Source organism: Arvicanthis niloticus, chromosome 5, assembly GCF_011762505.2.
Source record: "Arvicanthis niloticus isolate mArvNil1 chromosome 5, mArvNil1.pat.X, whole genome shotgun sequence".
NCBI classification, from domain to species: Eukaryota; Metazoa; Chordata; class Mammalia; order Rodentia; family Muridae; genus Arvicanthis; species Arvicanthis niloticus.
Genome location: NC_047662.1, coordinates 59,351,177 through 59,495,355, shown reverse-complemented (window position 1 = coordinate 59,495,355; position 144,179 = coordinate 59,351,177).

The window sequence follows — 144,179 nt, the reverse complement described above, 5'->3', positions numbered from 1 at the left end:
AAATGTTCTTAAATACTTATCAGATGTGTACAAACCTCACAATAGTCACAAAACAAAAGTAGTAGGAGATAAAACAAGTTCAACACATAGGACCACAGAAATCATCAAAACACAAATGCAAACAAAAGGAGAATGCAAAAGGGATTTACAAAACAATAAACAATGTCACAAGCTGGTCTTTATCTGCAATAGACGCCTTTCAACATACATGGACCAAGTACTCCAAACAAAAGTCTTAGAATGGCTGGATGCATATAAGCCAAGATCTAACTATATGCTATGTATAGAGATACAGTTATCTTTAAGAGTATGCATAGACTGGCTGGAAATCTTAGAATTGAAGAAATATTTTATGCTAATAGTAACCAAAATAGATTGGGATGTCTATATTTATATCTGATAAAAAAAATACAAGTGACAAACTGTATCAGTGTCATCAAACTGAAGCTTAAATATTTCTATTTCTTTGTATAGCCAAATCCTACTTTTATCCTTAATCAAAGAAGCCTCTTAAGGCAATGAATGGCAAGAAATGCAGATGCTCTTATCTGTGCAAAGTGATTAGAATTAAATATGGTTGATCATTTAGCCCTAAATAGAGCATTTATACCACGCTCTGTAGGGAGTGAGTGAAGGCATGAATAATGTGTATTGTTGACATGTGATATGTCAAGGACCCCAAATAGATCTGCCCCATGTTAGTGGTAAAGCCTTCCCCAGGTGATTCCCAGAGAAATGGTAAAACCTTCCTTGGGTCCAAAGATGAATGCTGACAGTGTGTGGGGAAAATATCTACTCTAGCTTTCTTTCCACAGAAGTTTATGGCTGGAAGGCTGCTCCCTTACAGAGACTACTCCTATTAGATTGGCAAAACTTTACCCCTTGTTCAGGTCTGTCACCTCATTCAACAGTGTATAATAAACACAGTGAGCTTCCAAAAAACTGCAAGCTTCTCCATCAGACAACCCTGTCCATCTGATACTGTTCTCTACATGTGTGTCTGTCATTTCTTCATTTGCTTGTTGCTCCGAAGCTGTGTGCAAGAATGTGGTCAACTCCCCTCAAGGGCTCAGGAAACATAGTGGAAGAGGCATCAGAAAGCATGTAACCACCAGAACATACACAGAAGGGCCAAAAGTGCATGGTATAGTCATTACAAGCATGGTTTTCAAGTTTCAGTGGTTACCTACACTGGGCCTGCACAAGCTCAGATCTATCAACAGACAATCACAGTTCATGGAGAAGCTCATGGGACCCTATGCCTCTATGATAGAATATTGATGATTTCTGGACTTGAAGGAGACTCATTGTCTTCAATATGCAACAAATCGCAATCTCACCAGGCTCAATGGGCATTTCCAAGCCTGTGGCCACATGGATTGTCCTGCATATGATAACAAAACAAAAGTAAGTGACATGCAGGATAGAAAGAGATCAATAAGGAGGAGATATAAGTAACAGGAGTCACAGGGAATAAGACAGTGTAGAAATAAGAGAAAACTGAATGTAATATAATATATATGTTTATATAAATATATTTTAAATATATATATGATATATCTGAAATATGTATATATGTAATATATACATATATTACATATACATGATGTAATTGTCAAATACAAATTTGATCAGTCTTTTTAAGTTATGTTAAGAAAAAGGTCATTGCTTAATGATAACTGTGTTTCAATACCTCTAGAAGAATCATAAAATAATTTATGAATATTCATCCAGAGAAAACATACAATGCAAATACTGAAGACAACAAGAAAGAAACATGAATGATGCTAAAACAACTAGATATGCATATGAAAACAATGAAGTTATCAGCTCCTTATCTCACACTACATACAAAGTATCACATCAAAACAGGTCAAAGGCATAGATGTACTGAAAATCCCTAAGATAAAGATATGGGTACAATTCTCTGCAACTCTGAATTAGGCATGACTCGAGCAGTTCAACCAATTGGACTAAAATGTGGTATATTAGACTCTCTTAAGTTTGAGAAAGAGGGAACAACAAAGAATATTCTTTGAAAAGCTACATACAGGCCTAGAGATATTGGTCCCCAGTAAAGAATCCTGCTCTGTACTCACATTAAACAGCATACAGGTGCCTGTCACTTCAGTTTCTGTGTGATTCCATGTCTTACCTCTTCTAAGTACCTGCACTTGTATACACAAACCCATACTTAAACATGTGCACAAGTCTTTAAAGTAAAATAAATCTTTAAAGCATAGTCATGCTTTGCAAATGGAAAAAGTACACATCAGATATGTGATAAAGGCTTAATGCATTAAAATATACAATCCAAAATATACAAAAGGAAATTGTAGCCCAACAAGTATAGTACAAATAAACCAATTAATATATTGAGACGAAATTCTAGTGGACATTTCTCGAATAAGATATGTAAGTAAAAAATAGAAGATGCCCAACATTATTAGCCATTAGAACAATTCAAATCAATATTACTGGGAATATAAGCTCTCATCCTTAGAGTGGTTACACTCAAATGAAAATTTAAAAACAAGTTGGGGAAGATTTGAGGGTTTGTAATCTTTGTGCATTGCCGAGAAAAGCAGGTTAGCACTTTCTGGAAACATTAAAGTCACTATATGGCCCAGAAACTCTGCTAGTACATTTCTAAGGTAACTAAAAATGTATGTCCATTCAAATACTTGTTTAAAGCTATACTTGTTAATAATAACCAAGTTAAAACAAGTAAAATACTCATCCGTGAACACAGAAGAAATACAGCTTGGTGTAAACATATAATGAAATGCTAGGCATACTGAAAACGTGATGAAATATTGATTTCTGATATTACATGGATGAACTTAGAACACACTTCTGCCAGGAAAACAGATAAGCTAACTGCAGATCCTCACCTTTCCTGCTCCTCCAAATACAATCCTCCTGTATCATCTCCATCCCTGTTGCAGAACACCTGCTAGAGTCTTTCTTTCCTCTCTGGTCTCATGTCCAATGAATCACAAAGATCTTCTCCTCCAACATTCCTTCTCCCAACTCATCCCAATATCACAACCTCCAAAAGAAATAGCAGGCTGGAAACACACAAGTTGAGCAAGCCAGGGAAACAGTTAAGATAACAGAATACCTTCAGTACTCTCTCCTCTCCTCCAAAATTAATCCCTAGTCTCATCCCTATCTCTTTAACTCAATACCTGCTGCAGTCTTCCTCCATCCTACCCTCTCCATCTCTTGCGGCTCTTACAGATTTTGCCCTTTTAATTTCCCTTCACCCACTTATTGCTTTATCCTATCCCCCAACTCCAGCAGGCACTTCCTGCTGACTCATAGGCCACTCCTGCCAGGTTGACCACAGATTTTCACATCCCCCTCTCTTCCTCCAGATACAATTCCCCCAGTCTACTTCCCAGCTCTGCAGCAGATCACCTGTGGCTGCTTTTCTGTACTGAATCTCTAGCAAATCCCACAGATCTTTCAATTCCAACCTTTCTGCCCTCACTCTTTGCTTTATCCCAGCCCCCAGTTCCATCAGACACTTCCTGCTAACTCACAGTCCACTCTCGCCAGAGAAGATGGTAGACTGACTACAGATCTTTACCTTTCTCCTTCCATTCATCCAGGTCCAATCCCCCAGTCTCATCTCTATCCCCCACCTTCCAGATCCTTATTCTCTTCACTCTTTGTCCCAATTCCAATGAGACAAAATAAGCAGATCCTAATGGGATACTCTAATCTTTTTCCTCCTGTGAACCACTTCAGACTCTAGCCTATTCCAATTCTTAAAAGTCAGATCCCAGGAACCAGAAACACACTGCACCTGGAACCCATAGGTAGCCACACCTCTCAGATGCACAAAAACTCTCCATCAGACAACACAAAGCCACCACATGCTCCTAAAAACCAAAGAAGAAACAGAAACCAAGAAACAAAACACCCACTCAACAAAGACAAAGCCAGCACCTACAACTATAATCTTCCCAATCCCAGATGCCTAGATGCCAGTGTAAAAATACAATCAATAATATCCAGGAAAATATGTCTACACTAGAGCCTAGCAACCCTACCATAGCAGACCCTGAATATTCCAACATAACTGAAGTACAAGAAAAGAAAACTTTAGAACAGCCTATGTGAGTGTGATAGAGGATGACAGAGGTCCTTAAAGAAAGAATAAATAAATCCCTTAGAGAGATCAAGAAAAACACAAACAGTGGAAGGGGGAAAAAGTTCAAGACCTGAAAGTGGAAATAGAAAAGGAAAAAAAGAGAAGATTAAATAAAGGAAAAAAAATCTAAAAATGAAAAACTTAAGAACTCTAACAGGAAACTCAGAGGAAAGTCTCACAAAATGAATACGAGTTAGTAAAGAGACACAGAGGCATTAATGAACAGGACAAGCAATGCATATTTGGTCAACAAAAATGATCACTCAAAAAACTCGTGGAACAAAACGTACAGTAAATCTAGAACACTATGAAAAGATAAAATTTAAGAATAATAGGTATAGAGGAAGGATAAGAAACCAAGATCAAAGGCACAGGAAATATTTATAACAAAATCATAGAAGAAAATTTCCATAACCTAAAGGAGGAGATACCTATTAATGTACAAAAAGCATACAGAACATAGAACAGACTGGACCAGAAAAAAACTCCACTCAACACATAATCATCAAAATATTAAACATACAGGAAAAAAGAAAGAATATTAAAAGCTTCAATGGGAAAAAAAAACAAGTAGCAAAGGCTGACCTATTAAATAACATCTGAGTCCTCAATGTAGACTTTAAAAGCCAGAAGGGCCTTGACAGATGTTTTACAGAAAACAGACCACAGATGCTCACTCAGACTACTAGTCTCAGCAAAATTTTCAATCATAATAGATGGAAAAATAATACATTCTATAATAAGAGAAAATTTAAGCAATATTTATTTACAAATCCACAGAAGGTGCAAGAAGGAAAGTGCCAAGTCTAAGGAAACAGGAAATAAATAATTTGAGACTAGAAAATCAAAAAGGGTGAAACATATACAAACAAACAAACAAACACACACACACACCACTACCACCACCACCACCACCACCACCACCACCACCACCACCACCACCAATACCTCCCCTACCACTACCACCAACACCATCAACAACAAAATTAAACACTGTTCTTTGCTATCTCTCAATATCAATGGTCTCAAATCCACAATAAACAACACAGAATAACAGAACAGATATGAAAACAAGATCCATGTTTGTTACATCCAAGACACATAACTTAATATCAAGAATAAATATCACCTCAGGGTATAGAAAAGGAAATTCTAAGCAAATGGGCCTACAAAGCAAGCTGATGTAGCACTTTTAATATCCAACAAAATAGACATCAAAGCAAACCTATTCAGAAGAGATAGGAAAGGACACTACATATTCATCAAAGGAACAATCTACCAAGAGGACATTGCAATTACTATCTATGTACCAAACGTCAAGAAGATGGGGCTGGATCTATCTCAAGATCCAACTATACCCACTTTTAAGTGTATACCTAAAGCACACTTCACCTTACCACACAGACACTTACTCAATCACATTCATTGCTCCTCTATGCACAATAACCAGAAATTGGAAACACTCTAGATGTAACTGAACGGAAGAATGGCTAAAGAAAAATGTAGTACATTAGTACATTTACACAACAGAGTATCTCAGCTCTTTAAAAAAAAAGATATCGTGAAATTTGTAAGCAAATGGGTGGAACTAGAAAAAATAAGTCATCCTGAATAAAATAACCTAGACCCAGAAAGATAAAAATGATATGTATTTGCTTATATCTGTATTTTAACCATTAAATAAAGGATAATCAAGCCACAGTCTGTCTGTAGACTTAGAGAGGTATATGTAGACATAGAGAAAGATATGGGGGAGAGGGGTCACATGATTCTTCCAGGGAGGGGAAATAGATATTGGTAGATGGGGATCTAGAGAATTGGAACTGAAGGATCAGATGGGGAGGAGGAGAGAATGTGGAGAGAGAGAGAGAGAGAGAGAGAGAGAGAGAGAGAGAGAGAGAGAGAGAGAGAGATCTAGAATTAAGGGGCATTTGAGGGATTGTTGAAGGCCAGTTTTGACAGGTCAGGGTAAACTGAGGCTAGGTATATAGCAATTGATCACCCCAGTTGGCCACAGACTTTTCTTTAAGGGAACATGATTTGATTCTCTAGGGTCAGGGAGAAGCTCTCTGGGGCCAGTGAAATACTCTCTGGGGATAACTTACAAAGGAAGGGGGATCATACACACACACACACACACACACACACAGAGAGAGAGAGAGAGAGAGAGAGAGAGACAGAGACAGAGACAGAGACAGACAGACAGAGAGACAGAGAGAGACAGAGAGAGACAGAGAGAGACAGAGAGAGACAGAGACAGAGAGACAGATACAGAGAGACTTGTATGTTAACCATTAACAAGCATTAATAAGCATTAATAAGTTCCAAACACTTCACACATACACATACATTTGGTGGACAAAGCAAAGCTCCAAACATTCTTTTTTTCCTCCCATAGCTTACATATCCCAGCAAAATTCTTTAAGTAGTAAAAAAATCACAATGTGGTTACATTTTATTTTTCTCTAATTTTCTTTTATTATGAGCAAGGAAAATGCTCACTAATACCCTCATATGATCAAATGTTTTATGTATTATGGATAAAAAAATATTCCCAGGAACTCATGTACATTTGTAACTAAGCAACTTGTTATAGATTAACAAAGTGTAAGCAAGCAAAGTAATTTTCTCAGGCAGTTTCTCTCACTGGCAGGCTGAAATTTGCAGTTACAAAGAAAAGATCAATTATTTGACTATTTATTTCTTTAAAAGTAATCTTATAAAAGTCTTTAAAAGAATCACAAGTTAAACTTTTATGTAAAAATAGTCATTTCTACTTTAAATCCTCAGGGTGCACATCTCCTCACTAACATTTTTTATTAAATCATATCAGTAAGCTGAGGACAAAAATGGGTAGATGCGAGAAATTAATCACCTTGATCACTAGCCTAGCTTTAGCAGGCAAGTCAGCTAGTACTAGTTGGGTGCCATTATTCTTGTTTCCTGACCTTAAAACATTCCTAGCTCACTATTAAGAGTGTGCCTTTCTGAACTTGAAATTGTTCCCTAAGATTTTATACATCAAAGTCACTAGCCAAAGACATTTTAACCTAACTTTACTAACAATCTCTATCTCCAAATTTTTTCCAGGAGTGGTGGACATCCCTAACAATCTACATTTCTACATCCTTTTTGAGGATGCTGGAAGAATCATTAATCTGCTCCAGCAGCAGTGCTTGAAAAAAATCAGTCACTATTATTAAAACTAACGTTAAGCCCAGTGAGAAGCTGAAAAACCCCTTAGAGTTTTCATAAAACTCATAGGTTGTATGAAACTCCGGGCTGATTATTACAACCAAGATGGTTGTACCTCTGAAAAGTGGAACCCTGAAGTCTCCATGTCCTGAGGATTTCATGTGTTGTGGGGTTTTGTTCTGCTTGTTGCCCCTGTGTCCCTTCTAACCTATGAGTTGTGTGAAAACTCTCCAAGGGTTTCTAGCTCCTCACTGGGCAGTGTCATTAATACTTACAATAATTGTGAAATAGCCCATAGACCTAGAGTAAAAACAAATACTACTGGTCTTTAAAAAAATAGTGATAAAATGACTCCTGGAGATATTCTGCTATGCTAATAGATCAGGGCCTTATTCAGCAATCGAAAGAGAAGCTTCCTCCTACAGCAGATGGGAACAGAGACCCACATCCAGAAACTGTATGGAGATAGATACCTTTGAACATATAGCTGTAAATGGGATGCTTCCATTAATTCTCTTCCCTCGGTGCTCAGGGACACCCAAGGAAGAGGCGCTGGAAAGAATGTAAGAGCAAGAGGGAATAGAGGACAGCAGGAGAACATTTCCCTCTGAATCAACAGAGCAGCACTCAGATGAACTCATAAAAACTGAAAAAGCATGCACAGGGCTGTCATGGGTCTGCAATCGGTGGTGGGTTTCAGTTTAGTAAATTTATTGGACTCCTAAGTGTGTGAACAAGTGGGTCTTTGATTCTTGTGCCTTCTCTTGGACTCTTTTATTTCTGTTGGCTTGGCTTGTCCAACTTTGATGTGATTTTTTTTTTGTTTTAACTTATTTTTTATTTTGTTATGTTGTGATATTATCTCTGAGAAGCCTGTTCTTTTCTAATAAGAAATGGAAAGGGGGTGGATCTGGATAGGAGGGGAACTAGAAAGAGTAGCAAAGGTGAAACTGTAATCAGGAGATATTGCATGACAAAAGAAGATATTTCTAAATTAAAGGGGAAAATAGTAAAAAGAATACAGATACCAAAGAACACAAATTGAGAGATTTAGTTTTTAAAAAAATGTCTTACATATTCTTTTAAAAATGAACACTGAGGAAGAATGGAAAGGAGACAAACACAGTGCCCATGTCTGAAACCTGTAAAAGTTAAGATTAAATTAAGGGAGAGAAATAGAGAACAGCTGCTATTGGGAACAGGATTTCTCTAGGGTAATAAAATGTTCCAAACTTACATCACAATAATGACTTTATAAGCTAGAACTATACATTCACAAACACTATATGTGTGTATGTGTATATATATTATGTGTATACATTTCTATAGTGTAATAGTACAATAAGTACTATAACACACTCAGAATGACAAAGAAACTGGATGGCTGTTTAATGTATGGATTGCTGTCTCATTCTGGTGCTTCTAAAGACTGTAACTTGTAATAACCATCCAGAAAATTATTTCTGCTATATATGCAAACTGTGTTCTTCTGATATTTCCTTCTTTGCATATAAATTAAACATATGTGTATTTAAGTTCTTATAATTAATGGTACAGACTGTTAATGTCAGCATTATCCCTAAAATTCCCAAGCTGGAAATAGTGCCAATCAATAGCAATGGATCAGGACTATTGCAGCAGTATTCACAGAATGCAATGCAGACAAAGAGGCAATTATACTTGTAGCAACTTGTGTTAATCTCAGGAACACAGTTCTGAAGAATAAAATAAGCCATGTACAAAATGAGAAAGACTGAATTGCCCCATTAAGAGTATCATGAAAAACATGCAATATCCATATAAGAAATTAGAAGACGGAGCATGCTTTAGAAGCCTGTACTGATTGGAAAGGTGAAGCATGGCAAACTTTTGGGTCTCTAGAAAAGTTTACCTTTTTGTTTGGATGCTGTTCAGACAGAGGGTTTACTAGGAAATTCATTGAATTATATACTTACGTTTGGGCACTTCGTTAAATGTATATTCAACTTCAATTTATAAAGTTTAGATTAAAATAAATAGGCAAGAGAAAATAATGTAAACATGTAATATTTGTTGAGACTGGCTTTGAAATCATGTGTTAATATTTAATAACATTTCTGGAGTGGATGTGAGCAGCAACTCTCTGGAAATTCATTAAAGACTTAAACTGAAATTAAAGAAGAATTTAGCATTCATTTGGGATTTTCAATTTGTTAGCTACAGAAGTTCTATGCCTTAACATTAACAGAACACAACCCCATCCATATACGTGTACCCATTTCCATTTTATTTTTTATGCTAATAAATTTTATTTTTTTCATTTTTTTATTGGATATTTTATTTACACTTCAGATGCCATCCCCTTTCCCCATTCCCCCACCTTAGAAAACCCCTATCCCATGCCCTCTTTTCCTTTTTGCACTGATACATTTTTTAAAAAATGTTAATCAAAGGCTTTATAAGTTTGGTAATGCTCAATCAGAGGTGTAACCCACTACCCAACTAGATATATCAACTATCTTTGACTGGTGGAGATACATGAATATCTGCCTCCCTGTCTCCCCCCTCTTTCTCTCTCTCATCACCTAGCTTCTCCTCTCCTTCTTCTCCTCTCCTTACTCCTTCTCTTCCTCTCAGTACTCCTCCCACCTTAGCTCCTCCTACATATCACCCTTCCTGTTAAAATAAAACTTTTCTCTCAAAATACAATTAGAGCATAATTATGCCAATTTGTACCAGTGAGGTACAAGATAGTCCTAATACCCAGTCCATCATTTTGTTGACTAACCAGAACTTCTGTCATCTATCCTAACTAAGACACTTAGTTTTGAACCTGGCTTTTTCCTTGGCTTTACAATGAATGTCAGCTGAAGACCATCCACTCAAATCTTTTCTCTCAAGGTAAATAGCCAGGATTGGCTATGGGGCTATACGTTTTCAACCCCATCAGAAATCCAGAATGACTGAGTTAACTATAATTGTGGGAAGCACAAAGCATAGCTTCTAAAACTTAGCCAATTCCTAAACCAGATAAACAACTTTAGCAACGTGGCTGGATATAAAATCAACTCAAACAAATCAGTAGTCTTCCTCTACTCAAAGGATAAACAGGCTGAGAAAGAAATTAGGGCAATGACACCCTTCACAATAGCCAAAAATAAAATAAAATATCTTGGAGTGAATCTAACCAAGCAAGTAAAAGATCTGTATGACAAGAACTTCAAGTCTCTGAAGAAAGAAATTGAAGAAGATCTCAGAAGATGGAAAGATCTCCCATGCTCCTGGATTGACAGGATTAACTTAGTAAAAATGGCCATCCTGCTGAAAGCAATCTACAGATTCAATGCAATCCCCATCAAAATTCCAAATCAATTCTTCACAGAGATAGAAAGAGCGATTTACAAATTCATTTGGAATAACAAAAAAACCTAGGATACTGAGAACTATACTCAACAATAAAAGAACTTCTGGGGGAATCAACATCCTTGACCTCAAACTGTACTACAGGTCAGTAGTGATAAAAACTGCATGGTATTGGTACAGAGGCAGGCAGAAAGATCTAAGGAATAGAATTGAAGACCCAGAAATGAACCCGCACACCCATTTCCATTTTAAATGCCTAATATAGCACTGAATGTTCCATTTTATTTTTACTTACAGTATCACTATCTCCATGATACTAACTTTCTTCTACAAATTGAGTAAACATTCAAACATGAAAATAAGTTACTTACTTTTTGTTAATTTCTGCTTCTTCATGGAAATATCATTATCTTTCTTTTTGCATACATACACACTATATATATACATACACATACATATATACATGTACACCTTTTGAGATTATAATACATTATATTCTCCCCTCCCATTTCTCTCTCCAAATTCTCCCATACATGCTCCATTGTACTTTCCTCAAATTTATGGCCTCTTCTTTCTTTAATTGTTGAGCTATATCTATATATATTTAGGAATGATGGATGGATAGATAGATAGATAGATAGATAGATAGATAGATAGATAGATATTTCTACTACATAAATACAACCTGCTGGCTCAGTACATGTAATGTTATTTGTATGTGCATGTTTCATGGCTGACGATTTGGTGTTAGGTAACCAATCCTTAGGGAATACTATTTCTCCTACTTTCAGCATTCCTTAGTTGTTTGTAGTTCTTAGTCTAGGGCTGAGTTGAAGCTTCATGAGTCTTCTGTATTAGTATGTCTATGGTACCATTCTTGGTTAGCTTATGTTTAGCCAGCCGTGATGGGGAAAATTCATGGCTGTAATCTCTCTTAAATGTCTAATATACACAATTTAAAAGCAAACTTCCTATTCCTCTGGGTCTTACAGACATCATACTGTTCCTCAATTATTCCTGAACCTTGGGTACAGGGGTAGTTTTAAACATCTATTAGTCGGAACTGGACTCTATAATGATGCATTTTGACTAGCTATGTTTTTTATAATGATCTGTATCTATTCCAAGGAAAAGTTTCCATAGTGAGGGATGAGGAGTATACTTACCTGTGGGTATAAGAGTAAATATTTAGAAAGTAGTTAAGGATTGTGCTAGTTTTGGTTAGTCGTTGGATACTACCTAGGTATACATTCCACTATTGTACCCTTAGAGTTATTTTGTCATGTTAGGTTTTGTTGTGGTTCATAGCCTCATGGCTGGTGGAAATATTGGCCAATAAAAAGAGATCTAACATAGGCTCAGATATATCACTTCCAATATATACCAAAGAGTCAACATCATATTCAACATCATTCCACAGATTGTTGCTCAGCCATGTTCATCATGGCTCTATTGACAATCAATAGCTAAGGAACGAAACAATCTTAATGTTCTTCATTTTATGAATGAATAATGAGACTGTGGTACATTATAGAATGCTATTCAGCTGTAAATAAAAATGAATCCATCAAAATTTCAGCTTAAATGTATGGAACTAGAAAAGATTATTTGAGTGAGGTGAAATAGACCCAGAAAAACAGATTCCGCATATTCTCTCTTATCTGTAGTTTTTAGCTCCAAGTTTTCAGATTGAGTACATAGATGGGAGTTACTTCAGAAACCAGCAAATTTAAAAGGGGCCAATGCTGAGCAAAGGAGGTGCAATACAGAGAGCACTAGCAGGGTACAAGAGACCTGATGCAGTAAATAAGAATGAAGGGGGCACTTTAATTGGAGAGAGTAGAGGAAAATAAATATGGAAGAGGGAGGAAAAATAATACTAAAGATACCTGAAAAGTCATAAGAAATTACACTATGAACTGTGTACCTAAAAATACCTCCAACAAAATTGTTTCTGAACTGGTGTTGACTATCTTGGACATAAAAGAAAAACTGAATCAACATCAATATTGCTTCCCTAGACTTTAAGAATCTATAGTATATTATTTAAAAGAAGGAATTTATCTCCAGTTCGAGGTCATAGGCTATATTTTATCAAATAACAATCAATATGCTTCTATGTCAATTCATGTATTTGCAATGAAATTCTAAATTTTCCTTACTCCATGATTTCTGATCACTGATGATGATCACTGGTTTTTTAGAGTAAAAAATAATAATTTTGATATTTGTAATTTTTACAAGCTGTGTATCTCCTTGTGGGGAGGAAAAATCATTTTATGAGCTACTAAATTTTTTTACACCCATTAGAGTCCACAACTTATTTCAAGACTGCATTCAATTCCAATTCCCTGCCTTCACATTAAAGTCTATATAAACTACTCTGTATGAATAGTTATTTAATATTTTATTAGAGCTTTTAATTTTACTATCCCTTCAGTAACCTATTCCCAGGTTTACAATCCTTATGGTCAACATTCTCTTCCCAGCAACTGACATAATTTTGCATTTTGCATTCAACAGCTCCTGTGTCATCTCCCTCAGCTCTATACACACTTCTCTAACAAAACACAAAACCTTACTATTTTCCTCATTTTATGCCAATATTTTCTATACATTTAGTGGTATGAACAGCTCAAATTACAGGAGTATACTTGTTGGGATGACCAATGTGACTATACAAAAGCTAAATTTGGTTTAATCTTTAGTGAAAGTTTGATATTAATTGAATTATTTAACTTCTGTAACTGAAAGACAGCAACAATAATAATGTCTATAATTATATAATTATACAATCTACTCTATTAGATTATATAATATGGTATGTAATATATAATATGGTACTAAATGTAATATAAGCCAATGGTTCCCTATATTAAGAGCTCAATAAATACTGTTGTTGCAGTTATTATATAGCAATTAAGATTATAGTATCTACAAATAAATGAATACCTAGGTTTACTCATAAAAAAGAGGGGAAGGCTTGAAATTTAATAGTAATCAAAAAGCCTGGTGAATTAAAAACACATTGAGTAAGGTCAAGGGAGAGGGCAACAGCTGCAGGTTCCCTGTGCCCAAGCATGAATGGCCATGACCCATGTTCAAGTCCCCATTTCAAATGTTAAATTCCCAAGGGGCAGCAACAAATCTCACCAGCTTGATTTTAAGGTGTTTATTATTCTGTCAAAGATCTTAGCACAAAAAGCCACAGATCTGACTCAAAGAGACCCACTCCCATCTGTGAAGTATCATCAGTTTTCAAGGAATAAATAAGAATATTACAATAAAAGAAAGGGGTATCATCAAGAAAGGTGGCATTGGGTTAGAGTCCACACGTAAGTGGGATCACACAATATTTGTGTTCCATCCACAAAAATTCTAGGCAATATTAACTGGATAGATTTAGTCATTTAAAAATTACGTACACATATTTTAAAATATTGTCTTGTATATAATAATACAAGTTATCTGTCAGTTAATTAATAATGTTTATTTCTATTTTGAGAAAGGATCCTGTATAGTCCAGGCTGGCCTCAAACTCCATATATAGCTAAGTATGACTGAAATTTTGTTTATTGATTTTTATACCTCGACCTCCCAAATGCTAAGGTGACAGATGTGTAGCACTGTGCTCAGTTGCACGAAATGTTGAAAAATCAAACCTAAAACATTGTGCATGCTACACAACAGTCCACCAACTGAACCATTTTCCCTACCTTTAATTATATATATATATAAATACACACACACACACACACACACACACACACACACACACACACATATATATATATATATATGTGTGTGTGTGTGTGTGTGTGTGTATTTCAGATTATACCTCACTATGTTTCCCAGAGCCCAGGAACTCCTTAAGAAGACCAGATTATCCTTGACTATATCAGAGAGGTCCAACTCTCTCTGGGTCTGAAATGGTCAGGTTAAAGGAATACACCACTGTGCCCAGCCTTAATAATATATTTTTAAAAAACAAAATTTTTTTTAAAAATACATGTTTTGATCATATTTTGTTCCCTCTCCTAACTACTCTCCGGTCCTTCCTATCACCCTACCCAAACAACTTCATGTATCTTTCTCATTAACTAAACAAAAAAGGTCAAACAAACAAACACAGTAAGATAAATTACCAAAACAGTGAGCCAAATAAATAAACAAACAAACAAATAAAAATCATGGCATCTATTTTGAGTTGGCCAACCACTTCTTGCCACGGGGACTGCCTTGGAGTATGGTTAATATACCCAGTGACACATTATTGGGGGGAAAACGATTTTTCCCTTTTCCAGTAGGTATCAACTACTAATTGCAAAACTTAATATTCACTGTTGGACAGACATCAGACATCAGACATGGCGTTGGCATCATCTATCTCATGTGATACCAATTTTGCAGCTTCAGGATCATGCGCTCCTGCTACTCTGCTACTGTTTCTGAGGCTATCAGTCAGTGCCTCCATTTGTTACTGTTAGCAACTACCTCTACCTCGGCACATAGAACCTATGAAAACCAAACAACAAAAATCTAGGTCTTAACAATCACATCAGGTTAGAAAGCGTCGTTGATGCTCCTTATGCCACAGATGAAGGTGTCCTCCTTCACTTCTCTGCTGCCGTGATAAAAACTGATAAAAACAACTTGGGAAAGAGAAATGCTTTTTTAGCATTTAGTCCATCTGCGCAGGAGCTTGAGGCCAGAACCTGGTACCTGGTGTCTGGAACTACAGCAGGAACTGCGAAGGAACACTGTTTTACAGGACTGTTGTTCTGGCTAGCTCAGCTACTTTTCTTTACATCTATCTATCTATCTATCTATCTGTCTGTCTGTCTGTCTGTCTGTCTGTCTGTCTGTCTATCTGTCTATCATCTATCCATATATGTGTGTGTGTAAAATTTTTTAAAATGTTATCTATTCTTCGATTTTTACACTCTAGATTTTATCCCCTTCCTCGTCTACCCTCTGACTGTTCCACATCCCATGCCTCCTCTCCCCTCTCCACTCCCCCCACCCCCCAGATATCTTCACCCCTGCTACTTTTCTTATAAAGTCTGTACTCTTTTACACACAGGTGGCACTAACGAGCAATTAAGAAAACAGACAAATATGCCCACAGGTCTATCTAATGCAGATTATTTGATTGAGGGTGCATTCTTTGTTCCAGGTGACAATAGTTAGTTTCTATCAAGTTGACAAAACACCAGCACAGAAAGGAATGGAGGAAGAGTGACATTAAAAGATATTAAAATTAAAAAAGACATAAGCCTTTCCTCTGACATCCCGTGATGATGACTTTGGGAATCCTTCACCAAGTCTGAAGAAAGAATGCATTAACGGTGATAAACAGCTTTGAGGCTTTGTCATGCCGTTTAATTTGCACGTTATTTCTTACATAACCTAGCACACTCTAAGCAACATTAAATTTACACATTATTTTTGCCTCCATTTGGCAGTTTTGCAAATGCGTGTTTATGAAATAAGATTCAATTAAGATAGATTTAAATTATCCAATTCAGTCTGATTTTTTTTTAATTTAAATCATTATTACTTCAACAAGTAAATTGCCATGGCTATTGTACTTTGTTGGGTAAATATTACCAACCATATCCTGGCTTTCAGAAGTAAACAACATACTGTATAATTAGGCAATGTGAAATTAGCAAGCAGGATCTAGTAATATCTTCACTATTTCACCTAATTAAGAAGCAGCTTGCTGGTACACTGAGGAAAAAGAAACCAAATTTAAAAGGAGATTGCAAACTCAGAAGAAGTCTCTAGCTGAGTAAATTTATATTAATGGCTTGACCTTATTTATTAGACACAGCAGCAGAATACTAGGGAGAAAATTTAGCAGGTGGATGGGACATTTTGCACAAGCAATGCTATGGTTTGATGGTTTTGTCCTCGGAAAACTCGTGTGTTCGTGTGTTAGTATCCAGTTCAATCAACTGGGAGTACCTGGACCAAGTGCATGCTCTCTGCACACTTGAATCATGGCCTCATAAATGAACTCATGCCACAAAAAACGGTTTGCAGACATGAACTCCCCTTTTAGTGTTAATGTAAAGTGTGTAGAATGTAATGTAGCATGTAATGTGCACCACAGCATTGGAGACCAGATCCTAAGCAGACACTAACCCTGCAGCTGCGTTGATGTTTGTCTACTCAGGCTCCAGAGGCACAGGCTTCTCTTTTTTTTATAAATGAATTATTCAACTTGTAGTATTTTATTACAGCAACATAAAATGCATGAAATGATTGAGTCCCTAAGTATTCCTATAGAAGCAGCCACTATTAAGCTATAGCCTTCCAAGCCTTGGCAGAAAGCAAGTCCTGAGTTTCCATGTAGATATGTAATCTCTGTGGTTCTTCGGGTTCCTCTTGTGGAGAATAGGCACAGCGAAGTCTACATCTGTCTCCACCCTGTGAAGACAACACAGAATCAATGATGAGTACTAGCACATGGTGCCCAAAGTGGGTTCTTAAAAAGGGACACATCCCATTGGACACCAATATTCTGTGAAAACTGGCAAAGGATCAGATGATCTGTATAATTTTGCCTTATGGAAGTATCAAATTTGAGTTGATAAAATATTATTTAATTTCTCTTTAGATATGTCAGACATAGTATTTTGGTTGACTTACAGGGAGACTGCCAATCATATAAAGGACATAAAAGCTTGATGACACAGAGCCATCAAGGGATTTGCTCAAGGCCAAGTGGAAATCTGTGATCAAATCAGACTAAAGCCTGAATCCTTGGCTGTGTGCAAAAAATGATGTGCATCCATTGCTTCAGTGGCAGGAGATATCTGCTCCACTGTTTCGGGTGAGGGCACGCCCTACATTAGCCATCCACTTCATTATTAAACAACATCAGATAGGTAGAATTCCAAAGGTATTTACCGGGTAGACAAAATGTGTTGCTTATATAAACAAAAAGAAAATTAACAACTTGCTAAGTCAAGGGAGGACTTTTATGCAGGTGGACAATGGGGAAGAAAAGTAAGCTCCATTGTATAACCCACTTGGCCAGTACTAGAAAGTTCAGATTCCATTTAACTACCACTGTCTACTTCAGCCTCAACAGAACAGCAAATACAACTGAGAAGCAAATAGACTCATGGCAGATTCTAATTGAAAAACATGCAGAATGTCAGATGGAGAAAAAAAAAAGCTAGGGTATTCCTTCAAAACTATTTTTGTAACTGTTCATGCTGCAGAGATCCTGAAGAACATGGAAGGAAAAAAGGATTATGGTGAAATGCATGGTACCAAGACAAGGGTAAGAGAACAAAAAGCTTTTCACCAGATTTGGAGTACACAAGGGCATTATTCTATGCTGAAAGGGCTGCTGCAGAACCCAGCAGGGGTAAACTATTATTTATCTCTGGTTATTAGCCAAGTCTAAACTGTGTAACCAAAATAACAAAAGATTTTCTTTACATCTAATTAGACATAAAGGCTGGAACAATGTTCTTTGAAAGGATGCTTTTAAGATGCTTTTTTGAATTGAAATAGTAACAACATTTGTTTTGTGTGGTAAACAGAAGGCTTTTGGCAGCACAGTTGCTTTCAGTTTGAAACTGCCAAGAACTATTTGCTTATCTGTGGAATTTCCACTACTCTTCCTGCCTGTGAGTCAAATGGGTGCTGATATAGAATAAATGGGGCTGCACAGAACTTTGTGGCTACTGAAGTCATCACATAAATTCCCTAGCTTGTACACACACACACAGAGAGAGAGAGACAGAGACAGAGACAGAGACAGTGAGACACAGACAGGCACAGGCCCAGAGACAGACACAGAGACATATAGAGAGACAGAGATGAGAGGAGAGAGAGGGAGGAAGGGAGGGAGTAAGGGAGCAAGAGAGCAAGAGCAAGTAAGAGCAAGCGAGAGAGCGACAGAGAGAGAGGGAGAGGGAGAGAGAGAGAGAGAGAGAGAGAGAGAGAGAGAGAGAGAGAGAGAGAGAGAGAGAAGAGAAGAGAAGAGAAGAGAAGAGAAGAGAAGAGAAGAGAAGAGAAGAGAAGAGAAGAGAGAAGAGAGAGGAGACCAGACTGCCATGCTTATGTTATGGTATTCCACTAAGGGCACAAAATGGAAGGAGAGAGGAGGTGGGGATACAAGGAAAGAGGGAAAAAGAGAGCATCATATAATGGAAATGTGAAGAGAAGGAAACGAGATGGGAAGAAAGGGAGTGAGAATGTAGGGGCATGAAATGGGTCCTGGTTTTTGGTAGAAGCACTGACTGGAAGTATCCTGAAGACCCTGCAAGGGACGGGCATCTATTCTGCTGCGTTCCCAGAATCCAGGCTCCTAACACCTGGCATGGAACTCCATTGACCTGCTCTGTTTAATCAGGTAGGATGCAGCCCCTCCCAAAAGCCACAGGTAGAGGGCATGACTACAGGCCTCAGCCACAAGAGATTTACATACTAATGAGATACCTGAAGGCCAGAAGGCCTAGCCAATTAAGCATTCTTCCTCAGACCCTCCCCTCAGATCTGCCCCGAGTTTCCGGGGTGGGGGGGGTGGGGGGGGCGTGGGGGGGGGGGAGTTGCATGTCCAGATTCAACCATTATCTGTCATGCCAATGAAGCCATTTTTGGAAACCCACAGACTTTTTCGGGTTATTGGGGCTTGCCGTCTTGCAGGGCCATGGCGGAGGATGTCCCTGCATTCCAGCCACAGGAACCCTCAGGAGAACAATGCCAGAATTCCTAGAGACAAAAAAAATAATAATAAGGCAAGAGGGAAGGTTGCCAAAAACAAATGAACAAACAGAGATGTGGGAAGCAGGAGAAAAGGACTGATGAGGTAGATGCAGCAGGAACAGAGAAACTAAAGGAGCTAACAGGAATTGGAAAGGGGCTTGGAAAGACTGAGTTAAGCAGGGTTTGGAAGGGACTGCAGGGTTGTCTAAATGATAATGGTATTTGACAGTTGATATGTATTTATAGCTGTTTCCAACTCTCTCTGAATACTATATAGGATTATCCGGATTTTCTAGGGTTTATCACCACAGGCATGTAGGATTAGCAGCCTGATGAAGTAAAGAATCAACCCATCCCTTCAGCTTCCATACAACTCTTCCCAAGTTCCCTGATCATGGTACATAAAATACAAATGCATGTCTCTGTGTCTATGCATATTTTTCTCTACATGTGATTATTGTATCACTTTCTGAAGTTCTTTATTGAGGACTAAAACCCAGAAAGGTACAATACACAAAAAATTCCCTATTGGCAAGTATTATTAAGCTCTTTCTGTGTGTGAATCACTGAGATTTCAGTGTTTCTGTTTTGTTTTGGTGTGTGTGTGTGTGTGTGTGTGTGTGTGTGTGTGTTTAGGTTTTATTTTAATTACAAGCTTTCTCCCTTCCTTATGCTCCCTCCACAACCCCAGCTCTCCTTCAAATTCATGGTATCCTCTTTTCACCAATTGTACTACATGCATATCTGCATATGAATACAGATATAATCCTAAATATAATGCTAGTTGTATGAATGTTTTTAAGTCTGATAGTCTGGCAATCGACAACTAGTTGGTGTGCTCTTCCCTGGGGATGGCCCCCTCTCCACTTCTAACTTCACTCAGTTGACTGTAGTTCTTTGTGTGGAGTTGAGGTGAGGCCTCATGGACCTTTCCTCAGGCAGTTTAGTGTGTTTGTTGGTGTCCTTGTTGAACTCACATCTGAGAAATTACATTGCTAAGACTTCACAGATGCAAATTCTGATGTTACTAGGTGACACAATCTGACCCCCAAACCCTGATCCTCTGGCTCTTCTACAATGTTCCCTGAGCCTTAGATAAGGAATGTTTTGCAGACATACTCATTTGGGACTGGGTTTCAACAACTCTGCATTATGATGGTTCTGGTTTCTGTAGTGGTCTTCATCTTCTGCGAAGTGAGTTTCTGTGATGATGCTTTGACACTACACTCACCTGTTAATATAAGGAGAAATGTTGCTTATATATTGTTGTTAGGAATTACTGTTTTAGTATATTATATATTACACACACATACACACACATATATATATATATATATATATATATATATATATATTTCAGTAAACTAATGATTGAGGTTTCCCACTAATAACCATGATTACCCTAGCATTTGGTTAGCTCAGTTTCCAGTATCCATCAAGGTATCTCTTACTGAGTGAGTCTTAAGTCCAATTAGAGACTGTTAGTTACTGCCACAGGGTTATCGTGTCATGCTCACCATTAATGTCATTCATAGGCATCATAGCTGGGTGACACTGTTGGTTGCCTCCTACCTTGGGAAGCTTGCATGGCCAGTAAAATTTGTTTTGTTTTAAGTATAGTCTCCTGTTTCTGGTATCTGAGAATCTAGAATATGGGGTATGTGGTAAGTGGTATATTATAGAACATTTAGAGCTAGCTGGATCATGTTACCTGAAAGCAACTTAGTTTCCAGAGGGAACAACAAGTCTGTTCCCAAAGTAAAGATGATTGGACACTATATAAGCAAGGGCTGACAGGAGGGAGAGGAGCTGGAAGGAGATAAAGAGCTACACAGGCTGTAGTAATGACAGAGTGGAAGGATAGTTACTCTCTTTCCTTGTGAAAACAAAATATGGAATGTGCTGAGAGATGCTGGAGAATTCCTGTAGTAGAACCATGGGATGAAGGGACTTACATACCTGCTAGGGACTTAGTAATCTATGTCAGGACAATAAACAGACATAAAAGTGGTTCTGGAAAGAATTAACACTAAAAACAAAAGTTATTTTCTATACGTTCCTTTTTGGGAAATGTGTGAAAATGCAATGAAGAAGCTCTTATAGGAGCCTGGGATATAGAAGCTGGTGGTCTGGGTCAAGGTACGATAACAAGAAGATAACAGATATTAGTTGGTTTTCAAAACATTAACTTGCATCTTCAGTGGTATATAATTATTGGCCAGATTATTTGTAAAGATTAGGTGACAACACCTAAGCTCTGTATAAAGCAGAGATCAGAAATCAAAGGAATCAAAAATGAATTACATGTCAGAATGTTATAAATTTCAACCTTTTAACATGATAAGGTATCAGTTTTTATTTTAATTTATTGAATTATATAGGCTGTTGTATTCTAGTCTTTCATGATACAGAAAAATGAACTTTAAACAAATTCAGTACAGACTTACTGAAATTAATAATTGAACTTGAGTGAGTATAAAGGGATGAATAAATGAGCAAAGAAGGTAAATGAATGGGACAAAAATTAATGAAGAACAGACACAATGAAATTTAAAAATGTTCTTATTGAACTATAGTATCACTGCCTCTCCTTCCTTTCCTCCCACTAGCCTCTCCCAAATAGCCTCCTTCCAACCCCACCCACACCCACTTCTCAAGTCAACTGCTTAGTTTTCTTTGATTCTTATTGTTATATTGTGTGCTTGTGTATGTGTGTGTGTGCACAAGTAAATATTACCTGCTGAGTACATTTGAATTGTTGTTTGGTTGTATATGATTTCAGAACTGACCACTCTGCATTAGACAGCAAATCTCTAGAAGGGGGCAATTCTCTTTCTCTTGGCAATCATTAGTTGACTACAGTTCTTTGTCTAGGAATGTGACCCCATGAAAAATTTCCCCTCCCATGTTAACATATCCATTGATAATAATGGTGTTTTAACCTTGTTTATGCAGCCATTTCTAGATGTTCTTTCCTGGTCTTCTGGCTATTACAAACTTTTCACACCTTCTTTTGTGATAGTCTCTGAACTATAATTTCAGGATCTTTGATATATATACGTGTGTGTGTGTGTGTGTGTGTGTGTGTGTGTGTGTGTGTGTGTTGGGACTGTGAGCCCCATGATCTACAGCTCTTTGCATTGTGTCCAATAGTGGTTTCCACACGCTATAAGGAAACACTTCTTTGATAAGGAGTGGTAGTGGGTCTAAGCATGCATGTAGCACAGAGACATACATACATGTAAGCACACATATGTATATATGCAAGTCAAGCCCCTTGAACTCTCAATGTTCCCTACAAGAACCACAGAATAGAATAGAATAGAATAGAATAGAATAGAATAGAATAGAATAGAATAGAATAGAATAGAAGCCCAGTACCTGGCACAACAATTCTTTTGAACTAGTCAGGAGAGTCTAAGCAACTCCCCCAAATGATATAATCTATTGATGTAGTCATTGGCTGCCTTTCAGGGGTTGAGTACGGAGCCCTATGGCCAAAGACAGCACATACTTAGGGCATAGGACTCAGATGATTTGAGCTGCATCTGACTTAAAAGCCGCTTTACTCCAGGCTTCCAGAAAAGACTATGCAAGCTGACAAGGGAGGGAAGGTATTATCAGTCCTACCCAGATACAACACCTATAAAGGCAATACCAGCAGGACAAAATATTCATAAAGATGTAAGAAGTGACACTTCCATATCAGCTGTGTCCAACATCTATTTAAATGGACTTATGGACTACTTATCTGGAAAAAGGAAAAAAGATTGCCTGGTACTGAAATCATAGCCAGCACTTAGGGCTACTGAGGTCATGGATCTTACAAAATCATCTACTGTTGCCACTTTGCTAGACCAGCATAATTCATTAATATATTCTAAAATTTATATTTTCAAATGCATTGTTTTTATCGTCAGGAAAATTTTCATATGCCTACACGTGCAAGGCTATATAAAATGTTATCTGACAAGAAAATGTCATGAGTGGAAAGTTTAAGAAGCCCTGATTAAAAGCAAAACTGCCATTTGACACTCTTCATTCTGTCCTTACATCAATGTGCATGTGATCTATATTTCTACTGCACCTTGATTTCTCTTTTTGGCCTATCTTTAGTTATTTGGTCCTTCATTTCTTCTCTATGGATGTTTTGTCTTCTTCATCCTCAATTGCATTGGTAATCAGACAGAGGTCGGGGCATGAACATAAGGGAGAAAATGTCAATTATGATCTACCCTCTTTGTGTCTTAGTCTGACAAACAGTAACTCTTCATGAGCATATTTGTGGCTCCACATTGATTTCTCCAAGATACAATGTCCTGGAGCAAGGATAACAATACACAGTTGGCCTTTCTAATATCTCCTTCACTATCAGACATTCCTATAACTCAGATTGTTGCAACATATCGCCTAGATAAACTCCCTTGAGACAAGTTACATTTTGAGATATTCAGTTACTATATGGAGAACTAATGTTGTCCTTCAAAGCAAAAGTTGATGTTTCTGTGCTGACTTTCTGCCATTGACAAATAGCTAAGAGAAACAACTTATAGGGAGAAAAATCTATTTTGACTCACTGTTTTAGTGGATTTAGTCCGGGATCAACTGGCTCCATTGCTTCTAAACCTGTATTGAGGCATCATGGCAGAAATCATGGTGGAGGGACCTGTTCTATAATTTGTAAGTCATTTGTACACAGAAATAAACATACATTTCATGGCAGCCATGGAAGAGAGAGTGCAAGGAAAGGAACCAGGGACAAGATACACCCTAAACAAGTGAACTCTCAGTGAGCTACTTATTCTATCTGGTCTCTACTTCTCATCCAGCTATGAATTAATGTATAGATTGGGCTGGGGGATTAAAGACCAGTTCAAGTCTCAAGACATTCACCCAGATTCTGCTTCTTAGAATTCCCCATATAAGGTTCAAGTTCCAGTGTAATTCAAGGTACCTCTAAAATCCAGACTCAAAACAAGTAGCAAGCAAATGATAGAACCTAGGCAACTTGGCAGATACCAAACTAAGATGTGTGATGTATTGCCCCCAACAATTCCTTCCTCTAAAGAAACTTTTGCGTTATTTTCTTTGTCTTTTGGCTATAGATACTGAACAGTGGGTAAAGAAAATTAAGGCCTGCTGATTAACTTCTAGGAGATGCATTCTGAATCACATTTTTGGTAAAAAAAAAAAAATCTTCTTTGTTTGTTAGGGGATGGTGACTTCTAACACTGGATGCTTAGCAGCATGGCTACCTTCACCATTAGATAACTCTTATTCCTTTGAGGAACAAAAGCCAGAAATATTTCCAAATATTACCAAATATTCTATGTAGAGCCAAGCTACCCCAGTGGAGAATCTCTGCCCAACAGTCAAGGTACTCAGCTAAAGCCAATACTCTCACTAGATTGCAGAAATGCTACTGTTTGAAGTACTCGACTTTGGAATATTATCTGAAATGTTAACACAGCAGAAAAAGTTTATCTATGCCTCCACCAGCATTGAATGGCTGGACACTCATTGTTTATACATTAAATAATTAAATGCATTCAATACTGAAACATACATTTCCCCAATCAGTGGTTATGCAGAATCTACCCTTTAGGGGCTTGGAGGATGACAGTACATGAGTAACTGAGATTTTTTTAGACAATTTCCTATGATAAAAAGAAAGTTTGGAAACTCAGATACAAGGTAAGGAGCCAGTTTTAAAACAATCATATAGACTAAACACTTAATATTTAGGAATATATTCATATATATGTATATATGTATACATATAATATATATATATATATAATACAAACACATATAAGCTTACAATAGCAATTAACAAAAAATAGGCCATGAATTTGAAGGGGTGCATGGAGAGCAATACAGAAGTATTTATAGGAGATGAAAGAAAGCTGAAATGTTGTAATTAAATTACAATGTCAAAAGCAAACAAATAAGAGAAAATATAAGAAAGGAGTAATTATATCAAGATGATTTCTGTGGATGAAAGAAAGCAAAGTATTAATGAAAAATTAGAAGAAACGTGGGGGGATTTTGTTATTAGTTGGTAGAGAGGAATAAATAATATTTTTTGTTTCCTTAAAGAAATATTTATTACAGTTATCTTTTGTTAGCAGTTATGATATAGATGGCAAATTAGACATGGAAAACCAAAAATGAAACAATTTTTTTTTTCAGAAGATTATAGCAAAAAACAAATTGTTGGCTGGATTTTTGTATATATGAAATTCTCGTATATGAAATTCTTATAGGAAATAGAAAAATTTTCTATTTTTCTTTTTTTTCATTTTTTTAATTTTATATTTTATTTACATTTCAGATGCCATCCCCTTTCCCCATTTCCCCTCCCTAGAAAACCCCTATCCCATGTCCCCTTTTTCTTTTATACAATTTTTTTAAGTGTTAGTCAAAGGCTTTATAAGTTTGGTAATGCTCAATCAGAAGTGTAACGCAATACCCAACCTAGATATATAAACTGTCTTTGACTGGTGGAGACACATGGACATCTGCCTCCATGCCCCCTCACCCTCTCTTTCTCTCTCTCATCACCTTGCTTCTCCTCTCCTTCACCTTCTCCTCTCCTTACTCCATCTCTTCCTCTCCGTACTCCTTCCCCCTTAGCTCCTCCTACATATCACTCTTCCTGTTAAAATAAAACTTTTCTCTCAAAATACAATTAGAGCATAATTATTCCTATTTGTACTAGTGAGGTACAAGATAATCCTAATACCCAGTCCATCATTTTGTTGACTAACCAGAACCTCTGTTGTCTCTCCTAACAAAAAACACTTAGTTTTGAACCTGGGCTTTTTCCTTGGCTTAGAATAAATGTCAGCTGAAAACCTTCCACTCAGATCTTTTCTCTCAAAGTAAATAGCCAGGATTGGCTATGAGACTATAGGTCTTCAACCCCGTCAGAAATCTAGAATGACCGAGTTAACTGAAATTATGGGAAGCACAAAGCATAGCTTCTAAAACTTAGCCAATTTATAGAGACTGCTGAACACCTGGACAGCCCCTATACTACAGAACGCTGGATCATCAAATCTTCAGCCTTCTGGCCCAGAATCATCTGACAGACCTTAGTGATGCAGAATTATTAAGGACTGATTACTCTGTCTAGGCAGATATAATCAGTCGACAATTCTGCAAGTGTGTCCTTTTCTGGACAGTAATTTGTCTGTAGATGGAAAGAGGCAATTCTTGCCTTGTGGCTGTCTCTGCACAACTGGAGTAACTCCAAGGATGCTCAATTTCATCTTAGAATTCAATACAGTAAGCTGTCAGGAGCAGATAGGTCTCTAATCAAAATGAACATTAATATAGAAATGTTTGTAACGTCAATTCTGTGGACTTCTGACAATTCTGATAGTTGGAAAACCAACTATCCATGTAAGATAAACTGGACTGCTGTCTGTTAACTTCTCTCAGCTATTTCTAAATAAAACATAGAGAACACCCTAACAATAAACTCCAAGCCATGAATTTGCTATAGTCCCTTAACCCACAGGCTAACCATCTCAAATCTGTTAAAAAAGTTAAAGAAAGACTGGGTCTAAGCCTTGTATTCCTAAATGTGTTACACAGGCACAATGCCTACCAGTATTCATCTCATTTTTATATCAATAAGAAACTCGTACCAATGAAAACCTTAAATTTGAAATCAAAGTAAATGTACCATTTAAGAGATTATAACTTCATCTTGATACTAATTGTACAGATTTCTATCAATAGGTTGTGGCTATGCACTAAATCCTAGTTAATCCTCCCTGTTCCAACAAAACCTCTACTTTTCCCTAGAAAGACAGTCCAATATTAACCGCCTTAGTCTCCAAGCCCAGGGAATAGGGACACTGACTCTTCGTTAACTTCTTCAAGCTGATTAAGGGTGTTGAGATATTAGAAGAGGGGTTGGGGGAAGAGTAAACTGATAAGCCTCTGATACTGTGTCTTCACTGCATCCAGTTGGAATTCCAGGACATCGGTGGTTTGAGAGGGTCTGCTCAGTTTGCTTGATGAGTAGATACACCGAGGCTGTGTATTCTGCAATATACAATTCTCAGAACAAGTTTTAGTATCAAGAAAAAAAATTTTTTTTCCTAGAGGGCTGACATTTTTTTAAGATGTTGGTTCTAATAACTTTTCTTTTTTTTCTTTTTTGATTGGTTATAATATTTGTGTTTCAAATTCTATCCCCTTATCTCATTCCCCCCACCACACAGGAGCCCCTTTTCCCCTCCTCGTGTTTCTATGAGGGTGTGATTTTCCAGTTTCTATGATGTTGTTTCCATTAACATAAACTGCCTCCTAAATTTCTAAATCCTTCCATTTGTGTTATTAAATCTCCTATTTTTTTCTTTCTTTTTTATCTTTTTTATCTTTTTTTTCATCTCTTTTTTAAAAATTGGGTATTATATTTACCTTTCAGATTTTATCCCCTTACCCCATTTCCTCCCACCACCCAGAAACCTCCTATCCCATCCCCCCCTCATGCTTCTATGAGACAGTGCCTGTACTTACCCCCACACACACTACCCCCTTCCCACCCTCACTTCCCCCCCCCCCCATTCTGTGTTCATTTTTTATGGGACCAAGAAATTCTTCTCCCACCTATGTCCAACAAGGGCATCCTCCACTACATATACCACTGGAGTTCTGGGTCCATCCCTATGTGTTCCCAGGCTTGTGGTTTAGACCCTGGGGTGCTCTGGTTGTTTGGTATTGTTGCTTTCCTCCTGGGGTCACAAACCCTTTCTGCTCCTTCAGTCTTCTCTCTAAGTTCTCCATTGGGAAACCCTTGATCATATCGGTGATTAGCTGTGAGCATTGTCCTCTGAATGTGTTAGTCTTTGGCAGACCTCTAAGGAGACAGCTATATCATGTTCTTGACAGCATGCACTTCTAGCCATCCACATCAGTGTCTAGCTTAGGTGACTGTACATGGGATGGATACCCAGGTGGAATGGTCTCCTGATGGCTCCTCCTTCAGTTTCTGTCCCATGTTTTGTTTCCATATTTGCTCCCTTGAGTATTTTTGTTACTCGTCCTAAGTAGAACTGAGGCTTTCCCTCTTGCTCTTCTTTCTTCATGTGCTTCATGTGGTCTGCGGGTTGAGTCTCTGCTATTTCAAGCTTTTGGGCTAACATCTGGTTAACAGTGAGTAAATACCATGTGTGTTCTTTTGTGATTGGGTTAACTCACTCAGGATGATAATTTCTAGATCCATCCATTTGCCTATAAATTTCTTGAATTCATTATTTTTAATAGCTGAGTAATACTCCATTGTGTAGATGTACCACATTTTTTGTATCCATTCTTCTGTTGAGGGACATCTTGGTTCTTTCCAGCTTCTGGCTATTATAAATAAGGCTGCTATGAACATAGTGGAGCATATGTCCTTATTTTATGTTGGAGCATCTTCTGGGTATATGCCCAGGAGTGGTATAGCTGGATCCTCAGGTAATGCTATGTCCAATTTTCTGAGGAACTGCCAGACTGATTTCCAGAGTGGTTGTACCAGCTTGCAATCCCACCAACAATGGAGGACTGTTCCTCTTTTGTCGCATCCTCGCCAGCATCTACCATCACCTGAGTTTTTGATCTTAGCCATTCTGACTGGTGTGAGGTGGTATCTCAGGGTTGTTTTGATTTGCATTTCCCTGATGACTAAGGATGTTGAGCATTTCTTAATGTGCTTCTCAGCCATTTGAGTTTCCTCTGCTGAGAATTCTTTGTTTAGCTCTGTACCCCATTTTTAAATAGAGTTATCTGGTTGTCTAGAGTATAGTTTCTTGGGTTCTTTGTATATCTTGGATATTAGACCTCTATCAGATGTAGGATTGGTTAAGATCTTTTCCCAATCTGTTGGGTGCCGTTTTGTCTTATTGAAAATGTCCTTTGCCTTACAGATGCTTTGTAATTTTATGAGGTCCCATTTGTCAATTCTTGATCTTAGAGCATAAGCCATTGATGTTCTGTTCAGGAACTTTTCCCCTGTGCCTAGGTATTCGAGGGTCTTCCCCACCTTCTCTTCTATTAGTTTCAGTGTATCTGGTTTTAAGTGAAGGTCTTTTATCCACTTGGATTTGAGCTTTGTACCAGGAGATATGAATGGATTTATTTGCATCCTTCTACATGTTGGCTTCCAGTTGAACCAGCACCATTTGCTGAAAATGCTGTCCTTTTTCCACTGGATGGTTTTAGCTCCTTTGTCAAAGATCAAGTGACCATAGGTATGTGGGCTCATTTCTGTATCTTCAATTCTACTCCATTGATCTTCCTGCCTGTCTCTGTACCAATACCATGCAGTTTTTATTACTATTGCCCTGTAGTATAGTTTGAGGTCAGGGACAGTGATTCCCCCAGAAGTTCTTTTGTTGTTGAGAATAGTTCTCGCTATCCTGGGTTTTTTGTTGTTCCAAATAAATTTGCAAATTGCTCTTTCTATCTCTATGAAGAATTGATTTGGAATTTTGATGGGGATTGCATTGAATCTATAGATTGCTTTTGGCAAGATGGCCATTTTTACTATATTAATCCTGCCAATCCAGGACCATGGGAGATCTTTCCATCTTCTGAGATCTTCTATTTCTTTCTTCAGAGACTTGAAGTTCTTGTCATACAGATCTTTCACTTGCTTGGTTAGATTCACTCCAAGATATTTTATATTATTTGTAACTATTGTGAAGGGTGTCATTTCCATAATTTCTTTCTCAGCCTGTTTATCTTTTGAGTATAGGAAGGCTACTGACTTTTTGAGTTGATTTTATATCCAGCCACTTTACTGAAGTTGTTTATCAGGTTTAGGGGTTCTCTGGTGGAAGTTTTAGGGTCACTTAAGTATACTATGATATCATCTGCAAATAGTGAAATTTTGACTTCTTCCTTTCCTATTTGTATCCCTTTGACTTCCTTTTGTTGTCTAATCGCTCTAGCTAGGACTTCCAGTACTATATTGAATAGGTAGGGTTAGAGTGGGCAGCCTTGTCTAGTCCCTGATCTTAGTGGTATTCAAGTTTCTCTCCATTTAGTTTGATGTTGGCTAATGGCTTGCTGTATATTGCTTTTACTATGTTTAGGTATGGACATTGAATTCCTAATCTTTCCAAGACTTTTAACATGAAGGGATGTTGAATTTTGTCAAATGCTTTCTCAGCATCTAGTGAGATGATCATGTGATTTTTTTCTTTGAGTTTATTTATGTAGTGGATTACATTGATGGATTTCTGAATATTGAACCATCCCTACATTCCTGGGATAAAGCCTACTTGATCATGATGGATGATGCTTTGATGTGTTGTTGGATTTGGTTTGCGAGAATTTTATTGAGTATTTTTGCATCAATATTCATAAGAGAGATTGGTCTGTAGTTCTCTTTCTTTCTTGGGTCTTTGTGAGGCTTAGGTATGAGCGTAATTGTAGATTCATAGAACGAATTGGGTAGTGTTCCTTCTGTTTCTATTCTGTGGAATAGTTTGAAGAGAATTGGTATTAGGTCTTCCTGGAAAGTCTGATAGAATTCTGCACTAAACCATCTGGCCCCGGACTTTTTTTGGTGGGGAGATTTTTAATAACTGCTTCTATTTCTTTAGAGGTTATGCTACTGTTTAGATGCTTTATCTTCTCCACGTTTAACTTTGGTACCTGGTATCTATATAGAAAATTGTCCATTTCATCCAGATTTTCAAATTCTGTTGAGTATAGGCCTTTGTAGCAGGATCTGGTAATTTTTTTAATTTCCTCTGTTTCTGTTGTTATATCTCCCTTTTCAGTTCTGATTTTATTAATTTGAATACTGTCTCTGTGCCCTTTGGTTAGTCTGGCTAAAGGTTTGTCTATCTTGTTGATTTTCTCAAAGAACCAGCTCCTGATTTTGTTGATATTTTGTATAGTTCTTTTTGTTTCAACTTGGTTGATTTCAGCCCTGAGTTTGATTATTTCCTGCCGTCTACTTCTCTTGGGTATATTAGCTTCTTTTTGTTCTAACACTTTCAGGTGTGCTGTCAAGTTATTAATGTATGCTCTTTCCATTTTCTTTTTGTGGGCACTTAGAGCTATGATTTTTCCTCTTAGTACTGCTTTCATGGAGTCTCATAAATTTTGATATGATGTGTCCTCATTTTCATTTAATGCTAAAAAATCTTTAATTTCTTTCTTTATTTCTTCCTTGACCAAGTTATCATTGAGTAGAGCATTGTTTAGTTTCCCCATGTATGTGGGCTTTCCGTTGTTTTTGTCCATGTCAAAGATCAGTCTTAGTCCATGGTGGTCTGATAGGGTACAAGGAATTATTTCAATCTTTTTGTATCTGTTGAGGCCTGTTTTGTGACCAATTATATGGTCTATTTTGGAGAAGGTACCATGAGGTGCTGAGAAAAAAATGTATATTCTTTTGTTTTAGGATGGAATGATCTATAGATGTCAGTTAAGTCCAATTGGTTCATAACTTTTGTTAGTTTCATTGTGTCTAGGTTTAGTTTCTGTTTCCACGATCTGTCCATAGCTGAGAGTGGGGTGTTGAAATCTCCCACTATTATTGTATGAGGTGCAAAGTATGCTTTAAGCTTTAGTAAAGTTTCTTTTATGTATGTGGGTGCCCTTACATTTGGAGGATAGATGTTCAGAATTGCAAGTTCCTCTTGGTACATTTTTCCTTTGATGAATATGAAGTGTCCTTCTTTATCTTTTTTGATTACTTTTGGTTGAAAAACGATTTTATTTGATACTAGAATAGCTACTCCAGCTTGTTTCTTGGGGCCATTTGCTTGGAAGATTGTTTTCCAACCTTTTACTCTGAGGTAGTATCTGTCTTTTCCACAGAGGTGCCTTTCCTGTATGCAGCAAAATGTTGGGTCCTGTTTATGTATCCAATCTGATAATTCTATGTCTTTTTATTGGAGAATTGAGTCCATTGATATTAAAAGATATTAAGGAAAAATGAATGTTGTTTCCTGTTATTTTTGTTGTTGGCGGTGGCGTTATGTTTGTATAGCTACCTTCTTTTAGGGTTGTTGGAAGATTACTTTCTTGCTTTTTCTAGGTTGTAGTTTCCCTCCTTGTGTTGGAGTTTTCCACCAATTATCCTTTGAAGTGCTGTATTTGTGGTAAGATATTGTGTAAATTTGGATTTGTCATGGAATAGTTTGGTTTCTCCATCAATATTGATTGAGAGTTTTGCTGGGTAAATTAGTCTGAGCTGGCATTTGTGTTCTCTTAGGGTCTGTATGCTATCAGTCCAGAATCTTCTGGCTTTTATAGTCTCTGGTGAGAAGTCTGGTGTAATTCTTATAGGTATGCCTCTATATGTTACTTTACCTTTTTCCCTTACTGCTGTTAGTATTTTTTCTTTGTTTTGTATAGTTGATGTTTTGATTATTATGTGACGAGAGGTATTTCTTTTCTGGTCTAGTCTATTTGGGGTTCTGTAGGCTTCTTGTATATTTAAGGACATCTCTTTCTTTAGGTTAGGAAAGTTTTCTTCTATAATTTTGTTGAAGATATTTACTGGCCCTTTAAGTTGGGAGTCTTCTCCCTCTTCTATACCTATTATCCTTAGGTTTGGTCTTCTCATTGTATCCTGGATTTCCTGGATGTTTTGGGTTAGGAGCATTTTGCATTTTCTTTGACAGTTGTGTCAATGTTTTCCATGGTATCTTCTGCACATGAGATTCTCTCTTCTATCTGTTGTATTCTGTTGGTAATGCTTGCATCTATGACCTCTGGTCTTTTTCTTAGGTTTTCTATCTCCAGAGTAGTCTCCTTTTGAGATTTCTTTATTACTTCTACTTCCATTTTTAGGTCCTGGACAGTTTTGTTTAATTCCTTCATCTGTTTGTTTGTGTTTTCTTGCATTTCTTTAAGGGCTTCTACCTGTTTACCTGTGTTCTCCTCAAATTCTTTGAGAGTGTTATTTATGACCTTCTTAACGTCCTCTAACATCATCATGAGAAGTGATTTTCATTCTGTGTCCTGTTTTTCTTGTGTGATGTGGTGTTCAGGGCTTACTATGGTGGGAGAAGTGGGTTCTGGTAATGCCAAGTAACTTTGGTTTCTGTTGTTTACGTTCCTGCGCTTGCCTTTTGCCATTTGGTTAACTCTAGTGTTACCCTCTCTCACTGGTTCTGACTGGGGACTGTCTTTCCAGTTATCTTGCTTGTTCAGAACTCCTCAGAGTCCAGATGTCTCTGTGATCCTGTTATCCTGAGCTCCAGCTGCTCTGAGTGCAGTGTCTCCTCTAGGATGTCTCAGGATAAGGTGACTGCAGCTCTGGGTTCCGTGGCTCCTCTAGGATGACTCTGGGTATGGTGTCCCCTGCTCTGAGGTCAGTAGCCTCTCTAGGATATCTCAGGAAACGGTTTCTACAAGAGTGCAGGCCCACTGGGTGTCTGCCTCACTGAGGACACTGACCTCTCTGGGATGACTCTGGATGCAGTTTCCACAAGGATATAGACCCACTAGATGCCAACCTGCCCCCGGGATCCGGAGAGGAGAGGAGGGGAGTGGAATTCCACAAGGGCAAGGTTTGGGTACTGGGGGGGGGGGGGTCCTGAGAGCTTCCTACTCCCAGCTGTGGCTCTGGTGCATAGGGTGGTGTACAACTGGCCCTACCTGACTCCCTGAGGACACTGGCCTCTCAGGGGTGTCTCAGGATACAGTTTCCACAAGGGTGAAGACCCTCTGGTTGTCTGCCTCCCTGCGGACACTGGCTTCCCAGGGATGTCTCAGGATGAATAGTCTCTACAAGGGTGCAGACCCCGCTGGGTGTCTGCTCCAGCTACCTGGATGGATCAGGCGAGGGGCAGAAGGGGAGTGGAGTTCCGCAGGGGTGGGGTTGGGTACCTGCAGGGGGGTCCTGCAAGCTTCCTCCTCCCAGCTGTGGATCTGGGGCATAGGGCGCTGCACCACTGGCCTCACCTGACTCCCTGAGGACACTGGCCTCCCAGGGGTGTCTGACGATACAGTCTCCCCAAGGGTGCAGACCCTGCTGGGTGTCTGCCTCAGCTACCGGGATGGATCCGGAGCTCTATTTTTCAAAAGAAAAATGCAACATATGCATACTAGTACTCATTAAAATATTACTGATGTAAGAACTTATCGTTCAACATGTTTGGGCATACATTCTACTTAACCAATCTATAGACTCATTCATCAGATGAGCTAACACAGTTTACTGTTGTTGATGCTGCTACTTTATTATACCTTAAATTATAACAACCCCTCACACAATAAAATAATGCATTCTTTGAAGTTAAAAAAAGACTAGAATTTAAACAGTGTCTTATTATTTGCTTGAATTATTCAATTGTAATTTAATAATAGTAAAAAGACTAAATTTATGATACTTTTACCTATAAGAAATCTCTTGTTCACAAGCCACCACTTCTTTCTTCATCTCTTTCCTGCTTATGTTAGGACCTGTAAGAATGCATCTGTAGAAGCCCTAAATTCTGACTTCTCATCTCAGGTATATCTTTATGCCAATACTTTACAAACTGAAATCCGTTAAATAAATTTCACCTTGTTATTTTAAAAGTAGAGATGACATTTGGCATAGATGAATATTATCATAAGTATAGGGATAAGTTAATTATAAGAATGTAATAATTATAATTCTACTATGTTATTTTGTAATGAGAAGGATCACAAGCATAGTGTATTTGGAGTATCTTTGCCATTATGCATGTTTAAAAAGATGCAAGATTGTTTGTAGACTACATTGTCAATAATGTCAAACTAAGAAAACAATAAACATCTACAAGTATAATTAAGAAAAGAATTCATGGATATGGATATTAAGTTAATAAATATACATATTTATCTTTTGTGTTGTTTTATAATCTTTTTGTAATTAATATTTAATTTCCTAATAAAAGATACTTTATAGGAAAAACAAGAGCAAAAACTTTTGATTAATGAAAATGTTGTGGATAAACTAGTTACTCAGAAAAATAAATGATGGAATAAAATAATATTCTTTTGTAGATTTCAAACTTCCTACATTGAAAAAAACAGATCACAGGTGCCTATATATTTCTCTCAAAATATGGATAGCAGTGCTTTGAAAATAAATTAATAATGATAATAATGCTAAACAATAGGATAATGCAGTTCAGCCATGTTTCTAGCAAACGTATGGTGAAAATATCAAGCTGGAAATATATATTACCCAGTCTTTACCTCAGTTTCACTCTTTTTCTACTGGCTTCTTATAGGTATTACATCAGACCCAGAAAAACAAATATCAGGTGTTTTCTTTCCTTTGTGGATGGATGTTAGCTTTTAATGTTCTAATCACCTGAGTTTCAATTAGTATACACACAGGGGATGGGAAATTAGTAAAAGCACCAGGGAATTCTTTTAATGGAAAAGTGATAAAATCCAATGTTAATAAATGTTTAAACTGAACTAATGGATCAGAAGAGTTAAACTGGAATATGGGATGATGGGGCAAAATAGAAATATGTCAGGATAAATAATTCCAAAACCCCTGAAAAAAGTCATATGGAATTCTAGCTGCTACTGTAGAAGAGAGAATTAAATGTAGGTATCCTATAAAGGAGCAACAATTTCCTTCTACATAACACAGGCTTACAAATTAAAAGTTCAAACCAATAAATGGGTTTTCTCTTTTGAAATTGTTGAGCAGTGAGGTCCCAAACTTTCCTAAACAATTCAGGCTATTGCCAATATTATTGTCACCATCCAGACGGTGACAGTAAGACCATGTTTCTGAAGATAACATATACTTGGGTCACAAAACAAAAATGTGGAAGCTCCATCCCCATTGGCTAGCTTTGATAGCACTGGAAGCTGCTACACATATTACCAGGGAGCACTGTAATTATAAAATCCTGCTAAACTATAAACACTTCCAGCAACAATAATGACTGTCCTGGCAAGACACCCCCACCTAGTACAATAGTGGTACAAACGTCATGGGTATAACCCATCCCTTTTTGATAAGATTTAAGTTTCACCTCACCAGAGGAAATCTATACTTGGTACAATTGCTGGCCAATAACCTGTGACTATATAGGTGTTAGGCCTTAGGAAATAACACATTACTATTATTCTGCTAAACAGACATAATGTTAAACTGGCTCTAATGACATTGTTATACCCATAGAATGCATCTTTTTAACGTTCATCTGAGTAGCTTCTATTTGTAATAGATGATGATTAACATGAAGGGCCACAACTAGTTAAGGGGCAGAGAACAATAGACTTTGGGAAGAACGGGACTAAATGTAACATCTATACTGCATCCTCTCCTCCCAAGGCTCAGAAGGACGAAAGAAGGAAGGAATGGTTTAAGAATAAAGGCATTGAATGAATGTATAGAAACTGTATCTTTCAGATACAGCTGAGAAGCTGTGCATGCAAACTCACACAAGTTATGACAGTATACACAAATCTAGTGCAGCTGCAAGCCAAATTTATTATCTAGAAGAGCAAAGGTGGATATGAAGTCAAATCTTTAGACAAGAAACTATTGACAATTTGTACCTGTTGGGAGAGAGAGTAAAAGTTTATTTATTTTTTTTTGTTTGCTTGCTTTTTAAGAGTGTTGCCATTGGTAGTTAGACACTTCTCTGGTAGAAAGCCATACATCCATAAATAAATGGGTAAAAAAGCAAAAAGGACATAAAATTAGGTGGGTAGAAAATAGAGTATGGATTGGAGAAGAGTCAGGGGAGAAGATGTATATATTCTAAACATATTGTACTAAATTTTCAAACATACAATCAAAACTACAAATCAAATATGTACCACTTACTATAGTTTACTTAACAAGTATTATTCAAAATTCTTTGGTCCTCATTATTGTCAAATGACATATTCAAGAATTATAATCTTTTCCACCTTATTTCAAAGCCCAAGATTTACTCTAATTCTTTAAACTGTGATCTGTAGCTTATTAATATTCATTGGATCTCTTTTATAAACTAGTTTGTTTGAATTGAATGTATTGTATTGTAAGAACACTCTTTAATTCTTCTTCTAGATCATAAGTCTGAAGAACATCACCCTGACCCACTTCTCTCTCCCTGTCCCTCTCCCCCTTCCTCCCCCTTCCTCCCCCTTCCTCCCCCTTCATCCCCCTTCCTCCCCCTCCCTCCCTGATTCTCTCTCTCTCTCTCTCTCTCTCTCTCTCTCTCTCTCTCTCTCTCTCTTTCTCTCTCTGAGTCACACACACACACACACACACACACATACACCCACTCTTTACACTGGCTTCACAATTAAATCTCTTGGAAGCCAGTAGGGAAAAAAAACACAAAACTGAACTAAAGAGTGAGAAATATAGATTTCTGAAAATCAGAAATTAACAGCTCATTCCACTGCCAGGTATTGACATTTATTACCTTAGTCTTAGAAATAATCCTCTACAGCTTCACTCATTGAATGCATGCTAAGAAGTTCTACATTTGACCAACATGAAGGATTTTGTACCAGGAATTTTCTTTCCTTAAAAATAGTCATACAGAAGGGAAAAAATCTAACACTATTTTCAAACAGTGAACAATAGGAAACACAGGATTGTTATTCCTGGGGAACAGGGAGGACAGATGAAGTAATAGACATGTGTGTTCTGTGCCTACAAGTGTCATTCAAACTGAGGTCCACCAGGGAAATTCTAAAATGACAATAGTGGTCCAGTGAATTAAAGAGATTGAGTTTGGAGCATCTAAAGTGACTAGAATCTGTTGGAATGAGACTTGTGCAAAAAAAAAAAAAAAAAAAAAAAAAAAAAAGATTATACACTTTTATATGAACCGTCTCAAGTTGTTGGCTGAATGCTATTAGCTGCATTTAAGGTGATCTTCTATGTGGCAAAAAACAAACAAGTTCTAGAAGGATGTGAGTTGCAGAAATTTCCCTAATTCCTGTCCCAGGACTGGGGCTAGAATTTTTAGGCTGAAGTATAATTGCACTCTGTCTAAACAAAGTAAAGAGAATTTGTTGAAAATTACACCATTCAGTAGAAATTTCAGAAGGCTGTCACTTCAACTGTGCATGAAAATAGCACTGGAAATCAGGCCACTTTGAAAACACCTGAGAAAGTTAAGCTATATGTTACATTGCTGTTGAGCACATAAATTTCCATGTTCTTTGAAAAAAAAAAAAAGCAACAAATCTAAGAAAATGTAAGTGTAATATTCACAATGTACAGTATTCACAGGCAGCACCTGTACTTATTTTTCTACCCACAAAGAAGGAACTTTACAAAAATGTCATTCCAATTTAAAAGGAAAAGAAATGAACAAACAGAAAGTAAGTTTTAGTGGTGTACATATATTGGCAGTAACCAGCAGTGTTCTAATTGGACATAAGATTTCTATCTTAGTAGAAGGGAAATAGTGCCTGGTAATGAAAACCTATCCAACTACTTAGAACTAGTGTAATTATAGAGGATAACTTTCTATATCCACTTTACTGATCTAGTATAGTTTATATACCATATACTATATACTATAAATAATATATAGTATAGTTTATATACTATATACTATAGTTATATACTATAACTATACATACGACCTTCCACCCCACATAAGTGTAACTCTCACCCCTCATCACTAAAACATCTCTTGGCAGAACACTGACATCTTTACAAAATACAACTACAATAAATGCAAAAAAGACCAAACTGACCAACTGATTATGGGGTACCTAGACACAATGGATGTATCTATAACACAACTCCTGTACCTAAAGCTAAGGGAACATCATGAAAGAGAGGTCAAAAAAACCTAAGAGGATCAGGAAGTATATTGATAGATTATGTCTACTAGACTTGACCTGCAAGCTACATAAGTGGAACCACAACAACATGGCTGCTTAAATAGGTTCTGAACAGTGACAATATCAAAAACCATACTAACATGTAATATCACTAGTCACTAACCATACAGAAAAAGAACTAAAGGCAGCTAAGAACAGCTGAGAGATAGAAAATTGGTTGTCCTCAGAAATCACCTAATTGTTTATTTAATTCCAAGTGATGGATACTGAAATCATACACATAAAATCAACACTAAACTAACTCTGCAGGTTGTATTTATATATGTATTCATTAATACACATACATAATAGTAGCAATTAAAGTAAGAGAGACCAGGAGCTTGAGACAGGGTGAGGAAAGTGTATGAAGGGTTAGATGGAAGATATAAGTAGATTTTTATTTAAAAGTATAAAAATAGATAATAAGTAATAAAATGCAGTGGTATTCTAGAGTCACACATGTTAACAATCATAATGAGTCACTCATTTTCTTCATGTTGCTGTACCCTGTGTCTGAATTCTGTTTTATTGGCCTTCAATGTGACTTCTACTGACTGCAATTATACTTTGCTATAAAGTACTAATAGTTTTTCAGAACTTCTGAAATTTATAAACAACATAGGTGGAAAAATAATATTCTTATAGCAGTTTCTAAGGCATTAAATAATTTTTTTATTCTGCTCAATGGACTGTCTCCTGCTTTACATTTTGTCTCTGTAACTTGGCTGTATGTTTGGATATGTGTAAAAGTTGTGTTTTTTTCTTTTCATATCTTCTAGTGTTTCTTCCTCAGAAAGGACAGTAAGATTAGTATGTATTAGTATAAACATATATCAGACATATATTTAAATAAAAATACAACTTTGATTAAGTTGATAAAATAAATTTAAAGTGAAAATAAAAAGCGGGATACAGTAGAAGTCCTATAATTTTATCACTTCTGGAGAAGTGGATGCAGAAGGATTGGGAATTAGAGGCTAGCTTCATCTACACAGAGAGTTTAAGGCTAGCCTAGCTACATAAGGTCATATAAAAAATGACCACAAATGCCACTTTTTGGTACATTTAATATAGAATTGCTAGGTAAAATGCTAGATCCTGAGTTAAATATGTCCCATGAAACTTCTGAAACATACTGATACTTTTAAAATTCCTTGAGGCTAAGAATGTAACTCACTTAGTGGAATTATTGCCTGTAATCAAATGTTCAGTGGAAGGTTGAGGCAGGAGGATTAGAAGTTCGAGTTCATCCTTAGTAAAATGGGTTGAAGGATAGACTGAGTTACATGAGGCCTTACCACCAAAAAGCCTTGGTAAACATTCTTTCTAAGTCCTCAAGGAGTGAGACTTTATGAGACCTTCTTCCCTCCATGACAAGATGTTGATGGGCCCAATTGTGTGCTGGTCTTATAAAGGTAACAACAGTGACTGATATCAAGAGTGCATCATACACATCACATGCAGAAGTCAGCATTCCACAACACTCTATCCCTTCTCCCACCTCTTATAGTCTCTCCTACATCACTATAGTATCTAAGCCTTGAAGAGCATGACATTGATAGTGATGACGTGAGTTAGTCTGTGGCCAACTTGACAAAATCCAGAGTCATCTGAGAAGAAGCATTGGATGAGAAAATGCCTCCATCAGACTGACCTGTAGGGTAAGCCTATGGGACCTCCTTTTGACTGACAACTAATGTGGAAGGACCCACAGAGTCAATGCCATTCCAAGGCAGGTGAACCTGGGATATATGAAGGGGGAAAAAGTAAAGAATCCAATAGGCAGTGGCTCTGCTTCCATTCCTGACTTGAGAGTCTTATCTTGACTTCTTGTTCTTAATTCTCTTCATAAATACCACAATATAAGCTGAAACAAACATGTTCTTTCCCCACATTATTTTTTATTACAGCATGACAAACCAAATGAATGCACCCACTTGTAATTAAGCATTCAACAACTTACCCTCATCATATTGACCAGTCATAACTCTGTATAGTTACTGACACATAAATCTGTCCAAAAAATCAAATTAGTATTCTCTATTTTGATAACTTCATAACAATTCTTGCCTAGAAATACAGGATGACATAAGAACTAGGAACAGAATGAGTTAAATCTTTATTTCTGACATTCTTAAATACTCTGAGTTTTGCTACAAGTCTTATATAGGAAAGGACAAATTTTTCCACAAGAAATGAAAAATATTTAAATGAGTGAAAAAATACATTCATATTCAATCTTGGCAAGGCTAAAACTCCTCTCAGAAAATCTATATGTTCGAAGTAGTTGGTAGCAAAATGAAAAGATGTGGATATTTTTATAGAAATGAAAAAATTATTTTAATTTATCTTGAAATACAATTTACACAAACTAAACCCATTGTGGAAAAAAATAACAAAGTTAAAGATTCTCATATGTTCAATTCAAACCTTACTATAATTGTACAGGAGGGATCAACAATGTAGAACTGGGAGTGGGGTGGAAATCACAAAAACAGAGTCTGGAGTTCAGAAGTCAATTCTTAGATCTATGGTTTCTGATATTCATGAAAGGTGTCGAGGTCCTTTTATGGGAGAAAAGAGTCTTTTCAACAATAGTCATGAGATAACTGGGAATCCCTTTGTAAAATGATGATGTTACACCTTTAGTTCATATCACTCATAAAGTTAACTCAAAATAAATAACATGAAAATCAGGAAGTATCTAAAACTGAAAAGTTTTTAGAAGAGCACAAATTGGAATATATATAAATTCCTTGAACTCACAGAGATCCTCCTACCTCTGCCTCCCGAGTAAAGGCATCACCATGTCTGTCAGAAAAACTGTTCTTGAGTTAGGAAAAATTTTGGGATACAACAAATACAGAATGATTGTTAGAAGAAAGGAAGCTAAGATGTGTTAGACATGTCATGAGAATGAAATTGTTTGTTTAAAATTGTTAAAATATAGGCCAATAGATTGGGAGAAACTGTCTCCAATTTGTATATCTAACTAATATAGATAAATTCCCTATTCCCATCATATATAAAGAACCCTTAAAGCTTACAATTGAAATTATAACAACGAAACAACTAGGAAGAATCAGATTGTGTCCTTTGCACACTCACAGAAACCCACATATGCACATAAAACAAACAATTATGTGAAAGCTAAGTAATTGTATCTGTTATCAGGAGGTTGAAAGCTACATGCCTCCAACATCTCTTTAAACTCTCACCGTGGTGTTTATTTCCAATATTGTTTTTTAGTGCTTATTATATCTTGCTTTGTCATTGTCCTTATATGTGCATGCCTGGAAAAGAACATTAAGCGGTATTTTATAATCCTTCATTTAAAAAAAAAAGCCTGGTACAGTTTTTTTATTTAATAGCACATACTGGCTATTAAGTTGTCATGATTAGGGAATGAAAAGAAAGTAATAGGCCCTCAATTAAGCATCACATAAATGAAGACAGAATGGAAAAACTATCAAACTAGTCCTTTCATATCTACAAATGGGAAGTTTTAAACATCGTTTGCTGATAATTCTGATTCCTAGAAAATTTTATTGAGCACCTTTTATAGAGAATTGGGCATTTATACAGAGTTCTTGAAAGCTGTATTCCACTTAACTTAGCTTTTTTTTTTTTTCTTGAAAATATCTATTTGGTGCTTCCTTGACTAGGATTTACAATCAAATTCAAATTCTAGTGTACATTCTGAAGCAGCTGAGACTGCCTTTTGCCAATCTATGAAACATTGAAAAACCAGAGAACTAAATATCAAGTCAGAGGTACCAGAAAAATGTCACGGCTGAGGATTCATATTGTTTGGCCATGGCACGTAGTCTAGCAAATCAATTATTTGCAATCTGATCATTTTTAAAATTCATGTGTAGCCAAAGAGTAAAACATAATGGCTCTCTGAACCAAATGTGCATACAAAGCAAATAAGTAGTTATTAATTATGCATGGCATTACATACCAATTATTTGTGAAGAAGCCTGAGAGTGTTATAAATATGATCTCATTAGTTTTCTCAAATTCTCCATGAGCATTAGAGGTAATCATTATTATCTCTATATTTAACATATTACGACACTAATAAAAACTGTGTACACTATTATACTTTGCTATTTGGAAGGCTTACAACCCCTGAGATTTTAAAGCCAAGGTCTTCTCTAAGTAACTGAGAAAGATCTTTATGTGCTATGAGAAAGTCTAAAGGCTAATGTCACAATCTCTGCCCCCCTGTGGCTGATACACGAAGGTGCTGCAGGCAGCTTTGTGGACCGGACCGCCAGCCACTGGTAACTTCTGTAGCAGTGACTATGAGTCAACTCCAGCTGCTTCTTCATGGGTGCTGAACTCCCATTGCTGCTGCCTAAGAACACTATTTTATATTAGGAATTTTGGTGTTTATATTGGAGTGTTACTAATTTAAACAACAGATAGTGATGGCTCGAAAAAACTGCAAAAGTGGACAAGGGGAGGGAGGGACAAACAGAGGGAGAAAAATATATAGTCTGAGAGTACCATCTCTGATCCAAAAATGATCTCCAGCTGTACAGACTCCATGAGAGCAACTGATTAAGGAAAATATACCCAAGTAACTAGAGACTTAGAAAAAACTCTACTTCAGAGAGTCAGCAGAGCCACTTTCTTGTCAGAGTATGCTCACTTCTTGTAGGACAAATGGAGCTTATCATATCTGTACCCCTAAGTTATTGAATTCAAGTTTTTTTTATTGAGAATTAGCACCATCCGCAAAAGCCTTATTAATCATACATAATAAGTGGTGTTTCTATTTATGGGAATTGCTTTCTCATGATTTTGTTTTTATGTTTTGGCACTCACTCAGGACCAAACTCAGGCAGTGTGCAAGAAGCATTCTAATAACCCTTAACTTTCTTTTAACACTACAACTAGAAGGATTGTTCCTGGTATCAGAAAGATCTACCACACTCAATCAAAACAAGAAGCTTGATCCTTTTCCTTCCAGTTACTCCTATGGTCCCTTTAACTACTATCATCTCAGAGAGGAAGAGTACCGCCCTCTAACACAAAGGCACATGTCTTAGATGCCTAGTGATGCAGGGTCAGCATGAAGGAACAAAACCAACAGTTCCTGTTCTAGAAGCTTCACTGTGAAGTGATGTTTGCCCTAACTCTGTTTTTACTGCCTCCTTACAAGGTACTCAGGTGACCACTGTTGCTTTATCCTCACCCTCCATGGTTGCAACCTCTATCATAGAAGCTCAGTTGGTTTGTAAGTAGCTGAGTATGTGTTATGAGCCTTTTAAAATAATGTTTATTTAAATATATGTTATTATGTCTGACTTAGTTAGGGTTTCTATTGTTATATAACACCATAACCAAAAGCAACTTGGGGAGCAAAGACTATATTTGGCTTACACATCCTAGTCATGGTCTATCATTTAGTGCTATAGCAGGTACTCCAGACAGGACATGCACCCAGGATGGAGGGGCAGGAAGACTATGGAGGACTGCTGCTTACTGGCTTGCTCCACTTGGTTTGCTTAGCCTGCTTTCTGATACCATCCAGCATCAACTGCCCAGGAGTGGTATTTCCCACAGTGAGCTGAGCCCAATCAAATAACTGCCCTACAGAGTTGCCCACCGGACCAGTCTATGGAGGTGCTTTCTCAGTTCATATTCCCCCTTTCCAAATATGTGAGCACTGTAGGTCTATGTTGAGCACTGTTATTTCTTTAATAACTTCACAGAAATAATGGTGAAAATTGTGGTCATGTTTAGGAATTAAAGAAAAAATTTCCTTTCATTTGCTATTTCTATTTGCTTGGTTTAGAAATTTGAAATGGATCTTTCTGTGTAATCCGGGCTGACCTTAAATGCACAACAACCCTTTTGCTTCAGCTTCTCAAGTGCTAGGGTTTTAAATATACATCATCATGCTATATCTACTCAAGCTTTCCTTCCTCCAAACTGTTTCTAACATACCTTTTGTGTTGTGCATTTCATCACATAAGATTATATATCACAGAGTCATACATGCATAACTTATATCTTTCTAGATTTGATAGTCTATAGAGAGATAAGTAAATAAAACAAAGTAATTATTATACATGTTGCTTGGTTATGGTGTTATATAACAATAGAAACCCTAACTAAGACAGACATAATAACATATATTTAACATATATACAATTGTCACTATGTTGCAATAGTGAGTAGCGTCAAATCTCAAAGACCATGTGGTCTTTTGTCCTCTTTGTGAATTTTGCTGTATGTAGTATTGCAAGAAGACCCTGTACACCTTTGCCACTCAATGTTTTAGCTTAACAAAATTTAGTGTAATGATTATCACAATGTAAAAAATCAGTTAAACATTCTAGAGATGGGGACTACAGTAGAAACATTCTGGAAAATAACTCTATATGAAGTTTTGGAATTGAGTCAGTAATAGAAAGTCAGATTTATTTGAACCATGAAACATGAGTGAACATTTTGATACAAGCACAACCTACAAAACAATAAGAAGGAAAAAAAGTCAATATGGACAATGTGGATAAAGCACAGGCAAAGAAAGAAAGGGGAACCCAAAATAAGGGAAAGAATGAAGTTTTTCAGGGTGACATATGCCACAGTTTAAGTTGTGGAGCAAAGAGACCCTTAATCCAGGCAGTAGAATCAGGTGAATTATGCCTACTGGGTGTAATGTAAAGACATGTCAAGAGGAGAATCCATGAAGCTACTGTATTTATCAAAGGAAGAAAATCCATGGAAAGTAAAGAAAAAAAGAGATAAGTAATACTCAGACTCTTGGTGGTGGTGGCATGAAAAATGGAAGCAATCAGATAAAATAGCTCTGGGAGTATAGGAAAAGCATGAGTCAGGAATGACTCCAAGGCTTCTGATCTAAGGCACTGAGTAGGCGGTGTTACCATTCACGAAGCATATTAAAATGGGAGAAAGGAAGGCTCTGTTTGATTATTGTTTTGTTTGCTCCATTTTGTGGCTAGCTGACTGGTTGGCTGGTGGGGGTGGCTGAATGAAAGTTTGAGAGTTTCATTAAAATGTCAAATTTAAGAAAGCTGGGAGACATCCAAGCACAGATCAAACATGCAGAAATTGAAGAAGGAGACAATCTATAAAGAGTTGGGTGGGAAAAGTGGGGTAGATGTGAATAAGTTCACACACACACACACATGAAATACTCAAAGAATAAATAAAAATAATCTAATTTTACATAGTCTGTAGGGGAAGGGGGAATATTATCAAAACACATAGGAAATTAATAAGAGCTCTAAAATTTAGACTCTGAAAACAGAACTGGTAGAAGACCGTGGACAGCTACAAAGAATACTTTGATAGAATCTAAGGGCAATGTGTGCTTAATTACAAAACGAAGGGCAAACTGCGTCAACTCCTCCTGGACAGCAAAACTAGATTAGGGTTGAAAGCAAGATCCATACATTTATCCACTCAGCACAGGATAATATTCTAGCTTTGATATTCTTTTCATCCGACAAATGTTTAATGGCTTTTGTCTCCCTGAGTCTTACATTGTGTTGGTACATACAAGCAATGAACAAGGAGATGAATGGGACAGTGACTTCAGGGAATGCAAGTGTTGTCAAGAAAGGCAAACGCTAGGCCAACTAATAACAATCTAAAAACAGACATGGACCATCAAAATACCATTTAATGTGTAATTATCAACAACACCTGGTTTTGGGATTTTTTTTTTTTCTTGAATGGCCCTGAGTTTCAATAACAATGTAAGCAGAGGCAACAGTGGGAGATCTGTTCATCCAGTGGAAGTAAACAGCGCTATTTAATGATTGCCTGGCACTTGAGAAAGAACAGATCATTTCTTCTATAATGTGTCCCCTTCTACAGATTAGGTGGCAGACGGCCCAGCTCATGGAATGGTCCACAGGTAGAGGGGACGGGGCAGATAATACGGTTAGGAATCCTATACTTTTACTCTTTGTCTGAGTAGGTACAAAATGTTGCCAGTGATCATGAGGAGTAAGCATGGTTTTCAGAAATCTCAAGTCATATGAGCCGCCTCCCACAGGCAAAGCCACTCTTCATGGAATCATCTCTCCTACAGCTCGTTCATTATTTTTGAGGAGCTAATTCTAGACTGCAACCTGAAAACAGTTGAAGTTTAAAGGAAAATTTGTACCAATTAAAAGTATTCCTCTTATTTCCTTTATAATTGAAAAATTAGAAAGTACTCCTATCTAATTTCAAGTAATATTTAATCTTTAATTTTCCTCATGTATTAAACAGAGCCAAATAGTAATAACCTGTCCTGCTTTAGCTTCTTGATAATTTTTCCCCTTCTTAGAATAGACTGGTATAAGGGGTTTCACTGTTTTCTCATCTATTATCATTTCCTATAAGGCAAGGATAAAATTTATTCCAAAGGCAAACTGTAAATGAAGGAAATAGAGAGCATTCCAGAACTGAATGAATATCCTCATCTCTCTACAGCTGACAGTTCGAGGTCAGTTTCATTGTAACTATTTTGTCATTGTATCAAAACTATGAGAAGCTATGACATAGAATTATTTTATATTCCATTCCTGTAGAATCAAAATCACCAAGGGGTAAATGCTATCAATTTAGCATCACGCCCATATGTTGAAACATGGTCAAAAGATTGACCCATGGTGAACAATGCTTTGGGGGAACTGTAAGACAGGCTCCAGGAAAATAGGCAAAGTGCCTTTTACCTCGGGTGCATTTTGTTCCCTGGATTGTTCTTGGATGTGATGCCTCCTGTGACAAACATTTACGTTCACTTTTATAAGACATATTTAGTCTTGTTGTATGTCAGAGCATAGCTATAGAAACCATTGTGATCAGTGTGCTCTAAATCTGGATATGGCCTTCTGCATTCCTTTCATGCTTTTCCAGATACAATCTATAATACATGCCAGACAATTTTGTTTAAACTGGTCTGTCCTGAGAAATTTTGGGGAAAAGAAATACTCTGTTAGTATTTAGTATGTGCTTATTGGTGTTTACGTACATGTATGTTTCTGTGTTCATGTTTTTCTGAACTCAAACAACCTTACTTGTATCATTGCTTTTTTTATTATATTCATCTGTAGTCCACCCCATTCTTTCAGGTCTTCAGATCCCAGGTCCAGCAGACAAGATCTGCATAGGTCGGTGAAAGTCATAGAAAAGGGAGAGAAGAACATTACTAGGCAAAAGAGCAATTTCCATTTTGTTTCTTCCATTACTAGGGTCAGATAATATGAACCTCAAGAAAAAGACAATGATGTTGCCCCAAACATGGTGTGAAATTCTACCAAACATGGGGCAACATCATAGGTCCTCTAGAATACAGACAAGTAATCCACTTTAGAAGAAGCGTGATTACATATAAGCTGAGCACAAGTTCAGTGAGCCAGATGTTCTTCTTTCATCTTTATCTACTTTATCTAAGAGCTGCCTAAACTGACCAATATTCTACAGGAAAATGATTCTAAAGTTAAAAACACTTTCAACAGCATTTAGAGTTTTCTAACCTCATGTATAAATGCATGTGAACTACAATCCTAGAACAGGAGAAATCTGTCTGCCCTTGAGTCTCTTCTTCACACTGCATGAATAGGTTACCTTTCATCTTCTCAGGTGTGAAATTCTACCAAATGAAGATTCATTTGAGTTAACAAGCCCGTTTTGAAAGGTAAATAACTCTGAGAGAATTAGTTTAACAATTAGACTCTTTCGGCAGAGTGCACCGGCTTGCCTTCTCAGATTACTTCTCTCTGAAACCTCATGAGATAATCCCCAGAGTAATGAACATGTTACCAGAATAGAAAGACAAGGGAAGAGCAATCTTGGAATACCGGAGAGGGGCTAGAAGGGAAGATGTGCTTGGGTGGGATGCTAAAATAGAAGAAGCCTTTAAAGCAGCCAGAAAGGCTAAGTTGGGAAGAGAGTTAAGGGAAGATAATTATGATTGCCCTAGAAACAAAAGACAAATTGCTTCAATTTGGTCCTGGAGGATCCATGATATATATATATAGTGTGTGTGTGTGTGTGTGAGTGAGTGTGTGTGTGTGTGTTATGTTAAATAATACTATGAGCTAGGACACTTATAAACAATTTCTGTGCTATACTTCTGGATGCTGCATGTTCAAGATCAGAGTACAACTGTTTTGGGCTATAGTGAGGGTCCTCATTCAGGCCTCTTCCAGATGACCTACTTCTCATTCTGGTCTCTAGTAACAGACTTACTACATTTTCTATTATAAGGGCTAATCCCACTCCTAAGGGTTCTATTTTATGAACTACTAAATCCCAGAGACACTGCTCCCTCACAGGATCATGTTCAGGGAAGATATTTTAATATAAGAATTTAAAGTCCTGTATATTAATTACTTCTCTTCTAGCTGTGAGAAAGTAACTGACAAGAGCAACCTATGGGAGCCTCGCTTTTGGATTACAGTTTGTGGGGGCGTAGTGCTTCATGATCAGGAACACATGGCAGCAGGAGACTCCCAGTCACATTGCATGGACAGAAACTGAACCAGAAGTGGGGCCAGGCTATAAAATTTCAAGGATATAGCCAGCAAGATACTTTCTCTAGCAGGGCTCCATCTCCCAAAGGTTCAATGACCTTCCCAAACAGCATCACTATTTGACACCAAGTTAAAAAGCACATGAGCATACCTGCAGGGATATTTCATATTTGAACCCAAAATAGGCCACACAAATGGGTGTTAGTTATATTCAAACCCAAAACACACGCAGGTACCCACGCATGCGCACATGCAAGAAGTCAGAAGTAGCCTTAATTTTTTCATCTGCCACAGAAGTAAGTCATCTCCGAATATATTAACTACTTGATTAAAAATCTCCATATTCCATTCTATTCTAAGGTCTGAAAAAATTTAATAATTAAAAGGGATATAAGCTTTTCCACTTATTTTTCAGTAGCCTTATGCATTTAAAGGGGGGAAAAAGTAAGTCAGAAAGCATATGAGTTTGTGGAGGTGGGTTGTCACTGTGGGAGTCAAATGTAGGGCATTTATCTTAATTCGCTGTCTCATGCACACATTTCTCAGACCATTATTCTAGTCATCCAAGGCCGAAAATAAACACATTTTCAAACTCAAGTACAAACTATCTTTCCTTGAATATTCTAGTGATTTGACAGGCCTTTGGAGACGTTGTACAATGAGGATATGGGAAGCTTAAGAAAACCAGGTTTTCCCAGTCTCAAGAGTTAGATGAAGAAGTTTAACTCAATTACTTACCCTGCAGCTCAAATACATTTTACTAAAGTATTATTCATAGCTGTGGACACCAAGCAGAGGATCTGTGGACTGCCTGTGGTGAAGGTTGCATTAGGACTCACAACCTAAGCTGAAAAGGAGCCGAGCAATGACGTTCAGCTACACAGTGACTCAGTGGGCTGAGAGGACTCCAGGGCCTTCTGTTGGCGCACCAGCTCTGCCCCCACAGCTTTACCACGTAACACTGGGCAGCCTTTTAACCTGCTTCAGCCATAGTTTGCTCCCTAGCTTGTGAGTTAATCAGCAGCCCGTGGGAGGAAAAAAACTAATTTAAATGATTTGTAAACGAAAGGGTTTATAGTGCACAGCTAATAATAAACAGCAGGCTTCTAAGCCTTGGTGGTGTGAGTCAGTTCTCAAGCAGGATCAAAAACAATCGTCTGGCAGGTTACCATGTCCTCTATTAGGCGAGGCTTCCTAGCCATGCTTAGCTGGGTAATGGGAGGGTTTTCCAAAATCCACGAAATAAGTATCCCTATGCAGGTTGGACTTGGAGCCAATGTCAGAACCAACAGCCATGAAATTCATGTTTACAAGTTGAAATCTAAAAGACCCTCGTTTGTAGGACATACTAATCCTTTAGTTTTACAAGAGTCCTAAAAATCCTTCATTACATATGCCCGATATAGCAGGCTCTCTTTCAGTCTACTGCTGTGCTGGTTAGTTTCCTGTAAAACCAACACAAGCTAGAATCATCTGAGTAGAAAGAATCTTAATTTTAAAAATGCCTCCATAGGATTTCCCAGTAGGCAAGTCTGTGGGAGCATTTTCTTGGTTTGTAATAGATGTGTGAAGATCCGTCTTACTATAGGTGGTACCAACCCCGATCCTGGGTACTATAAGAAAGTAAGATGAGCAAGCCATTAAGTAGCATTTCTTTGTTACCTCAGCTTCATTTCCTGTCTCCAGGTTCCTGACCTGATTGAATTCATGTTCTGAGTTCCTTCAGTCTAATAATCTGTGAGGTGAAATAAACCTTTTCATCTCAGAGTTGCTTTTGGTCATGGTGTTTTATTACAGCTATAGAAGCCCTAACTAAGACATAAATTGGTATCAGGTCATGGGATAATGTTGGAAGAGACCTGACCATGTGTTTTTGAGATTATGAAAAGACTTTAGAACATTGGACTGGAAAACACATTGAATGTTCAAAGCTTAATGGTTTGATCTGTGGAATCTTGGAAAAGAAAAGTAGTGAGAAGTGCAGATCCTGGGGACCTGGTTTGTGAGTTTCGTAGGGAACCAAGAATCTACCAAGGCTGTTTGCATGATATTTTGTGTTAAGAATATGTGGTTATGATTAGGTGAGCCTGAAGAATCAGCCGTATTAATCAGAGTTCAGTCCCATTAAAGTGAAACTGTTACTTTCTGAGACAATTGACACAGGTCTGCTGGATTTAAGAAATTAGTGACAAGTAATAAGACCAGCATCATTGAAGTGACCCCTAGAAAGTATTTCCTTGGAACCATCACAGAAAAGCTGTGGTACAGGCCAGGGCTATACCTCATGCTAGTAGCCCAAGGTAATGTGTAAAGGTTTTCAAAGTGATGTGGATATTGATGTCATTAAGAGGCCATCATAAGCAGGAGAAGATATTGTTAAAGGTGCAGCCTCAGTACCAGTAAAAACCCCAGTATTAAAGGAAAAAGAAGAGAGGCTGAGGTTGTCACCATGGGGTAGATTTAGAGTCCCTAAAAAGAATCCATGAGAGGCTATTAGTGAAGATTCATCTCAGTTGCCATGAAGATGCCAGCATTTTGGAATTGACTGTACCATTGGACAATCACCAAGGACAGCTGAAGCTATAGAGTAGAACTTGCCTGAGCCTATGAGACGAGAACCTTGTACTATGAATGGCAGAGCCAGGTAAATGAGATTGGCCAAGCCCCTTGGAGCCCAAATGATTATAAGGGGAACCCAGACATCAAGCACCAAACTTTTTTCAGTGGTGAGTTTTAGTATTGCTTTGGCTTCATTGTTATTGTGCCCTGGTTTTCCCCTCTTGGAATAAAAAAATATTTAACTTCTTTGTGGTTTTACAATTTAATTAACTAATTAATTAAACTACTCAGTTAAATTTAAGGCATGAATTTAATAACTCTCTTTCAAAACATTTGGGGCTTTGTCAATATGCTCAGAATAAATTAGTTTTCATATTGTTTACTTGATGCTATAGTTCTCCTCCCACACTAGAGGACCCCAAGCAACTAGTGTTGGACATAAGTGATACAAGTTCCTTTGATAGAAGTCACATTCATCCCCAATCCTCTTGAAAGTGAGTGTCTTCTTAAATAGGTTTACAGATAAAAACTGTGTTCATTTGAATAATTAGAGAGAAAATGGCTTTATATTAAAATTGATATACTTCCTGTCTACAGCAACTCTAGACACTGACATTTAACTACTACCCTGCTTCAAATTATAACTGCTGGTATAAACTAAACATCCAGGATTAATGTTTTTCTTCACAAAAATTAACTGACCACCTATTATGGGCCATGCAACCCATCTTGACATGTTTAACTATACCATTGGATAAGTACACCAGGTAACAGTAGCTGTGAAATGCATGTGAACCTCTGGCTTAGTGTTTAAAACTGATGTTCACACTCAGGAAGTTTAGGCTTCAGCTTTTCAGCTCCTGACAAAGTATCTTCCCCCAATAACAGTGATCAAGATAAAGACTGTTAGAAATTAAGATATCAGAAATAGCTTTGGCAATCCAGAGTTGAAAGCAGATTTAATCAAACCCCTGAGTTGCTCGCCTGTGTATGATTCCTTTAAGTCTCTTTACTTCCTAACTAGGTTACGCCATCTTCTCAACTTTGCTGAGCACTTACTCTTTCAATTTGCCATATCTCTCACACCAAAACTACTGATATCATAGTTCTCTGGTCCATGAGAAAGTATTTCCATGAGATCTATGCATTTCTGGTAGCACCAGCGCTGGTCCCTTGGGCCTTGATTTATGGTTCTTGCTGCAAGTCAAAGCTATTGCAGTTGCTACTTCCTTTCCAATGGAAGGCTTAACTTAATTCAAGCCCTTAGTAAATTCCAAATCTTTCCTCTACTCTGTGCTCAACTTAACAAAAATATCATAGTTTTTCCACTGATCTTGACTGAACTTGACTGAATGAGAAAGGAAAATGGTTTGCATAGAACTCAGAAAGGAAACACAAAGGGAACAACCCCTTGGCCCCATTATGGGGGAGGGCCCTCTCTGAAGAGCCAGAAAATGAAATTTTGGGATTTGGGGTCTCTGTATGGCTTTCGAAGCACACACTATGGTGGGTTTTGTGCCCGCACTGGATTGTACCACTTATGGTAGTTATCTCTATGATTACTAAGTAGTCTTCTGAATGTAGGTCGCCTGCCCACATCACTTTTCCATACCATACTCAGCAGAGCAGCTGACACAGTATATCACTTTGCTTAGCAACTAAATCTCTCATTATAAGTGTGTTTGTTCCTCTGATTTACTTATCACTCCCTAATGCATTGATTAGTGTAGTTCATTTCATAGAATAAAGCCCTTTGAAAAAAATATAAACACTCAAATCTCCAGACATGAGAATCTTCGTCCCAAACTTTTTGACTTCTGAGAGATTTATAAGGAAGCACAGTTACCTGTGATAAGTATTTAATTCAGCAATATCCCTGGCAATTCTTAACTAACAAGAGGGCCCCTGATTTCTTTGATTATTGCTTTCAACTTCAATTTCCACATTATACACTCACTCACACATAGCTACATATACACTAATAATTTTCCTATTAGTTTCATTGGCATGTGTTAATTAACTTGTCTTTTGAGTTCATCTATTTTGAAGTCTTTGTTAAGAATAGCATTAACGTCTTTAAAGGCCTCAGTCACTTTACCTTGCAATGGCTTGATAAATTTGTGGAAGTCTAGGTGACTTCACAAAGCCTATGAATCCACAGTATTTCAAGCCAAAAACTCTTAGAGGGTCTCATTAACATTTTATTAAGGAGAAATCAATGCAGTTGTTTTCTACTAACAGGTATAACATATTTCTAATTGCCTCTTCCTTTTTCTTAAATCTTGCTTGCTTCCAGAGTTGCTTGAAAACATCTTCAAGGTTTCATTCATTTAATGAGATTGACCTGCCTCAGGAGCCTTCCTCATGTTTGCTTTCCTTCCTAATCTATGAGTACATAAATGAAGACCATGGTGCCCCCTCTGCTAAACCAATAGTTCTCCAGTAACTATTGTAGAGTAGGCATCCTCTAGCCTCTTCCCCTTCCATGTTTGCTTATTGACAGCCAGTCTTATATCTGTCCAATATAACTGCAATTGTTATCAGTTTGTAATTTCAATGTTTTTTATCTAGTTCATAATATGGCATTTCAAAGCACTTCACCCCATCTTTTGGACCTTACATACTTCCCAATTCTTCTACAATGTTCACTGAACTTTTGAGGTCCTGGTATAAAGTTCTTGTATAGGACAGAGCCCTCACCGTTCACTCATTCTTAGCATCCTGGTTCGTCATGAATCTAAATTCACTATCATTCACTGACAAAAAAGCTTCTCTGATTAAGGCTCAGAGTAGCTTCTGTCTAAGGATATAAACACAGATTTTGAGGGATCTAAATGTTATTTCCATTTAATTATACGACAATAGGAAATATAACCAACTCAGGCATAGCTTGATAACCAAACTCACAGTACATGGATCAGGTTCCCTCCTATAAAGCAGCCCTCAAATTTAATCAGAGGGCAATTGGTTGCAACACAACAGTTGTGTCACAAGTGTATTTAAGGCCATATGTTGCCAGTCAGGTGATATTGAGATTTGCAGGATGAATATCTGGGCAAGCCCAATGGTGTGCCCCCACCCCCAGCCACCTGAATCCTGATGCTCATAGCTAACCATCAGAGAGGAAGTTTTCATTTCAGGTCCAGTTTGCTTTCTTTACAGTTTGCCAATGATATAGATGATATCTTATCTTCTAACTCTTGTGATAATCAAAGAACTGCTTGTTTTGGGTTACCTAGACCTCCTCATCAACTCCTATGGAGGAGTCTCTCACTTGGGGCAGAGAATTTTCCAGTAACTAAGTGCTTCTAAGGGCAGCATTGTCTAGCCATGAAGTTAACTCTCTTCAGTCTTTCTTTTGTATTTGTCATTTGGTTTATAAGATGTAGGTTTCTGTAAAAAGTGACAACATAACCATTCCATGGTATGAGTTATGGGTAGGGGTTTTATTGTATATAGGACAGAGAGAATAGCCAGAGATATCTGGAAGAATCTAGAGCAGAGAGAGAAAGTACTGAACATAGCCAACAGACTGACTGGATGTGGCCAGGTGAGAAACAGGAGTAGGGAGGGGAGGGAGCATAGAAAGATGGACAAGAGAAAGCAGAGCCTAAACAGCACTGTAACAGACTATAAGGAGAATGAGTAGCTGGGAGGAAGGCAGCATATGAGCTGTGGAAGTTTGGGGAGGGGGCTGTGAGAAGAGAGAGGATGTAGCATGGATTTTGAAATGTGTAACAGGTACTCATGAGGGAACTGAGGGAACCTGGAAGCCAGTATGCACTTTGATATATGAATAAGTTCTACAGATAGCCATTTGTCCCTTCTACATTTTGGAATTTGGGGAAATGAAGTTTCCTTTGAACCTGACAGGATTTTTGTCGCTTTCAAATATACCTTTCATTCCATATACACCCTCAGATCTGCCACCTCCCTTGTCTTTCCATGTGAAGTATTTCCCTCTTTGTTTTTTTTTAACCTGTGTTCTAGTGTCCCTATTTTCTTGAAGTATTACTTTCCAATACCAACTTCCTAGGTTCCCCCAAGCACTATATGGAATAAGAATGGTGAATGTGTGCATCCCAGTATGGTTACTCATCTCAATTGAAATTCATTATTTTACAATTAGCAAGATGTTGGCTATGGGTTTGTTGTATGCAGCTTTTATTATGTTGTGATACGTTCCCTCCATTCCTATCCTTTCCATTATTTTTTTTTTTTTGCATATTGAGTGTTAAATTTTGTCAGAGGACATTTTTTCTATCAAATAGAAATGACCATGTAATTTCTAACCTTGAATCTGTGTAATAGACAACACTGATTTACTTGTGTCATGGCATCTCTGCATCTCTTGAATTAAACCAACTTTATCATGGTGAATTATCTTTTTGATGTAATGTTCAATTAGGTTTGCCAGTATTTTCTCGTCAATTTTGACATCTATGTTCATTACGGAGATCAGTCTGCAACTTTGTGTTCTTGGTGTATCTTTATTCGGTTTTGGTATTAGGATTATTCTTACTTCATAAAAAGAGTTGGCAGCATTCCTTCTTTTGTATTTGTGAAATAGTTTGAATTAATACTAGTGTTAGGTCTTTGAAAATTTGAGAGATATTTGCAGTTAATCCATATGATCTTGAACTATTGTTTTTGAAAGAGTAGGGAGGAAGAGAGGAGAATTTGCACTACAGCTTCCATCTTGTTGCTGATAAAAAATATGTTTACAATTGCTTATTTTTTGTTTGTTTAGTTTTGGTAGTATATATACATCTAGGAACTCATCCATTTCCTTTAGATTTTTTAACTTATTGGAATATAGGTTTAGTGGCTTGTTTTATAATTTTTTAGTTCCATTGTTATCTATTGTAATGTCTCCCTTTTCATCTCCAATTGTATCGTTATGTTTGTCTCTTCCTTTGGCAATTGATCTAACAATTTATCAGTCTTATTCTTTCTACTTATTTATTTATATCCCAAATATTGCCTCCCCTTGTCCCTTCTCCACTTTGACTCTGAGAGGATGCTCCCTCCCATATTCCCCCACCCTTGGGCACCACATCTCTAAAGGATTACTCACATCCTCTCCCACTAAAGCCAGAGAAGGCAGCTACCTGTTGCATAAGTGCTAGGGCCTCAGTCCAGCTCTTGTATGCTCTATGGTTGATTGCTCTGTCTCTGAGAGCTCCAGTGGTCCAGGTCAGTTGACTGTGTTGATCTTTGTGTGGGGTTGCCATCAATCTTCTTTATCATTTCAAAGAACATCTTCAATTTCTTTGTTTAAAGATTTGGAGTTCTTGTCATAGGGGTCTTTCACTTGCTTGGTTAAAATCACTCCAAAATATTTTATATTATTTGTAGCTGTTATGAAGGGTGTGGTTCCCCTGATCTCTTTCTCAGAATGTTCATTGTTTGTATATAAGAGGGCTACATATTTTTTTACATAACCTTGTAGCCAGTCACTTTGCTGAGTGTGTTTATTAAATATAGGAGTTCTCCATAAAATATTTTGGGGTTGCTTATGTATACTATCATATCATATTCAAATAACAATACTATGACTTCCTCCTTTCCAATTTTTATCTTTTTCTAATCTCCTTTAGTTGTCTTAGTACTATGGACAGAACTTCAAGTGCTGATTTGAATAGATATGGGGAGAGTTGACAGCCTTGTCTTGTTTCTGATTTTATTAAAAGTACTTTGATTTTCTCTTCATTTAATTTGATATATATTTGCTGTAAATTGCCTTTATTATGTTTATGTATGTCTCTTGAATCCGTGATCTATCCAAGACTTTTACCATAAAGTAGTGTTGGATTTCATCAAAGTATTTTCAGCATCTATTGAAACAATCATGTTTTTCTTTTCTTTCAGTTTGTTGATATGTTGGATAATGTTGACAGGTTTTTGTATATTGAACCATCCCGCTATCTCTGAGATGAAGCTTACTTGATCGTAGTAGATGATCTTGTGGATGTGTTCTTGGATTCTGTTTACAAGTGTTTTGTTGAGTATTATTTGTTTGTTTGTTTGTTTTCATTGCAAATGTTGACCTGGTCTGTTTCCTTCCATAGAGTCCCTCCCTCCCCCTCTCCTTCTCTGAGAGATTAGGGGCCCTCTGAGTATCCCACCACCCTGGTGCATCAAGTCTTTCTCACTGAGACCAGACAAGGCAGCCATGGAGACTGAGCTGCATGTCTGCTACATATGTGAGAGGGTGGGCAGTGCAGGGTGGAGGGGGGTTGGTCTAACCCCTGTATGCTCTTTGTTTGGTGGGTCAGTCTCTGAGAGTTCCCAGGGGTCCAGGTTAATTTACTCTGTTGGTCTTCCGTTTTTATTGAGTATTTTTACATCAAAGTGCATGAGGGAAATTGCTCTCTAATTCCCTTTCTGTTTTTAGTCTTTGTGTGTTTTGAATATTAGGGTGACTGTAGCCTCATAAATGAATTTGGTAATGTACATGCCGTTTCTATCTTGTAAAAATACATCTAGAATAATTAGTATTAGGTCTTTTTGAAAGTCTAGTAGAATTCTGCACTGAAACCATCTGACTCTGATTTGTTTGTTTGTTCATTTGGGACACTTCGGATGACTGTGTCTATTTCTTTGTTTAAGTTGGTTATATAGTTATGATTTAACTTTGGTAAGTGGTGTCAAGAAAATTGTCCATATCTTTTAGATTATTTAATCCTGTGGAGTATACGTTTTTGAAATATGACCTAATGATTCTTTGGACTTACTAGATGTCTGTTGTTATATCCCTCTTTTCATTTCTGATTTTGTTAATTTTGATATTTTCTCTCCACATTTTAGTTATTTTTGATAAATGCTTGTTTATCTTGTTGATTTTCTCTCTCTCTCACACACACACACACACACACACACACACACACACACACACATCTCTTTCTTTCATTAATTCTTTAAATGGCTCACTTACTGATTCAGTGCTGAATGACTACTTTCCATTTATGCTTCTTGGGTTATTTGCTTCTCTTTTTTTCTAGAACTTTTAGGTGTGCTGTTAAGTTGGTAGTAGGCTATCTCTCCATTTTTTTTTTTTTTTTTTTTTTTGAAGGCACTTAGTGCTATGAACTTTCCTTTTAGCACAGCTTTCATTGTGTCTCACAAGTTTGGGCATGATGTACACTCTTTTTCATTGAATTCTAGGAAGTCTTTAATTTATTTCTTTATTTCTGATTTGACCCAGTAGTCATTCCTTAGAGAGTTTTTAGTTTCCCTGAGTTTATAGGCTTTTTTGTTGTTTCTGTTGTTACTGGATTCCAGCTTTAATTCATACTGGTCTGATAGGATAGAGGAGGTTATTTAAACTTTCTTGTCTATTGAGATTTGCTTTCTGATTGAATATGTGGTCAATTTTTGAGGATGTTTTATGAGTTGCTGAGAACAAGGTATTATCTTTTGTGTTTGGGTGAAATATTGTGTAGATATTTATTGGGTCCATTTGAGTCATAACATGTTAACTCTGTTATTTCTCACTTTATTTTTTGTCTAAACAATTTGTCTATTGATGAGAGAGGGGTTTTGAAACCTCTCCCTATTATTATATGGGGTTCAATATGTGATTTAAGCTTTAGGAATGTTTCTTTAAAAATGTGGGTGTTCTTACACTTAGTGCTTAGATGTCCAGAATTAAGACATCATCTTGGTTGATTTTTCCTCTAATGAGTATGAATCTCATAAAATTAATTTTGGGTGGAAATATGTTTTGTTAGATATTAGAATTGCTACACCAGCTTATTTCTTGGGTCCATTTGCTTGGAAATTTTCTCCAACCCTTTACTCTACTGTAATGTCTCTACCCTTGTTGTTGAAATGTGTTTCTTATATGTAGCAGAAAAGTAAATCCTGTTTCCAGATACATTCTTTTAGCCTGTGTATTTTAATTGAAGAATTGGCTCCATTGATGTTGATAGACATTAATGGCCAGTCATTGTTAATTCCTGTTATTTTCACGCTTGTTGTGGTACTGTGTGTATGTGCAGGGATTGGGGGGTATATGTATGTCTTTTTTAAATTTTGCTGTTATGAGATTATTTATGTGCTGTGTTTTCATGGGTGTATTTATCCTGGTTAGGTTGGAATTTTCCTTCTATAACTTTCTGTAAGGCTGGATTTGTAGATAGATACTGTATAAATTTGACTTTGTCATGCAATATTTTGTTTAATCTATCAGTAGTAATTGAAAGTTTTGCTGGGCATAATAGTCAGAGCTGGTGTCTGTGTTTATTTAAAGTCTGTATGACATCTGTCCAGGTCATTTTGGATTTTAGAATCTATTGAGAAGTCTGGTGCAAGTCTTATAGGTCTTCTTTTATATGTTTCTTGGCCTTTTTTTCCTGCAGCTTTTAATATTCTTTTGTTGTTGTTTTTGCTGTTGTTTTGGTTCTGTATATTCAGTGTTTTGAGTATTATATGGCAAGGGAATTTCTTTTCTAATCCAGTCTATTCGATGTTCTGCAAGCTTCTACCTTTATAAGCATTCCTTTCTTTAGCTTAGAAAATTTTTCTTCCATAATTTGGTTGAAAATATTTTCTAGGCTTTTGAGCCAGGATCTTTTCCTTCTTTTATTCCTACTCTTCTCAGCTTTAATCTTTTCATAGTATCTTGGATTTCCTAGATGTTTTGTGTCAGGAACATTTTAGATTTAACTTTTTTTTTTAACTGGTGCATCAGTTTCTTCTATTGTGTCTTCTATGCCTGAGATTCTCTCTTCCATTTTCTGTATGTTGGTGATGCTTGGATCTGTAGTTCCTGTTCACTTTCCTAGATTTTCTATCTTCAGCATTCACTCAGCTTATATTTTCTTTATTCTTCTATTTACATTTTCAGGTCTTAAACAGTTGTATTTATTTCCTTCGCTTTTTTTTTTTTTCTTGGTTTCTTGGTTTTCTTTAAGGGATTTATTCAATTCCCTCTATTGTTTGATTGTGTTTTCCTGGATTTTTTTTTAACAAATTTATTTATTTCCTCTTTAAGGACCTTTGTCATCTTCCTAAAGTCATTTTCAATGTCATTTCCTTTGCTTGAGGTGGGTTGGAATTTTCAAGGATTGCTGTAGTAGGATAGTTGTCCTCTGATGGTGACATATTGTACTAGATGTTGATTGGATTCTTATGCTGACCTCTAGGCATCTGGTTTGAAGGCAATTATAGGTTTAAGTGCTGGTTTCTGAGTTTATCTTTATTGCATGAGTGCTTTTCTCCTTAGTTTCTGTTTTCTCTCTGTCCTTCTCACCTAGGTGCCCTGTGGTCCTGGTAACCAGTGAGTCCTTGGGTACAGTAGGGTTCCTTCATTGGGCTTTTGGCAGCCTCCATAACCTCTGGTTATATGGTTTGGGTACCAGTGTTGCCTTTGGTGTTCTAAAGTTCTGAGAACTGGCATGATCTCTGGAGTTCTGTTACTGGTATGGCTTATAGTTGGCAAGGGACTCCAGGTTTCTGGGTACTGGCATGGCCTCCGGTAGAACAGACAGATTCTGCCAGAGTTGTGGGGCATGATATGGGAATGAGAGGAGAAGGTGCTGTTAGAAAGCTGGGTGGACTCCAAGAAGTATTGATGCGCTGTAGGGTAGGGTGGGAGATTTTAGGGTAATGTGTATCATAGTAAAGATCTTGTTTTCTAATTCAACCTGTTTTTCAGTGTCTTTTGATTGAGGACTTGAAACCATTAATATTCAAATTTGTTATTGAAAGATACATATTAATTCCTTTCATTTTGGTGATTCCCTTACTAGAAAAACTGCCTTGGCATGGATGCACTTCCATATATGAACTCTTGAAAGTATTTAAAGTTTTATTTAGTCCCAAGTATTTCTTCCTATTTTTTACAGTTGAGTTGGTTATCAGTTTCTTAAGACCTTTAGTCTGTTTTGTTGTTTGTTTAAGTTTTTGTTGTTATCATATAAAGTATATTTCTCCTTCAATGTTCATAGATAGCTCTTCAGGATATTATAGTCTAGGTTGGAAGTTGTAATATTTCAGAAATTGGAATACAACTTTCTAAGACTTTTTGATATGAGCATTTCTATAAAATAATCAGTTCTTGTGCTGAGTCAGCCTTCATGTGTGGATTGGTCTTTCTCTCTTACAGCTTTCAATTTTCTTTCTCTGATCCCTGTGTTTAGTATGTAATATGAAGTGTGGATTTATTTTCAGGTCCTTTATATTTTCTATTTTATGGACCTTTTATCCTTTTACTCATGTTTTTCTCTAGAGTTGGGATTTTTCTCTGATTTTATTAACTATCTGAATTATGCCTCTTACCCATAAATCTCCTTCTAAACTCATAATTCTTAGATCTGTACTTTCTAAAGTGTGTGTTTTATATTAATTACTTTCTTTGGTTGGGTGATTCTTTCCTCTGCTTTGTCATCAAGCCCTTACATTCTATCTTCTTTTTGATGCATTTCATATTTGAAGTTTCTCACTAAGATTTTTTATTAGATGTTTTGAATTTTTCATTTCCTGCTGCATTTTTGTTTGGGTTTTCTTTATGTACTTTATTTTCATCTCGGGAATTATTTCTCTTATTTCATTTTTTACTGATTAATTGGGCTTCATTCATTTTATTCTAGTCAGCATTTTATTCATCCAGTTATGTGTTTATTTCATTCCCTTGAACATGTTTATATTTTTTCTTTTAAATTGTATTTCTTTAATTTATCTAAGCTGTTCTCCTTGAGGAAAATCATTATGGAATTGATGATTTGGGAGAATACTCTTTTGCTTTATAGGAATATGATGGGGACATCTGGATTTGAGAAGTGTTTTTTTTTTTTTTTTTATATGAGTTTTAACCTACTAGTATAGAATCTCAAATTGGAATGGTGGGCTGAGAAAGACTAGAAAGGCCAGGGGCAAGATTAATATTTAAAGATATCGCAGTACTGGGGTTTTGTACCAAGTCCAGGGACAGGGCCAAACAGACTGTGCAGAGTGTTTATGGCCTTCAGAAACAGGGGAAAAGAAGGTAAGGGTCAAGGGTAAGTTCCAGGACTGAAGAGACTAGGCAGAACTGATATGGAGAAGGAAGGGCATGGGTGGGACTACTTAGTGTGCTTAGGGCTGGAGGAAAAATAGAAGTTAGTGCAGTGTATAAGTTCAGTGTCAGAGAAAGCTAGCCTTGAGATAAGGATAGGATAACTTACCCTACTTGGACTAGAGATACCACATAGACATTGAGTAACTGGTGATCAGCATGGAAAACCTGGATACATGGCAAGCCAGGTCTGGGTGGGAGCAGCAGTGGGGTCACTTACCTAGACTGGGTCTTGAAGTACCTGAAGGAATGGTGGCAGTACATGTGACCAGATGAAGAGCAGGCAGGGATCTTGGATAGGTTTTCATCTCTTTTATCTCTTTTTGCATGGAATATAAAAAGGTTTTGTATAACCTTTGTCCATAAATAGTCTAGTATTCTGCTTTCTTTTAGGAATTCTCATAATTAGAGATTTTTGTTTATATAACTATAACTGCCACATAAGTATTCTAGCTTTTGCTTTATTTTGAATATGTTCCCCCTTTCTGTTATCCCACTGGTTTACTCTCTGCAACAAGCTTAGGTGTAGGGAGAAACAGCTCCTGACCTTTATCATACATTATGTGTTTTCTCTGATGACATATTCACAGGCATAGGCACTCTAGAGCAGACACACAAGCCTTTGATAACAGTCTTTGCCTTTCAGGAGCCTCCTCTCCTAGAGCCACTTACTACACAGATCCTTACACTAAGAATTTAGCGTGTCTCCAAACGTTTTATGGTCTTGCATATGGTACTCTCTCCATCATGATTCTCTTCTATCATGCCAGAACTTTAAATTGTTTTTTATATTTCAAGGCATATTCTATTGTTTTCTTTATTTAATACTTTCTTGATTTTGCAATGAGTATAGCCTTTATTTTATACTCTGGTTATAATTTATAGCATTTTATCAACATTACCAAACTCTTTATTATATTCATCTGTTTACACTATGCCTCTCTATGATCATACAAAGTTTCTTATCATCTATATTCATACATACATGTCATATATCATACCAATACTGTTTTCCAAGGCAAATGTCATTCTACCAATTCATGACAATGTAGAACTTCCCCTCCGTTTAGTAATCTTTGTTTACATCCCATAGTGACCAAATATTCATTAATAAAGTGATTAACACAGATTATGAATAAACTCAGATAGCAAAGTATGTCAAACCAGGTCAAACCCAAGACAGCATAAAAACACTACATACTCACCAAAAGAACAGAGTAATACAATCCCCTCAATACACAAGAAGTAACAGTCATGTACAGACTCATGCCTATGGATACAAGTACTTCCCATGTTCTTGGTACATATCTATAAGCAGTAATTTAAATAGAATGAGGTTAGGGCACATTTCTAATCAGAGTTGGATTTCAAATTTTATCTAGCACTGTCATAAGTAAAAGATAATTTCCAAGAAAACTTGAGGTTAAGTGGTCTGATGAAATAGAAAAGGAAAAATTGGGTCTCTAGTTAGGAGAGGGGGTGGATACATTCACCAAATAAAAAGAGAAAGGGGTAAAATAACAGTAAGGATGTCTGAAATTTTCATAATGAAACATTATTAACTACCTTTTGCATATATATTACATATAAGTTGGTATATAAATACACATATATAATTTAAATCCAATTTTTAAATTTTGAACTGAAAATAAACCCCCTCACCAAAAGCCAAAGACCATCTAACAAAATCCCCAACACGAGGCATGAGAAATCATATTTTGAGTTGTTTCTTAAAGATAATCTAGAGATGCCCAAAACATTACAGACTATTGCTTTTGCCCTTGATGCCACCAAAAGTAGAAGGTAAGTTCCAGTTGCTGAAGATACTGCATTTCAAACAAAAGGCCCAGGAGACATTGAGTTGGAACTGACCTTAATGCATCCTCTCTGGAGCCATGCTTTCATGGTACCAGAAGATACCATGAAAATGTTCAAAGCAGAGAAGCAACCAATAGTCCTACCCAGCTATGAAAACTGTGAATCACAATAATGACCAGCATGGCACAATAGTTCTAAGGATGGAAAAGTGGCATACGTACCCTGGCGGTAACCAATAGCTCTCTATTTGAATTTATAGCCCACTCAATAAAAGCGAAATCATACGGGTACTAATAACCTAGACAAATATCCAAGGATAGTGAAGTCATGGATCTTGCAGGAGTACATAGAACCATACTTTCATATATCAGTATGATTTTAACTTCATTATAAATATTTGTCTTTATACCCAGAGATATATGTACTCTTCAACCCTCATCTGTAGGGGATTGGTTCTGATGCTTTGTCTTAATTCAGCTCCCCAAATCACAAGGGAATCTGTATGTCTAAATACTCTTCAACCCTCATCTGTAGGGGATTGGTTCTGATGCTTTGTCTTAATTCAGCTCCCCAAATCACAAGGGAATCTGTATGTCTAAACCCTGAGGATCCCTGTCCACAATTGTTTTTGTTTTTTGTTTTTTGTTTTTTGTTTTTTGTTTTTTGTTTTTTGTTTTTTGTTTTTTGTTTTTTTATTAATCATAAAGGGCCAATATCCAGTGGCTGAGCAGGGTGAAAGAGGTGGGACTTTTAGGATTCCCAAGCAAGAAATATGGAAGCAAGAAGGAATGAAATCGCCGTGACTTGGAAACAGAGAGATCAGATTTAAGAGCTGCAGGACAGCAATCATCTAGTAATGTAGGTGCAAAGGGAAAGCAGCCCTGTGAAAGGGCTGACCAGAAGAAAACAGGGCAGCAAAGTTAAAATAAAGATTTAGAAAGTGTTAACTGAGGAATACCAAAGGTGAATGTGTGCTAGCTGCAAGGAGGCTTGGAAGTGCCCAACCATTGAGATAGTAAAAACATATCAAAATATAAGTGTAAAATATAAGTGTAGGTGTGTGTGTGTGTGTGTGTGTGTGTGTGTGTGTGTGTGTGCTTTTACATTCATAAATCCAGAGAACTCTGGTGGGTGGCAGGAAGTGCAATCACCTGCTGAGAGCTCAGAGCTGATTAACTACTCACTGCTACACTCATCAACAAAGTGTATATATACATACACTTTGTATATGGAGATCATTACAGAAAACAGCAAACAATCAAAGTATAGGTCTGTGGAACCAGCCTCAACTGATACATCTACAATATAATTTCCACACCTAAGGCTCAAGGATCACTGCAAAAGAGGTGCCATAAAAACTGTAAAAGCCATAAGAACAGTTTATTGTGAGATTGTGTCTCTTAATAATCAAAAGCTACACCCATAAGATCTCCCAGATATGCTTCCCTAACCATGACAAGAATATAACATTAAACATTTTAAATATAAACGTATATTGTGAATTAATCTGGTGATTCTATTTCCTTACCTTATGCTAGACCCCGGTTACTACATAGAGAATCCAACATTTATTTCAAGCTGTACCTCAATAGTTAAGCAATTAAGTGATCTACCTTATCTCTAAGCTAATCTGGCTACCTCCAGCCATGACCCCAATATACTTCTTCTTATTATTGGCATGGCTCTTTGGGCTTCAAGTTTGTTTCTACGATCACTCTCTGGAGCTCTTCCACATGGCTTCAAGCCCTACACCTTCCTAGATGATCTCTTCATCTTTATGACAGATCTCTCTCTCTCTCTCTCTCTCTCTCTCTCTCTCTCTCTCTCTCTCTCTCTCTCTCTCTCTCTCTTACACACACACACACACACACACACACACACACACACACACACACACACACATGGCAGAAACTTCCACCATATTCTTAGAAGCTTCCACAATATTCTCTCTTTTGCCTTATTGAATGATCAGGATTTATTAACAAGACAGAGAATAAATTATAAGAATCGTATACACAAATTTGAGACAGAAGATTCTTTGTATAAGCATTATAATGCTGTGTTTGGATTGAAACAAACATTAGGCCAACACCTGAGTAAGGAATAAACCACCACTTAGACCTGCATAAGTGGACAGAGAAAAGCTCATGAGGCCTCAATCCTACACAAAGAACTATAGACAACCTAAGAATACTAAGATGCAAACAAATAGTCTTCTTCTCACAAAAACACACCAATTGCTTATCCAGTACCAAATGATCAGATCTGAAACCTAAATAAAAATAACACTATACAGACTGATCAAGATGCATTTATGTATTTAGGAATATATTAATATACATATATCTATTTGTAACAACAGTAATGAGAAAATAAGCTATGAATTTGTTAGACAGAAGGAAAGAGTATTCAGGAGAGCTTGAAGGGAGGAAAGGGAAGACAAAAATATAAGTATATTATAGTCTGAAAAAACAAAAGAAGTAATAATAAATTTTAATAGTCTTATTCTCTGAATATCTAGTTATAAGGAATATCCTGTTTCTTTCAGCTTAGTTGAAATGGTAATAAAGAGTAAAAATGCATAAAATTATCTTTTTATTACTGAAATAACAGCTAAATTCAAAATCGACTAATCTTTTCCAAAATCTGTTCTTGTTTTCTTTGCAATTGCTGTGATGTAGTTTGGTAGTGAACAAAACAGTATTGTTTCTATTTTTGATAGCTCCAGAATTAGCAATGTACTTACACAGCATAATTTAAATATATTTACTGACTAATTACATGAAACACCTTGGGATTGTTTCTGTCCATAATGTAGGTAAGCATACACACACATATGTAAACATATCAACACCTGCCTCCATGTTCCTGCCCTGTTATGAACAAATATGGAAGTACAAACTAAATAAACCCTTTCTTCTCCAGTTGTTTTTGCTAAAGGTGTTTCATCATGACAGTACTAACCGAGTCACATACCGTGTGTGTGTGTGTCTGTGTGTGTGTGTGTGTGTGTGTGTGCAATCTCTTAACTAGGAAATAATACCACAAATAGACAAAATAAATATATTAACATAAATTTCTATCTTCATTTTATATCAAAATCAACTGATCATTAGTATACTTTACTCAGACTAGAGTCAGCAGATTAATTTTGTTTTTCTACTCACAGCTTCTTCAACCCTGGGAAATACATATGTGAGCCTAAGTATATAGGTATGTAAAATAGGATATAAAACATAAATTTTCTGATAATATAGAAAAACATTATATTTTATAATTGGTATGAAAGTAGATTTAATCTTCATTTAAAGATGAAAACAAATTTGTATATTATTAAGTTAGATACTTGTTCTTTTTTAAATTGTTTTCTCAAGATGTCATGTCAGGGAAATTTTAATTTATTTCTAATTTTACTTTTATTCATTTATATTAATCTTATATTAATTCATTTATATTAATCTTGTTTTATGTACACATTATGACCTCCAGTTTGTGTTTTTATGAGATTCCTAAGTGTGCAAATGCATAAGTTTTTGCATCTTTATTCATTTCTTATGTATTTTCTTGGGCTCTTTTATTTCTGTTTGCTTTGTTCTATTACAATTTGCTTTTTTATTGGATATTTTATTTATTTACATCTCAGATGTCATCCCTTTTCCCCTTTTTCACTCCCTATAAATCCCCTATCAATCCTTTCTCCTCCTTTTTACTTTTATACCATTTTAATTGCATACAAGTATTAAGGTCAGTTCTAAGTTGAGGGTCTAGCAATACAATAGATGCAAATAGTCAAGAAACAAGCAAGACAACAAACACAAACAGTCAAAGAACAAACAAGGTCATAAACAAAGTTCAGTAAACCCTCTCATGATCACTGTTTCTAAAGGCTTATCAGGATGACCACACTATCTAAACCTACTTCCCTGTCCTAGCGCAAAGTCATTTTCATGTCTAAAGCCTACTTTCTTGTTCTAGCCTAAGATTTAGATTCCTGCCTGAAATTACTTCTTAGTTCTAGCCTAATGTCAGCTTCCTGCCTGAAGCCCACTTACTTGTCCTTGGCCAATGTCATATTCCTGCCAAGCAGTCGATTTCTTTGTCCTTGGCCCATGTCAGATTTGGGCCCAAGCAGCCCAAAAAGCTCTCTGCCACTCCCCCTTTTTAATTTCATAAACAAGACTGAGCCTGTCTTAGGCCATTCTGACAAGAAAGCCTTCCTTACCCATTGTGGAATATGCATTATCAAAAGGAATGTATTTATGTCTTAGGTTGGTAAGGCTCTGTGTAGAATCTTACCCGTCCTTGGCTTGCAAACCTGTTAATTTAATAACTCTGTCTGGGGGTCCATTTTCAGTTTCAAGCCACTATACTGTAGCTGCAAACATGTTAATGTTGTTAAAGACAAGCTTTAACACAATGGGCAGGAATAAAAGTATTCCCAGGACAAAAAGAGCTAGCATGATTAAACTATATATACCATTTTTGAAGCTTGACCAAATAAAAATACTGACCTCAGGCCATGGGTAATTTTATCAGCAGTATCTACCACATCAATGCTCAGCAGAGCAGCATTCTTTAAACTGCTAAGCTCACTGTGCAAAGTTAAAACAATTTACTTAATTTTGATTTAACTTATTATATTGTATTTAATTTTATTATCATTCCCATTGTGTTTTCTACAGACAGACAGAAAGGGTGTAAATATGAGTGGGAGGGGAAGTAGGGAAGAACTAGGAGAAATAGAGGGAAGGAAGACCCCAATCAGAAAATATTGTATTTTTAAAGTCTATTTTCAATAAAAGAAAAAATGTGTTTTAACAGCCTTACATATTTACATATTAATTTTTTGTCATTTTCACTTTGAATTATCATCTCTTTCTTTTTTCCACAGTGGAATCCTTCATTCTGTCTCCTATATCCTTCTCTTAGTTAATTAGTTAGTTATCTAGTGTTAGCAAAAACTGGAGAATAAATTATTTATTTAATTTATACTTCCATATCTTTTCATAACAGAACAGGAACCTGGAGGCAGGAGTTGATGCAGAAGCCATGGTGGAGTGTTGCTTATTGGTTTGCATTTATACATTGCCCAGTCTGCTTTATTACAGAATATAGGATCACCAACCCAGGGATATCACTACCCACAATTGACTAAGCACTCATACAACTATCACTAATTAAGAAAATGCCCTACAGAAGTGCATACAGCCTAATCTTTTTAAGGCATTTTCTCAGTTGAATTTCCATCCTCTGAAATGACTCTAAAACTATGCAGCACAGTGTCCATCTATGTGTAGGTCTTGTGCAGAAAACAAAGCTGCTCTCTGAGTCTGTGATTGTAATAACTGTCACATACAAAAGACATCTTTTTTGCTGCATGATTCTCCAGTCTTTGGCCCTTCCATTTTGTATAGTGCCTCCTTCTTTGATGTTGGCTGAATCTTGGAAGAGGTGATATAGCTGTTCCATTGAGTACTTCACATTCATTCATTCTTGGCATTTTGGTTGGTTATAAATTTTGCCTTAACTAACTTCCTGATGTCTGATGACCAGGTTCAACACTAATCTATTAGTATTTAATGTGAATATTTTTAAAGTAGTTTAAAAACATGATCATTTAGAAAAACAACAGTAGTAGATTCCCCATTAGGGCCCATGATCTCCCCAGACACAGGCTCTGGACTGGGTTTATAGTACCAAACATGAGTTCCTTTGTATGAAGCCAGCCTCAAATCAAATGAGGAAGCAATTAATTATTTTTTTAAGAAGGCTGACATTTTATTAAAGATGTTGGTTCTAACAGCTTCTCTTTTTTTCCCCTCTTTTACTGGATATATTTACATTTCAAATTTTATCCCCTTACCCCATCCCCCCCATCACACAGGAACCCCTTATCCCATCCACCTTCCTTCTGCTTCTATAAGGGTGTGTAGCCACCTACCCCCCACTCCCACCTCCCCACCCTCAGATTCCCCCCCACTCAGTGTTCAGCCTTCATGGGACCAAAGATCTCTTCTCCCACCTATGCCCAACAAGGCCATCCTCCCCTACATATACAGATGGAGTCATGTGTCCCTCCATATGTGCTCCTATGCTGTTGGTTTAGACCCTGGCTGGTTGGTATTGTTGCTCTCCTCATGGGGCCACCTACCCTTTCCCGCTCCTTAAGTCTTCTAATTTCTCCATTGGGAACTCTTGATCAGATTAATGGTTAGTTGTGAGTATCTGCCTCTGAGTATGTCAGACTGTGGGAGACCTCTAAGGAGACAGCCTTATCAGGCTGCTGTCAGCATTCACTTCCTGTCATCCATATCAGCGTCTGTTTTTGGTGACTGAACATGGGATGAATACCCAGGTAGAATGGTCGCCATACAACCTCTCCTTCAGTTTCTGTCCCACAATTTGTCTCCATATTTGCTCCCTTGGGTATTTTGATACTCCTTCTAAGAAAGACCTAGGCATCCACACTTGTTCTTCCTTCTTCATGAGCTTCATGTGGTCTGATAGGTGAATCTTTGTTGTTTCAAACTTTTGGGCTAATATCCGCTTATCAGTGAGTAAGTACTATGTGTGGTTTTTTTTTTTTGTTTTTTGGTTTTTTTTGTGATTGGTTTACCTCACTCAGGATGATATTTTCTAGTTCTATACATTTACCTAAGAATTTCTCGAATTCATTATTTTGAATAGCTGAGTAATATTCCATTGTGTAAATGTACCACATTTTCTGTATCCATTCCTCTGTTGAAGGGCATCTGGGTTCTTTCCAGCTTCTGGATATTATAAATATGGCTGCTATTAACATAGTGGAGCATATGTCTTTGTTATATGTTGGAGCATTTTCTGGGTATATGCACAGGAGTGGTATAGCTGGATCCTCGGGTAATGCTATGTACAATTTTCTGAAGAACCGCCAGACTGACTTCCAGAGGGGTTGTACCAGCTTGCAACCCCACCAACAATGGAGGAGTGTTCCTCTTTCTCCAAATCCTTGCCAGCATCTACTATCACCTGAATTTTTGATCTTAGCCATTCTGACTGGTGTGAGGTGGTATCTCAGGGTTGTTTTGATTTGCATTTCCCGGATGACTAAGGATGTTGAGCATTTCTTATGGTGCTTCTCGGCCATTCGAGTTTCCTCTGTTGAGAATTCTTTGTTTAGTTCTGTACCCCATTTTTAATGGGGTAATTTTGTTGTCTGGTGTCTAATCTCTTGAGTTCTTTGTATATATTCAATATTAGCCCTCTATCAGATCTAGGATTGGTAATGATCTTTTCCCAATCTGTTGGTTTCCATTTTGTCTTATTGACAGTGTCCTTTGCCTTACAGAAGCTTTGCAATTTGATGAGGTTGTCGATTCTTGATCTTAGAGCATAAGCCATTGGTGTTCTGTTCAGAAACTTTTCCCCTGTGCCTAGGTATTCGAGGGTCTTCCCCAACTTCTCTTCTATTAGTTTCAGTGTATCTGGCTTTATGTGAAGGTCCTTTATCCACTTGGAGTTGAGCTTTGTACAAGGGGATAAGAATGGATTAATTTCCATTCTTCTACATGCTGACCTCCAGTTGAGCCAGCACCACTTGTTGAAAATGCTGACCTTTTTCCATTTGGATGGTTTTAACTTGCTTGTCGAAGATCAAGTGACCATAGGTGTGTGGGTTCATTTCTGGGTCTTCAATTCTATTCCATTGATCTTCCTGCCTGTCTCTGTACCAATACCATGCAGTTTTTATCACTACTGCTCTGTAGTACAGTTTGAGGTCAGGGATGGTGATTCCCCCAGAAGTTCTTTTATTGTTGAGAATATTTCTCGCTATCATAGGTTTTTTTGTTATTCCAAATAAATTTGTAAATTGCTTTTTCTATCTTGATGAAGAATTGATTTGGAATTTTGATGGGGATTGCATTGAATCTGTAGATTGCTTTTGGCAGGATGGCCATTTTTACTAAGTTAATCCTGCCAATCCAGGAGCAAGGGAGAACTTTCCATCTTCTGAGATCTTCTTTGATTTCTTTCTTCTGAGACTTGAAGTTCTGGTCATACAGATCTTTTACTTGCTTGGTTAGATTCACTCCAAGATATTTTATTTTATTTTTGGCTATTGTGAAGGGTGTCATTTCCCTAATTTCTTTCTCAGCCTGTTTATCCTTTGAGTAAAGGAAGGCTACTGATTTGTTTGAGTTGATTTTATTTCCAGCCACTTTGCTAAAGTTGTTAATCAGGTTTAGGGGTTCTCTGGTGGAAGTTTTAGGGTCACTTAAGTATACTATCATATCATCTGCAAATAGTGAAATTTTGACTTTTTCTTTTCCTATTTGTATCCCTTTGACTTCATTTTGTTGTCTAATTGCTCTAGCTAGGACTTCCAGTACTATATTAAATAGGTAGGGTGAGAGTGTGCAGCCTTGTCTAGTTCCTGATCTTAGTGGGATTGCTTCAAGTTTCTCTCCCTTTAGTTTGATGTTCGCTACTGGCTTGCTGTATATTACTTTTCTATGTTTAAGTATGGGCCTTGAATTCCTGATCTTTCAAAGACTTTTAACATGAAGGGATGTTGAATTTTGTCAAATGCTTTCTCAGCATCTAGTGAGATGATCATGTGTTTTTTTTTCTTTGAGTTTATTTATGTTGTGGATTACATTGATGGGTTTCTGAATATTGAACCATCCCTGCATTCCTGAGATAAAGCCTACTTGATATTGATGGATAATTGTTTTGATGTGTTGTTGGATTCGGTTTGTGAGAATTTTATTGAGTATTTTTGCATCAATATTCATAAGAGAAATTGGTCTGTAGTTCTCTTTCTTTGTTGGGTCTTTCTGTGATTTAGGTATGAGCATAATGGCAGCTTCATAGAACGAATTGCGTAGTGTTTCTTCTGTTTATATTCGATGGAATAGATTGAAGAGAATTGGTATTATGTCTTTCTTGAAGGTCTAATAGAATTCTGCACTAAAACAATCTGGCCCCTGACTTTTTTTGGTTGGGAGACTTTTAATAACTTCTTCTATTACTTTAGGGTTTATAGAACTGTTTAGATGGTTTATCTGTTCCTGATTTAATTTTGGTATCTGGTACCTGTGTAGAAAATTGTCCATTTCATCCATATTTTCCAATTTTGTTGAGTATAAGCCTTTGTAGTAGGATCTGATGATTTTTTTTAATTTCCTCAATTTCTGTTGTTATGTCTCCCTTTTCAGTTCTGATTTTATTAATTTGGATACTGTCTCTGTACCCTTTGTTTAGTCTGGCTAAGGGTTTATCTATCTTGTTGATTTTCTCAAAGAACCAGCTCCTGGTTTTGTTAATATTTTGTATAGTTCTTTCTGTTTCTACTTGGTTGATTTCTGCCCTGAGTTTGATTATTTCCTGCCATCTACTCCTCTTGGGTATATTAGCTTCTTTTTGTTCTAGATCTTTCATGTGTTCTGTCAAGTTGTTAGCATATGCTCTTTCCAGTTTCTTTTTGTGGGCTCTTTAAGCTATGAGTTTTCCTCTTAGTACTGCTTTCATGGAGTCCCATAAGTTTTGGTATGATGTATCCTCATTTTCATTAAATTCTAAAAAGTCTTTAATTTCTTTCTTTATTTCTTCCTTGAACAAATCATCATTGAGTAGAGCATTGTTCAGTTTCTACGTGTATGTGGGCTTTCCATTGTTTTTGTCCATATTAAAGACGAGTCTTAGTCCATGATGATCTGATAGGGTACCAGGGATTATTTCAATCTTTTTGTATCTGTTGAGGCCTGTTTTGTGACCAATTATATGGTCTATTTTGGAGAAGGTACCATGTGGTGCTGAGAAAAAGGTATATTCTTTTGCGTTAGGATGAAATGTTCTATAGATGTCAGTTGAGTCCAATTGGTTCATAACTTCTGTTAGTTTCATTGTGTCTCGGTTTAGTATTTGTGTCCATGATCTGTCCATTGCTGAGATTGGGGTGTTGAAATCTCCCACTATTATTGTGTGAAGTGTAATGCATGCTTTAAGCTTCAGTAATGTTTCTTTTATGTATGTGGGTGCCCTTGCATTTGGGGCATAAATGTTCAGAATTGCGAGTTCTTCTTGATATATTTTTCCTTTGATGAATATGAAGTGTCCTTCTTTATCTTTTTTAATTACTTTTGGTTGAAAATCGATTTTATTTGATATTAGAATCGCTACTCCAGCTTGTTTCTTGGGACCATTTGCTTGGAAGATTGTTTTCCATCCTTTTACTCTGAGGTAATGTCTGTCTTTTTCACAGAGGTGTGTTTCCTGTATGCAGCAAAATGCTGGGTTGTGTTTAGGTATCCAGTCTGATAGTCTGTCTTTTTATTGGAGAATTGAGTCCATTGAAATGTAGAGATATTAAGGAGAAATGAATGTTGTTTCCTGTTATTTTTGTTATTGGTGGTGGAGTTATATCTGTGTAGCTATCTTCTTTTAGGGTTGTTGGAAGATTACTTCCTTGCTTTTTCTAGGTTGTAGTTTCCCTCCTTGTGTTGAAGTTTTCCACCAATTATCCTTTGAAGTGCTAGATTTGTGGTACCTGTACCCGCTGGTACATTTAATCAGTTTGACCTTGGTTTTTTTTATCGTGAAGATGATAAAAACAACCCATCCACAAATATGCACTTTTATGAGGATTATATTTAGCTAAGGTAATCGAGATTAAGAGGTATGTAAAACTATATTGCCAAAGAAAATAGGGCACAAATTCTCTTCTTGCATCACTTTATATCATTCCAGGAAAAAAGGAAGCCTCTCTCCGCAATTAATTATTTCAGTAACAATCATGGCATTATTACACTGGAGGCTACATCTTGTCTGTCAGGTCATTACTACAGTTCACAAGAGTCACAATGAGATAAGACTGTTACTGACTTTTCTTACCCAGTAGCCTTCATAACACTTCTGATACCATGAAAGCTAGCTTGCAGAGAGAAAGATTTCATCTCTGCTTCAACTTGATTTTTCCTATGTCCCATGACCTAAGTGTACAATGTTCTCAGTAATAGGGCCTTACCATAAAGTTCCAGAGGGAAACTACATATAATGGCACATAATACACACATGTACATCATCATTTAAGCCTTTTAGTTTCTTTATAATACTCATTCTTGAGTAAGATAAACTCTCAAAGTAGCTTTGTAAATTTTTATTAGTCCTTTGCGAACTTAATACAATATGTTTTGATTATATTTATCACCCAAACACTTCTTCATCTTCCTCCTTACCTACTCTACTTTGCCATTTGTGTGTGTGTGTGTGTGTGTGTGTGTGTGTGTGTGTTTCAGCATGCCAAGTCCACCTTGCGCTGACTGAATACTCTAGAATGTGTGCCCATTCACTGATGCACATCTTCCTAGTAGCAAAGAATGCTGAAAAATTTAAAAGTACTTATTAGCTCATTTCATTCCTTCTTTTGAGAAATTTCTGATAAGTTCCATAGTTCCCTATTTAATTGTTTTGTTTCCTTGGTATTTTGTAATTTTAAGTTCTTCATATATGCTAGATACTAAGCCTCAGTCAGGCTCAGCTAGCTAGGATTCTCTCCCATTCTGTAGTCTGCCTCTTCACTTGACACTTGTCTCTAAAAAGCTACAGATGCTTTTTAATTTTATGAGATTCCTTGCTTTGTCCATAGCCGGACCTATGTAATAGGTCACAGGCATCTAGAAATCAAAGCATTTCGTTTAAAATTTCCAGTATAGTAGAATTTAATTTTTTCCCATAGCTTCAGAATCTGGGGTAGAAGTTTAGTTACCTCTAATACTTAGAGCCTGACCAAGTTTAAATATCACAGTAATGAAAACATGCTGCAGAGAAGCCTCCTAGCCAACATTTCCTGATGGCTAGAAGGAAGGACATAGGGGTTAGAGAGGAGACATACTTCCCAAGAATATGCACTGATGACCTACTTCTCTAGGTAGGCTCCATCTCCAGTAATTTATCCAACTATACTTTGACCCACTGTTAAACTGAGAACCCTGTGAGAACCCTTCTATTACCTCTCAGAAGCAACTTATGCCCTACACTGTACTGAGTACAAAGCTTTCAACATACAGTCTCCAAGAGACAGTTTAAATCCAATGCACCAAAAAAATTGACTATACAATTTGAAAGTGATTCCAAAGTCTTGAACATTGAGGATTGCACATAAAATAATACAAATGGGATTTTAAAAAAATCACTCATTATAAATGTGAAGCTTGTCTTCCTCCATTTTCACCTTTGCCCAGTTATAAAATCTTACCTCTGGAACCCAAATTGTCAGAGACTAGCTCTAGTCCTTCTTTAGTTTTTTTTTTTTTTTTTTTTTTCCTAACAACCTTCATTTGCACAGATGTTGTAGAGTTCAGATCTCCAATAAAATTTCATATTCACAGATACTGCACAATTTCACCACATTAATTAACTCTCATCCACACACTCTCAGAGGGAACAAAGAAACAAAAATTCCAATTACAAAACCCATTTACTGAAAAAACTGTGCCCCCTGTAAGTGCAGCCTCTCACAGGTTTCTAAATCTTTCCCTTGTGTTTGGAATTCAGTTACAGCATGTTCTTATGACCAAGTTTCTCCACTGTTACTTTATCCTATTTTTTCATCCAGATTTTTTTCTTTGACTTTTATGTCTTTGTGCCTTTGGCTGTGCTATCAAAAGTGACAGTTGTTATAAGTTTTGTGTAGTATTGTATGTATATATCAAACACTTCAGTCTCAGGATGTGCCTTCATATATTACCAGCCTTTTCTCTATGTGTCCAGTGTATAAAATCTTTAGGTATGTTCTATAGCAATAGTTCTCACCCTGTAACTTGAAACCCCTTTGGGAGTCAAATGATCCTTTGGGTGTCAAGATACCCTTTCATAGACTTCACCTAAGACCACCAGAAAACAAATATTAACATTACAATTCATAACAGTAGCAAAATTACAGTTATAAAATAGCAACAAGAGTAATTTTATGGTTGGGGGTCACTATAACATGAGCAACTGTATTAAAGGGTTACATCATTAGGAAGGTTGAGAACCACTGTCCCATCATAAAAGATAAAAGTGCTAGTAGGCTAGTCACTTGCTACAAGACACTTCCTGATGAAAACAGGATGGTCATGAGTAAAACAACATGAATTTTAAAAATAAAACACAGAAGTAAAATGAAATATAGTATAATTTTGAAACAATCAATATAATTTTCTAACAGCTATGTTCTGTTTTGTATGCTTAGTCAGTGGCTCTGGTATTCACAGTACAGGTGATTATTGGTGGCAGAGATGACTACTGATTATTTTAGTAGCAGGAATCTCAGGTACTGTCCGTGGTGCTGAGCACTAAGGTCCATGCACGTAAATATTCATGGGGTCTGTACTATATAACCTTTGTTATGTCTAACAGATGCCATGGAAGCCAACAGAGTCTATCAGGGTTCACAACAGAGCAGGCCACTGGGTATCAAATGGCATTTGTCCAAATGGTGGTTGATACTGATACCACTGCTCTTCTTTGTTCCCAGCCAACCCCAGGCATCTAAGGGATGCTGATATCACCAGTCTCTTCTCTTTGCAGTAATTCTATTTTCTCTTTTCCTCTGTTATGTTAGTGTATGTTGTTAACTGGGTTCTTTGCCTGATCCCTTAGCCATCCCTGGTCTGTTTTCATTCATGGTTAGCTGCGTACCTGCATTTCATGAAAGGCTGATGTCTATTTATTAACCAACTTGTTCTGAATTTTTACACGATTGTTTATGATAATCTTTTCTTCCTTTTATATTTTATGGATTTTTTTTGCTTGTTTGTTTCATTTTCCATTGACTTTATCAAATTGGCTGAACTATGCTTCATAGTCTCACTTCTTAGTTTCTTTGGGTATAATTTTACATGTTCCTTCATGCTCCATATTATTAAAATTATAGCTAGCTATAAAGGTTTGATTACATTTATATTAATTGGTTTTCTAAATTTTACATATGGCATATGTGCTTTAAATTCCCACCTACGACAGTTAATGTCTGCCTTGCTGATGGCTACAAATACTGAAGGATTGTTGACCATTTTAAATTTTCTCTTAGTAATTTTAATGTTAAGAAAACACTTTCTTAGAGGCTGCAAAATGATGACTTCCTAACATCTGTCTTACACTTGCTAGCTATAATAGTTCTTTTAAAGAAAAAATAACCACTCACCAGATAAAATATCATATAATGGACACTATTTTAACATTTTACAAAAACATTCTTAAGCCATTCAGTTGGGAGTTGAAATCAAGTCTCACCCACATACATGCTAAGGATGCTCATAGCTTTTGGGTTGACAGCATGCTTTTAAGTTTTCTCTGTAGACAAGTAAGCAATGTATGTTTTTGAAATGATAGATAAAATAACATCCTATTAATGTTTTCAGCTTCATTTTTAAGATATGGAATTTTACTTCACCTCTTAGACATCTTACTTTCTCTCAGATACTGAAAATTTTGTTCTTGCTGACATTAACATGAGTATTCATATATTACCTGTACCATGTTTAAAAACAGGAATATGGCATAAAGTAAAAATAGAAATGTAAAATTAAATTTATGTAATACAGATTCAGGTTTCCATTTTTCTAATTCTGAAAGAGTATATCTACTCCTGGTTTATAGAAGGATTTATCATTTTTCTCACTACTTATGAAGTTTCTTATTTCAATCCACTTGATATTCACACAGGTGTATATTGTGAAGAACATATTCAATTTTTATCTTTTTCCATATGGTTTCTCATTTGGCAAAATATTCAAACAATCTATTTTAAATATCCATTCCTGGATGAAACGAACTAGCTTTTACCTTTATTAGACAAAATAGAAACATTAGTATAAAATGGTGATGATAACAACATGAAATGAATTGCTTATGGATATTACAGAGCTCTTTTATCCTCTAAGACTTGAGCAGATCTATTACTGTATAAAATAGAAATGAATTGTGATGGACAGACATTCTTTGCTATGCTCACTCTCAAGAAATTCACTGATTCAATGTAACAAGATCTGAGAGGCTAGGAAGCCAAGCAGAAACTAAAAGACAGAGCTGATAATGAAAGCACACTTCCATGTTTGACAAATGTATATTGTCCTGTAACAAACACACAAAAATGGCAATCACACTATTTCATTACCCTGAAAAATCACTTTGTTCTTTTTTTCAGCCAGTATTGAGAAGAAGCAACCTCTGCTTTGACTTATTTCACATAATAGGTTTCCTCTTCTTTATATTACAATACAATCAATCACACAGCATGTATTCATTTATATCTTTATTTTTTAATGAATGTACACATGTTTATTTAATTTTTTTCATCTTGGCATCTGTTTTGATTTGCACTTGGCTGCCTTACTCTGAAGAATAAGCTTTGTCCTAAAGTATTTTCTAGCAGGACAGGTCATTGGATGTACTGTTTTCCTTTCTTTCTTATTTACCAAGCAGCTGGCTTTTTATGGTTTATGCCTACGTTTAATCTTTTGCATAGTTCAGTTTCAGCATCTTAGACCTTTTGTATTTGGGGTTGCTGGGCAAGCCTCTGACAACTGAGCTATGTTTCCAGACCTCTTAATCATTTACATCTCTAAGTCTAGCACATATTTTTATAAGATATCAGGAGGTAGAATACAAAATAATTTAATAAAAGCTCATAAATTCATCACTTGATTATGACACTGTCACTTTACAATTTCCCTTTAAAGATTATTAGTTCTTCAGGAATTCTATATAATATGTTTTGATCATATTTATTCTTGTTCCCTACTCTTCCCAACCATTTCATAGCCATTGTATTTTGTATCATTTCTTTTATTATGTCCATCAACTCCAATTGTTTTCTACATATTCTTGGATATGGTATGATCCCCTGAAGCATGGTAGACCTAGGAAAGGACACACACTTAAAAAATAAAACTGGCCTTCCCTCTTCCAGAAGTTATCAGTGATCATTAGCTCCTCAGACAGAGTTGGCATTTCATGCCTACTTTCCCTCTCTTTGCTGAGATATTTTTCAGGTCTTGTGCATGCTTTTGCATCTCCTATGGGTTCATATATACACCTGTGTGCAGAAGACACTGTTTTCTTGTAGTCATTTGCTACCTTGGGCTCTTTCATACTTTCTGCCTCATCTTCCATATAAACATCCCATTGAAGGCTGAGCCTCTTGTTTTCTGCATCTTACCAGTTGTCAGTCTCTGTGTTAACTACCATCTAGTATAAATAGAATATTTTCTGATGATGGTTGAGGGTTCCACTAATCTTTAGGTAAAACTATAATTCTTTAGGAATCACTTTAATGCCAGATCTATTTAAAATAATAATCTATACTCCACTAGGGCTTATGACCCAGTTGGTTGCAGGTTCTTGATCCCAATAATAGTTTCATCTTGAGGAGCAAGTCATAAAGCCAGTATGAAGCTTGTTTAAACCCATGATGTTCATGCCACTCTTGTGCCAGTGGGTATATCTTGCCAAGCCAGGTAATACTATAGCTCTCAGAGTTCAAATCTTGAAAAAGTTGATGATTGCTTGTCTCCTCCTGTACTCTACATAGCATGTTTCAGCCCCATGAAAACTAGCCAATGGGGATGAAGCTTTCAGGTGTGTATCATCTTTATTCCTCCATGTTCTACAATTCAGGTATTTGGTTTATTCAGCATAAAATAATACCATCAAGTTTGAAAGTAATAAACAGTAGCATTGGAAATAGCCCATAATGTGTAGGAGTTATGGGACCTCAAAGGCCAACAGTTGCAAAGGAGGAAACCCATGTCTGGCTCTGGGTTTTTTTTTTTTTTTTTTTTTTTTCAGTTTGTCTGTGGAATCTAGTAGGGGCATTGATGCCCTGTTGTAAGTAACTCCATTTTAACTCATTGTATGTATCAGTGGTTCTCAGCTGTGGATCATGACCCCTTTGCAGGTCAAATATCAGGTATTCTGCATACCAGATAATTACATTGTGATACATAACAGTAGTAAAATTACAGTTATAAAGAAGCAATGAAATAGTTTTACAGTTGGAGCCACCATAACCTGAGGAACTCTTTTAAAGTATCACAGCATTAGGAAGCTTGAGAACCACTGGTTTACATGTGGCTATATATATTTTCAAATGCTTCTATAGTAGTAGATAGGTGTCAAAAAGTCCTCATGGATTTTTACCTCTCCAAATTCCCTCCTCTTCCATGCCATCAGGTCTTCAACCCAAGTTTAATATTTCTTATTCAATAATTCCCTCTGTTAACTTTTATACCACTAAGTACTCTCTCTGTTCACTAAAAAGCACCCCCCTAACTAAATCTTTTGCCTCTGTACTCTATGGTTCCTACAAATAAACAGATTCAAAAGTCTTCAATAAGATATTCAAAGTTAACAAACAGAATTGAGAGGAAATATGTTGTGCTAACCCTTCTGTGCCTGGAATACTTAGCCCACAATGTTGTTTGCAGATCCATCCATTTAGCTGAAAATTTCAAATAATCATTTGACTTCAGGGCTAAGTAGTATTTTATTGTATGAATAAATCACATTTCTATTAACCATTTATTATTTAATGGACATCTAGGCTGCTTGCATTCCCTAGCTATTATTCAACAATGAACATAGATTAATAACTATCTCTATTGTAGGATATAGACATATTTAGTTATGTGCCCAAAAGTTGTACAGCTGGGTCATGTGGTAGATTTGTTTATTTGATTGTTTTAGTATCTTTAGGAACTGTCACTTGTATCACCTTGATATCCTTAAGTTGTCTTATTGCTCTAGCTAAGACTTCAAACACCATTTTAAATAGGTGGTAGAGGTGGACACCCTTGTCTTATTTCTGATTTTAGCACAAATACAATTTTTTTCTTCATCTAGGTTTTCTGTATATTGTCTTTATTATATTAAGATATGCTTTCTGTTTCCATAGTTATTATAGGCTTCTATCATGAATGGATACTAGATTTATCGAAGGTAAATCCAACAAGATAATCTAATGAGAGGATCATGTGGTTTTTAATTCTTTAGTCTATTTATGTGGTGGATTACATTTATAGATTTACATATGGTGAACCATTCTTGAACCACTGGAATGAAGCCAACTTGAGTAAGGTGAATAATTTTTGCTGTGCTCTTGGATGTCATTTCCAAATATTTTGAGTAATTTTGTGTCTATGCTCATCTATGTCCTTAAAAGTCTCTGAATTTCCCCAGTGTCCATTGTATTGTCTCCCTTTCCTCTCTAATTTTATTGATTTTCTCTCTTTCTTCTTGTACTTAAACTATTTACTTTCTATCTTTACTATAACCAAACCCTCAAATTCATTGTATTTTGATCTATCAGCTTGTTTCCCAACATTATAAATCAATGAAAACTCCAGCACTCAGCCAGTTAAATACAACAAATAAATTGTTTACTGGCTTACATACCAGTGGGCAGGAAGTAATTGCTCATAAGGGATAAAAGAAATGAGGAACTCCAGCATACTCTTTCTTGGGCTATTGTTTGTGATAACAGAAATTTTCTACTGACCTTTCAGGAAACATCATATTTATATACTATGACCAATTCTCCAGCAAGAATGCATGTGTCCCAGTTACTATTACCACCACCACCACCACCACTACCTCCTCCTCCTCCTCCTCCTCCTCCTCCTCCTCCACCACCACCACCACCACCACCACCACCCCCACCACCACCACCACCACTCTGGAGTCATGATATCTTCAAAATAACCTAGCTCTGGTGTCATGTCTCAGAAGGTGTATGTCAGAAACAAGTGCTACCACCAGGTAAGTACACCTGTGAGCTAGGGCTCCAATCACTAGTGAAGTCCTTAAGTATATCTGCTGCTGTGGAATAAAACTAAATTAGGAAAACCCAGTAGCTTTTGCCATTGAATATCCTCATCATTTATGTGAATTGCTACAACCCTGGTTACCAATAACAATTACACTCTTTACGAATATGGACTTTAGGTGTCCTTCTGTAGGCAGCCGACTTAAACATACTGACTATCTGACTGGAAAGATTATGTTTCCCCCTGCCACTACCCTGAAACTTATCTATAGGTGAAGATCGTATTCCAACGCAAACAATTCATTAAGTCTAATATAAATAAGATTTCTATTACAGTGACAAAATATCTGAGAGAAACAACACAGTGAAGGAAATATTTTAGTAGCCAAAATGTTTTAGTAGTGTCAGTGCATAATTCATTCCTGTTTACTTTTGTGCTTATGGAAGACAGTCCACCATTGTGAAAAATCTTAGTTGATACAGATGTTTATATAATGGTGATTAAAAAGCAAAAACTAAGAGAGGACAGGGTTGGCTTTTCAATATCTCTGTCAAGGGAATTAGTTCAATGAGTCCATTTTCTTCCACTATGTTCCTTCTCCTAAAGGTATCTTAGCAATAACATTAGCAGCTGGAGATGATGCACAAAACACATCAATTCTGTGGGACATTTTAAATAAAAATTAGAAGACTGATAAGCTCTTCCCAAATTTGTTATAAATAAAAGCAAAGCTTGAAAAAAATTTAAGATTATAATGTAATTACATTTTTCATTTCCCCTTTGCTCCATCAATACACGCCCATATGCATTTCCCTTCTTGCTTTCCTTCAAATGCATAGCCTCTTTCTTCCTCAGTTGATATTGCATATAAAATGTATTCTGAAGAAAAGTTACTTTGCAAAGAATGCAATAATATTCCAAAAATTATTTCATAGATATCAGAAATAACTATCAATACTCTGACAAAGAATTTCATATAGATTTTTTTCAGTTTTTGTTTGTATGTTTGGTTGGTTGGTTGGTTGGTTGTTTTTTGATATTGTTTACCTTGATTTGGTTTTCCTTTGTTTTGTTTTTGTTGTTGGTTGGTTGGTTGGTTGGTTGGTTGATTAGTTGGTTGGTTGGTTGGTTTGGTTTGATTTGGTTTAACTTGGTTTGGTTTTTGGTTTTTCAAGACAAGGTTTCCCTATGTATCTTTGGCAGTCCCAGAACAAATTTTCAGGCTAGTTTTGAACTGTCTGCTTCTGCCTATTAATGGCTGCTATTAAAGGAGTGTTCCACTATGCATAGCTCCATGAAGTTGTCTTTAAGAAGCCTATAGAACTACAATAAAACAGATAGAAAACTCAGCATCAAAAATATCATTTAAAATAAGCAAGAAATCCAGGGTAGAGATAAATATCATAAGCAGACTCTTATAAAATTCTGAAGTTAAATGATATAATCAACAAATATTTAAATGTAATGAATGTTTACTGGTACACTTTTTACATTAGCAAACAAAAATGAAACCAGCTCATATTTCCATCAACAGATTAATCAATACTGTAAATATGGTCTGCTGTAAAGAAAAATGAAATTTTGAAATTTGAAACAAAATTGCTAAATCTGAAAGGTAGTATGTTGAGATGGTATCTCAAACTCTTAAATATAAAATATCACTACACAAAATTTCATATAAAATATAAATATGTAGTTTTAGTGAACTTTTCTCATCTGGGATGACAGTGATCCCTCCAAGAGCCAAAGACCACCTAACAAAACCCCAATACCAGATATAAGAACATCTCTTATGAGTTGTTGGCCAGGCCTGTGGTAGAAACTTTCAAAAATTAGTCTACTTCCCTTTGGTTATCCTCTAGAAGTAGAAGGTAAGTCTATAGGTGGAGTCATCATGTACTCAAAAACAGGACTCAGAGATGCCTGAGGTGGAGCTGACTTGAATGCCACCTCCCTTAGGTCTAGATTTCATAGTATCAGAATGAGCCATGAAATCTTCTAAAAGAAAGAGGTGATCAACAATCATACCCATACTATGATATCTCTGGGCCACAATGATGCAGCACAAACCTCTAACAATGCAATGGTGGCACACATACCTTGGTGGTAACCAACAGCTCTCAGTTGTATTTAAGAACTATTCAAGAAGTGGGAAAGCCTAGTACTAAAAGCTACTAGTAACTAATGCTATTAGCTCATTTTAGAGGAGAATGTATGACCACTAATTTATTAAACCAGCATAGTCCCTAACAATAGTCTATAAACATTTCTTCATATACCTACAGATAACTGTAGTCTTTATCCCACATCAAGAAAATTTTATTTGCAACAAGCAGAGACCACTATAGCAACACATAACCAATCAGAATGCAGAGCTGTGGATTCCAGTCATAATGGATATATTTACAAAACATTCTCACATTCAGGATTAAAAGAACATCATGGTAGAAGGAATAGAAAAATTATAAGAGTCAAAAGATATGTTTGCCATGAGACTATGTCTCCTAGGAATGCCAGAAGCAACATCCACAGGTCTCACCTCACTGATTGACAAAGTTGAGCTGACTAAGGATGGTATCAGTGACTATGCCAAAATAGACAGGGAAAAGTCCACTAGGCTTCAACCCTACACAAAGAATTATAAGCAACTGAAGAAAGCTGGAAGCATGGGCAATGAATGCTCATCCAGCAGAACATCAATCTGTTGACCACTGCCAAAAGGTCAGCCTGAAAACATACATACTACTAATGGAAGGAAATAAAAGCATTTAGAGAAAGGATTAACAAAATGAAAGCTAGAATAACAGAAGAAAATATTCATGATCCTAAGTCACTACGAAAGAAAGGAAAACAGAAAGGAAGGAAGGAAAGAAGGAAGGAAGGAAGGAAGGAAAGAAGGAAGAAGGAAGGAAGGAAGGAAGGAAAGAAAGAAAGAAAGAAAGAAAGAAAGAAAGAAAGACAAACTTTTCTTTAGGCTAAGTAAAACAACCACTAACTTCCAATAAAATCAGAAATAAAAGAATAAACATGACAAATGACGATAAAGAATGAAATTGTTCATAAAAAATGACTGAATAATTATATGCCTGAAAATTAGATAAATTAGAAAAAATGGTTAAAGTCTTAGAAACATGCAACCTCTAACATTTTAATCATGACTGCAAATCAGAACAGATGAAAATGTAAAGGATATTCAATCAGTAATGGTGTACGTACAGTTAAATATAACCTTAGTTCCACATGACTTTACTGATGAATTCAATGGAACATGCAAAGTATAATAATAAGAATACTCCCCTTTATAAGAGGGGGTGGAGAGACCACATAAGAAGAGGACTTTCTAAAATCATAAAATGCTGTAACAGTGACACAAAGACATTTTGGGAAAAGAAAACTTCAGGCTAATGCCTCGTCAAAGCCAAACACCTTCAGAGCACAAGCAAACTAACAGCACATTGAAAGGACTGTACACTCAAGAGAGATATGGAATCGGGAGGCAAAGATGGTACAACATGTGCAGTTCAATAATTGTAATAAACCATGTCATCTGGTGGTATATGAAATCATATGGTCATTTCAAAATAAATTCAGCAATGTTTTATAAAACTCATCAACATTTCATAATTAAAATCTCTTAACAAACTAGATAAAGAAGTATCTTAAACACAGTGGATACTATCTTACAAACCCACAGCTAACATCACAGTCAGTGTTTAACATATAAAACTTTTCTAAAAAAAAAAAAAAAGCAAGAAAGAAAGCAAGCGAAAGAAAGAAAGAAAGAAAGAAAGAAAGAAAGAAAGAAAGAAAGAAAGAAAGAAAGAAAGAAAGAAAGGGAAAAACAAAGCGCACACATGGGTTGGTCCACAGCCCTTGGTACTTATCTGGCAGAGGGCTACCTTGTCTGGCTTCAGTGAGCAGATGCACCTAAACCTGAAGAGATTTGATGTCACTGACAGGGGTGTGGGGTGGGGGGGGATTCCCAGGGGTGCACCCTCTCAGAGGCAAAAAGAAGGGAGAATGGGGAAGAACTCTGTAAGGGAGAATGAGAAGTGGGAGACAACATTTGCGATTTGCGATGTAAATAAATAAAATAAATAATTATTTTTTTCAGAAGACGACAGCAACAACAACAACAAAACATACAGGGGCTGGAGAAATGGCTCAGTGGTTGAGAGCACTGACTGCTCTTTCAGAGGTCCTCAGTTCACTTCCCAGTTCACATGGTGGCTCACAACTGTTTGTAATGGGATTTCAATGTCCTCTTCTGGTGTATCTGAAGACAGTTACAGTGTACTCATATACGTAAAATAAATACATCTTTAAAAACATGCAAAACATGTTCACTGTTGCTATGTCTAATCAACATAGCACTGCAGTCCTCACTGAAACAAGTGGAAAAGAAATTAAAACGCATACAGATTTAACATTATAAAGTAAAAATGTTATTTTTCATACATAATATGATTCATAAAGCATTCTAAGGATTCTAGTAAAAAGATAAGAACACAAAAATTTGCAAAACACAAAATAACAACAACCAAAATGTTGTGTACAGATGACATGATAATGCAGCTAAGAAATAAATGCTATTTCAATGTCGCTAGAAAGATAACTTATATGTAAAGTTGGCCTGAAAAGATAAAATATCTATACACGGAAAACTTTGTAGGATTGAAAGTAATGAGAGGACATAAAAATTGATGACATATGATTCATAAAAATCAGAAAAATCAATATTATACACAGGCCTGTGTAAGTGTCTAAAGTGTCAATACAGTGTCTAACAAACTTCCAATAGTTGTTTTTCATAGGAATAGAAAAAAGTTTTAAAGTCCATATGATACCACAAAACCCCTAAGTAGTTAAAGTCATCTAGAGCCCCCCAAAGGGTAAAGGTATCATGCTCTCTTATTTAAATACATAACAGATGTATACTTATCAAAATGCACAGTATTGTTGGGAAAGCATATGAATAGGACAATGGAACACAACAGAAACTCAGAAATAAATCTATGTGTATATGGTCAACTTATCAATAACGAAATATTCAAGAATATACATGGGAAAAAACTAGTCTCTACAATAAATTATGTGATTTCTGCTAGACATTCAGGTAGCATGCAAGAATAAAATGAAACTGATTTGTAAAGAATAGTAGGCACCTCTCAGAAGACAAATGCAGATACAGCCAAGCATCATACTGAGCCTGGAGATCCCAGTGGAAGAGTTAGGGGAAAGAGCTGAAGGGGATTGCAACCCCATAGGAAGAACAACAATATCCACTAACCAGAACCCCCAGGGCTCCCAGGGACTAAACCACCAACCAAAGAGTATTCATTGATGGGTCCCTGGCTCCAACAACATATGTAGCAGAAGACTGCTTTATCTGGCATCAATAGGAGGGGAGGTCCTTGGTCCTTTGAAGGCTCTAAGGCCCAGTGTAGGGGAATGCTAGGGCAGTAAGGTGGGGGTGAGTGTGTGGGTTGGTGGGGGAGCACCCTCTTAAGAGGCAGGGGAAGGCAGGATGGGATGGGGGGTTCTTGAGTGGAGACTGGAAATGGGGACAACATTTGAAATGCAAACAAATAAAATAACCAATTAATAAAATAAAAATAACGAGAAGAAGAACTACAACAATAACAACAAACAACAACACTAGCTACAAAGTTACATGAAAATAGAGTAGGAGTATAACACAAATCCTAAGATAATAAAATATCTAGAAGTAAATACCGGAAATGCTCCATAAAATCAGCTTTGGTAAGAGGGAAATAGCACTTAAAGCACAGGTGAAAAATTTCTAACTTAAGCTCTTTCTTCATCATTATGAAAAAAATTAGTTAAATGAACACATGGTGAGAGGAATGATAGGAAATATTTGTAAGCTATATATTTGCTATTTGATAAGAGATTACCATCCATACTTTTATAGCTCAACAACAAAATTTATACAACAAATCCAATTAACAATAAGAGATATGAGAAGATATTTTTCCAATCAACACTTGTGAGTAAAAATAGGTGTATATATTCTTATTACCTTACTTTAATTAGTTAACATTTTAATATTTTAAATTATATTAATGTTCAAGCAAAATATTTTTATTGCTTATTAAATTATACTGACTCACTTTATACCCAGTCTTTAAGTAGAATAGTTCACATCTTTGAATAATTAGTTTATGAGAGACAGGAAAACAGGTTTATAACTACACATTACTAAAATATTGTTTTATGTCATGTGTTAATAGCTCATCTCTAGTGTATCGATTACTTTTAGATATCAGTATATAAAAGGAAATGTTTTACCATTAAAGAAAAGGCCCTCACAATATGTTATATTAAACAAATTCATGACGTCTTCAAGGGATAAGATCAAAACCAGGGGATAAGTGGGAGAGTGCCCAAGGATGGGCAAACGTGATTCTCTGCAGATGGCTGCACAGGATGATACTTCATAAAACATCAGTTCTCTGCTAAGCTGCACAGCATCTCTGGTGTTTTAGACATATTGTTTACCTCACCAAGAGGCACAGGTTCTAAAGGTAAGAACTGAACAGGTGCCATCACTGAGGAAACAGAGCAGATGGCCCACCTATGATGGTCTGCCTTTGCTCAGTGCGAAACTGTGCCAATCCCAAGTGGACCCATTGCCAAGTAAAAGAGGTCTTGGCTGAGGATCTGCACTTCCCTTTTCACAGAAAGCTTATTCATTTTCTCAGGCTCTCTTGCCTACTACCTAGTTCTATTACTGTCCCTCCCGGAAGCCAAGAGGCCCTTTATGACCATTCTGTGCTGCATTCTACTGATATGTGTAGTGTCGGAATCTCACCCAAGCTTCCTACTCCAGTTCCAGGCTGGTTTGTTTCAAGTCTTTTCCTGGCTTAATTGCTAATGGAGAAATGCATGCAATTTGTTGAAGAATGTCAGCAACATGCAAGAAATAGAAATGTTGGAACTTCTTCCACAGAATGGGCTTTATTAACCAGCCATCTGTTGGAAGAATTTCATTTTATGGGATGGAAAATCATTAAATTTTTACATAAATAGATTTTTAAAATATTGTGATTATTAAGTATGTTTTAACTTTTGAGATTCGGGGACCCTGACCTTCAATGTTGTTCAGTGAAAATAACGACACAAATCTGAAGACCATCATGGTCAAATGTTTAGCTCAGAGACCCTGAACTACAAATTGGATGCAGTGTTTTTTCTGGTTTTTTTAAGAGGATCCTGGACTAGATCAGATCATGATAACACACATACAGCCTGAATTATCTGGAGGATATCTTAAGCTGTTTGGCAAGGAATTGTATGAGTTAATTGCTCATTGCTGTCACAAAATACTTGACAAGAGTATTTTGGCTCTGAGTTCAGGGTATAGTACAGGGTACAGTGTACATCATAGCAAAGGAGGTATGGTGACAGGAACAATAATCTTCTGGTCACATTCAATCATAATCAGGAGGCAGATTTACTCTGATGCCGTGATGAATTTCTCCTTTCTGTTTAGTCTAGCTACCCACAAAATGCTGGATATTGCCTATCCAGTAAAAATTTACTGGGAACAAATCATAAACACAACCAGTAGTTTGTCTCCATGGTGACTCTAAGACTAGTCAAATTGACAATGCAGATTAGTTGTCACTGTAGTGGATCAAAGACTTGTCACATTTGGAAAGAAACCTGAAGGATGTAGTAAACCCGAAAAAGAAGAAGAAGAAGAAGAAGAAAAGAAAAAAGAAAAACAGTTTGAATACGTACGGATCAAAAACAAGTGATGTGTGCAACAGAATACATCAGCTGTGGGAAATTTCAAAATCAAGACCTGAGCCTGTATTCTTTCCAACTTTGGGACTTGTCTTTTCTATAATCGGGTACTTTCCACTACACCCCAATTTGGTTGGTAAGCTTTTAAAGTGGGATGTGTGCTTGTTTTATTCACCATTCTCTTTTTAGTGCATAGAAGACTGGTTGAAATGTAGCCCAGATACACTTTTTTGAACAGGAATGTGTAGAATATTAGGAATTGAATGATGATTGTTTTTAAGAAATACATGAATATTGATTAACCTCTTGCAAATGATGAACTTGGAAAAGATGAACTTGGAAAACTTTTATTTTGTTTTGTTACCTTTCATTAAAACTTCTCTTTAGAATCATCATGCCATGGTCGTGATTTAACTCTTTTTGTCATATAACTACATATATTATTGAAATTTATAACTAAGCACAAACCACCAAGGAGGCAAAATGTCTTATTTTTATTGCTGATAGGGATATAGAAAATATTTAAATATTAAAACTTAAATTTTTTAAATTAATAATTACATTTTCTGTATTTACAGTAGCCCTGTAACTGACCTCCTCACCTCCAGAACTTTCTTACACCTTCATCTTCCAAATGCCTCAAGGGCAGCCTCACTGAAAGTTGCATCCTGTGGGTCTTTTTCACTCCTGCTCTGAATTTCTCCATAATAACTCCAGCCTCAGCTTGATAGGAAACATCCTTCCCCTTTTCCATGTTCAGGCCTACCAAGGCCAAGCATCCTTATACACAGATGCTTTCTGTGCCCACACTCCTGTCATGCTGCATAGGCTTCTAATTTTGAAACATTTACTACCTTTTCAACTTGCTGTTTATTCTCTTTTCTATATTCTCTTCAGTGAATCTGACTGAGCAATATCCAGTTATTTTGTCAGAATCTGACTTAAAGGCCATCATCCCTGGAAAGATTTTCTTGAACTGTTCAGATAGTCCTAAGCATATTTTACATATTTCTAACACAGAGACAGAGCCAGGAGTAAACGCTTGGAATCAGAAAGATTTCATTCTCAAATCTTCTGCTCTGCTTGGACAAAACACCAAGGTCTAGAGGCTTTATCTATAAAAGAAATGTAATATCAAAGTTTCTGTATAGATTAACTGATTATGTGTTCAAAATATTTAGAATAGTGTGTTTTAATTTGGAATCTAAGTTACAAAGCATCCCTTCACTGTTTGGGAGAGATTAGGGACAGAAATAGAGTTTGCACCATACTGGTTTTAGAGGCCAGATGTACAGAAATCAGGAGGAAAGAGAGAGGAAAAGTGAGGATGGTAGAAGGAGAGGGAAAGATGCTGAGTAGTAGATCTAAGGTAGGGCATTATGTAAATAAAATGTTGACTGATGGGATTGCAGCAAACTGGCATGCATGGTAGATGGGCACATTGTTACACATTTATTGCCTACTTTGTTTCTTGTTAATATGAAAGAAATGAGGTTGGGGGGGGGGAATCAACTCTAAACTCTAGAGAAGTAGGCACATCCAAAAAAAAAAAAAAAAAACAAAACAAAAAAAAAAAAAAAAAAAAACACCCAAACTCCTCTAATGTGCAGTAGAAGTCTACTGAAGCCATCAGCTGGTAGAGTCTTGCCTAGCATGTATGAGACTTTGGGTTGAATTGTGAGCAGTATATAAACAGGTATGGCAGTGCAACCTTCTTCAGCACTTGGGTATAGAAATAGGCTGATCAGAACATCAAGATCATTGGGGTCATCCTATACTAAAGAGCCTGATAGAGGAAAGAGGAAGAATGAGGAGGAGGAGGAGGGAGAGGAAAAAGATAAGGAGGAAGAGGTGGAAGAGGAGAAGACTTTGATTGGTTACTAGAAGTTGGGGTAGATCAGCATGAGAAACTACTTGAGGTCCTTGACTTGAGAAAGTAGGATATATTCCACCAAGAAATCACCTAGTATTCATGGTAAAGATCTGAGAAAAATCCAGTGGTGGCTCTAGTAGGTTAAGGGAAATATCTAACTACTGTGAACCATAAGGAGATATTTCTCCATAATAAAGCCTTCATTCCTCCACTTGAGAAAAAGTGATGGGTTTTTATTGGTATTTTCTTTTCTCATGCCTATCAATACTGTGAAGGGCATCCATTTCCTCATACCTTCTCGTCTCATCCATCATCTAAGATAATAGTCACCAAGGATCCAGGCTTCAAGTAATCAGATCCAGAATACTACAGCCAGAAAATCATCAGACTAGAAGGGTTGGTGGGTAACTATAGTGGTGAAATACTTGTGTATAAAAACACAGTCCTGAGACACTGGCCATGTAAAGAAAGACTAGTTAGAATAATCATAGTTTACCACCGTACCCACAGGATTCCAATGCAATAGTACACACAGACAGCTGGCACAGCAAGATGGCATTAGCTGGAAGTATGAGGGGTTTAAGGAAGCTTGTAATTGGAAGAATGCAAAAAAAAAATACTTTGGAAACTCCAAACCCTGGCACCTTCCAGAACAGAAAGCAATAAATACAGCTCAACCTGCCATCAAATTATCATTAGGCTCCACACTGAAAGCCTACTTATATTGGTTCTGATAACCTTATAAAACACGATTTAACAAAATAAATAACACATGTGAGTGAAAGTATATGGTCTAAAGAAATAAAATTCAAAATGAATAATATCTACACGGAAGATCAAACTAAAGGAGCAAGTAAACAAGAGGATGGCTGTCTTTCCAAGGACTGTCAAAAACTGACAAGAGGTACCAAACCACTGGTAAAAAAAAAAAAAAAAAAAAAAAAAAAAAAAAAAAAAAACTAAACCAAAACACTATGCAAACCAAATCAAAGCTACAGAAAAGTCAGACAATGAGAAAATACAAAAAGATGCCTCAGAGAAATAAAAATAATGCTTATAAAATATGTGGTTAGAGGAGTAGAGAGATTGGGGAGATAGCTCAGTCTGTAAAGTGCTTGCCACACAATAATAGGAGCCCGAGTTTTATCAACAGTTCCCACATAAAAAGCCAAGCATGGTAGCATGCATTTATAATTCCAGCACTGGGGAGGCAGAGATAAGAGGATTCCTGGTGCATGCTGGTCAGCCTAGCCTAATTGACAAGCACCAGATTCTAATGAGATATGCTATCCCCAAAAAATAAGATGAATGGCTCCTGAGGAGTTTTAATTGAGATGGATTGCTGGCCTCTACACACATCTGCACATTCTTATACACTCACGCACTCCTAAGCTTACCCACATTTAAGTATAAGAATAGTGATTGTAAAGTTATTCTATGTTGACCATAAGGAAGCAAATAAAAAAAATTTTAAAATAGTGGTATTAGTCTTCTAATTAGAAAGCCTACAATCAAGAATAACATTTAGTGATATAAAGTGGAGTGAAACATTTTAAATGATAGAATTAAAAATCAACCAGTACATTTTCTGCCCAGTAAAATAGCATTGTAAATAAGGTTAAAAAATAAACAATTCCCAAGCTATTGAACACTAAGAAAATCGTGCAACACCTCTTCCCTCCAATCTTAAAAGAAACAGTCCAGGCAGAAAAAAATAAATTAACTCAAAAACTCATGTCTAACTAATGAAAGAAGAGCATCAGACTGGGCATATCTTAATGATAGATCTTTTTATTTTCTTATTCTTAATTGATCTAAAAAAATACCTGTTTTTAAGGTTTTAACATTAACAATGTTTTTAGATGACTGTAGCACATAGGTAAATTGAATGGATGGCAGTAAAGTCAAATGAGAGTAAGGGAATAACAGGAGACTCCCTGCACTGGGATAAAGATCTGGCCCGAATGTGAAGCAGAATAATAAAATTCAAAGTTAAATAAATTCAAAGTTTTAAAATGCAAACTAGTATTTCTTGAAGAAAATACAATACTGAGAAAATATATACTGAGAATAGATAAGACAGAATTATATGAAATGCTCAAATAAAACTGAAGAGAAAAAAGGGAAAATGAAGCAGTTACAATGATAATGAATAAAACACAGAGACAAGCATAGTGGGCATTCATCTAACTGTATCATTAACATTTTAAATATTTTACCACTTGAAGCCAACAACCTTCAGATTTACAAACAAAACAAACCAGACTTTACCTCATGTTGTATACAATAGTTATATTCAAAACAAAGATATAATAAATTATAAAGAAAGAGATGGAAAAATATATTCTAACTCTACTTGAAACCACATGCCACCTTTAATATATGCAATCTTGTCTAAAGCTGATACATTAATTTCCGAGAAAGCTATCTTGATAAAATAGATTACTTGCCAAAACTATAAGCATTATACCATGATCAAGGTATCCATTATGTTAAATGGTATAACAATCATTAATATATATACATATATACATATATATATTATATATACATATATATATATATATGAATATTCCCAATGGTGATTATCAAAACTTGTGAGGCAAAGCTTGATAGACAAGCAAAAAAAACATAAATACTATAATCAAAAACTTCAACCTAACTGTGTCCATAACAGGTCAAACAGACAGACTACATCAGTAAAAAGGCAGTTAACCTCAATGACAATATTAAGTAATAGTCTTTAACACTCCATCTAATACATGCACTCCGGATCATATTCACCAATACATTTCCATAAAGCATTCCTTAATAAACATTGAGATATAAACCATGTAACCCATGGTCTCAAAACAAAGCAGAATTAAACTCGAAATCTGAAAAAAATAAAACATGTATTTCACATCTTCAGACTCTTCGTCTACACTCATTTTCTCATAGAGAGTAGCCGATCCTTGCCTTGAGTAAAATCCTGGCTGTTGCTCTTCACTTCAGGCTTACACGCTTTTCTATGTCATTCATAGCAGGATTTGCTTCAACATTTGCTTCTGAATTTTACATCAAAGGGGATTCATGATAGTATGCAGTTAATACAATAAAAATAAAAAGCAACTGGTAACAGCTTAATAAATTTCAACCACTACATTTTTTCCACCAATGTAATAACAATAATACTGTAACTACTTCAGAGTCAACCTATCAGGTAAAATATTAATAACCACAGCCTGTCTCACTCTATTCTGGACAAGACATGGGCTCTTTAGTTTTTCTAAGCTACCACCCACATCCCCTAAAATATCAACCCAATGAAAGAAACCATCGTCTGTGTGAATAGCCATTTGTTCTATGTGACCCCCATGTTCCCTTCCACCTAGACTCTCCTACATTCCTATATGCTCTATTTTCTTTGCAATCCCTCAAGCACTGCAGAATACAATATCAGAGTTTCAATAAAGGTTGGCTGACAGACTTTCAAACTCCCAACACAATTACTTTACTGTTGCCAACTTTTATTCAGTTTGTGATTTATGGGCATATGGAGTGTTTTACATCCCAGAGTTCCTCTCTTTTGAGTCATGATTTGCAAATGGATATAATAACCCATAAACTGATATCAGCATCAGAATAGAACCATCCAACTTGAATAACAAATGGCTGTCAGAAGTAAAAGGCATTAGGCCATTAGGACACACACAAACAACAAGCAAGGGAGTGTGAGAAAACAACTTCATAAAGTCAGAGTTCCACAGTTCGTTCCACACGCTCTTCATTTGAGGATAATGTGTGCAATGAGGCCACAGTACACATGAACTCTCACTCTCCCTTGGCAAAGCTGCCTTGTAACAATAGACTAAACCACAACTCTGCCAACCCCAAATAGACATGCCAGTCTGCCTCGTTCCAGATTTGTGGCACGTTTCCACAAAGTAAAAGTGATTCTCTTGTCTGTACCAATTGCAAGCTGCAGATGGGCAGCCTCATGCCTTAATATCGGACCAAATTTTCCGCAGATGAACTGGAAAATTTCCTCACTCATTGAGAAATATGCCAGCCAGCTGTCAGGTCTCCAGGACGCCTTCACTTGCCCGGATCCCCAATGAACAGACGACACTCACCACAATGATTAGGCTATGTTTTTTAGTTCAAACCCTCTTGTCCTAATGATTACTCCCTTTTTCTTTTCTCAAAGACTCTAGAGACTGCTCATTGAAAACCTCTTATCTGTGAGAAATTTTTAAGATGATAGGAGAAGACTGCAAAACTTGCCTTTTTGTTAAATAAATACAAAAAAGAATCTACCTCGATGATTCTTCATTGGCCATGAACCCTTTGGCTGTTGGTCATTCTCCAAGATGCCCAGTAGACTATACTCTTGTACCCACAGAGATGGGAAATTGGGAAGCAGATGCTCCCTCACTAGCTACTTGACTGTCAGGACCAATAAAGAAGACAACATAATTTTAGGGGACAAGCAAAGCCAAGCCACATTTAAATAGAGCAGAGAACCAGTGATAAATAAACTATGAAGAATTTTAAAAGGAGAAACAAGCACATTTCATTTGAATTCATAAAATATAGGAACATTTATGAGCCTCAGAAGTGTCTTGTTTTGCCTTTTCCTTGTTTAACAAAAGAGAACTCATATCATCTTACCTGTATGTAGAAGCTGCCATGCTGCATAGCTCGCTCTTCCCACCGCATTTGATCTCTGTAAAAATTGTCTCAAAACACCTAAGAGGATCCATCCACAAGATCTTTCTCACTAGGAGAGATTTTTAAAAACCCAAAAGTACTTTCTGAAAGTTCCTTTCAGGGCCCTTCCCTGTCAATCGTGAGCCTGACAGATACACTCCCAAACAACTTTACCATAAGCATAAGCTATGGGATTAAATAAACCCACATCCAAATGCTGGCATACTCAGTTACAGTGAACAAGACATTTAGAGGCATGTCTGGCTTTTTTAGCCTCTGATCTTCATTTTACAAAGTTGCTGTACAGGTTTTGCACATGCTGTCAAATGTGTGGCAGAATCTCCTCAGTGAGCTTCCTTAGGAATTATATACTTCACCATACCTGCTAAACAGACTCCCTGTGTATTTGCTGGTTTTATGTCAAGTTGACACAAGCTAAAGTCTTCTGAGAGGAAAGATCCTCAACTGAGAAAAATACCTCTATAAGATTGTGCTGCAAGGCTTTTTAAAAAAAAAAAAATTAGTGATTAATCAGGGAGAGCCCAGCCTACGGTGGATGGTGCCATCCCTGGGCTGGTGGTCCTTGTTTCTATGAGAAAGCAGGCTAAACAAGCCATATGAAGCCAGTAAAAAAGCACTCCTTCATGGCCTCTGCATCAGCTCCTGTCTCCAGGTTCCTGGCTTGTTTAAGTTCCTTTTATGAATTCCTTTGGTGATAAACAGCAATGTGGAAGTATAAGTTGAATAAACCCTTTCCTCAGAACTTGCTTAGTTGTCATAGTTTCCTTGCAGCGATAGAAACCCAAATTAAAACACCCTGCCTTTTTAATCCTGCCTCATTGCATTCTTTCTAATGCATTGTGTTGGTCACTCTAGTGTCCTTCCTGTTCCACACTGTTCAATTCCACACCAAGCCTTTCCCCTGTCCAAGCCCTCATGACTTGCTCCATCTACCTGGACCTTACTTCCTACTCTTTTCATGTCTACATTTTTCTCTTTTTCAGGTTTCACTCAAGTTTAATTTCCTCAAAGGGGTCTACCCAAAATACTGAGTTAAATATTCCCTTTCCTGCATCTTGACAGAATACCTGTTTGCTCTCCTAACAACTGGGTTTTGTAAGTTGCGCTCATGGTATTTTTGTATTTTATAACCTCTTTCCTTGTGGTAATCAATGCTATAGCTGTCTGGAAAACTCATTTCTTCACAGCTCTACTACTTTAACTAGCTAGCATTCATCATCTCTTACCTATCTTGCACAGACTTCACATTTGGCCACCATTTTACTTTCTTAATAGACTTACATAAGGACACTGCCCACTGTGTATATCCACATTGCCCACTATAGTGCTAGGTCCTTAGGAGATTTCAGTAAGTGTTATCTCATGGCTGCCCCAATGTTGCTGTCAATTATTAGTTTTAATGTGAAGTCTCTACATCAGGTCCTCGATATGGTGAAGAAGAGCATCCATGGTCTTTTTTGTTTCTCTTCTGTATGCCACAATTCTCTTCCAGTTCAGAAATACTGTCTGAAACTTTAGACCTACTATTCAGACAAATTTGGTGTGAGTTAAATTCAAATAATGTCTTTAGACAGATCAACGTAAATGGCATGGGCTGTGAAATGAAAATGGGCATGCATTTTGTTCCTAAACTCAAGGAGGCAAATAGTTACACGGACAAATACCAAGTAAACACAAGAAAAACAGCTTATGGGAAGTCTCATTTAATTACTCTAATTAACTTTTCAGTTTAGTTTTTCTTGCCTCCTTTCACCTTTATATTTTTCTCTTCTTATCTCCTCTGGATTCTCTGCCACAGGTCAGTTTTACATTCTGAAGTCCTTAACCATGAGCATTGTCTCAAAGTAGCACACTGAAGATGGTTATATTGGTCTTCCATCTTAGTCTTCAAATGTCTTGAGAAAGGTCTCTAACTACTAAAACATATGTTGTCTTTAGGAGACCACAGCCAAAACAAAGTGTCTAATATTTAATACTACTAAGTGTTTCAGACAATGCAAAAATAAATTTAGGAATATGGATACCCAGTGACTATTAAAACTATTTTTGGTTACTTTAGTAGGAGGATCTCCTTGTTCTAAGTCTCTCTCATTCTAAGTTTATGTTAGACAATTAAGTAATAAAGACATCTTATTTATTATCTTCTTGTAATTAAAATAATAAGTATCGACTTTCACACTCAAAAATTATTCTTCTATTTAGTCACAAGCAAATTTAAATTAACTTAGATTTGCAGTATGGCAATCAATCACAGAAATACTATCCAGAGAAAAATAGCAGTCTCATAATGGCAAAACGTTAATTATCTAAACTCATGCAGAATTTCCAGATAACAAAGTAATATACTAATTTACTAAAATAAAACCGAGGCTTGAAATATTTACATTCTCAAGGACACACACAGAGAAAATTAGATTTTAACAATATTTTAACATGATTCCCAAGAATTACCAGCATCCCAAACAACCAATAATGACAAACTTGGATGAATGTGGAGAGTTTTTAGGAGGCTTGTTTTGGAGAGAATGGAAATCCTGCTAGCATAGAAAGTATAGGATCCACTGCTGACTAAAGCAATGGGTCAGTGTGGGTTTTGAATTTACAAGGTAGTATACAATATTCAAATTTTAACTTAAGGTTTGCCTATCTAAAACATAGTTTTGTCTTTACCTTCCTGCCCTTCATGTCACTTCCAGTATGGCATTGAAGAAGATCCTGAAAGTTTCTGTATCTCAACTTCTTGCAGAATAAGTTGATAACCATTTAAGGTTCCATAGATAAGCAGAGTAACTGACAGTGAGTTCTCCACAGCTGGTGGCTCCTGTGTTAGCACTCTACCTCTCGTTTGAAGAAAACAGCAGTTCTACCTGCCCTATCTCATAACTCTAAGTGCACCTTGGCAACTCAGCCTCATTGTCTTCCTTATAGATAAGATACATTCTAGCACACCAGGAGGAAAAATACATAATTTCAAATTCATAAATCCATAGAAAGACAGGAAAGAGAGAGGGGGGAAAAGAGAGAGAGAACAAAGCTGATCTAAAATAATGCTATAGCCACTTGACCACAAAAGCTTGACATGCAGACAATTAATTCATTAACTAATTAATTAAAAAATAGGTGACAGCCTTGCTCTTATGGCAATTACTTACAACAATGAACAGAGACAATTGGGTAGATCTGTAAGTTTTCCAAAAGATCTGGAAAGTTTTATAACTTGTAATCCCAAATAGCCTAGAATATTTTATATGAAATTTAAATACCATTATGAAAAATGGCAAAGCTTTCTACATCCTTAAATCCTCATAGATTCCCTTTGAGACACACATTACATGTCAGTTTGCAAAATGTTCTACAGGCACAGAACTTGGTTGAGTAGTTTTCTAGAGAACAAATTCATCCACAGAAGCCACATTGTAAAATAGAACTGAAACACATTCTACAGCCCATGTCCTTATCCGTAATATTTCAAGTATATTCTAACTCAGTTTAAAATGATGCTTTGAAGAGTAATAGATATTAGGAAAACAAAACTCACTCTGGTATCATTTCCCTGTTTTTAACACTGTTTTGTTTTCAACTATCCTTTGGGAACTTTGTTGGTGGATTATAGTCAAACCTAATTCAAATAATAAAATTATCTAGCCAGGTGTAGAGAAATAAGGACAAGTGCATTGTGGTAAACTAATATACCAGTGTTGCTTATGGTAATAAATACACTTGTGACCTCCAAAGATTTTTCTTAAAAGCCCAGTTGAACTGTGTCACTCTTCTATCTAAAATATATTACTTGACCTCAAATAAACTCTAACTTAAGTCTACAGCCTACAACAGTATTCATGGTCAGACAAACCTTATATCTCTCACCTGTCACTCCCCAGCATCATCCATTAGTCTCCCCATGTATTGATTAATCTGAATCATTAGCCAATTGACAGGAGCCACCAGGTTTCTATAGAAACAGTCACATGAGTATTCGTGAAGTAAAGATTATTTTCTAAACAAAACAAACATTGTTATTAATAGAAGTAGAGAGTGATTTCCCTCTTTGGCTTCAAGTATATTTGGACATGTAGCCTCTATAACCTAACAATACCCAAAGTATATCTAGGTTTATATACTCCAGTGCAAATGCAGACCCAAGTATAACATTTTCCAATGATAGTGTTTTCTTTAGAATATTTGCTTTCCCAATATGTCATGCTCTCTCTTGCTATTCACCCATTAGTGATGTTGCTTCTTTTTCTCAGCAATGGTGTCGCTCTATATAGTTGGTGTTTTGGTGGTTTTCTTTTTCACTTTTGTTACAAAACATCTGGCAAGAACAACTTAAGGAAGAATTTCTTTTGGTTCACATTAAAGCCCAACGTACTAGCAAAGGTGTGGCATCAGGAGTTTTAAGTAGTGATCAAATGGCATTCACAGTGAGAACAAGGGGAGAGATGGATGAGAGTTCTCAGCTCCTTTCTCATTTTTTTTCTCCAGTCCAGTACCCAACTTACTAGGTAGTGTCACGGTCACATTCATGGTGGATCGCCTCTGCTCTATAAGCCTTTCTGGAAATACACTCATAGACAAAACAAGAGCTGTGTTTCCATGGTGATTCTAAATCCCATCAAGGTGGCAATAAAGGTTAAATTTCCCATTCTTTTATAGTAGTCCACTTGTTTGGCAAGATTTGATTCAGATATTATTATCTTAAGAAAAATTTTCTTCCCAGTGGCCATTGATGCTCTTCAGGTAAACTCTCTTAATATTTTTTGCTTAATTTCAGTAAGTATTTTATATGATGACACCTACCTGCTGTATTTTTAAAATTTGGGTTCAATAAATGTTTAAAGAATTAAAAAAAGAAAAATGCAGGACTACTGTGTATTTAATAAAAGGTAGCTAGCTACTCAGAGTATCTTATCTACTATCTGTCTTCTTTAGATTTATTTTTATTAGGAGGTGTGTGTGTGTGTGTGTGTGTGTGTGTGTGTGTGTGTGTCTGTTTGCCCATGAGTGCAAGTACCCAAAGAGGCCTGAACTCAGAGGCATCTGATGCCCTGGACTTGAAATTACCCTAGTTCTAAGCTGCCTGACACAGGTACTAAGAACTAAATTCAGATCACCTACAACAGTGGGGATCTAAAACAGAAGGTACTTTTAAGCACTGAATCAGCTCTACAGCCCTTATTATCTATCATCTAATGAAGGAAGTCTACTGCCTTTTTCCCCGATTTTACCAAGTGTCCCTCATTTGACCTTATGAAACAAGCACATTCATTTTACTAGGCAAGCCCTAAAAGCTTTGTTTCACTATGTGCTAAAACATCGAAGTGCTTGAGACTCACTGTCCAATGACAATCATATGAATATATACAATCTTAGCAATGTCATTTAAACTAAACTAGAGAAGGGTTACAATTAATGACAGCCTTCTAAAACCTAAGCAGTTTGGTAAACCCTGACTGCAGTGATCCTTATGTCTTGATGTTTCTCAATACAACAAACCACCCATCATGCCACTTATTGCCATGTTATGGGAGAATCTCTGTCCAGAGATAAAAATCACTGAGCACTTGGTACTAACTGTGTGCTACTCCAGCATGTTTTGGTAGAGGTTTCAAATGTCACAAGGAGACCACTGAGGTTATCTCCTTACTCTCGGTAAGTCAGGCCTTTAGCAGAAACACATTTACGAAGTCTGATGACATAGTTTTATATTGATGAGGAAGCAAAATAAAATGGGCAATTAAAAATCTATGAAAGTTGATTGATTTCCTCCCGTAGCAATTATGCCTTATAATTGTTTGCTGAGTGAAAAATTGGCATTTTGCAAAGCCAATGATTGGCGAGGATTTTATGCTTACTGAACCTCGGTGGGTTTAGAGTTTGGGTTTGGATAAAAACCAAGAGCTGAGCTGAATTTGAGAAGCGCCTCCAAAGCCTTTCATCTAGAAGCTGGCTGGTGAGCACACAAGGCTTCTGACATTTCTCCCATTCCAACCAGGCTGGAACCCCACTGTAATCAAAATTCACAATGTTCCAGGATCCTAGACTTTGGTTCTCATTAAAAACTCAAAAGACAAAAAAGTCCAGGAGGCCTGCAAGCCAAACTTTTTGACACGGCAGGGAAGGTTTGCATTCAGTTTTATTTTTAAGTTAGCAGACTGGGTCGGGACTCATTTTGAAGGCTGATGAAAGACCGAGAGCCCATGTTTCATCTTCTGATTAATCCAAAATTAAACAATTCAGAGATTTTGATCACTTAGTCTTTTTTAAAAAACATATGTGACAGATAATAAGTAGCCACTTCTGGCATACATAACAGGCTGCATTGTGTTTGCCCACAGGCTCTTTGTAGACCATCCTTGAGCATAGTCTACCATCACCTGTAAATCACAATTTCCTTTCAAAGAACCTTCATAATTTTCACCTCTTATTAAAAGCAAAGTGTGTGGGTTTTCTTTTTTAACTTCTTGGACATTACTTACCTGCTGCTCATATTCTCTGTGATAATCTATCTTACTTGTGAAAAAAAAAATCTTTGATGAAGTAGATTTGTGATTTATGTAAGCCTTGTAGTACATGAAAGGGGAAAGGTATTAGGCATATTTTGCAAGGCTCATTAGTCGCATTTGAGTTAAACATAAATCTTTGGAGAATAACAAAGTATTTTGCATTTTCCAAGGCTTTTCCCCCCCTAAGTCAGAACTTGAAAATTAAAAGGCTTCTTAAATAATAAATAAGCAATGCTTTAAGAAACTAGTGGGAACTCCAGCATATCAGGCAAGAACTGGGATGTGGGAGAGAGAAATGGCTGACCTTTGACCATCCTGCTCTTCTTTCTTTAAGTGGGACCTACTGTGGTCACTATTTCTTTCTCTCTGACCTCTCTTCATCTCCAAGTTCAGTAAGAAACATCATCACTCACATAGTCACAAGCCTTTGTTTTCCCACCCTCGTGATTCCCCACAATGCACTGCCCGTTCTTTGCTTCTGTGGGTGTCCTTTACTAAGATTCTGCTCTCCTCCAAGGATGAATACTGTATTGTTCTTTCAATCCCATGTATATAATTCTTTTACATATATTACAGCTGTCTACCTACCTACCAAAAGTCATTCTGACATGCTTGATGATACAGTTATTTACAGTCTGTAGAGAAAAAAAATAAGATTAAAAAAGATAAACCCAAATATAAACTAGGGCAGAGGAAAGCTGCAAGGTGATTAGTCAGTGCCTAGCACAGTTGTAGAGTATGTCAGTCACCCTCTCTGTGGGAAACTGATGGCTCACTCAAATTGAATACATTAAGGAAAGTTGACTAAGGGATCTATTTGCAACAATGTTAGGAGGACTGAAGAAATGGGTAGTCAGACGTCTCCAAGAAGTAACAGAAATGTTCCTTTGGGAGGTTTTTACTGTTCCTGCCCTAAAGGGGAAATAAGGGAGTTTTTAGTAGTACCCAAAGAAAGAACTCTGTAAAGAGAAGCACCCCCAAAGAGTGGTGGATTTATTAAGGGAACTGACTGACCTATAATGTCCTAGCTTGCAAAGAGCTCAGGGAATAAACACCACACTCAGGCTTTTCTTGTCCTTGGATCTTTTTCCAGTACTTCTTACTGGACAGTTCATAAGAAAGCCTAAGGACATTGTGATCCCTTGATACCATTGGCATGGGTATGGCCCTGGAGCACAGGGCAGGGTAGCTGTAGGAAAAAAGAAGCCTTCTGTACAGAGCATGTACTTCAAGTTCAATTCTGCACCTAGCCAGAACACAGGAAACATAATTGGTTCCAAAATAGCACTACATTTGTTACTAATGGTGTATCAGTAGTTTTGGAAAGCACAGACACTTGCAATAAATATCTCCCATGAGAACCTGGCAGAGTGACTTTTGTAACATTTCCTCTATAGCATGCCTGTAGGTGCAACCCAGGGCCGAATACACTGAGCAGTTAAGAATTCTACAAGGTCATAACAACAGCTTATAAACTCCCTAGTCTTGTGGCCTCATAGTCTAAAAGTAAGTTTATTTTTAACTTTAGGGAAATGTTTAATTAAATACTGTATCTTTTCTATAATCCATAAACATAAGTAATTTTCTTTCTAATGAAAATTATGATTACAGATAAGAAGCAATTAATATTTTCTGGCAAAGGTAAGGATTACACATAAGTAATAACAAAGCTCTTTTATCACAAGAATGGAAGACAGAGTAAGCTTCTTCTATGAACTGTAAGCAATTGAATAGGTACTCAGCTCTTACAAGTCCACATAGATGAACAGGTTCAATCTAAGCTCTCTGAAGTTCTCCATAAACATATTTTAATTCCAGAACTCAGGAAACAGAAATAGGCAGATATTTGGGAGTTCAAGGCCAACCAGATCTTTTTCTAACCCAACCACAGCTGTATAGTGAGAACTTGTCCCAGAATTAAATAAAATCATGTATGTGTGTGTATATATAAGTGTACTGTATATATATGTATATATACATGTATATATATGTATATATATATATACATGTATATATATGTATATATATATATATGTATATATATATATATATTTGTACAAAACATCTTATCTACCAGCTATATTAGGAAAAGCATGGTTCCAGTGCAAGAAGACTGAAATGTAGAGTATCGAATTTTTTATTAAAATCACAATACACATTTTTCATAATGAAGACTCTGAGAAAATAATCACTAAATGTAGTCCCCTTTCTCTTTTGTCCTCTAGGTTATATTAGCTACCATTGATATCTGTCCTTTTTTTCCTCTCTTCTTAAGATCTTTAAATCCAAAGAATTGAACCTAGGATCTCACACTTGCTGAAAACCAACTTTACTACTGAACCTGGTTCTGAAACTTGTTCTTCACATGATCCTTCCAATTATCTCAGTTTCCTTCTTCCTCTATGCTTCTGACGTATACGTTAACAAGTTCATAGACCACTTACCGGTTAATTATTTGGGGAGTCCTCAGGACAGATCTGTATACCCCTTACTCTTTCTGCTCAAAACTCTCCCCACTAGGTTATATGTGTAGATGTCTATAGCTATAAGTCGTTTTGAAGATGATACCCACAATTGCACAAGTCCTCCAAATTTCACTTTTAATTGCTAGAACCATTTTTTTTCATCTTCTTACTAAAGACATATTTACACTGTCCCAAGATCCTCTCAAGCAAAATGTGTCCAAAGTAGGGCTCATTATTGTCATTCTAGGCCTTGTCCCATTCTTGTAGTGGCCTTCTGGGAAATGATGAAGTTAATCTTTCACCAATATTAAGCATCATCTAGAGTCCCTCTTCCTAACAACTCATGTCTAAGTCAGTAGCTGAATCCTTCTCAGATCTGTTTCTGGGGTTGTTTGTTTGTTTGTTTTTTCCCATCTTGCCAATGTTAAAACACAGTTCATGCAGCCTTTTTTTCTTTTGCAAGAATGTATGTTTAATTAATAGGTACAGTTCTTTTCTCAATTCACTATCTTAATCAATCTACCCTTTCAGATCCATTAAACACTATGTCTAAATAAGTGATAGTCTTAAATCCATGATCATGTCTTATTTTCTTCATAAGTAAGTCAATGGTTTCTAATTTATGATGCAAAATGTCTTTTGTTTTTGTAGGTCCTCTCTGTACAGACTCTGTTTGTCCCTTCAGTTTCAGCCAGCATTTCTTATTTGCTCGCAGTTACTACATGGCCCTTATGTTTCACAATCCATCACACCTGGTGGGCTCAGACGAAAGTACTGACATAAACTATTTTCTCTGCCTGAAGGTATTTCTCTCTCTATTCTATGCTGTAACCATTCATCCTTCAGATTTTATTCAAGCATTGCTTCTTAAAGAGGTGAGTGGTGAACTCTACAATTAAATCCAATACTCATTATATTTTAGATTTTAAAAAAAAATAGTGCCTAAGCTTTTAGCATATGTCTTATTTTACATTTTCTTGACAGTAATTGATCAATGCCTAGCCTCCATACGGTGTTATAAGGCATATGAGGGTATACCTCAACTATCTCCTCCAGGTCAGGCAAAAACATCAATGCCTTTCACTTAAGATTTTTATAAAAATGGCCCCATTAACAGTGAGAAAATTCCACTATCACTAGGTATACACGGGGTCCACATACAGATGATTTTAAGATTATAATGGCTACCCTATGAAATAAATTGACTGGAGAAGGACTTCTTGGCATAGCTGCCCAGACATTAATCATTGAATGTACTGGTAGTGTACTACCCAGGAATCACTTATGTTATGTAAATAACCCCGAAAAGCTCATTTGTTCACCAAACAGTTTGGACAAGATTTTCCTGTGCTCTATAGGTGTCCTCTCTATCTGGGATAAATCCATGTTTCTTTATGGCTTCCCATGAAAACTCATAGAAAAAATTTTCACAAGATGAGATCTACTAGAACCAAAGATAAGTATCTAGAGTACTTGTTTGCCTCCATGTGAGATGAAAGACTGGAAAATATATTTGAGCCTTGAAAATAGCTCTATAAAACAGGACAGTAAAAGAGCCATTGTGATTGTTGTGTGCCCCTTCTGTGGGCAGTAAGACTGAGACTGAGCCTCTGAATTGGCAGGGAAATTGGCTAAGCAAGAGAAAGGAGAATAGGGAAAGCAGACAAAGGAGCCTATCCAGGTCATTCAAAAGCAAATGAGGCAAGATCTGTGTTAATCTGATGATCTTAAGGAAGGTTCTTGACAAGATGTCAAATGCTGTGCTTGTGAGCCTCTGAAATTCTCTAAAACCTGAGCAACTATTTCACTAAAGGGATGAAAGAGAGGGAGGGAAGGCCATACAATCCTTGATGCACCCACTAATGTGGAGGAAGGAAATACTATGGAAAGTTAACTTCTCATCTGGTGCCAGAGGGATTGACGAATGCCCCCAGGTAAGACCCTTAAAAGATATCCAGAGTTCCCATTTGCAGTGCAGATTCATTTGTCGTTTAGTGTTATGTCTACTATTGAGGTTTTCCTGAATACTGAAGCTTGGCTTGCCTTAATTAGTGAAAACCACCAAAGGAAGTAGTGACTAGATATGTAAATAGTATAGTGGAAATAAAAAATATTAAATTCCTTCTAGGGTGTGGGCATTAATCTTGCCACCTGAGTACACTGAGAAACAATATAATGAGGGTAGTCAGACTACTAAGGTTCACCTTGTACATCATCATTTGAGAACTTTGCCTGAGATCTGCCTTCTGTCTCACTGCCTCACTGTAACCAACATGCTTGATTGAAACAAGTAGGGAGACCTTTTCATACAACATCAGACCTTGACAATGTGTCTTGTTTTATTATTCTAGCATTCTCTTAGCTACTAAGTCCCAAGGCTAATTCAATCTGTCTGTAACAGTCAGCCATGGACCCTCAGAGTAGTTCCCCCAAGGCTATCTTCCCAGTTTTCCTGTTTTTCATGACGATATAAATTGAGACTTTGCTTTGTAATTTAGAACATTCTCTGGTAAAAGACATCTTTACATAGATGATATAAAGCTAACTTTGAATATTTACAAACTTAGAAAAGTAACTAGATGAGCTGGTAAAAAGCAGTAGAAACCTTAAAACAACATAAAAGAACATCCACTCTTATAGGGATGGAAAAAGGCCTCTAGAAGCCACATGGTTATTGAATGAAAACCTCAGTTCCAGTGGTAAGCTATCTTCTTGTGAGTTAGTCTGAGGATGTATGTGGATACTGTATTGATAATTTCCACTGCCATTGACTTCATGCCAAAACTGGATGATTAGACACTATTGCTGACGAAAGATATTTCCTTGTTGCAGAACATGGGGAACTCAGGCTAGAACTGAAATGTAAACACTTCCTCTTGACTGGCTACTTCATAAAACCACAAGGTACTATGAGCACTTCTGGGAGAAAATTGTTCCCATGTGTTCTGATTGACAATGAACCCTGCCTGTTATGCAGTCAGCATGCCAATCAATGTATGTGTGTGGGTAAAATCTTGGAACAGCCACTGTGGGTACAATCAACTACTTTTCCATTTTTTAAGGTCAATGCCACAGAAGGGAATTCATGTTTGGTTTTATAAGCAGAGGGAATTTGTGGCTGGGAAAAATCATTAGCCTTTGTTGTGTCCATTATTTTGATGTGCCTTTAGGATTGTATCATACAATTGTTTCTTCCAAATTGAACATAACCATTGCCATCTTGAAGCACAGACACTCTGATGACCTGTACAATACCATCAGGAAATAAGGTCAACTAATGGTCATACTCCTTTTAATTCTGGTTAAGGGGAAGCTCATAAGATTCATGAGTTCATGAATAACTCCACATATCCTTCATGGGTCCCTTGTGAGGACCTTTTTTGAGATCCTAATTAACAGCCTAAAGGAGCTAAACAATTGGCTGGGACTTCTCCGTGGTATAGCTGCCTTTCTGTTACCCATGCCTCTATAATTCATACCAATATATTCACTCCTCCACAAGTTGAACTTGGATAAAATCCTTTGGTGACCTCTCTGGGTAAAAAGACTTAATATCTTCTCAGAAAAAAAACTCAGGCAATGGGAAGCAAGTGATTTACTTCTTGTTCACTACTATTTCATCATCACTTAACACAGCACTTTGAATTGCTTGGTGCTCCTGATACCAGATACTGTTTATTAGCACTGTATTAATTAATCCTGATACCAGATACTGTTTATTAGCCTGATGCAATATAATAATGAAAAAAGATGGGTCTACTCACTGGCTTATGTAGTTTTCAGTTCAGTGGAAGAAGTAGGTTATCATTAAGCAAGTACAATGAATTGGGTGGTAAGGGATTTAAAAAAAAAAAAAAAAAAAAGGTTCCAAGGAAAGCTCAGATGTGGACCATTTAGGAAGGTTTCCATAGACAAAGTCATGAATGATTATGAGTTCCTGATGTGCAGTAGTTCACAATGATGTGAGTCAAAAGGGTGTGACTTGCCATGACCACAGAACTAATTAGGAAGGAAGCTCAATTCAGATCAAAACAGCCTGGCTCCCCAAGGGCATTTTTAATGCTACACTCCATTGAGTCACCAAGGCAAAGGAGAGTCAAGAGACAACCAGTGATCCAGAAAGAAAACAGAAGAAATACCTTAATCTCTGATAAACTGATCATGTGATTCTTAGGGAAAATATAGTAAAGCACTAGCTATAATAGACCAAATCCAAGTTGGGGAGGGGGAGAATCATATATCACACATACTGGAATTGGGTAGAATGTGTGTACCTTGGAAGAATACAAGTGGCTAGACTAAGGAGAGTGCGGGTCATCAATCCTTTGCTGGTCCACAAACAGATTCCCTCAATTACAGATATATATTACTCCAGGTACAAACATGGTTCAAAGAGGGAATCTCAGTGTGTTCCAAACAAATCCATTTGCAGAAGGGTCATGTAACCTCAGAGTTTCAGAACTTCAAAGCATTTTTATCTTACGAAGTCCATGTACACAATAAGGAAAAAATACAAGGACAAATCTATAAACCACTCCCCCTACAACGAATATTCAAAGAGGATATGGTTAAAAAGAATACAGTGAGCTGCTCCTTTCATCCTTACAGCTTTGAAGGACTGAGCAGAAGGGGGATGGCAATGCTAGATCAAGCATTTTTGCACATATTATCCACAGGGAAATCTAAATCTATAACCATCATCATAAAATGAAACAAGAAGAAAATCAGAAAGGAATGAATGAAGGGCAAGTGATAGCCATGGGGCGCACAATAATCAATTATTAAAATGCCTTAAAAGAGCAAAGAAAATGCTTATCAGATCAGCAAAGCACCTTTTAATAAATAATATGATTTGGGTTTAATTAATGGCCTAATTACAGTTTTACCCAATAGACTCAAATGCTCCAAAGGAACAGTTTGAGTCTCTTTGGTAGATAATCTGTGTTTTAAAAAATGTTCTAATTACATATTTGCTTGAGTAAATAATGTGCATTTTACAAAACTGCCTAATGATATATTTATGTGACTATATTTACCCAAATGGCCTCTCATTCTGTACTAATGGAGCTGGGATTACTGTTCCTAGGAGACATGGGGTAATGGGATGGCTCCAGCCTTCACCCTAACACCCTGCTATTCTAACGTTGCTCTCACTTTCTCTCAATTCCAAACACACCCCTGAAAGCATATGACCCACTTATTCATCATCTGTTTCAACAGAAAAATAAAAAAACTCTCCCTCAGCCTTTTATGTAAATACATTTTGCAGAAAGGGGGCAGATTTGAAAAATGAGTATTAATATCACATAATGTTCCATTAAAAGTTGATAATGAGACAGTGGCCAAGACAGAATATTTGAAACTTAAGAGCTACATAATTTATTCAGTTCTTTATGTTGTATCTCACAAGGTTCTACAAGAATCAGTCTATATATCAGAATCAAATTGCTATGATTTAATACCACATAATAGTTTGCGTCACAGAGAATTGATAAAAAATTATTAATCTACAATTTCTATGATGTCATCTGTCTACTTATGTCTCTTAAGTCATTTTCCTGTGTTTTAGATATATAAATCCAAAATTTTCGGGTATATATTCATTCAGGATATTGTGCAAAGCAGTAAAAGTTCAATTTCATATTTATAAACTATAACTTAGTAGAAATTTATTACTTAAGATAAGTAATGCTTCATTCACAAAATAACCAAAAATCTTTCTTAGAAAATGCAATGAAATATGGTAGTTACTCAAAAATTAAAAATAGAATTACCATATGATCTAACTTCTGCATATATATGCAAATTATTTCAAAGGAATATTTTGAAGAGACATTTGCACACCCATGTTCATAGCAGCATTCACAGCAGTTGCTAGGTTGATATAACTCAGGTGTCCTCTAACAAAGAAAAGGCATAAACCAAAAATGATATACAAATGAAGGGGGATATTATTAAGCCTTATCAAGAAGGGTAGTTTTGATGCATGTTACATTGTGAATGAGTCTTGAGAGCAGTATATGATATGAAATAAGCCAGTAAAAGCAGAGCAATCACTCTATGATTTCATTCATGTAACAATCTGTGACAGCCAGATTCACAGAAATAGGAGGTTGAATGGTGCTTAGGAGAAGACCAAGGAATAAGCAATGGCTAATGTTTGCTTAGTGAGGAAAGAATTTCAGTTTTGCAAAATGAACTATTCAGAATATTAATAGCACATCATATAAATATAATTAGTAGGTCAGGACTGTATACTATGAAGTTGTTGAGATACACATTATATAATATATATATTTTTAGCCAAATACTTTTAAATGTACTGACAGGCTTTAAGAATGTTAATTTTATTTTTTATTATCTTATTCACAGTTATTAAGTATGTGCCATACAATTGTAGTTTTATAAGTAATACAATAAGGCCTGTGTTACACATCTAGGTTGACAAATGTATCAGTTACATGGCTTGTTTCTGTGACAAAATGCTTTATAAAAGCCACTTTAGGAAGAAAGGGTTTATTTTGGCTTTCAGTTCAAAGGTACAATCCTTCGAGGAGGGAATAATAGCAGCAGGAGCCTGAGACAGCTGGGCATATTGAATCCAACAGTCGAGAAGCAGGAAGTGATGAATGCCACTACCCAGCTGGGTTTATCCTTTTATTTCAGCCCAGAATCACAGACCATGAAAAGGTACTGCCCACAGTTTGGGTGTGTCATTCCACCCTACATCTCTCTATATCAATTAATCTCATCTAATTAATCCCTCACAATCAAGATCAGAGATTTGTTTCCTTTGTGATTCTCAAACCCACCAGGCTGACAGTCATGATCAATCATCACAATATTTTAGCTACTGAAGTTTTAAGAAATTATATACTGCTTAGCTTATGTAATTTTCCTCTTAGATGAAGTTCAGTCTCCTGAATTTATAGTCCAGTAAATCAATGTACAGAGATGTTAAAGAAAAAACTGACACCTCAAGTTAGATTTTCAGGTGAGAGACTCAACTAGAGTGTAGACTGTTTCCTTAGTCATTTGTGTTATAGCAATCAGAGATGGAAGAAATAACCACAACCTGGTCCCAGACCTTTCTTTTGGCAAGCATTGTTCTTACTTCTGTATCCAATGAGCAACCATTAACCAGACTTCCTTCATAATGTCCTTTGTCATTAAAATGACTAATCATCCTTGAGAAATTATTCTGGAACAAATTCTGTCTTTCTACTATGATAGAAGTTACTATGATAGAATCAGCAAGATCTGACTCCTGCTTTTCTAGTTTTAACTGTGTGTGTGAACTATCACATATCCAGCCTCGCTCTGGTCTCTGGGAAGCTTAAAGTTTATACGAAGCAATTGAATGTGTGTGATGTTAACAGTATCATTGATTTAATTCTTTCTCCTATAGTTTCCTTATTTTCTGTTTTCATAGTTATTTACTCATCTTCTTGTTCAGTATGTGGCTCCATAGATTGTCTTATGTTATCCATAAAATGAATGAAAATATAAATGCTGTATCCCTTCCTTGGGTCATGCTAGGTTCTTGGAATCTTGTTTTTACATGAACATCTATACCTCCATTGCAACACATGCTTTGTCATAGCATCTAGTGTTATTGGATACTGGTAATTGTTATTTCTACAATAGTCACACATGTCTAGATTATGACACAAGTCACAAACTAATAAAAAAAAATAGGCAGTGTGCACCACAATGTCAAAATAAACCTTGCCCTACCTTAGGACCATCTTTCTGTTTGATTGAATGATAGAGACATCTCTCCACAGTGTGGGTGTTAGATAGCTAAGTCCTTTCTTTACTGTTAGAATAGACAGTGCAGTCCTAAACAAATCAGACTATGCAGCCTGTCTCACATAGAAGGTTTTATTGGGAGAGGTGCCCTCTGGGAGGGGTGGGAGGAAGGAAGAAGGGACTGCAGGCTGAGGCTGGGGAAAACAAGTCTTATCCAAGGCATGATGCACTGGTGCATGCACAAAGTAATGTGGAGGGGTCAATAGGTCTGAGAACTGGCTGTAAAGAAAGTTAATGAGGCAGGGAGAAAACAGTAAAGCCAGAAAAATGAGAAGAAGGGGGGGTTAAGCAAGGCAGTATCCACTTCCATATAGGGGTTTCCAAAACCAGAAATTAGGGGCCTCACACTGTTCCCTGAATTTTTGGATTTCTGATTGTAGCTGCTGGATTTTGTTTCTCACTATTCTGTATTGGTTGATGTAGGAGCAGCACTCTTCTTAGAGAAAAGGGCAAAGACCATACTCTTTGGCTGTAAGAACATGTAGTCCCCATCGTTTCTGAAGCACCACTGCTGCCAGTGGATTTGTGTTGGGGTCCACACTAGCCCCAAGTTGGGGCCGCCAAAATAAATGTTGCAGCCCAGGCAAAATGTTGAGGCCCGGGCCAACCCACGTTTGGGCGGCCACTGTATCCTGGCCCAAGCTGCTGCTCCGGTCTGCAGGGTCGGGCTTCAGCAAGAGCGAGGGTGACGGCAGATTCTACCTAATGTCTGAGATTCGTCTCTGATGATCCCTCTATAGTCTCTGATCTCAGTCTATATTCTCTGATCTCTCTCTCTGGTCTGATGTCTGGTTCTGTCTTCTATATTCTGATTCTAAGCCACGCCTCTAAGTTACACCTTTAATCATGCCCTTAGGTCTTGTCTCTAACTCTGATCTCTATACTTCTAAGTATACTATTAAGTCACACACCTTTAATCTCAAGGTATCTAAACCAAGATTATCCTAGTGTTCTCAGCTGTTGTAGGCTATTGTAATTTAAATCTCATGTCAGGGTATATGGCTCAAGATGGCTGCAAAACTGATAGCCGCTTTCTGCTAAAAGTCGGCCCCCAACAGATTTGTCTTTGGAGGGTTAGTGTGGTTTGGCTCAACTCTTGAAAACCCTTGTCAAGTTGGGAAGAGAACTGATGATATAAGGCTAGGGAGGTAGTCAGCCCTGCTGTTCCAATACCAACACCTAGAGTTATGCCTGCAGCAACCAGGAGTGCTCCTAATTCAGGGAAAAAGGGTACCAACATGCACAGAGAATTGATGTGTTCTGGACTGTAGGGCACTGTGGCAGAGAGAATGTATCAAGAGTTATATAAGGTTTTGTTGCAGTCTAGGGAGCTTAGTATTCTTATAGAACATGTCCTGGATGTTTTAAAATAGTCTGCCATGCCATAAAGAGTGATAGAGAAAAGGTATGGCACCTGGCAACACCAGGATCAGAGCAGCTGTTAAAAGGTAAGGTGAGGTTGCTTGGCAGGGTCACTGAAGGAGCTGTAAGTGGCAACTGTGAGTTAGTTCCAAGGGATACACATAGCCAGCAATTTTTAAAGCCACCAGGTTGTATGATGTTAAAGAATTGGTAGGCTGAGGTCAGGGTCTGAAGCAGAAAGTGAAATGATAGGTTAGTGTCATTTATGAGGGGGAATGTCAAGGAAGTAAGGACCTTGGAGGAGTGTTTGATAACTTTTCCTATTTTTCCGATTTTGAGAGGTTGGACAATTGAGACATGTTTTCTCTGGGTGTGTGTTGAGAGCTTTTGGTGCCACTTTTAGGAATTTTGCGTTTGTCACTCTGTTCAGACAAGGAAGTAGGCTTAGATAAGAATATTAGAAACAATGACCATGGGGCTTTACAACTTTGCTGAATTATTACCTTATGTGATCTCTTTGCTTACTACTTTACTTAATTACTATCTGATGTGATCTCCTTGTTTATTACTTTGCTTGATTACATTGTCTTTGAACTGACCATGTGTTTTTTGTTTTGTTTTTGTTTGTTTGTTTGTTTGTTTGTTTGGGGGGATTGTATATATACACACCATACACACATATATAGATATAGATATAGATTATATAGATATATAGATATATAGATATATAGATATATAGATATATAGATATATAGATATATAGATATATAGATATATAGATATATAGATATATAGATATATAGATATATAGATATATAGATATATAGATATATAGATATATAGATATATAGATATATAGATATATAGATATATAGATATATAGATATACCTAGAATGATATAGAAGCAGGCTGGAGAGATATAAAGCAGCTTCAGCCTCAGTACAGGCTGGAGTCATGTTATAATTTTGTCTAACTGTTCTTTTTCAATCCTCACTCCCTCGCTTGAGACCTTGTTGACTGACTGAGTTGGCTTAGATTTGAATAGTACTTATTGGGGACCCAGATTGTCTTTTATGGTAGAGCTGGGATTCCATGGGTCTTAACTATAGAAGAAAAGAGTCTTGTGTCATTGATAGAAGAGGTGATTGGTCTGTGGTCCTAACATGTGTATCTGGCAAGACCAAAATGGGCAGACCCCATTATTTTACAATCATTTTTTGTCTGATCAAATGGGAAGCTAACAAAAAGATCATAATTTAGATGGAATGGTGGATATAGGGATGATAGCAATTTGGATTGGTTTCTGGCATCCCGCTATGGAGCAGTTTCCTTTTGAAAAAACTATTTGTTATTGGTGGGATTTCTTGAAACTCAAATCTTTAGGCATAAGGGATGGAAACAAACAGCAGGGGGAGAAAGATAAGCCCATATCTAATGCAGCTGCCAGAATGGAGTCTCATTTTTCTGGGACAGGGGACAAGGTGGGTAGTCTTAATGTCCTCTAGAGCTTAAGAGAGCAGGGTCCTATTGGAGCAGATGTGTAGGAAGAAGAGTCATTTTGAGGTGGAGGGGTTAAAGGTTTGAGGTGAGACAAGTGGACCCAATGAGAGAGTCCCTCATGGGAGTCATAAGAATTACTTTGAAGGGGCCCTGCTATTTAGGACAGATAGGTGAGGGTGGATGGTCTGGAGGGGAGAGAAGAACATGATCTCCAATGTTGACAGGGAGTGGGCAGGGGACAGTGTGTGGCCATGGTAGACAGTGGTCAGCAAAGTTCCACAGGAGAGAGCAGAGGTACCAGAGTAATAGGGTAAGTAGGTGATCTGGGAGGGGAGAACATTTAGGTGAAAGATTAGGAGTTAGGACCAGATGTCCATACATGAGTTTGAAAAGTGAGATGAAAAGAGGTCACTTGGGGAGAGCTCATAGCCTAAGAAGAGACAGAGGTCAGAGTTTAACTCAACTGAGGTGAAGTTCCTGTGACAGTTTGACAAGAGTGGTTTTTAGGGAGCAGTTAGTTCTTTCAATCTTTCCTCAAGACTGGGAGTGATAGGGAATATAGAAATGCCAGGGGATGCTGAGGACTTTAGATAGTTTGAGAAACTTGGGAGGTGAATTCTGGACCATTGTCTGACTGGAGGAGGGTTGGGACTCCAAATCAGGGCATGATCTCTCAAAGGAAGAGATCAGAGATGGTCTGAACCCCTATGTTGGTGGTATGGAATGCCTCCACCCACTCTGAGAAGGTGTCCACCAAGACCCAGAGGTACTTGGCACATTTGACAGTGGAATGTGAGTAAAGCCTTGTTGCCAGTCAATTCCTGAAAGAGCACCTCTAACCTGGTATCATAGCAAAAGGGGTGCTATGATACCTAGAGTTGGAGTCTGACATCTGACAGATTTTGCAAGAGGCACTGATAAATTTTAAGAAATGTAGGCTGTAGGTGGGTTTTAACAAAATAAGACAATGCTTGGCTGTTAGGATAAAAGAGCTGGTGAAGATAAGACAGAGTTTGAAAAGTGTCAGGGGTGAAGAGGGGATGTGGGTTGTAGTGTAAGAATATCCTGTGGTGGGCAAGACAAGTCTATGTCCCTAAGGGCTGCAGCTCTAGCTGCCTCTTAGGCTTCTTTGTTTCCCTTGGAGACAAAAGGATCTCCATCTGGTTGGACCTGCAGTGGACAACTCCAATAGCTGTGGGGAGACGAGAGGCTTTTAATATGGCCATAATTTGGTTTGCATTAATTACTGATCCTCTTTTTGTCGTAAATAACCCAAGCTCCTTCCAGATAGCAGCATGGGACATCATATTGAAAGCATATTTGGAGTCAGTATAGATGTTTAGTGATTGTCCCTGTGCCAGTTGAAAGGCACATGTAAGAGCTATTAGTTCAGCCTGTTGACTGTTGGTGTGGGCAGGAAAGGCCTGTAACTCAACCACCTCTGTGTCTGACACTATAGCACAGCCAGCTCTTCTGGCTCCTTCATGACAAAAGGAACTACCATTTGTATACCAGGTATAGATGGCCTGGGGCACTGTGCCCTCCTGTATGTGTGAAGGAGAAGGTAATAGTTCCTGTAAGGTTTGGGGGCAGTGGTGAGATAAAGAGTGGTTAGTGTTTGGTCGAAGAAGAAGATTGGAAATATTAAGAAGTAGGCATGACTGGAAAGTAAGTGTGGAGTCTTCTCTTAGTGCTACCTGAAGCGAAAGAGCCCTTGAGGGAGGTAGAGTATGTAAGCCTTTGTACATTAGGAGCTGTGACAGGTTGTGAAAAGAGAAGACGGTGATAGACAACCCAAAGTATAGTTTTTGGACCCTTGAATAAGGAGTTCAGCAGCTGCTAAGGTGCCCATCCCTGGATGGTTAGGTCTAGGCTTTTTTTTTTTTTGACAAGTACACTACAGGTGTTAAATAGGGTTCCAGTTGTTGGCCTTGGACTCCAAGAGCAAACCTCTTTTTTTTTTTTTTTTTTTTTTTTTTTTTTTTTTAATGGTTACATAGAGAGGGAAGGGACAGGTCAGGGAAGTGTAAGGCTAGGGCCAGAGGAGACTTTGTTGGAGCCTTTGAAAAGGCTTGATAACAGGTTTGAGAAGAGGTTTGGGGGGGTTTTGTCTAATACTGCTTCAAATAAGGGTGCAGGAAAGGAGGGAAAAGAAAGGATCCCAGGAATATAAAAAACTGGATATTCCTAGGGATGATAAAATCTCTTCTTTTGTAGAGGGAACTGTAAGAGACTGAATTAGATTCTTTCTATTTAAGGTAATGGCCTTGTGGGTTGGGGTAATTGTTAGAAGACCTGAGAAGTAGACAGTTAGACTTTAGAAAGTGAGACTCTGTAGTCTTGACTGGACAGGAAATTTAGGGGAGCAGAAGTGTCAGCTTGGCTAATTTCTAGAGAGGGACTGAAGAGAAAAATGTCATCCATGTCATGGATGATCTTAGATTTAGGGAGAGACAGAGAGTAAGTAAGAAGCCAGGGTCTGGCAAAATAGGTGTGGGCTATCTTGGAATCCCTGAGTTAGAACAGGCCAGGTGAATTGGGTAGAAAAGTGGGTGTCAGGATCAATTGAGGTAAAGGCAAAAAGGTTCTGTGCCTGGACATCTAGGGGAATAGAGAAGAACTCATCTTTGACCAAGAAATGAGAAGTTCCCGAGGGGATAGTGGAAAGAAGTGTGTGTGGATTACCAACAACAGGATGTAGAGGCAGGTTAGAGATGGTAAAGTGTACATTCATTAGCTGGATCGAGAATAGTAGAAGTTTTGTCTGGTTGAGATTTCATGGCTAGAAGGAGTTGAGTTGGGGGACAGGAAGAGCAAAGAGAGTTTGGAGAAAAGATAGTTAAAGCTTGGACATAAAGGACTTCCTTCCATTTACCAGATCACTGGCAGCATATATGAAGATCCTTTAAAATGTAGGATCAAAAGTACCATGACTTGGTCACTTGGACTCATTATCTAAGAAGTACTAGGGCCAGACCTGATTGCAAAAGTGAACAAGTTTGGAGGCCTTTAAGTCAGGTGCTAGCTTTAGAGGTTTGAGATTTTCCAGGAGGCATCTCAGTGGGGAGCCTGGAGGTAAGGTCAAAGACAAGATACCTACTGAGTGAGTAGATGTTACTGAAGAATTCTTACTGGATATACAGGATTAATTTATCCCATTTATCCCAAGGATAAATTAATAATGAAAAATTAATCTTACCACTAAGTCCAGAAGGTAGTAGATTAATGAAATATTGGAATAAGCAGCCAGTCGAGGTTTACCAAGTTGTCACTCAGAAGTTAGTGGATGAGAGTTGAAGGCCTAACACCTAAGCTGAGGGCCCAGAGATGGAGGAAGAATGGTTTACCAGCAGCTTGGTGTGACAAAGAAACCAAGAGGAAAAAGAACCGCTTCCCGGACAGCAAAAGGGAAAGGGTCCACCCAAGAGTAGAAGTATTAAAATGAGGAGTCAGCTAAAAGGTGGGTCATAAAGACCATTGATAAATCTATCTCTTAGACCCTTAGAGGATAGCCAGTCCTGTTTTGGTACAAGGGGCCCTTTATATCAACTGGTACTAGAAGCTTATGAATCCACAAATGTTTAGTGATGTGGTGGCCTGAAAGTAAGTGTAGCAGGCAGACTTGTCGGGGTGACTTTCAGGCCCATGGAACTTAACCCATGTGGTAGCAGCAGCACCACATTTGTGAACCCATCCAGGCCTATATGGCAGGGGCCTTTGCATTATGTTTTTCCATCAAGTAAGTTTAAGTCCATATTGAGTAATGACTACATGTGGCTGAAGTATTAGGTAGACATAGGCTTGAATATTGACCTTAACTCTTCTGGTTATAATGTGTGTAAATTGAGGCCATAATTTAACTTTGCTAAATTTTATTTTCTTTATCTTCAAAATATGGAGCTAATTATGCCCTTTCAGGTAGCATAGATTTGAAAGACAGAATTTGCTTAAGAATAATTTCTCAAGGAAATTTAATCACCAGGATGATTAGTCATTATAATGACAAAGGACATTATGAAGGAAGTCTGGTTAATGGTTGCTCATTGGATACAGAAGTAAGAACAATGCTTGCCAAAGAAAGGTCTGGGACCAGGTTGTGGTTATTTCTTCCATCTCTGACTGCTATAAAACAAATGATTGAGGAAACAGTCTACACTCTAGTTGAATCTCTCACCTGAAAAATCTAACTTGAGGTGTCAGTTATTTTTTTTAACAGCTCTGTACCTTGATTTCCTGGACTATAAATTCAGGAGACTGAACTTCATCTAAGAGGAAAATTATATAAGCTAAGCAGTATATAATTTCTTAAAACATCAGTAGCTAAAATATTGTGATGGTTGATCATGACTGTCAGCCTGTTGGGATTGAGAATCACGAAGGAAACAAATCCCTGATCATGATTGTGAGGGATTAATTAGATGAGATTAATTGATACAGGAAGATGTAGAGACACACCTAAAATACGACCCATAAATATAATAATTTGGAAACAATATAAGCTCAACAGCCCAACAGAGGGTATGAGAGATTGTTGCAGGTAGCTACATTTCAATCAAGGGCATAGACTTATACTTTTAGAAATGTAATTCATAACAAACATAACTAACTGTGCTGATCACAGTAGCATCCTTCTTGGATGAGTCAGAAGGCATTCCAATAATTGCAGGGACTCAGGGCCCTCATTACGGGCACTAATTGTATTTTACTATAATTGGGCAAAATTGCTGTTTGAGAGTTCAAGCTGATAGAGTGCCAGATTAACTAATCTTCACCTTAATAAATGTGTAATCATTTACTAAAAATTTGAATCCCATGGCTGAAACCCTTATATGTTATCACTTGGGCTGGGCCTCATGGTGCTCCAATGATCCCATAGCTCAGACCAAAAGATTTGCTATTCTGAATTGTGGAATTTTGGGTATGTATGATGTAGCCCCCAAAGCTCTAAAATCTATTCAAATCCAAAAGCATCTGAGGCAGCTTGCCTGCAGGAGTGCCACTGCAGCACCATCTGTTTACTCTGGTCCCGGTTGCCTGGATCAAGTAGGAAACTGAAGACACTAAGCTGATTTTTCTGAAACTTTGCAGTAATTGAAAAAAGAAAGTGGCAAAGAAAAGAAAGGGGAAGCTGTGCTGGCAACTTGATTACACTGGTCACTCTGTGGGCTGCATAATAAACCTGAGGCATAGTTTTTGAAATTGTACGAAGCTGAGAGCACACCCATCCACTGGACTCCTCATTTATAATTAGCATATGAAACTCAGTCCCATGGTCATTTATTATTGAAATTGCCTTAAGGTGATCTCCAAAACAATTTCATCTCTTGATTTACTTCCACCTCCTTCCCTTCCTAAAAGTAACAAATGGAATTTGTGGGATTAGCCTCTGAGGAGCAAATAGGCTGAGATGAAAGGCAGCCATGAGCGAATGCTTGGCAGAGCGGTGAAGGGAGGTGCCAAGAGGGCATGGGTGGGACACAAGAGAATTGATCAGAAAGCTTCATGTTCCCCAGAAGAGAACAGGCTTCAATGGTTTCTCTCAAGTTATATTGTGCATTGGCTGAAGCATATGCTCTACTCATGAGGGCAGCACTTGGGGACGGGCACACTGGCTTCAGATAAGGAGGAAATTGGAAAGGTTTATAGTTAGAAAATGTGGCTTAAGGTGACTAGGATGACAGCTGAAGCTGCCCCTGCCTTCAGCCTACATGTTATCACTACTTTCCAGATGCTATCCTTGAGATGGGTTTTTCCAGTCTAGGTTCACCAAGAGATGAAAAGCAAAACACACAGGCAAAGAGGTGTGCAGGAGGAAAGAGTCTGCCTAAGGTGTCAGAGTAAGAGGAGGTAAGAAAGGAGCACAGAGAGTGTTCCTTTATCAAACCCAAGCCGAACTTTATCAAACCAAAGCCATTAGACTTTGAGTCTACTTCATAGGGATAAATATTTTTTTCTCTGAGATTAAACCCTGCAAGTATGCTGCAGAAGCTGTCTCTTCCAGCCAACTCAAAGCCACAGCAGCCGAAATTTGCTGTACTATCAGTCGAGTGGAACCTGAATGCACCAAACAGACATTGCACAGGTTTCAACAGCAAACCCTGTCCTGTGCTATGTCCCGACTGGGAACTATGACATTCTTCTGAATTGTAAACACACTGTTGAAATGAATCATGGCTGCTGCTGCCACTCACCCTGGTCTTACCCTAGCCTCCTGACCTTTGCACTGGGCTTTCCCAAAGCTGCTGCTCATAGCTCACCCACCCAAAGCCTAGTTTCCAGGCACGATACCAGCCTGCAGCCTTCCCAGACTCCTTACTCATTACCAGGTCCTACAGTTTGGTTTGCTACTTTCTTGGTGACAAATGATCATTTGAATAGATATTGAAACATGTAAATGTGTCATATTCTCTGAAGCACATTTTACACTTAAGAGGACTAAGTACCTTAACTCATGGAGGCACTTGGTATACATTCAGGAAGGACAGTATTAGGAAAGAAGAACTATCTGTAAAGTAGTGGCTTCCTGTCTACTCAGAAAAATCACAAGTTACTGGTATAATGGTACTAGATGCAAGCAATGGAATTTTCTAGCCCAATTGGCCAAAATAATAAGGGTATTTATTATCCTCTGTAAGAAATCCCAAGCACTAACAAGGTACAATGCTATCTGGATATTCTGCTCTGTCTAATTCATCAGTTCCCTAAACTGTCCCCAACTAACCTTTCTCATGTTGCCAAACATTCCAGGCATCCTGTGTAGACATAGCCGTGCATGGAAAAAAAGGGAATATCTCTACTTATATGTCTCTACTTATCAGAAAGATATGTTATGTTATCTACCAGTAACCTTTACATATATCCACTAGACAGATTAAGTTCACAATTTTCCTAACTTAAACACTGCCAAGAGATGTGTCCATCATACCTAGCTCAGGCTCTTCCTATTCAATCTTCCCAGCCACAGAAGAGAGTATACAAGCAAGATGTGATGATTCATGTCTGTAATCTCAGCCCTTAGAAGATTACAAATTTTAGGCCACTGCGTATCTACAGTGAGTCCAAAGCCAGTCTCAGATTCATAAGGAGACCCTGTCTCAAAAATAAAAAAGAAATGGGATGGAGGGTCATCTTACTTGTTAAGATCATGCCCTATTGTTGTAGATGACCAGAGTCCAGTTCCCAGCAATGACATTAGGTAGCTTTAAACTCTTAATCCAGGGGATCCATAGTCACATATACATGTATACATATACACAGACAGCATGCATAGACACATGACTAATTTTTTAAAGATATATTTCAAATAAGAAGAAACCAAGACTGGCACAAATTCCCCCACAACAATCAAGATTATTTACACATTGAGCCCAAGAAAGCTTTAAAGTTAGCTCGTTTTCTTTCCTTAATGTATCTTGGTTTGAATTCAGTTATCATATTCCAACTTCTTCTAAAAAGCTTTGTTGATTGTGTTTTGCTGTGTTTTGGATTATACAAAAAAAAAAAAAAAAAAAAAAAGCAGATAGGCTAGACATGGAGCTTGGCAACAGAGTGCTTGCCTCTTATGTGCATGGTCCTGAGTTTGATCCCAGCACTGAAAGTTGGGAAGGAAGAAGACAGAAAGGTGAGCACAATTAGAATTCAAAATAAGTTATAAAATCTGAATTTTGAATATTATAGAGTATATTATATAGCTGTAAATTTCTTTATAACCTTTTACTTTTCAAGCTCCTGAAGTAAATAGTGTTTAAAATCCCCTCTCTTTCTTTCAACACACACACACACACACACAATCAAATCAGAAGCATATAAATAAAATATTTACAAAGGCAGCTGAATGTCCACTGTGCTGGTGAGTAAGAGTCAGAAAACATTTTTGGCAGTACAGACAAGTCAAAAGGTCCAATAACAACCAACAAAGTGTTTGCGTTTTTTTGTTTTTTGTTTTGTTTGTTTGTTTGTTTGGGTTTTTTTTTTGGAAGTTTAGAAAAAAATATACCGTTTATGTTAATATAATTGTTTTATGGTGAAGAATACCATCCATGTCCATGCTCCAAATAGTCTAAGTAGAAGATCCTTTCTTAGAGTTACATATTTAAAAAGAGAAACAACACCTCAACCTTCTCTTTAGAAGTAAGTCCCATGCCCTCATCCTGCTGAGGATAGAATCTCTGGGTTCCTCTCTGTATTTGCACAAGACCTTATAACATCATGACCTCCACCACACTTTCTCACAGTCTGGCATAGTATGAAGTCTATTACCTGAACTTACTTTAACTAGAAACACAAAGTCGTTATACACCTCACATGCCAGGAATCTGCTAATTTATCTAAATTTACTGACAAATAGTTCATAGCTAAAAAAAACTCTTTGTATTTAGAAAATAAATGAATTATTTATAGTTCTCTATGTAACTGTAGAGAGAAAGAATATGTGTGGGAAGTTTCTTTGAAATAGAATGTGTAAATCTTTTATGTTTAATCCCTTACTGATTAAAAGATTTTGGAATGTTGTACAATAGAAATATAAAACAAAGGCATTAACGTAGGAGTATTTTGGATGAAAGGCTCTTGCACAAACACAAGGTCAACACAGACACATAATTCAAATGAGATCCTCAAGAGAAAACTCACTGGTGGGAGAGCTCCTCGAAACACCTAGGAGCCAGAAAGCAGTCCCAAACACTTGGGCCCTTCCCCTGGCATTTCAGTCAATGAAGAAAATGTTTTCTGTCATGCAAACCACAATCTGTGGCTATCAGAGCACAGTATCCACTCACTCACTGTCTTCCTAAACACTTTTCTTCCTGGTTCGATCTGTATTCATCCTATCTTATTCATTTTGACAGACAGTTTTGTCTCCTGAAAAAAAAAAAAAAAAACAAGTATAATATTGACTTTTAAGAATATTCCTCTAAGCGAGTATCACCAAACAGCTAAAACTTAACTTTAGCTTTCCATGAGGAACGGCCTGAACCAATGTTTGCCCTTTCTGTAAGCCGTGTTTGGCAGCCATCTGTATTAGACCATATGCAAGGCACAAAAATACCCCTCTTTGATCTAGCCTGTCACCATGCCTGAAATTCCCACCATTAGAATAATTCAAATTTTTTGAATTAAACAACACTCACTGCATGAGGAAAATAAATTGATTGTGGAGGATAAAAAAAATTGATCCTATACATTATCTGTGTTATAGAATATATGCACCATTATGTAAAAGATAGCAATTGTGAATAATAGCACTGTGATTTAGTATATGTCAAAAGAAGACAGTAAACCGTACTCCAGGGAGGCAAGCTCAGGAAGATGTCACCCAACTAAGGCCTTTGGGGAAATATATGTGTCTAATTAAATATGTGCAAAGCACCTTAAGGAAAGAGTTCTAACACAAATATGGTGATGGAATGAGAGCAGAAGAAGCACATCTTTGAAAGCATGGGAACTTCTTTTGTTTACATATTTCCTTCAAAACAGATAATCCGACATGACTCAAAACTCTTTATCCGAAAGACACTGCAGGGTAGAGCTAGCAGACACTGGGAGAGGAAACAAAGTAATTGGCAGAGAGACTGTGGTGGCCAAAAGAAGCCCATGAAAGACTCAAAAGACATAGCTGAGCTGAACATGCTGGAGGTTTCTAGCAGCATATGGAGTCCCTGGCCAATGAGATAGAGGTGCCAATGTGAAATTAGCCTTTCCAGTGGATTCTCTGACAGGCACTAACCTCAGTGTGGGTTAATCTGCTTTGACAAAGCAAAAGGAAAGTAAAACCAATGATGCCCTTTGCTCAAGAATGTGAAGTATATATTGAGGTCAACCTTAGGGGACATAAAAATCAGAATGAAGGTTATAGCTGTGACAGGGACCTGGGTTGGCTGTGCTTTCATTCTTTTCTGGGTCACACTGACATGAGGCCCAGAGACAGCTTTGAAATCTACAGAAGAAGTCAGCACACGCTAGAGCAGAAAGAACTCCAACACCCATTTGCTTTTAGCAAGGGGGGAAAAAACCACAATTCAGAATAGTATGGTACTTTGAATAAAACACTAGCTACTACTGAGCTTAAAAGTTCTTAAAACTCTAAAACTGTCTTTGACAGCTGTGATAAGGTCAAACAAAGTGTTAAATGACAACAAAAAGGTACCAAGGATATAAATACTAAACTCATTAGAAAAAATAATAAACAAAAGCCACCAACCAATAATCAGTAAAAAGTGACACGAAAAACCTGGCAGAACATTAGATTTGTTAAATAGGCAACTTAAAATTTATCTTTGGTAAAATTATATTAACACAATCTCAAATCTAGGGCTTTAGGAATTGATATAAGGCTATGACTTAGCTGTTTCATGTTTGAGAGCTTATTTTAAAGAGAAATATTGTTTAACAGATCATATATCATAATTATTCCAGTAGTAAAACAGTATATAGAACTTTAATATACATCAAGGAGAATGATATAAGTGCTATGTTTTATAATTAAAACTGTGACGTGAAACCTGTAGAACAGGGGGCTAAAGAGATGGTTAAGTATATAAATTTCTTGCCATCCCAAGTCCCAAGTGAATATATATATATATATATATATATATATATATATATATATATATATTCATGTTATGTCATGCGTCTAATAAAATGTTAAAGAAACTTCACTGTTGCATTTGCTGGTTTCAATATCCTTTGCTTTGGCAAGATACCTCATTGTTAGCAGAAGGTGAGGGTTTTTTTGGGGGGTGTTTTGTTTTATTTTAGAATTAGTGATAATTTAAATGTTCAACTTAAGAAACTAGGGAGTGTTCATATTTGATAGTGTCCCAGTGAATTACACGGGGAAAAAAAAAGAGGAAGGTGACAGAAGAGAAAACATGGAAGGAACAAGAAGATAGTGAAGTGAAGGGCTGAGGCACTGAGGAGAACCCTCTAAAGGGGAATACGGCAAATAATCCTTCGTAGACTCTTAGTGGACAGCAGTGTGCTGTGTAACTACTCCTTGTCAAAGATAACCATGCACAAAATCTCTGCCATCTACACTGCTGGCTGCAATGAGCAGCCCTCACTTAGCTAGGCAAAAAGATTCAGCAACAAGGACACTCAGTAGTGACAGGAATAGAGTAAAGTTACTGTCAAAGGGTTAAATTCCCATGGAATCAGAAAGAAAAAGATCTTGCAGAGGACTTTAAACCTCCACAGTTCTTAGAACAAGGTTTCAGCCCATGTTAGATTCCCCTAGACTCCCAGCTGACTTCCACAGAATATAAGTTAACAGCAAGGTAAAAGGGGGAAAAAAAAAGTACGTATGTCTTTATTCCCAAGTCAGCTCTTAGCTTCTATTCTCTGCTGTCTCTCAGTTTCATTTCCCATTTGTATCTGTTCTAAGAAGATGCAGGAAACAAAGCAATCATAGAACAAAGGTGGTAAGATGGGAGAGAGGAAACGAGGGGATGTTGGCTAGACTGATGCATACTTCCCGGGTACTGAACAGGGCAAACAGCTATGGGAGAATTAACTGTTAAATAGAAGTCAAATGCAAAGATAAACAATCAGCATTCCCCATTCCTTTTGTGTTTCTTCTTGTTTTTCTTTTTTTTTTTTTTAAACAATCCTTTAACAGAAACAGAAAAATGCAAAGTTTCCCGAATCCCAGATCCAAAATCATTTAAAGCAATATGGGTCTCAGCTGTCTTACTAATTTTTTTTTCACATCTCTAAGCAAAAAGCCATACAAGAGACCTTTTGGAGAACAAGATGCTAGGCAGGCAGCCCTTTATTGCAGCCCTCCCTCTCCAACCACGAGAGTGCGAGATTCCTCGGGCTCTCCAAAATGCTGGACTGCAAGAAGAGTCTGCAGAATAGGGGCCTTCATCGATCTCTCACTCATCAGTCTTGGACTGAGGACAAGCTGTGACAAAAGACTAGACCCCCAGGAGCCAAAACAAAAGATTTTATATAAGGTCCTTCCTCCCTCTAACATAACCACTAGCAAAATCAGTGAACTTGTATTGAGAAAAGAACAATACCACAGCACGCCAAAGGCGATTTCGGCTGATGGAGGATATGACAGACAAATCTTCACCTTATTTCTATCCTGTTCTCTTCCCACAGTGTCATCAATCTCTCCTTCGCCTGGAAGGCAGCAACGCGTCTAAGAGAGCAGCACCAGGCATGACAGGCACCACTCCTGCCGTGATGTTTTCTTCACCTGAGGTTTAACACAGCCTGCGATTCCGGAGTAATTTGAACTTTATTTTACCTATCACTGTGGAAATTAGCTGTGGCTTCCCTTAAGCCTAAGTACTTGTGGTCAGTCGACCAAGAGAGCTCTGCCTTCACAGGGAACTTGTGAAAAATGCCCAAACTCAGGCTTCACGCTGAGGCAGAATCTGTATTTTAACAAGATCCCAGAGTGTGCTTTATGTACATTAAAATTTGAGAAGTGCTTTAGGGAAACTTAGGAGGTAGCACCCCTTGTCACTGCACAAATTGCTTGAGCATGTCACTCCGTCGCAGCAGAGAGAAAAAAAAAAAGAAAAGAAAAGAAAAAAAAGAAAGAAACCTATAGGTTTTGCAGCATGTATTACCGGTGTTCCTGTCGTGGCATCTGCGCGTATTGTTGGGCAAATTACCCAGCAGTACCTGGTTCTCAGTTTCTCGGTGTTAAATAATAAAACCAATACCCATAACACTGTGCGGATTAAACTAAACAATGTAGCCAAGACATCTCATCCAACGACTGGGATGGTGAATATTTTAAATTCTCAACTCAAAATGTGGGAGAAGCCTGCAAGACTCATCATCAAACGTCTTTTTTGCCTAGTGAGCTCAGCTGGAGCCCACAAGTAAAATCTGTGGATGCAACCTCTTCTTACTGGCTTCCATTTGCTTGGGAGCTCACCTTTAGATAAAGACACCCAGAAGCAAGTGTTTCTGCCACAGATTCCCACTGAACTCGAAATTCAGTGCAGAGAGTTTTTCTGTGTTGCTGTGTTTTGCTTTTTTTTTTTTTTTTTTTTTTTAAAAAAAAAACTTGGCTTCCTTTGCTTTCCATTTAGTTAAGAATCGCCAAGAACAAAATTACAGTAATACTGCAGCAAGGGTGGAACAAACAAATCAACTATGTAGTTGCTCGTGGACTGAAGACACTAGAAACTAAGGTAAATAATGATAACAGTCTGCTAGGCCTTAAGCAGAGAAGAGATTAATTCACAAATTAGAAAACATGTGCTGAACATATATTTTGTATTATGCTAGAAAACAGAGATGAAATAAAAAATTAGGTAGTATTTACCAGCTAATCTTTTACTGCCTGTAGAATTTGGGGCACTAATACAAAAGAGAATTTATATATAATTTTAAAATTATAATCAAATTATTTGCAAGTCTATTAGGACAGTTTTGGAATAAGGGGTGGGGGAGTTGACTGGTTTCAAATCCAAGGTTAAAGAGTCAAAAAAAAAAAAAAAAAAAAAAACTGTGAACCTTTCTTAAGCATTTTCTCTTTTTAAGCATTTTAATATTATGAGTGACATTCCACCCTTGTCATACCTACCATGCAAGAATGACATTTCTTTGAAAGTAACTAATGTTGGTGCTGAACAAATGATGATTGGTTTAGATTTGTTATTTTTTGTGTATTATAGGAATAACTGTCTTACCTCTTATAAAATGTATATGAGAAGCAAGTGGTTCAGAACTATGATAGTTTCTGGGAGAGTAGCAAAAATTATGTACCCATTTATAAGAAAATTCAAAGGAAAAAATATTGACATGGGTAAGTAAACAAACACCTCTAAGAAAAACAGATCTCAAAACTGTTCAAAATCTACCCGTCTAATGTTCACAAAAATTCCTCTTCATCACATCTGTCTAAAATTACACTCTACTTAAAGCCAGTGTTGAGTCAGAAACTTGAGTGAACTTTGAGTTCTTCTTAGCCTGCATTGCACCCAGCACCAAGTCATGATGCCTTTGTCTCCAATGTATAACTCAGAAACAGCCAAGAGAGCTCTCATTTCTTCTTTACAATGTAATCTAGTCATGTGGATCTAGGCTCTGACATGTTGTTTATCATCTAGAACAATGACAACAGAGACTTGCTGAATAAACAACTTTGTTATTCAAGAAGAATCTCTAGTCAGGAGGAAAAGAAAGCAAATTCTTATGAACATATAAAATTAAAAGTACCAAACTGCAAGTCATTGACCTTCTGTGAATTTCTTTTTAGCTTAATTGTAGGAGGAGAAAAAAAACAGACAGTTAATAACTCTAACAGAAAAAAAGAGCTGATTAAAATATGTTACTAAATCCCCATATTCACAAGTAGAAATGATAATAGACACAGGAATGTGGAAGAGTCGGAATAAGGAATGTCCCCCATAGACTCATTTGAACACATAGATCCCAGTCAGAGGCATTGTTTGGGGGAAGTTATGGAACCTTTAGGAAGTAGAGCCTGGATAGAGGAAGTATGTCACTGGGAGGTGGGCTTTGAGAGCATATAGTCTTATTCAGCTGCTCTCTCTCTCTCTCTCTCTCTCTCTCTCTCTCTCTCTCTCTCTCTCTCTCTCTCTCTCTCTCCCCCCCCCCTTTTATGTACAGATGAAAATGTGACCATCCAACTTCCTGCTCCTGCTGCCATGTGCCCTTCCCCCTGCCAGTATAGATCCCCGCCCCCCCCCCAAACAATCTTTAAACAAACTCTTCTTTAAGGTTTGCTTTTGTTCACGGCATTTTATCACAGCAACAGAAAACTAATACAGAAAGTCTTCAGAGCACAGGTCAGCAAATAAAGTCCATTTGATGTTGATTTCACAGCAGCACAGCTTTATCCGTTCTTTTTCTATTGGCTATGACTGCTTTTCTACTACAAAGATGCAGATGAATAAGTGCTGGAAAGATTAAAAAAAAACCATAATCCTCAAATATTTACTCTCTGGCCCTTTGGAAAAAAAAACTTGCCAAACATGGCTTTAAAACACCAAGGGGGAAATGCTCACTTCCCTTTTGTAAAGAAACAAATGTATTAAAGAGTGCTTATTGAGACAAAATAATATCCAATGTGTTTTTGGAACTTGTGAAAGAGAATTAGAAAAGGAAGCATACAAAGGCAGTGTTTAAGTTAAGGTCTCTTCATAAGCTGAGAGATGGCCCTGGGGATAACATGTTCTCAGTCTCAGAACAGGTGTCACCTTGCTTGGAAAAATGGTAATTGAGGATTTGATTAAATTGAGGATCTTGAAATAATGAGATTTTGGTAGATTATCTAGGTAGGCTCCAGATGTCAACCCAAGTTTCCATAAGAAATAGACAGAGACTTGGTACCCACAGCTGAGAATACATTGTGAAAATGGAGGCAAGGATTGGAGAAAGATGATTATAGATAAAGATGTCAAATTTTACCAAAACCATCTGCATAAACTTGTCCCTAGGGATATCTTAAATTTGAAATGTTAACTTGCAGAATTTTGAGAGAGTAAACTTTTATTGTATTATGATACCCAAATTATAATTTCTTATAGCAGCCACAGGAATCTAATAGAATCCTAGAGAAGAAAATCTGGGCAAATCTGTGTGCAAAAATAGTTATAGATAGTATGCCATTTTCCAGAACATTTAAAGTAACTTAAAGTTTTTATCTACTCCAATTCCATTTTGCTCAAAGAAATTGTGACATTAAAAATAAGGTCTGGATTTCAATAATATGGCTGCCTAAACAAAACTTGGACAAGTACAATAGCAATAGACATGCTCACATTAAAAGGAAAGTCTCACAGGACCTTGTCACTAGACAAAAATCTACAGGCAATAAGCAATGCTGAGAGTGGAAGAAATATTCTTTCCCAGGAACAAGCCTTGTATTGCCTAACTAATACCAAATGGGCAGCTCAGACTCATGTGCATACAAGTAACAATAAAACAGACTGAGCAGATACATAGATAGATAGATAGATAGATAGATAGATAGATAGATAGATAGATAGATAGATATGTAGGATTTGTAAGTAGGTGGATGGATGGATGGATGGATGGAAGGATGGATGGATGGATGGATAGACAGATGTACAGACAGACAAACAGATATAAATAGAAAGATAAGTGTGTGTGTGTGTGTGTGTGTGTGTGTGTGAATTCAAGATGGATATAGAAAAAGTTGGAAGGGAGAAAAAAGGGGAAACTGTAACTATATTTTAATTTTAAAATAAAACAAAATAAATCTTAACCTGTAAAAAATCCCTTAAAACTAGCTCAAGTTGCTAGAATAGTTGAGTCAGCAAAAATTTGCTTACACTTGATTTTAAATCCCCAGAACATTCATAAAAATATTGGCTCATGCTTGTAATCCCATTGCTTAGGAAGTGGGGAAAACTTAGCACTGTAATCCAAGACTCACTTCCCATCAGCAGAGGATCGAGGTCAGCTGGGCTGCTCACACTGGCTGAGTGCATTTCACTTTCCGCCACTCACGGCCCAATCCCAATCACTCTTCCTTTACTGTCATGGCAACATGACCCTGCTCCGCAAATACACTTGCAAGTGTTGGGTTTTACACAGCATCTATTCTAAATATAAAAATGCACACAAACTCAAAAAAGAACAAGCACTCAACTCAGCCTCTAAAAGAAAAAAAGAAAAAAAAAATGTTACAAACTTAGTTGTGACCTGATTTCTGGGTCACTACCACAAAGGGACACAAAGTAAGAGAGAGAAGAAGAAATTATCTCAGGTTAGATGACATGGATGATTGGATTAAATTATGACAACAACTTTTAGAAATCAGTGGTGGGAAATACCTTTGTTTGCAGAAACAAAAGGCCTCACTGCGAAAGAGAAACCATGAAAATATCACAGAAAAGGTGTTGACATGTGTATTTAAAGTCTGGACATTTGTTTTTTTTATTAATAACATGCAGAAAAGAGGTAGAAAAATGGGTAGAAAGTCTAGACGTTTGTTTTTTATTAATAAAATGTAGAAAAAAGGTAGAAAAATGGTTAGAAAAAAGGGTTATATCTGTGAATACATGAGAGAGCAGGACCTGTTGGCCAAGGTCACTGGCACTTTCTGCCCTGAGAGTGACATTCTACCCTACAGTGTCCCGTCCTAAGGCACCTGTCTACTGCCACAGCAGCTTTCTCCTCACTGAGATGAAGTAAGGATTGTCCTCAGCCATTCCTACACAGCCATCCTCCATTGTTTCTGCCCAAGTCAGTCATCTGTAGTCTGGACTCAGCCAGTTCTCTGCCACAAATCTAATGGTTTTCAGCTTTCCCACCATAAGGTCCTTCCTTCCAGTTGCCACTAGAGCAATGTTTCTAAACATCAGTCACATAGATTCTCATTCAGAACTCTGGACAGGTATCCCATCTCACTCAGAGCGAAAGCTAATCTGCATGGAGTGACTTGGAAGCTCTCTTCTGACCCTGTGTCCTACTGTTTTCCACTTTGATTTCTTCACTTAAACCTCACTGGCCTCGTTATTATTCTAACCTCTGCCATGGTGCTGATCTCTGCTGAACTCTCCAAGTAGCTCTCACCAACCTCATTTACCGCTGCCTAGGGCCCTTACCTTTAATTTCTGTCTTTGAACCGCACCTAGTCAATAAATCTTCCTATAAACACTCAAACTTCCAATCCCCCTCTGCTTTGCTGGAGTTTTTCTATTTCCAAGCATTGGGATTTTTTTTTTTTCAAAATATTATGAAATGTATGTTTCAGGCTTGCCATCTCCTTCCACCTCCAAACTCAGGAAATACAGAAGGAGGTCTCTGTTAGAATCACTGATTAGGCAATGCTTGGCCCTTAGTAGGTACTCAAAAACACCAGATAATAGGTGAATACAAAGTAGAAAATCTTTGATTTGCTTCAGTAACTACTAGAAAAGCTCTGTGCTATGCCACGCACTGTCTAGGTTCTAAGGATAGAACAGTTGGGGACATACCTCCAAGAGGTTAAAATATACTTTGTAGGACAGAAACAAGAAAGTACTTTAAATGCTAGTAGTAGGAGTTTCTAAGAAGAAAGAAAGAAAACCCATCAAACACAAAGGAGAAAGGAGAAGGCTATCTTTAAAAAACCAAATGAGGTGGTGCACAATGCTAAAAGTCTCTAAAGACTCATGAGGCAACAATGGCTTCTAGTCACTTAAAGAGTTGTACTTTCCCTACATGTTGGATTTGTCCAAAAAAAAAGTTACAGTAGATGTGTCATATATGTCTCATGAAATCACTAAGAAGCCGTGTATTAGCTTAATGTTTGCTAGACACTTGTGTCCAGCACACAGAAAATGCTGTCCTTCCTATGAACAGATGGTATGATGCTCACAATGTAGCTGCATTATGGTATCCTTCATGTGCATCCAGCAATTACAACACATCCCTGCATATATCTTCCAACCTACTCCAACCTCATTCCAACGGTCTTGCTAGCTAGGCCTTCTTCTTTTTAACTTTCAAATTTTAAAAGATGCCTGCCTGGCCCTCTTGCTTTTGAAAGGATGGGGCATGGAACCTTAGCTGATGGACTGTGAATAAGAATTTCATGTATCATTTCAGAAGGGAATTATCCCAGTCCTGTGCTCGCCTGATCTCTGCATCACTTCAGTAAACAGCACCATTGTACTGTGATAGATGCATCATCCTACAATGATAAAGTCTCTGCTAGCTTGAGTCTCTAAATAGTGGATGCAGGTATTACTGGCCATGTAGTGAAAGCAAGAATAACTTTTTGTCTTAAGATTTTCTGTTTGCTATAGTATGACTTAGTTATTGCTTACACGTATTCCAAATGAATCCACTTTGAAGAGAAGCACCTAGTAGTCTTGTTTCCTCTCCCCATGCTCCTTAGGAAGACTTGCTCCTCAAACAGTGTCCACTAAAGAGAAGTAAAGTCAGTAGTAGAGATGAAATTTATTCTGCTCCATGATCCTGATCATTTTAAAGAGTTACTTTGACAAGCAATACAGAGTAGTTCTAAAATGTCCTCAAATACCCCAAAAGATTTTATGCCTGCTTTTTTGAGAAAACAAATTTATCTAAAAGTTTAATGTTTTAGATGTGTAAAATATGGCCAAAATGATGCCTGTGGTTTTTGTTTTGTTTTGTTTGCTTTTTGTTTTAGTAGCAGCAGCAGCAGCAGTAGTTACAGTTCAGTTGTTATCCCCCATCCCATTCCTCCTCTTCTGTCTCCAAGAGGAAGTCCTCATCCCCCCACTCCACCAGACCTCCCCACTCCCTGGAGCTTCAAGTCTCACGATGCATCTTCTCTCACTGAGGTCGGACTAGGCAATCCTCTGCTGTGTATGTTTCAGTGTCCTCATATCTAGCATGGCAGCCCTCCAAGGGACCAACAAGCAGCTAAAAGATGCCTGCGGTTTAAATGAGAATGACCCCGTAGACTTATATTTGAATACTTAGTTCCCAGTTGAAAGGACTGTTTGAGAAGGATTAGTAGGTATGGCTTTGTCAGAAGTGGTGTGTCACTGAAGATTGGCTTCGAACTTTCACAAGCTCATGCTGAACTCAGTTATCTCTCTCTGCCTCCTGTAATCAAGATATGAGCTCTCAGCTACTGCTCTAGCACCATGCCTAGCTGCCTGCCTGATGTCATGCTCCCACCATGATGGTCATGGACTCATCCTCTGAAACTATACGCCCCAATAAGCTATTTTTCTCCTATAAGTTTCTTTTCTCATGTTGTCTTAGAACAGCAAAAGAAAAGTCACTTAGAAATATGGCTCGCACCTGTAATCCTTGCTCTTGGAAGACAGGCACAAGAAGATTACTATAAAATAAATACCACCCTAAGTCACATAGTAGGTTCCTGATTATGCATGGTGTAGTATAAGACCCTGACTCTTAAAAACAAATGAATGGAAGAGTGACCTGAAGCGGTAACTAGGTAGTCTGCTCTTCTACAGAACCCAGGTTAGATTAACAGCATAGCATCCATGAGGTAGTTTACAACCATCTGTAATGTTAACCCCAGGGAATCTAATACCCTCTTCTGGCATATGTTGATATAGGCACACACATAGTGTATAGACATAAATGCAGAGAAAATGTCCATCCATACAATAAATTAAAATTATAATAAATGTGTAAAACAAAAACTTGTAGTGGTAATAATAGAAGTTCTCTGAATCCAACAATGACTGAGAGAGGATTCTACTATCAACGACAATAGGAAAAGCAATGCAGCTTATGTATGCAGCAGCAGCCTTCTTATAAAACCAGCTATGAAAGGGTGACATCCATTGTATGTTTTATGACAGAACAAAGGGTTAGCCTATAAGAGGGTCCCGTTGGCTCAAAGACGAACTGATGGACTATATCAGGGGTTGCCCCAGAAATTCCACTGTGGAGTTTCAAGATCAAATATGATATGATTGCCTTGATTGTTATTGCCCATATTCTTAATAACCCTCACCTATAATAGAATAGGATTCATGGAAAATGATTCATAGAATCATCTCCTAGGGCCTAGAGTTAGTTACAATAATCATGAATAAAACCACAAATGAATTAACACATATCATGGATCTTTTTGTCCAATTCTTTTGCTGCAAATACTTGGATGCTAAGTCAATATTATTCCAAACAGGAGCTATCAACAGCAATAAAACAGTGTGAAAACTGAAGTCATGAGATGCTGTGCCAAAATGCTTATACTTCTAAGGTCACCTTTATTTCTATTTCCATAGTATTTTCTTTGAAATTTGTATAATAGCATGTGGAGATAATCATTCAAATACCAAACACGCACCACCAACAGTTCTAGATATCTTAACCTGAAGCCTATGAATTGTTTGGGGGATAGAAAAGAGTGTGGTGTCTAGAACAGTTATTCTAGAAATTATCTGTAGACTGTAGAGCCCACCATGGCTGAGGCAACAGCCTGAAGCTGCTTTACTTTAATCAGAAAAGATGGATGGAATGGAGCCCACTTAGTTTGTGGCTGCCAGCCCTCTTCTTCTCCCTCCCACAGACACACATACAGGAAAGCTGGCAGCTCCTCTCTGCCTTCCTGTCATTCTCACTAGGCTAAGGAGTAGGCAGATGAAGGAGGAGAGGGAAATCAGATGCTGCCAGTGCACTTGCCGCATTTAGAGTTGCCACTACAGGCCTCCCCAGCACCAAGCATTCCTCAGGTGTTCTGCTGGGTTCCAGACAGAGGAAAAAATGCAGATAATTACACCAGGCATTTCATAAGAAATGCAGACCCTAATACCAGGACCAGTAAGCAAGGTGACTTTTGCCCTGATCAATTTCTCTATCTTTAAAAATAGGAATGGAAATCAGGTTGAATTTTGTACTAAGCTCAAAAGTATCTTCCTGAATGAATTCAGAACTAAGCAAGAAAGAGACAAACAAAGAAAGAGTAGAGAAAACATGGGAGACAACTGAACACTGATGAACTTTCCCATGGTCCCCAGTGGGAAGAACCTCCACTGAGAGTTGTGATGGGCATCCAGGCAGGCAAGTTTAATTGGCAAGACAAGAGACAAACTTGTGATCATGGTCTACTTTTCACACTAATAAATGTCCTAAGTACTCTTGGCACAAGCTGTCAAAACAAATTTTGATTTCCTCTGGCTTTTGTTGATAGGTGACAACACTCAACCAAGCAAATTATGAAACTGCTGCCATCAGTGTAACCTAACTTTCCCAGTCAAATATGTCAGAAAAAAATCTAACCAGGATCCTCACCCCCCACAGACTCATTACAATGGCAAGAGGTACGTACCACCTTCAGTAATGGGACAGGGTGCACTAGGTGAACAGCTCAGTGCTCTTACCTGGAGCTACAGAGCTGTCTTCTTTCATTTGTTCAATCAAATGTTGCTTACACAGAGATGCTATGTTTGATATATCAGCTAATAATACAAATGTGTTCTTGAAGCTTTAGGATTTATAGATGAGTAAGAGAAAAGAAATGAAAAAAGTTCTGGGTAACTACAATACAAAACTGTATATTCTGTGACATAAGTTCTTAGCAGAGCCTAAAAGACACAGCAGCATTATCCAAAGCTGGCCCAATGTGGAAACAACCCAGATGTTCATCTATTAATGAATTCAGTAGGCATAAGTAAACACAAATATGGTATCCATGAAAAGAGTGGTCTTCAGCTATGGAAGGGATGAAGGTATTGACACCGAGGCTTGAAAACATAATGCTAAGTAAAAGCAGTCAGACAGAAGTGCTGTGTTTAATATGATTTCAATTGTGTGACACACTCTGAATAGCAACACTGATACAGACAGAAAGAAAACCAGTGGCCACAAGAAAGGATGAAGGGGTCTAAGCATGACTACAAATTGAAAAAGAATTTCTTTACAGAGCTAATAGTATTATCAAATAGCTATGTAATGATACATAGATAGATAGATAGATAGATAGATAGATAGATAGATAGATAGATAGATAGATAGATAGGTTTATATATAGTTATACTACATGTATGTATGTATGTATGTATTTTTGTATATATATATATATATATATATATATACATAAACTTTGTAATTGCATACTTTAAAAGGACACAAGTTAAGTTGCATGAATTACATCTCAAAAATCCCTATAGGAAAAACCATTACAGCTTAGTGGAGAGTGACTCCCTTCCCCTCACCCACACCTTGCATTAAATCTTTTTTTTTATGAGAACACACATGATATCACTTCAGAAGAAAGCATACCATGATTCACCTTCTCAGAGTTATGGCTCAAGAGCTATAAATGAAGACTCATGCAATGCTGTCATAGCCTTCAGAAATAATGCATGAACAGTACCTGTTGCAAAGAAGTTTTCAACAAAACCTGCCCAACAATGTTATGGACCATCATATATTGAGATGAGACCTTCTTACCCCCCACACCACCCCCACCTTCTGCCACCAAATTCAAAAGAAGAACCTTGACAGCAGAAGAAAATTCAGTGCCATCTGAGAACAAGGGCTCTTCCCACCTCCTCATCACTACAGGTTCACATGAGTAGACCATTGCCTCCTAATATATGTCCATCTCAGCCCATCCCAGAGAGCTCTGTGATGGGAGGTCTATTGGTTTGCTCCCTATACTTTAGACACTCTATATTTTGTCAAATTAATTGAAAACCAGAACAATGAGAACTAAACCCTTCACAACAGCTTCACACTAAAATAAACATTGATTAATCTCAATAAGGATCTGAAGTGTGTTTCAATTGGTAGATTCATACAATGATTTCACTTCAAAATATAGAATATGCAATAAAGGAAAGTGTGTTTAGAGCTAAATGGTCCCAAATTTTATATTATACACCAAAATGGCAATCTCATATAATAACCTCATGTGGGACTTTTTATGAAAATAAATTCTTCACAGGGTATAGCAGAATCTTAAACCTATATTGAGAGCTCAGTAAATACTGCAATAGAAAAGCATTATACAACAGTCTAGCCCAAGAGCGCCTGCGTATACAGACTGTTCTCTCCCACCAAGGATGAGACATCCAAAGCCCTCTATGATCTGGTTTTTGCCTCTCTCTGACAATATCTCTTTCATTCTTACGACCACATCCTGGGCTGTCAACACACTGAACCTCATGGAATCTCTAACTGGGTCATAGTCATACTGCTTCTGGGCTCTGTTGCTACTTCTCTCCTGCAGGGATCGCTCCTCATTTCTCTACATGGTTAACTTTTACATAGCACATAGGACCCAGCTTCATGTCATCACTTTAATCTTACCCAGTTACAATTATTGTGGGTGGGAACCCTCCACACAGCCCCATTTAGTAACTTGCCACAATCTATAATAGTCTTCTATCTATCTGTCCTCCACCATACTCCACTAACTTCTATAAGGTAGAATCATACTCCTTGTCCCTGGGTCACTATCTCCTAATTTGGTGCAGGTGTTGAATGAAGGTTTTTTTAATATAAATGAATTTATCTTAATAAACAAATGAAGTCATTAAGTCAACCAACTCTGTAGCTCATTGCAATAATTTATATTAGTAACAAATTTTTACATTTCTTAAAAATATTTCATGTTAAAGTCAATAATTGGATTTGATGACAGACACCATTAACTTCATTTGAACAAAGCTCAGCAATATCGTCAAAGACAATTTGTAACAGTTAATCCAGCTCACACTTGATGCTACAAATAATTGTTGTAAGGTCATAAGTTCACTGGCATAAGATTCACAAATTAATTTAAATAATGATGCTTTTGTTCAAACCAAGCAAATAGTTCTTAGGGCCTGCTATGGGAAGAAGAAAGCAAGTGTACTGAGAAGGGGACTACTCTGCTGGACTCATTAACAGGAACTAAAGTTAACTCAAAAGCAGAAAATGCCAATGTCTTACTCCTTTAGAAAAGAGCCACAAAAATGTTTTTGTTCCTGGTTGGTTTACTCTATTCCTCTATTCCTTCCTCCCTGCGATGGAATTAGGAAAAGCAGGCCATTGAAAGGCTTTTTTTTTTTTTTTTTTTTTTTTTTTTTTTTTAGAGCACAGTCAGAGTGGCCCAAGTAGCACTCAGTTGTTAAAGAAGAGATAAAGAATTCCATACCAGAATCCAGAGCAGGCATTGAATGCAAGGCTTTTCACAAGAAGACTCAACACACATGTCTACTCGACCCCAGAAAAAGAATCATTTGTATTGGGGTTACTAACAGGAGTGTAGATGAAGGGCTACTTACAAGTTCAAAAGTCATGGAGAAGCACACCCCAGGACAATGACAGCTCATGAAAACTGCATTCTTGGAGCCTACTGCAGGATGTGATGACAGCTTACCAGGACAGGGAAGATCCTTACTATAGCTTATCAGGTTGGTCTCCTCCTTGAGCAGCTGTTTGATGTATCCATAAGTCTGGAGAGGGGTCACTGTGAATATTGCACTTTTCAGCTTTTCTACACCACATCTGTCCTCTCTTTCAGTAAAAATAGTCAACAGAGAGAAACTGTTGTCTGATAGTGAGATATGTAGCCAGATGCTTTCTTTTATTCCAAAGTGAATTAATGTGTTTTAGTTCATTTTTTTCTTGCTACAACTAAACATCAAGACACAACAATTTATACTTTTATTCCGCTCACAACTGTGGAGGGTGAGTGAGTCAAAGTTAAGGATATATGTTTATCAAGGAATTTCTTTTTGTCAAGAACTTTGCAAAGTCCCAAGCTCATACAATGCATCACATGATATGGGTACACATAGGAGACAAATCCAAACTGGATTTAGAACAAATGGCATACCCTTGAGATAAGGCACTAATCTATGAAGGGTTAATCCATCCACCTGGATAGAACATGTGGATCTAGTCAACTTGCAGCGTTTTGTCCAGTTCTAGCTCTCAGTATCTAGCATTGAGGAACAAATTTCAACACAAATTTTGGAAAGGACACTTGAACTTCAACAATATCCCAGCAAGTGCATCCTGGAGTAGTTACACCATAGATCTTCTAAACTGAAAGCAAGCTGTCATATGAATACCTGAAAAAAAAAAAAACAGGAATAGTGAAATTAAAAAAAATTGTTCTATTCTTACTCTTCCTCTATTCCCTCTCAAAGATTATGATGATATGGTGACATAAGATCAAATTCCATTTATCACCATTTATCATTCACTTATTATGGTCCCTCTCCCCAGATGTTTATTATCATAAACAAACTACAGACACATACAACCTCACGGAGTTCTTCATTCCTATTAGTAGATTCATCTGAGGAATAGCATAAAAATTAATACACATAGAAAAAGGAGAAAGTGCATACTACTGAAAGAAAACCTAAGATCCAAACCAGCCAGATTTTCCTTTTCCTCCTCTTCCTCCTCCTCTTCCTCCTCCTCCTCCTCCTTCTTCTTCTTCTTTCTTTTCTTCCTCCTTCTCCTTTTCCTCTTCCTCTTCCTCCTCTTCTTCTTTTTCTCTTTTTTTCCTCCTCCTCCTTTTCCTCTTCCTCCTTCTCCTCCTCTTCCTCCTTCTCTTTGCTGTCATGCTGCTTAAAGACACATTAAACACTTTAATTCTTATCCTAAACAAAGTAATCTCATAAAACAAAAATAAAATTCTTTGAATAAAGGTAGAAAAAACATCTTGACAATGAATGAAAACTAATGTTTTTCTACTGATAGAGAATTAGGATGCTTTACTTGTTTGTAAGCAGCATAGCAATGTTTTAGAGTCCTTGAAGTACACTGATGGTATTTTTGTGCCATAAAAGTTTGGA